Source organism: Dipteris shenzhenensis, chromosome 24, assembly GCF_047967505.1.
Source record: "Dipteris shenzhenensis isolate YYH24624 ecotype China chromosome 24, Dip_SZ_1.0, whole genome shotgun sequence".
In the NCBI taxonomy this organism is placed as follows: Eukaryota; Viridiplantae; Streptophyta; class Polypodiopsida; order Gleicheniales; family Dipteridaceae; genus Dipteris; species Dipteris shenzhenensis.
Window position 1 is genome coordinate 3,261,655 of NC_141619.1, and position 144,179 is coordinate 3,405,833.

A 144,179-nucleotide genomic window follows, 5' to 3' on the forward strand; every position below is an offset into this window, starting at 1 on the left:
AAATGAGAGTAAGAGGGCTTCTTGCCACTCCATGCCTCTTCAGGAATACCACCATCCAAACTCTTACTAGGTGATCTATTGATCACATGCATTGCAGTCTTCATTGCCTCAGCCCAAAAACCACCAGAAAGACTTGCATTGGAAAGCATGCATTGCAACCTTTCTTGAATGGTACGGTTCATCTTTTCTGCAACTGGATTTTGCTCTGGAGTACGAGGGGATGTAATCTCCCTCTTAATCCCACGAGTATCACAAAAATGCTGAAAGTCATGAGAGAGATACTCTCCACCATTGTCAGTCCGTAGGCATTTAAGCGTTCTACCTGACTGATTCTCAACCAAGGCCAGCCATTTCTGAAATACCTGGAACACATCACTCTTCCGAGCTATAGCATAAGCCCACACTTTCCTAGTTGCATCATCAATGAATGTCACATAGTATTCAGCCCCGCCTAATGACCGTGTAGGCATGGGACCACATACGTCTGAATGCACCAAATCAAGCATTTCAAACTCTTTCTTTCCCCTTCTTTTATGGGCTGATTTAGTCTGCTTCCCATAGAGACAATGCTCACAAAATTCAAAATCAGAGAAACTCAAATGCGGTACATAACCCAAACGGCATAAGAGTTTCATTCCATTCTGGCTCATGTGCCCCAACCTGCAATGCCACAAAGAAGTGCTTGGCTGCTCGGTTATTGCAACAACATGATCAAATACCCCTGATACATGTAAGGGATACAAAGTCCCACACTTGGCACCCCTAGCCAAAAGCATAGAGCCCTTTTGAATTTTCCAACTTTGAAAGCCAAAAGTGGTGTGAAAACCAGCATCATCTAGCTGACCCACTGAAATAAGACTCTTGGTCAACTTAGGCACATGTCTCACATGTTTCAAAACAAATGCAGACCCATTTGCAAAAGAAAACTTTATGTCACCTGCTCCCACTATGTCACATGCATAGTCATTTCCAAGATGCACACAACCTGTCTTTCCACTGTCATAAGTGGGGAACCATTCCCTATGGGGAGTAACATGGAATGAAGCACCAGAATCCAAAATCCAATCCTGGGAATATGCATCATTTGAAGTGGTAAGCAACTCTGCAGATAAACTAGACATGAAGAGAACGTCATTGTCACTATCATGTGTGACTACATTGATCTCCTCGATCTTCACTTTTCCTTTGTCCTCCCTTGGACTCTCTTCCTTTTGATTTGCACCCCAATTTGCATTCTTTTTCTTATCCTTTTGCTCTCTTTTCAGCTTGTAGCAATCCTTTTTCATATGGCCCTTCTTGCCACAATGGTAACACTCAATGCTCTGTGCCCTGGATTTGCTACGAGACTTCCCTCTTTCTTGGGACTTCCCCCTGAACTGTGATCTGCCCCTTTGCACATTTAAGGCTGCATCCTGCTTGTTGCCATCCATAGACTTCCATCTAATCTCCTCGGCCAACAAGCTACCCACAACATCATCAAATTTCAGTACTCCACGAGGTGCAGAGTTACTGACAGGAGGATGGCAATGAACATAAGAGAAATATTGCCTTAGTCTCCGCATCAAAATTCATCTTCTGAGCCTGAAGCTGGCTGAAAATAATATTAAATTCATTCAAGTGAGAAGCAATGGAGACCCCTTCCTTCATCTGCAGCTCAAACAACCTCTTCATGAGGTAAACTTTATTAGAGGTAGTTTCCTTCTCATAAGTGGCACACAGTTTCTTCCACAAATCTTCAGTAGTCTGCTCATTTACTACTGTGAAATAAACTGACTCGGCAAGATGAAGTCTAATAGAAGACTTTGCTAATGCATCCAACTCATTCCAATCATCCTCAGACATATTTGCAGGCTTAGCTTCAATCCCTGCCAAGGGTTTAATCTGCTTCTTTTGAATAAGCACATCCCTTATCTGTTCTTTCCACAAAGAAAAGTTTGTCCCATCAAACTTTTTAATGCTGAAAAACTCCTTTTCAGGCATGGAAGAGGATGCCATGATGCAAATAAAGCAAAATCCCAAATGCTAGTGCCTGCAAGAGAGAATTACAACAAATACCAGGTGCACCCAAATGTGTATGCCACAATAGAGTGAAATATCACCAAAACTCAAAGCTCAAAGCATCAAAAGATGCATCTGACTCATGTGCATATACTATGCATCCATATGAGCAAATCTGGCCCAAAAGAAAAATGCCAATAAGTGCCAAATGACTCAAGCATAAACACTGTCCACTGGCATATGCATCAATAATGTCTCATCCAAGAGAGCATAGCACTATCAGTGCATTACCTGCAATGTGTCAAAGCTGTCCCTCAGCTTAAAATAGCATCCATGTGCAAAGCGTCCATAAAAAATAGCATCCCACAAGGCAATTTGGGCCTATCAGCGCATCCAACAAGGACTGCAATGCATCCAAATGGCCTATAAATCATCCACTGCAACCCAATGCATACCACGAATGAGCGCACACTGCTCAAACTGTAACCAGAGTGATCTGCATAAGGTATGCTCAAGAAATCATAGTCCCACGGTAATGAGCGCTACTGAAAATAGAACCTGAGATGCTTCAAAACATGGGCGCCATTGCGTAATCGGACTCAGCAAGAAAATCTGCAAATATCTCTCTTCTGCCAGAACTCCAAAATCTCAACCGATGAGTGAGAAACGGGAGTCAATACTTATCCACTGCCATGTGGCATAAATCTAAGATTTCAAAACCTTAGAATGAAAAATGCATAACAGAGAGACAAAATCGAATACACAGAGATTTATAACTCTGAAAATCCTCCACCGAATCACGCAAGAACTGATAGGTAGGGGTTTTTGGGCGTCCGGAACGCAATGGGATAGACGGTTTTGGAAACCGTGGTCTCAATCACTGGGTCCAACACACGGATTGAAAAACGTTTTTGGAAACATAGCTGTTTGTAAACTCCACCGGAGTGCGAATGATGAGCAACATAGAAGTTTTAGGACCTCCTGAGTCCACCGGACTGACAGATCTACAAATGGTTGCTCCAAATTTGAGTTCCAACGCCCGGGCAAAAAACGCAGGAACTGACACAGTGAGTCAGAAATCCACTGAAATGATCCCAGATTCAAGAATGAAGGTGTTTCCAAGCTCCTGAAGTAATGTGGACACCAAAAGCAAGCAATAGTTGCCTCTACAAGTCAATACGGAATCTCTGTCATCGAATGGAACAGGGAAAAGCTCAAAAAACGACTTTTTCTTTGAAAGCTCTTAACAGGCTCTCAAAACCACTTCGCAAAGCCAAAGTGACTTTTCCAAAGGTTCCTCCAAGGTCTTTGCACACTCGGATGCAAGTAAAGTCACCCACAAAGCTTCCCATAGAGCTTCTCCTTCCTCCCACAGAGCTGCTAAGCTTCCAAGCATTCACGCACGCTCAGCTAGATCACTCGGGCTCTGATACCAGTTGAGAGTGCTCTCAACGGAAGCAAGAACGGAAGAAGGAGAGAGAGAGAGAGAGAGGGAGACAGAGAGCCACACAAGTTTTGGTGGGTGCAAAACCACCCTAATCTTCTTTTTCATTCATTGATATATGTGTTTGAGTATTGTACATAACCGGGGTAAAGGCACAGTGACCTTTAACCCCCACAAAGTGCACACAAAATTTCTCCATCTAGGAGATTGATGCGATAATCACAACTAAAGATGTGGAGAGGGGGATGAATATACTACCCAACATGAAGGCATTGGACCCACAAGGCCTAGCTACAAAGATGCTAACATGAGGAGTAGACAAAACAAAACAAGCACTCACCAAGAAAAAAATCAAATCACTAGAAGAGGGGTTACCCAAATGGTGGCAAGTCAAGACAATATTGTCAGTCCACAAATGAAGTAGTCACATAGGGTTTAAGCAAGGTTTCCCTCTCTCGCTAACTCTATTTGATTATACATAGATGAATTGGAATAATGGCTAAGAGCTCATAATGGAGGGAGAGTCCAGGTCATGGGCTATGCCATATTGTTACTCATTGATACATAGTAGAATATCCGTGTATAAATTTAATTCATAATATAGATATATATATATAAATCTACAGAAGTAATTTTAGATACAAAAGAGACACCGATTGTTTGGTGCATCTCTTCAATTCTCTAATCTATATTCAAATAGATAAATATACATAGGACATTAGAGATGAGAATGAGTAGTTGTATATAGATTGTCTTGGCACACAAGAGATACAATGAGGACTATTGTATCTAAATCTAGTAATGAATATACTATGCCCTGCTATGCTCGCAACAAGTAATGTTTACAGAGTGCATGTCATTTCCTATTTTGTTCATATATTGAAATCTATGTTAAGTTTGTAGCAACAATGTGAGTTGTGAGAATTGTATGTCTTATTGTAACATCTGTATTTGATTCACGCATCCGAATGAAGCCCTAAACACTGGCAAACCTGCTATTCAAATACTCTATCAACTCAAGAAAGAAGATGCCTATAGTGACAAGCATATGGACTAAGAACCCTTGGTATTTGTAGAACATTTGTTGTGGAATGATGTAGTTAATGGATTCTACACACTTAAGCAAAGATTCTCTTCCGCAATTGTATGGCCATATGTTTTCCCAATCTAATGATAACATCTATTACGAAAGTTACTAATGATTGCATTATAAGCATTTAGAGAGCAGGGTCCATGCCATAACACATTTAGAGAGTAGGCTTTGTGTCATAATGGAAGCCTATCAAGATCTAAAAAAGAGATGATCATGGGACTCTTACGGTACTATTATGGTGCCATTTGAAACTTTCTCACCATAGCAGATTCCTGATGAATTTGGTGGTATGGAAAGTGGAAGGCAAGTTTTGCATGTTTTTGACATAGTGGATGATCAAGGATTAACATCCTCTTGTACCAGATTACGGTTTCAATGTCAGCATCAAGACATATAAGCTTCTGCACATGTAGTAGATGTCAGACTGGAATCCGATATACCTGTAGTGGTGATAAACAAACGAGTCCAAATGGCAACTCAAGATGACATTACTACAGCCAGTCCAGAAGATCAATTATTTTGAGATCCAAACTTGGTGGCACTAGTCAAAACTGCGGCCTTGGCCCAATGATAAACCAATTGCCAATAATAGTGTGATCTACTTCAAGTAGGAAGGGATGGAAAAATGAATCCAACTCCCAAGACTTGAGGACTAGGAACAAAATCATGCAATAGTAGCGAAATGATTGGAGACCATAGCCAAAGACACGTCATAAGAATCTAACAAAGATGAGCAATCCATCAGCATACATAGTAGCTCGAGATTCATGGTTCCAATCCAACAAACAATGTTAGGAGTGTTGACTACATTCTTGAAATTACAGCAATGGCATGCGCAATTGCGCTAGCAAGGACTTTAAGTGAATCAACCATTAGGAAATTTAGGAGTATAGCTTGCACAAAAGTTGCTTCTAGTCTAGAATTTGGTTCCACCACAAAATCTAGTGTTGCCTAAGAATCTGGTACATGTTCCACCAATTTCACTATTCCACTAGTTCCAGTAGCTCCACCTATATATCCGATGAATCGCAGTGTAGCTATTTGCAGTGCAAGTTTGCATAATTCAAGGGTCGTAAAAAAGACAATCTAGATAGTCATGTCGTGTAATTCAAAATAAGATGGCAAGCGATAGACTTTTAAATTATAATTGGGAATGCGGAGAAGCTACAATAATTTACATGTACATTGATTGATAAGGAAATGAGTTGGCTTAGTCCATATGGCATTGCTTTTTTGGGGACTATGACACTTTAAGAACATGATTTTTGCATAATTTTTGTGAAGAAACAACACCAAATGATATCAAGGAAAAATTAAGGGAGTTACGCCAAAACAAGTTACTCGTTGAGGTTTACACACAAAAATTTCATAATCTCAATTCATGGTTGGATTTGATAGAAAGACCAACAATCGAAACACTTGTAATGTATTTCTATAAGGGACTCCAAAGGGAAATTCATTGTGCTACAAGTGGATTGGAAATTAATAGTACAAATGGATTTAATGAGTTTATTTTTGCTACCAAAACAGTGGAAAGGAGATGTGAGTTGTTTAAGTGAAGGTCTAAAAAAGATAACCATAATTCAGACACAGTGAATCAAACTCCAATATAGAGGAATTCTAAGAACAAGTCTGACAAAATATGAAGAGGGGAGAGGAGAAGAGTGGAGATGAGGAGAGAGGGCACAGCTAGAGAGCACACCACAAATGACTAACTGTACACTAGAATTAGTTGAAAAAATAGAATATATACAAACCCTTTTAGGGTTAGGGTTAGGGGATCTAACCCTTTCCTTTATAGCACTCTATAAGGTTAGTGCTATGCACATATGATCACGTGATGGTGCTATGCACACATGATCACATGATGTTGAGCGTGAACTCTCAACACCTTCCCTCAAGATCAACATCATGAAGTAGGCCTTCCCTCAAGATGATGATTCTGGGGAATCGAAGAAGGACTGAGCATTACATTCCATCACACCCCTTTAATGGGAATGTTCTTCCTCTGCATCAAACCAAGAGCTAGTCGGTGTTTCTCGAATAGCTCTTTACCGAGTGGTTTGGTAAAGATGTCTGCAACATTTTCTTTGCTATCACAATGCTGCAGTGTGATGTCACCAAGTAACACTCTTTCTCTGATGAAGTGCTCTCTGACATCAATGTGCTTTGTTCTGGAGTGATATACTGGATTTTTGGCCAATGCTTGAGCCGATTGATTATCACAGTATATTGTTGTTGGCTTTGACTCATCAAAGTAATCTGTTTCTGACAATAGTCTTCTGAGCCATATAGCCTCACATGCACCTGTAGTGAGTGCCCTATATTCTGCTTCAGTTGAAGACAAAGAAACAGTTGGCTGTTTGTTTGACAACCATGATATAGCACCTTGACCAAGGAAAAATGCATATCCCTGTGTCGATCTCCTGGTCTCATGATCTCCAGCATAGTCACTATCACAATATCCATGCAACCGTGGATGACTTCCTCTGTATTCTATCCCAAATTGTCCTGTACCTCTGATGTATCTCAAGACTCTTTTGGCTGCATTCCAGTGAGACTGTTTTGGATTTGCCATAAACTGTGCTAGTGAGCTTACTGCATAACAAATATCTGGCCATGTGATTGTCAGATATATAAGAGATCCAATGAGTTGCCTGTAGTATCTGTCATTGACTGTAGGCTTTTCTGAATCTTTAGTAAGTTTCAAACTCTGTTCCATGGGAGTGGCTGCAATCTTGCAATCTGCCATATGAAACTTCTTCAGGAGACTGTCAATATATTTGAGCTGACTCATGAATGTGCTATCGGAATCTCTCCAGAACTCAATTCCAAGACAATAGTGCATAAGTCCAAGATCTTTCATGTCGAACTCTACAGATAAGTCTTGTTTTAATTTTCTGATGAAGCTATCCTTGCTTCCTGTCACAATCAGATCATCTACGTACAAAAGTGCAATAGTAATATCTTCCCCTTGAACTTTGTAGTAGAGAGTATGATCTGCATGGGACTTCATGTATCCCAGATCAGCAAAATATCTGTCAATTCTGCTGTACCAACTTCTGGGTGCTTGCTTTAAGCCATAGAGACTTTTCTTGAGATGGCAAACCTTGTTCTCCTTGCCTGGTTCAACATAACCGACTGGTTGTTGCATGTAGACATCCTCATCTAGATAACCATTGAGAAATGCATTCTTGACATCGAGCTGATACACATTCCATTTACTGAGTGTTGCTAGTGATATCAAGAACCATATGGAATCCATCTTAGCTACTGGAGCATAAGTCTCATCATAATCTTGGCCATATTGTTGTGCAAATCCTTTTGCAACTAATCTGGCTTTGTATCTCTGAATACTGCCATCTGGATTGTACTTCACTTTGTATACCCATTTGTTGGCTATGGCCTTCTTTCCTGGTGGAAGGTCGCATAATTCCCAAGTGTTATTTTTATACAAAGCATCCATTTCTTCATTCATAGCAGTTTGCCATTCTGGCTTATCTACTGCGTCTTCGAAGTACACAGGCTCTTCTGTAGCCATGATGGTAGTCATAAGAGCATAGTTGGTGGTTTCCACCTGAATTACTTTGCCTTTCTGAGCATATGTCAATTTGGCTGGTGGTCTGCTTTCCCTAGTAGACCGTCTGAGCTGCTGTGGCGCTGATTGGGGTGTTGCTGGCAATTCTTGCTCTTCTTCATCAACCTGTTTTGTAGATGACTGTGAAGTTGATGCTTCTATCTCCTGTGTAGGTGAGGTTTTCCATTCTGATTCCTCATCGAAGATTACATCTCTGGAGATAATGACTTTGCGGTTGATGGGATCATACAATTTGTATGCTTTACTTTCTTCACTGTAGCCAACCATGATGCATTTGCATGACTTCGCATCCAATTTCCTGCGATGATCATCATGTATGTGGGCATATGCTATGCAACCAAATATGCGGAGATGCCCAATGCGTGGCTTGTGTCCAGTGAATGCTTCATAAGGAGTCATACCTTGTATCGGTTCGGTAGGAAGCCGATTAAGCAAGTAGTTAGCTGTAGCTATTGCTTCTGCCCAATACTGATTCGGAAGATGCTTTTCACTAAGCATTATTCTAGCACTGTCTGCTAAAGTCCCATTCTTCCTTTCAGCTATTGCATTTTGCTGAGGAGTATCTGCACATGTGAATTGTCTTCGAATACCGTGAGTTTTGCAAAAGTTGATGAAGGCTGAAGACATGTATTCACCTCCTCTGTCTGATCTCATGACCTTGATCTTTCTGCCTGTTTGGTTTTCTACCATGGCTTTGAATTCTTGAAATCTGGTAAACACTTCAGATTTCTCTTTCAGAAAGTAGACCCAACAATATCTGTTGTAGTCATCGATGAAGGTCAAGTAATAAAGTGAACCATTGATGCTGCGGGTTTGGGCATAACCCCATACATCTGTATGAATTAAATCAAGAATACCTCGTGCACGAGAGGTACTTCTGACAAAGTTGGTTCGCTTTTGTTTGCGGAAGCAGCATGCTTCACAAACTTTTCCAAGAAATTGTAGCTTCGGAATCCCAATTGCCATATTTTGATTCCTTAGATCTAACAAGTACTTGAAGTTGACATGACCATATCTCTTATGCCATTTTGCAGATAGTGGCATCTGTTGCATTTGAGCTGACATGGCATGCTTATCTGGTACTGTAGCTAGCATCCTGTATAAGCGTCCTTCCTTGACACCTTTTGCTACTAGCTGACCTCTTTTGGATTTGTCTCTGATAGTGCATTCATCACCGTCAAAGATGACTTTGTAGTTGTGTTCCGTCATTTGACCTACTGACAAAAGGTTCTTGCTGAGCTTCGGAACATAGAGCACATCTTTGACCAATCCTTTTGTACCAGTGAAATTGTTCATAGGGATAACACCTGTCCCTTGAACTGGATTCGGTGTATTGTCTGCTGTGTAGATGACATTCTTTTGACCTTCTAATGGCTTCATTTCTGTGAACCATTCCTGATGATTTGTCATATGAGATGATGCACCGCTGTCGATGTACCAAGGGTCCTGTTCCACTTGGTCGACTTGATAACTGAAATCCTCTTTGGGATTGAAATCAGTGTCTAGGTGCATTGTATCAGTCTGATGCAATTCCTCACTTGCAAGAAACATATTTCCATGTTCATTTGCAAAATGACTATGACTAGAATGTCCACCACGATGATTTCCTCTTCCTCGGGAATTCCCTCGATTACTGCTGGATTGACCGCCTTGGTCATACTGCTTCTTGCGGCAATCTCTTTCATAGTGTCCAAACTTGTGACAATAGTTGCATTGAATGTTTGACACATTGGTGGATGCATTCCCTCGTCCTTGGAATCTTCCTCGGTTGGAATGATTTCCTCTTTGCTGATTTTGATGTTGCTGAGGATGCTGCTGATGCTGATGCTGATTTTGACTTTGTTGATGATGACCACTTTTTTGATATGATCTACCTCTGTTTCTGCCTTTGCCTCTGCTTCTGTCTGAAGCTGTGAATGCTTGATCATTAGAATGACCTTTACGTGCTTGAATGGCCTGAGTCCTGTGTTCTTCACCAAGTAGGACTGACTGAAGTTCTTCTAGTGTTGGAATGCTTGATCATTAGAATGACCTTTACGTGCTTGAATGGCCTGAGTCCTGAGTTCTTCACCAAGTAGGACTGACTGAAGTTCTTCTAGTGTTGGAATTTGCCGTTGGATGGCAATACTCTGGACTAGATTCTCATATCCTTCTCCTAGTCCATTCAGGATTACTTGAACCATTTCTGCGGGATTCATAGTCTCTCCTGCTGCTGCAAGTTGATTGTTGTAGTCTTTGATGCGGAGTACATAAGCATGACCGGTTTCACTGCTGTTGCGGAAACTCTGGTTGATCTGGTTTCTCAGGGTGAGAATCCTGGATGTGTTCTTGGACTCATAGAGAGCTGCGAACATATCCCATGCTTCTTTTGATGTCTTGACTGTGTTGAGCTGTCCTAGCATGACATCTTGCACATTCTACTTGATCAGGTGATAGGCATACTTGTCTTTCTTATCCCATTCTGCTTGAGCTCGGGCAATGGCAGGATCTGCTACTGATGCGGAAACTGTTTGTGTAGATGTAGATCCCGTTGCTGGTGCTATGACAACTGATGGAGTAGAGCTACTAGTGGCTGGATCGGCCAATGGTCTAGGTATGGATCCATCGACATACTCCCATTTGTCCTGAAGCACAAGAATGGTCTCCATTTGGTATTTCCATGTACCGTAATTGGAGTTGTCTAACTTAGCAGATGCCTCCAGATTGAGGTTGCTAGTCGACATGGTGCAAACAATGTACCCAAAAAATGTCCTGGAAAACTCTGTATGAATCAACTGCAAATACACTGAAGATGCCAAGTGAAATCTCTGTACCGTCGGTGGAGATGGAACTGCAGTAAATAAGATCTGACCTGTGTTACAAGGCTTGTGGCAATGATGCCGGGAATAGCCAAGAGGCTTTACAAGGCTGAAAAATGATGTGCATGATGCCGTGAGATAGCCAAATAGGCTTTACAATGGTGGCATGTGTGTGTGAAATCAAGTGCTATCTGCCCACTGAGTCAATCTGCAATGCCTCTGAACTCTGAAGTCTGCTCACTGAACTGATGAACGTAAGGTTTCAGGTAATGTAATGATGTGAAATCGGATGTGAGCGTATGGACTGACTCCGAGTAGGTACTAGTCGGGAATTTCGGGCATGGCTTAGATTGGCAACTTGGGGAATTCAAAGCGTCCCCTCTATGGCGATCTAGTCTACTCTGATCTAGATCTAAACCAACCGTCGATCGATGAAAGAGCAGCAAATAATTCCTTTTCCTTTGTTCTTTTTAAGTGCTGGGTCAGATGCGTCGATGTAGAGGCAAATGTGCGTGAAGGAAGTGGTTTTGTCGGCGAGGCTCAAATGTGAGTGTAACTTGTGCCGAAATGTGCGCATGATGTAACGAGCGCGTAGAGCACAAAAAATCGAGCGACTTTCCTTTTTGAAGCACCCTCAAATTCTTCCTGGATCAAGAGATATGACTTGATCTAGGTGGAGGGGCAAAAGGAGTGCAAATGGTGCTCAATGATGATGTGTCACTGTGAGTCACATGCAGTGATGATGTGGCACTGTGCTTAGCAAGAGGTGTGCCAGTGAAGCTCTGTGCTGAGGTGGCAGGAGTGTGCACATGCAGTGTGTGCACAGTGTGCCTGGCAAGGGACTGTGCCTGCAGAGGGTCAGTGCTGACTGGACTGCTGAGGTGGCACAGATGATGTCAGCAGGGTGACGTGGCACTGATGATGTGGCAGTGTTGACATGGCAGATGATGTGGCAGTGCTGATGTGGCAGTGCTAACATGGCAGAGGTGATGTGGCAGCTGACGTGGCAGAGGTGATGTGGCAGCTGACGTGGTAGTGATGACGTGGTAGCTGACGTGTCAGTGATGACGTGGCAGATGAGCTGGCAGGGTGATGTGGCAGTCTTACGGTACTGCTGACGTGTCAGATAAGATGATGTGGCAAATGGATAAGTGCCACGTGTCAGTTGATTGACCACACCTCTGTGTGGTGACCCTTATGATAGGGTGAGGATAACTGCCACGTGTCGTAAGGACGACGATCGAAATCTTTGAGATTCTGACTTTGCAAGCTTAAACTGTCGAGAAAGTCTCTTCAATAGTGGTAAAGCGTGCGCAAGGCTTGCTTCATGGGGTTGCGCAAAGCCTGCTTCAGAAGAGAGGCTGTAGAAGATCGTATGGAGCAGCCTGCTAGCGTTGAAGATGCAGCTACGTCGACTGGAGCCAGTTGTGTGCGCCTTGCGTTACGGGCTATTGAGAGGCATGTTTGTCGTCACGATTTCTTCGAATGGAGAAATCTCCTTATGGCTTTGTAGCGCGCTCCATAGCCTCCTAGGCCAGCAGGTCGTCCGAGCGTTGCTTGTGCATCAAGATAGGAGTCGGCTCCTTATCTCACATAATTTCTCACACAAAAAGTCTCTCACTCGATTCTTTTTCTCTCAAAAGAATAGATCTCTCCTATATCTCTCTCAGTGAAGGAATGAACGGAAGGAGGATTAACAAAAAATCTCTCTCACAGAACTAGTTCTCTCACAATCTCAATGCTCACTCTTTCTCACAAACACTCAAGAGAAGGAACTAAAATCTCTCAAGAATGAACGGAATTCCCTTAAGGAATGACAGAAATTCTCTCAAATGGACGGATGAAGATCTCTCACCGGAAGTGGACTCTCACAGAGAACACTCAAGAGAACTCTCAATCTCATAATCTCTCTCACACTCTCAAGAATCGCAATGCCTCAGCGGAAGGCAAGGGAGCTCTGATACCATGACAAAATATGAAGAGGGGAGAGGAGAAGAGTGGAGATGAGGAGAGAGGGCACAGCTAGAGAGCACACCACAAATGACTAACTGTACACTAGAATTAGTTGAAAAAATTAGAATATATACAAACCCTTTTAGGGTTAGGGTTAGGGGATCTAACCCTTTCCTTTATAGCACTCTATAAGGTTAGTGCTATGCACATATGATCACGTGATGGTGCTATGCACACATAATCACATGATGTTGAGCGTGAACTCTCAACAAAGTCGATGTAGATTCAAAATTTAACATTAATACAATCAAAAGTGATTCAGATGAGTAGGATAGTAAGTCCAAAAGGAAGATAAGACAACAGAAGCATGAGTTGACTAAGAAAGACTCTAAAAAGCTAAAGAACAATGAAAAAGAATTCCAAGAAGCAACTAGGGCAATGGAGAAGCTGTTGATAAAAATCTTAAGAGCTTGGGAGTTGCCAAGTTAGCCTCTAAGTTAATATATGAAACTTGTCACAAGAACCATTCATTGAAAGTCTGTTGCTACAATCCAAATGTCGAGCTTGGGAGTTGCCAAGTTAGCCTCTAAGTTAATATATGAAACTTGTCACAAGAACCATCCATTGAAAGTCTATTGCTACAATCCAAATGCTAGAATGAATCCAACACAATAGGTTCCCCCAACCCCAGCAACTAGAACAAAGAGGGTGGCTATTGATTTAACTTTAGCACAACATATAGCTCAAATATAGCAATGTAATAGTTAAAACCAGTAAAGGAATAACTAGAACTGAAGGGGAAATTGGAATAAGCAACGCAATGCATGAGGACAATATAGTAGCACTAATAAGATTGCTATTTTTTTTGGAAAATAAGCACCATGTAGGACCAGACTATGTGCTGTGGTACAAGCATTAAATAGAGAGGGGGCCATGTTGTCCAAGATTGGGACCACCCATTCAGGACCAAAAACCATCAGAGGCCAACACCGTATTAATTGAAGAATGGGGAACCACATCTATATGTCAAGCAAGTTCGACAACTTATCCGTGTGAGCTACATTAGTGTCATTGTTCATCCTACAATGAGAAGGAGATACAAAACAAAGAATAAAAAAAGGTTATTGTTATTGTCGTGACATGATACAAGGGTCTAGTCAGTGATCCTGAATTTGGCAGCATTGCCTAAAAAGGAAAAGCGCTTACGTTGGAAGGACCAAGAGGAAGTGTGCACAGGAGTCCTAAAAGAGATCTAGAAGATCCAGGGAGTCAATGTAGCCAAGGAAGCATGGCGACAAGTTAGGATGGAGCCAATGAAATGGACATCTGATCCTTTCAAAAGTTGTCCAATATGGCCATAATAGCTTGAGGTAATTCCAAAAAGTTACGTTGACACTGTGAGCTTTGTTTGGGAGAATCTTTTGATGGAATTGTTTATAGGCTTTAAAAAACATAAGTACAGATTACGAGAGATCAACTATTGCAAATGGTCCCAAGAGTTAAGAAGAAGCTAGTAGGAGAGCTTCTACAACCGAATGAGCACATCAATCACAAGGTTGACTCAGGGAAAGTGAAGTAGTTTTTGAAAAAGCCAATTATATGCCGAGCTGAACCGAAAGATGTGGATTACAGAGTGCTAGTGTTGAAAGTCTAGAATCAGGCCCAAAATTTAGCTTGCCGTATTGCTCAATGGTGAATCGAGGGTCAATATTTTGTTACAATACATGTTTAAAAGGCTGGGAATATTGGGATTAGAACCTGCAACATTTTAAATGAGAATGGCATATCATAGACGCATCCAACCAGTTGGCATCCACCGGATTTTATTGATCCATTACAAGGCATGGTGTTTTGGGTTAACTTTGTAGTCCTACAAATGGAGGAGGATGTTTGGCACTCAATGTAGTTCGGTTGGCCCTAGTTAAAGGCAAAAAAAGCAAAGTAAGTCTGGGGTTCATCAACTATCACCATAAGAAGTGGGAAGAAGAAACTAAAAAATGTAAATGATCCCCACCATGGTCCTAAAGAAAAGGGAACAACTAGTTATGGCATTAGGAATTAATATGGGGACTGACGATGATGAGGAGAAAACTTTCTTGAATTCTAATCTGTCCGTGATTTTGATTTTTGAAGTGGATGTCTCACAAATTTTCTAGTATGAGTGGAATGACCATGCATTACTCCTAAATAGAATGGGAGTGCCTCGGCTTGATTTATTCGATGGGCAAGTTCCGTCATTAGCTGTTGGGTAATAAGGTGGTGTTTTACGTGGATCATTAAGCTCTATTGTTTTTTATGAACAAAGCATAGGTGACAAGCAAATTGGTTAGATGGATACTACTACGATAGGAATTTGAGTACACAATAGTCCATACACCTGGAAGTCAGCATTTGGTAGCATATTATTTAAGCTAATTGGACGTAGACAAGATCCCAATGGAAGGTATTCCTCAACTGTTTGCACATGCACCCCTATTTGAGATAGAATCAATCTGTGGTACATATTAGAATGACTGAATGGTACAATTTTTGGCGGATGGTGTGTTTCCAAAGGATATGCCTTGGATCAAAGAAAATGGAGGGCACTAAAGAGCAAACCATTCATGGTAATTGCAGGGATGCTATACCAACAACAAGGTGTTGATTAGGTGGTGCACAAATGCGTATCGAATCATGAGCAAAATGTTGTTTTCATGGAAGCTCATCAAGTGTATCCAGTGGTTACTTTTCTGCCACCCATGATCACGATAAAGAAGATCTTCTAGGCCGGCTTGTGGCGACTCATAGTGATAAAAGATGCACATGAGTTTGCAAAATGTTGTTGGCACTGTCAAAGGGATGGCCAACCAGTAAATGCTGATTAATGCCACTAAGTTCGATTGAACCCTTGGAACTATTTCAAAAAGTGGGGCCTAGATTTCATGAATCTGTTCATATCAGAGGCCCGACATACTCACAATAATTATGTCATGATGGCCACGGATTATTGCACAAAGTGGATTGAGTCCCATGCATTACTACAAAGTTCCTAAATAGGAATGTAATCACCCATTTTGGATGCCCTATTGAATTAGTCTATAATCAAGGTGGGCCCTTTCTCTAATTAAGGAGCTTATAAAATGTATGTATGGTGATTCATAAAATGTCCATGACGTATCATCCCCGAGAAAATAGGTTAACAAAAAGCAGTAACAAAACAATGAAGAGAATCATGAAGTTGATGGTGTCTGAGAATTGAAGGGATTGGGACACAAGACTAGATTCTGCTTTATGGGCATATAGAACCACTTTCAAGGTCACCACCACTATTTTATGGGCTCAATTGAGGCCATTGTACCAATGGAGTTCATCACGCATCCATTCAGACTCCATGGGAAAGCACAAGGTCTCTACCCATGATCTACACTCCAAGGTGCAAAAGGTGCTATAACTAGAAGAAGATGCAACCAAGTCAACTCTCTAATGTACTAAGTGAGTAGCTTGTATGCTACAACCAACCTTTCTCCATTTGTTTTTTAAGTTTGACTCGGATGGATACAATTTGCAGAATATGCATGGTCCGTAAAATGGATTTAGAGGGCTAAAATAGCCTTGACTGGTGGAAATGGCAAGTCAACGTGGAAGACAATGCTCAGTTTGAATGTCTACAACAATCGGGGAGGTACTTAGCCCAAGGTGTGTTGTTAACACTAGACATGGTTTCTATCGTATTTTGATTGCCACTATTGCCAAATGCACCCGTAAAGGCAGATTTCAAGTGCACAACCCAAATCATGGCGGTGAAATTTGGACTGCCACAAACATCTTGACTGTATTACATGCTTAAAAACTGTAAGAATGAGTTAGATAGATGCAATTTCTCTAGTTCATGAGTGAGTCTTGTTGTTAATGCTAACTATTTCATGCTCTATTCAGCTGCTTAGAGAGAATAGCAATATAACTGGGCTAAGATTGTGCAGTCCAGAATCATGGAGAATCATGGGTGAGAAACAGAGAAGTGCCGCCTAGCCTAAATTGAGATAGATGTTAGCTACATTGTTTGAGTATGCATACATGCTTATGCATCCGTAATCTCCTGTCAGCCTAGCATAGCAACCACAAGATCCATTGAGAATGCCTTTGACTTTTTAGGAAAGGGTGGAGTTCTTTAAAGTTGGCTACTCTCATGAGGACTTGGATGAATCCTATAATGTGCCTAAGGTGGTATATGATATTTTACCTTAATCTCCACACCCAAGTGTCATCAACCATGGTGCTAAAAAGCCCATTAAATTATGGTTTAAGCATTTTGGGACTACCCAAGAGCCAGTTGGTATAAGCAGGCTTGGAATGAATAATCCCCTTGTGAAATTAGATGCCCAATTGTCTTCAAGTGAGAAAGACAAAGGAGCCTAACTATAGCTGAGGCTCTTCCTGTAGGGCTTTCAAATAAACTGGTTATGGATCCTGAGTAGATCATCCACATACCTTCTCTAGATGCCATGTTAGCGGATGACTTTGTGGAACTACAAAATTGAGTATGGGTGCATGAGAATAGGTACAAGGCACTCCACAATTCCCTCAGGCTACTTCTAAAATTTCTATGGCTCAAGTTGATGGTGCACTCTCTCACGTGAACTATGCCCTTTCTTTTACTCTCACAATTTCATATTCAACATAAGGGTAAGTTAGAACATATGAATGAGGTCCTCGATGGGTTGGCCACTAAAAGGAGTATGTATCAGTCCTATAGACTAGGCCATGAAAAAGTTAAGAATTGTATGCGCAATAAAATTAGTGGACTGCAAACATAAATTTAGACACTAACAAAGGATAAAGCCAAATGGATTCAAGAGAGAGAGCCCTTCTTACATATTTTTATTTCAGAGTTTGAGGTGTCACTCAAGGGCTCAGCCATGTGTACTTTATTTAAGCTCTTTGGACACCCAAGTATGGGTAAAGTGCAACCACCTACACTAGAAACCCATCTTAGGTGAAATGCTCTCTATGCATTGATGTCCAGGACATGTTGAAGATCATGAACTTATTTTACCAAGGTTGACCTTTAAGTCATGTCTCTCATAAAAGGTATGAAGTGCATCTAAGTGTCCTTGGAGACCATCTGCTAAGGAATAGAATAAGACCACGTCATCTATGCATAAGGCAATCTAGAGCAAGGATCTAGCTAGAGTTATGGGCCATCCAGTACTTCGAGTTAGCTTCCATTTCTATAAGTGTTCTTCCTGTCATTCCTCCTCCGACGTGACACAGGAATTGTGAAAGTTGATTGCCATCTCTTCTCACTCATTTGTGACACTCCTTTACCATGTTGTCTTCGTTGATAGTTTGTCATGCACCGAGGAAGCTTGGGAAGTGGCTAGCTGGCTCTCCATCCCTCCTCTAGCTTCCCTTGAGAACTTGTCAAGGCCGAACCTCTCGATCAACAACTCTCCCTGCCCCAACATCCCAAATCTCAAGCTTCTGTTGCATATTATCAACAACTGCTCGGGTTGGATCAGGACAATTGTAAGTCACCTTGCCGTGTTTCACTGCTTTTGCATCAGAGTCTTTTGGATTTGCAGTTTCTTCCTCATTCCAGATCAAAAGCATAGGAGTTTGTATCTTGAGAGTTCGGAAGATTTATCGACATTGACCAATGGACCTTTTTGTTGCCAAATCATTCGTGTTATCATGGTCTATACGATCATGCATCTTACATGAGTTTTAATTAGTTTGATAATCTTATAACTGTTTGATGCAGTTCATGAAGATACTCTTCTTGCATTGGTACACAAGGAATACAAGGCTTGAAATTTTAACCATGCATTAGAGCATTGCGGGGCAGTGCATGAGAAAAACCCGTTGCGTACTAACGCTCTTCTACTATTGGGTGAAATCTATTACCAGGCCTATGGTTTTGTGGTAATTGGCTATAGAAGTGGGGAAGTAGTTTCTTGGCTCTCAATAATTGGCACGGTTGATGTTCAATGTTTTCTTTTGGTGCTCTTGGGCTCTCACGTCCAGTTCTTAGGTCAACTTTCCCTTTTTTCTTACATGATTTATGGTCGCCGCTTTTATTTTTAATTATCAATGGTTTGTGCAATTCATACCTGTGATTGCTCTTTGTCAAAACATATTTTGGAGAGATATCTAGGACTACTCTCATATGCAATGTAGAATTTAGATCTCAGATATTTAGTTAAAGTCTTCGGAAGACCGATGGGTCTATAAGACTATGAAAAAACCTGGTACAAGTGAGCTATGGGGGTGGAGCTACTAAACAAGCATCCACACAAATGCAAAATGCAAAAAATGCAAAATGGTAGTACTAAGTCCTAAGTACAACATAGTCATGTCGATGGTTGACTATATATCAATCTCATCATCAGGACATCAGGGTGGATGAGGCAATGGGGGCATAGTGTTTTTGCTCACAATTATAGGCTAAAGCACGAGATGAAAGCAAAAGATTTTGCATCCTTAATGGTTGATAATGCGATTGATAATAATCTGAAGTCCATGGTAGAGAGGCGATGGAGAGGAGGCTTGAGATTGAGTGTTGCATTGTAGAATCTTCACGGGAAGTGGACAGGTTGTGTCCCTCTTGAAGAAAATCGTGTAAGGGATTGTGATTGTCGTGGAGCTAATGAGTCTGTTTTATGAATCCGATGGAAAGTGATGCTCTCAAAACAAGAGAGACCCAAAGGGTATTTTGCATGTGGAGAGCAGGAATCTAATTGTTTTATGGAGATTGATATGAGCGATTTCAATAACTTAAAGGAACAACAAATCTAAAGGTCAAACTCTCAAAGAAGGTATGCCACATCACCATAACTTTGAAGGCCAAGTGTCCAAGATTTTTGAGAGCCCATCGGAAATGGGTCATAGTACTCATGGTAAAGAAAACTGAAGATATTAGAAAGGAGTATCAATTGAAGATAGAAGAGGCTCAATCCTCTGCAAAGACATTGTAGGAGCAGAAAAGGGTTATTGAGGATAAAACTCAACAACTGTAAGGTCTCTTGATTACTCAGAGTACAAAGGTACAAGATGTGCAAACCTGGTTGATTGATTTGAATATTGCTATTTCTCACTAGCAAGATATGATTATTGACCATAATGTAGAACTCCACATTCATAACTCGTTGCTTCAAGATAGGGTCATAGCCTTAGGAGCAGTGGAATTGCAAATCAAGTCCATGGTTGACGATGACACCATTGAGGTGGAGGGTAGGTCTATTAATTCTCAGGAATTTCAAGATAGGGTCATAGCCTTAGGAGTAGTGGAATTGCAAATCAAGTCCATGGTTGACGATGACACCATTGAGGTGGAGGGTAGGTCTTTTAATTCTCAGGAATTTCAAGATATGTAGCGATAGTTGAATGCCTATATGAAAAGCATAGTAGATTAAGGGTAAATTGATAGAGACACTTACTCATCCTTTTGGAGACTACTTGAGGACCAAGGATTCAGTCATAGTTATTGTGCTACAGGGCAAATTAGAATTATTATAGAAGGAACTCTATGATGTGAAAGTTGCCAAATCTGTGCTTTGTTTTGCACCAACTCTAGAGCTGGGAGATTCTTTCTATACAGAAGATGATTTAAAACCCCACGGGAGTAGGAGGCAGTGAGTGCCATAGGTTCGTCATCACCTCCCATTCTTTCTAACACGGTTTTGATTGCGGTGAATGATGCAACAAGTACAGTTTCATGCTTATTCCCTCTTGTTGTTGGAAACCTTAAGCAAGATGCTATATAGAGCAACAAACTGCTGTGAGGTGTTGGTATAGACTGCCAACTAATCACTTTTACATGATGTGGATATAGATAAGGGTTTGACTTTGCAAAAGTGAGCGAAGGTGAGGGTTGAGCGGACGGGGAGGGTGGAGGAAGAGGGGAGGGGGCGAAGGGAGATCGAGGAAGTGAGCAGAGGGAGGGCTGAGCGGAGGTGAGGAGAGGGCGGAGGGCTGAGCGCAAGGGATAGTGATGAGAGGGGAAGCAAGGGACAGAGAGGCGGTGAAGTGAGGGAGCTTAGAATAATGCGAAGAATGAGCTTAGGTTAGCGAATTTCGTGATTAATTAATTAATAGTTTCAAGCAAGGAGTTTCACTAGCTTGGTAATGAAGGGTCCTTGATAAAAAGGTTGCTATGGGAACAAAAATAACTATAAAATCTAGGGTTGAATAAGTATACTTATTCAAATATGAACTTTTAAAACTCAAACTCCACAGCCAAAAGGATAAGGAAGGGAGACGAGATTGAGCGAAGATTTACACACGCGCTTTGTGGCGTCTAGTAGTAGGGGAGTGTAACCCAAACATATGGTTGCTCACGTCTACAGATGCTTCCTGCCTTATTCTTCGCACCCTAATTCCCTTGGGCCTCCTGCTCGCCGGCTCTTCTTCGTTGCCCTGCCATCGGACTACAAACGCGCTCTTGCTCGCATAGCTTCTCAATCATCGGCATCAGGTGAGCAGCCTTCATCTTCAGCTTTAGCCTGCTTTCTAGTCTTGTGCAATATTTGTTAGTTTGATGGGGCAGCTTGGGAATACCTTCCTATGTGCATTTTCTCAGATCCTGCTTTCTATGTCTTGGTGTTCTTTTTACTGGCTAGAATCCTCTTCCTTGAGCTCAATTTCGTCCGGGTCCACTTTCCCAACTACTGAAAGCCTCACCGCGATGGGTGCCGACGTTGCAGCACAAGATCCTGCCGTAGTCAAGTGCAGTGTGCTAAAGTCCCCCTCTGACGAGCGTGAGTACGAGGTTGTGCGTCTACCCAATGGTTTGTGTGCTCTTTTAGTTCACGATCCGAGAATTTCCGACGATGCCGGTGGAAGTGAAGATGAAGAAGGCAGCGAAGAATATGAGGACGATGACGAGTTTGATGAGGACAACGACAATGACATCGGTGCGGACGAGGAGATGCGCTCTTCATTTCAGTGTGAAAGCTGTTTGGAAAGCGGTGCGTGTGAAGAGCACGGTCGCAACGATCCTCTTGACGCATTCGAGGAAGTAAGAAGCAGACGTAATGGTGGAGTTCAGGCTTTTGGATCTACTAAGAAAATGGTTAGTTATATTTCCAGCAGAATTTTGTTGAGGTTTTATGAGGTGCAGAGCAGTTAAGTGTTGCAATTGTTAAGGAGGCTGATCACCAACTTTAAAATTTGGCTTCGCAACAAGGGCGTATCTCATTATGTGATGGTGTTACGCGAGTGATGTGCATTTTGCTGTCCGTGAAAAGGGGCGGTGTGCTGTTTGTAAACTACCATCTCGTATATTCTTTGTTGGGGACTTTGCATGTCTCTTATTAATAGATAATTTCTATTTGCACATTGAAACAGGCAGCTGCTGCTTTGGCAGTAGGAGTCGGAAGTTTTTCTGATCCGGAAGATGCCCAAGGCCTTGCTCATTTTTTAGGTTAGTCATAAATTCAATATCGGCTGTTATTTCTTTACATTGTCTAGCGAAGCAAAACAAGCGTTGTGGAGGCTGTCTAGTCTTACATGTTATCTTCCAATGTGGTTCTGGTTTGTGTGCATGTAGTGGGTCACTGGAAAGTGGGTTGCTTATTGTGGCCATACTGGCACGTCTGTACTCTATATTCTAGTTCGTGGCTGTACTCTGTGTAAGGGGTCTCTGTTTTGTTCATCGAGGCAGGGTAAAATCCGTGTGCATACTTGATCTTTTTTAGTTAAACAGTATCTTAGAACCTTTGCAAATGGAACAAAATTTCAACACATAAAATTATAATAATTATACATGCTCAAGTTCGTGTAAAGTGAATAACTGATGGAAGGTACAAAGTAACCCTGGCTTGAGAAAGAGGAATACTCTAGCAAACTCTCGGACAAAAAGACTTGTCTGTTGACTATAGCCTTTACAATTATTCTCCAAATTGTTTAGTCGACTGAGGAATTTCCTATCCTCCATTTCCAACAATGTTTCATCGATGAACAAAAGCATCCTAACTATTATCTCTTCTCTTGGGTATACGTTCAAACAAGCCATCATTGCATCCTTCACCTCTCGTCTTCCTCCCATATCCCTTCTACTACTCGCTTGATTCCTTCCATCTTCATAGTATACCCCACTACTTGTTTGCCTGTATCCGATTCCTCCACCGCACTTTCCTCTTTATACTTCTCCCCATCCCATGTCCTTTACAGAAGTCATGTTGCTATAATAAGAAAGCATTAAATTAAAAGTCACATTTGCTAGCTTCAAGGTTGGAATTGGCAAGGCAAATTTGGATGTGTGTGTGGAATGATTTGAAATAGTATGGGTTGAATACACATGTCCTTTTGTAGGTCCTCTCAACCACCATCCTTCATCACTGATATATACCCTATCAAGTTTGGCTGTCGTGAACATCATCCCTCTTTGCTTAAGCCCATCATATTCTAACCAATGTGTAGCTTCTACCATTCGAAGAGCTCCGTTGAAAACCAGTTATACTTCTTAGCGTTACACATATCCCTCTTAGTATGGGACCTTTCTCTTTCTTGTCCAGCATATTCCATTCACCAAAGTAGGCAACCTTTATCTTTCAACATGTTGGAAGTATAAGGTCAATGCCCCACCTGTGGGCCCCCAAATGAGGAGAGCAATGGGGCTTGATACCTACAGGTTAATGGGTGTAGTCTGTGCCACATATGCACAGGTAAGGGGAGTGAGATACTCCCAGCGTATAGGCTGCCCGCAGCAATCACACGTCTTCCTTGGGCAATCCACATGAGCTGCTGTGCAGGCCTTGGTACAGAACAATACTGCGGGCAAGGACTTTACAGGTCCAACGGAAAGGCGGCTACAAGTTAGCATCCGTACAAGCCCAGGAAGGGACCGTACAGGTCTGCAGAACGCCACTGGCAAAATGCCACGTGGCAAAGTTGGGCAGCAACAGCAGACACTGAGTCAGCCTAGTATGTGGCAGATTGGGTTGATCTGACCTGGTAGGTGGGTTGGCTGATTGGGTCAGCCAGTCAAAGAGCTACCAAGCCCTATAAATAGCCCCATTGTTGGGGCAGTTGTTAGTTCAGTAAAGGTGCAGCCCTCAGCCAGTATTGGGCTCTACAGTCATAGTTCCACGAGTTTTGGAAACAGGGAAACGGAAATGGGCGGGAAACAGAGTTTCGGTCACCAAAAGAAACAGTGGAAACGGAGTTTCGGTTTTTAAGGTTAATGAAATATATTATATATAAAATTATTATTAATACATATATCATACAACATGGCCTGAGAGGACAACAAGGAGGAGAGGAGAGGGCAAGGGCTGAGGAGAGGAGAGGAGAGGAGAGGAGAGGAGAGGGCAAGGGCTGAGGAGAGCAAGGAGGAGATGTTGGAGAGGAGAGCAAGGAGGAGGAGCAGCGGGCTTGCGAAGGGGTGAGAGGAGAGCAAGAGGAGAGACTAGAGAGGGAGAGCAAAGACTACCCTACCCACCAATGGGGTTCTTACTCGGTGGTTGAGCCAGGTGTGCGTGCTAGTACTTTTGCTTCTATAGCTGAGCATTGGTGTCTACAAGCTCTTACATTGCTGCTCTATATATACGTTTCCCTAGCTAGGCTCCAAAGGCACTGCGCGCGCACACAAAAATTGCCCCACCCGAAACACCGTTTCTGGTTTTGGAAACGTCGGGTGCCTAGAAAAAATGAGCCCATAAGGTTCTGGAGCTAGTAGCTCACCTCCTAGCTGAAGGCTCAGTGTGTTGAGCTACCCTTGAGCCAGAGTTCTAGACCACCGTAGAGTGCCGTCTAGCCTCGAATTCCAGACGATGTTGTTGGAAATGGAAGTGAGAGAACGCGAGAGAATAGAGCTGAAGCAAACTGGCATAAAATTGCAGCGACAACAATGAACTACAAAGCTAGGATAGTCGTAGAGATGAAACCCTAGAATAAACCCTAATTAGGGTTAAAAGATGTGTGGTAACTAACTCACCCACAAACTCAACCTCTAACTGTGGTTAGGGGTAAAAAGCCTTAATAAAGGAAAAAACTGCCTCTAGGCCCTTATTACATAACATTGGCCACAGTGGCTTTAGGAAATGCAAATATTCTAACTACAACAACAATGAACTACAAAGCAAGGTTAGTCATAGAGATGAAACCCTAGAATGAACCCCAACTAGGGTTAAAAGATGTGTGGTAACTAATTCACCAAGAAGCTCAATCTCTAATGGAGACTAGGGGTAAAAAACCTTAATATATTAGCCCCTTATTATATAACATTAGGAAATATAAATATTTCTAACACCCCCTTGCAGCGACAATGTCACAATGTCAAGGTAAACATCAATCACCAAACGGGTCTAAGTTTAAAGCTTTGTGAAATGCCTCAAACTTTGGACGAGGTTTTACTTTGGTGAAGAGATCTGCCACATTCTCCTGTGTACGTAGCCACTCCGTGACATAATGATAATAAATTTCAATGTGTTTCGCTTCCTCAAGTATGCTGCTGACCCAAGCAGACTCACAGAAATGGGCGTCCTGAGTGTCTCTAGTGCCACTCGTTGTACGGCTAGGAAGTGGTGCCGAAAGTTTGCTGTCCTCGAGTGTGGAGCAGCCAACGAGGTATTGATCTTACTTCCTGCACTACTGATCTCTCACCCTTTCCATTTTTTTGAGAAGTATACCTTACCGTAAACTGATGTGTAATGTCTTTTTTGGCAAAAAATTGTTGCAATGCCTTGGACATATATATTCCCCCCTTGATCTGAACGGAGGGTTTGCAACCGGCATTCATATTGATTTTCAACCAAGGCAACAACGGGTTTGACCACATTGCAAACTTTAGACTTTTGCTTAAGAGCAAAGACCCAGGTAAAACATGTGAAGTCATCTATGAATTTAATAAAATAAAGATGACCTCCAAGAGACGGAGTGCGCATGGGTCCACAAACATCAGCATGAACGAGCTGTAGTTTTTGTGTAGCTCGGACTGCAGCATACTTGGGAAAGGAAAAATGATGCATTTAACCCAAAATACAGCCCTCACATATTTTGTTTGGAGGAGTTTGGCATAGTTGGAACCGTAATGTATGGATTCCGTACGTGGATTATGTACACATACGAAATACGATTCCGTACACGTTTTGTGTGTGTGGCAAAAAAGTTGATTAGGAGCCTTTGACGTCGTCCGTACGGGTATTCGTCTGCATTTCGACTCTCAAGGCCACATGCGCATTTCTCCAAGCTCCACCTAGGCATCTGTACGCATTTACGTATGGCTCAGCCGTGCACATTTCCATACAGCCAAGCAGCAGGCTAGCCAGCCGTACCAAGTTCTTGCTGTACAGCCAGCCCTCTAGGTGCCACCTGTGGCACGGAAGGATGCCTATATTGCTCTTCGGCACTTTTCTTTGCAGAGGACATTCCTCTTTGGAAGGTGAGGAGTCCATATTTTTTAGAAATGGTCCGTGCAATTGGCCAAGTTGGGCCTAGCTTTAAGCCTCGAGCTGAAAAATGAGGTGGTATGCATAGATCAAGAGTTGCTGTAGTTTCGAGAGAAATGGAAAAAGTATGGATGTAGCATAGTGTGTGATGGTTGGTTTGACACTTGGCGTAGGCCTATCATTATTATCACGGTCTCATGCATTTTTGGATTAGTCTTCTTGAAGTCTGTGGATACTAGTGGGCAGTATAAATCAAGGGAATACATTTTTTGGATATTAAAAGATGCCATTGTTGATGTTGGGCCGGATAATGTGGTGCAAGTGTGCATGGATAATGCATCTAACTACGTGCGAGCGGGAGATTGGTAGAGGAGGAGTGGTCTCATATTGTCTATACGAGATGCATATGTCATTACCTTGACCTTTTGTTTGAGGACATTGGGCAGCTTGCTTGGGTGAAGCCAGTGTTAACACATGCCAACATGATTGTCTCGTTTGTTACTCGGAAGCACGCTGTGTTAGCATTATATAGAACTTTCAGCAAGAAGGAATTAGTGAAACCTGCACAGACTGGGTTTGCTTACATGTTTATCGTGTTAGCAAACTTGTTGGATGATAAGAGTCTACAATGGATTGCGTCGTATGGTTGAGTGATGAGGAAGAAAGTATCACGCACTGTGAAAGTACAACGGCAGGAAGCAAGAGTCATAGTGAAGATATGTGCACCTATTCCGAAGATCCTTTGTTTGGCTGATAGGGAAGGGGCTACCATGGGACTTGTATATGAGCTCACTGATCGAATGGTGGAGACTATAGATGGCATAGACTCCTCCAAGTTGGTTGATGTCTGAGCCTTGTGTGTTAATAGGTGGGATACGATGCACTCTCCTTTACATGTAGCAGCTTTTGTTCTCCATCCTATTTGGAGAGAAAAATCCAGATGGTGATAAGGAGGTGCATGATGGGTGGATGGATGTCATTGAGTGGTACACGAAGTATGATGTTGAGAGACATGGCATCTTATTTGATGAGTTTGATGTTTACAAGTCCATGTCAGGCACATTTGCTTGGGCAATTGCGAAGGATGATAAGAGGATGCACCATGGGGTGAAGTGGTGGGAGACATTTGGGGCTCACACTCCAAATTTGCAGCAGTTGGCTATTCGAGTGCTCTCGCAGGGGACATGTGCTTCTCATATGTAGGAATAGGCTGCTTTGAAAGAATACATAACAATTAGTATACATCCATACTAATTTACGATTGATCTCCAAAATCAAGGAAAGGGGATTTGAGAAGATAGAAGTGACCTTGGAAATGATCAACAAGGAGAAGGATGATGAGAGGTTGCTTGCTTTGCAAGAGACTACAGAGGGAGAAGAGGAGATTCTAGTCGGACCAGCCGCTCTTGTTACGAGGATGGATGTTGCTGCAGCTTCAAGCAGCTCCAGTATTTTGGAGTCCCATGGCGAGGCGGATGAGATTGACAGTGATGAGGATGAGGATGATGAGGAGGAGGAGGAGGAGGATGGCACTGATGCTGATGAGGATGAGGCACAAGATGAGGATGCACCTTGAGGCTTGAGCCTCATCAATTGTGATGCATTTCAGTTTTGTTTCCTGGCTGTGGCAGCTTGTAGGCCGGCAGCCTTTTCAGTTTGTTATATGATGTTTTAGGCTTGCCTTTGATGTAGTACCTGCAGCGCTTCTTTCACTTTTCTAGTATCTACTACCTACTATCTTTGATGATTGATCATGATGTTTTGGTGTCTGTCACTATGTATCAGATGACAGAATCCAGTCCTTGGACTCTTCCATGAATCATGAATCATGATTCATGACTTTAAAATCAATAAAAGTTTGAAGTTGAAAGTTTTGTAGTTCTCTCTCAAGTAAATGTGTATAATGTATATTTTCCTAGTTTTTAAAGGGTAAAATTAGGGTCACGTATGGTTCAGCCCCTGGTCACGCATGATTCAGTCCCAGGGGCTGAACCATACTCCAATCATACTTCCGTACCTGTATGACGTGTGCGTATGGAAAAAACTATGGAGTTTGGACTCTACAAACAAGGGAAGGCATCAACAACATAAGGCTGCCATAATTTACATGCCCAAATGTGGCATGCCATAACTCTGCATCTTGCATGGCAGAGGTAGAAGCCACAAAAGCTGAATATGCTCTTTTCTCATAGGCATCAAGCTGAAATAACCCGACATAATGTATTGGTGAAAACCAAGGCATAATCTCTCTCCCTATCACGGACCGTACATCGGTCATCCTCAGGACCCAATAGGAGGCAACTTTGCCAAGTTCTTTGTGACAAAAGTGAAGTTTTCTGTGACAGAATCGAAGCTAGTGGGCGTGGGAGACATGGGGGAAGGTTTGGGAGCGAAGGGGAACCCGCTCTGATACCAAATGTTTGAAGTGGAAGCGAGAGAACGCGAGAGAATGGAGCTGAAGCAAGCTGGAATGAAATTGCAGCAACAACAATCAACTACAAAGTTAGGGTAGTCATAGAGATAAAACCCTAGAATGATCCTTAACTAGGGTTAAGAGATGTATGGTGACTAACTCACCAACAAACAAACACTTCTAACTGAGGTTAGGGGTAAAAAACCTTAATAAAGAAAAAAAGTGCCCCTAGCCCCTCATTACATAACATTGGCCACTGCCTTAGGAAATATAAATATTTCTAACATGTATCCCATACCAGATGCCCTTTCCTCTAGCTGTTGCTTCGAGCCCTAAGGAGAGCACTCCTTGGACCTTGTTAATGAGGCCCTGGCCTATACTTATAGCCCGGCTATCTTTAGCTATAAGCCTTTACTTTACCATGCATGCTCAAATTGATGTTACTTTGTGGTCACACTTTGCCAACAACTATGCCACACCTTCACCAAGGTAGCTCTATCTACTGGATCTAGACCTCATCTTTGTTTAGCTCTGGTCGCACCCTAGGTTATTCTGAACTCTGGATTAGACCATGCTCTAACCTTAGATCTAATCCTAGATCCTAGGTTAGTTTGGCCTTGGCTTTGGTGAAGCCTAGACCCTTGTTAGGCTAGTCATGGATGTAATAGAGATGGGTCTGAGTATGTTGAGAACAAAAGATCTTCCACGGTCATTTTTGGAGAAGCGGTTCTCAAGGCTTGAATCGGACCTCAATAAAAGCAGGCACATTCAAGTATAAAATCCACATGTTGCTGTGCTCGGTCTAACTCAGCCTCCTGTGGCATGGTCATCTCCTGTTGTTGTCTAATCTGTCTCAATAGTACCTCTTTGTGCCGTCGCATCTCAATCAAGTAGAGCCTAACGCAGACTTGGTCATGGAAGTGGATCAACCATGAGAGTGCACCAAAGCCATGTGCCTCTTGAAAGAGGTAGTGGTATTGTCCGCGCACCTCAAAAGGTTGGGCATGCATCCAAGAAGCGCTCCTCTGTCTCGACCTCCCGGAGTGTGCATAACCTATATATCTGCTGCTCTCTGGATGTCCCTATAGCTCTCCCTACCTCAATCCTCAACCAATGGGACGAGACCCGCATCTACCCAAAAGTAATTCTCAGAGCCAATGAGATTCCACTATCCTCTAGGTAATGAGGTGTGATGATGAGTCCATGCTTTGATACTCTCAAGAATTGGTCATGCTAGAACTACATCGTTGTAGGGAACTCCTGCCCCACGTTAAAATCCGACAAGTATGGAGATGGAGGACATCTAAGTGTATGATATGGTTCATCTCATGGATCAACTCGAGCAGTGCAGCCATGTTGTACTGAAAGGAGGGAAGCTAGTCCATTTGAATGTCGTGATTGGCAAACCATGTGGATACACATGCTGGGCTGATCCTACTCTCTGCTAATCGTCTAGGTGACTCTAGTGTCAGCATCGGGAGTCTCCAGTTGGGTAAGGCCCAAACTTTGTGGAGGAATGTCATTGTCGATAGAATATGGCAGCAATTTGGTGTGGTGCCATGTCTGTACTAGTTGATGGGGGACTGAGGGCTTTCTCTGAACATCCTAGACCCCATAATCACCTGGAGCGTCTCAAATGTCCTCTAATCTGTGGCCAAGAGATCATTCCCCCAAAGAGTTGCTGCAAACATGGCAGTCGGCTTCAATAGGGTGTCAAAAGCCAACCCTTTGTCGGCGGATCCTGAGAGAGCGTCTGAAAGCGTTGCCTCTCTAGTTGGGCCAAAGTTCTCTGTCTTCGTATGAGTCGTGCCCTAGCTTCATGGATCAGCTTGCAAAGTGGCCCTCTGAAGATTGACCCCAAGTATGTGTAGCCTGTAGGACTGCACTATCTTGCCTATCTCGGTAAGTGAAGCTATGTCGGTGCACTACAACGCGTGAGGTGTTGAAGATCATAACCTTGGTCTTCCCAAGTTTAATCGCCAAGTCTCTCTCTCTCTCTCTCTCTCTCTCTCCAGAATACCTTTATGCCCTTCACATGTGTCTGCAAACCCTTCGGTGAAGATGGTATGAGGACTATGTCATCCGCATATAGCAATTTTTGTATCATCAAGTCAGCCAGCAGTGCTCCCTCACCTCCTAGGCCGTTAATAAGAATGTGATCTCATCAATGTAGTGCCTGAAAAGAGTCTGTGAAAGGGGCATTCTTGCATCAATCCAATGTTGCTCTCAACCCAATCTAACATGCCTCCTGGGGCACAAACTCCCCCTTTGATGGACTTGTATAGGCTCATCACCCCCAAATCATGACCTCTTCTTGTTTTTTGGTCTCTTTTGTTTCTTGATTTGTTTGTTTATTTTTGGTAAGTCTCCTTCTTCCTGTCTTCTTTATTTCTCGTTATCTTTCCCTTTTGTTTAATTGGCGTATTTTGGTAAGCACTGGGTTTGCCCACGAGACACTGTGGGTCTTGAGAAACTAGGTATAGCCCTTATGCTTGGGCATTGATAATGACATAAGCATTGCTTTGCTTGCTAGGTATGTCTACCCTTTTTTTTTTTTTTTGGGTGTGGTTAGCTCATTTTTCTTCTCTTTCGTTCTCTCTTTTCATTGTAGAAATTTGAATATGAGGGGATATATTCTAGTCTTGCAACGGTACATGCAAATCCAAGTCAGATGTTGTTTGCAGACTTAAGAAGACCTTATACGGGCCGAAACAGACCTCAAGAGCTTAGACTTGAGTCCGTCTGATGGAAACCTATACCTCCATTCAGAGGGGGGTAGGAGAGTGATGATGTGGATGATCTAATTAACACCGGTGATCACGACAAGAAAATTAGGGAGGTCAAGACCCACCTTTCCTTAGTGCTTGACATGACCAATCAGGCTCTTCTGCATTACTTTCTTGGTATCAAGATCTAGCAAAAGCAAGAGCAGATTTTCATCTCACAGGAAAATATTGTTGATGTTGGAATATGGAAGCAAGAACTAGAACTAGAAACTGGAAATGAAATAACAAGACTGAAAGACTAGAAATACCTTGAGAAGAGTGTAGACAAGACACAAGCTAGACTGACCGTTTACAATGATGTGACCCATTGAATATATGGGCCAAAGTACAAGACATAAAGCAAGAGTGCTTATGGGATAATTGTAGAAGTGCCACATGGCACATACTCAAGACATAAAGACTAGACTTAGACTTAGACTATTGTAGACTAGGAAATAGTACACTTAGTGTGCACTTATCTCCAACACCCTCCTTAAGTGGACACTAGGAGTAAGACAGAAAGACAAGACTAGAAGACAGACATAAAGACTGATAGACTGAGAGACAAGATAGAAGACATGACAGACAAAAGATCTTGAGAGACCCCTCCTCAAGTGATATCCTCATATGGGTCCACAAGGGTAGGGACAAGATGGATCTAAAGCACAGTCAGATTGATAGACAAATAGACAGAGAGACAAGACTAGATAGACAGAAGACTGATTGTAGACAAATAGAAAGACCAAGACACTAGAACCCCTTGACCTACATCATCGGTGGTCAAGGTGGTAGACAAGACATAGAAGTAATCAGAAAGCCCACTTCTCATCATGTGAGGAAGGAACAGCAGGATCAGCTGATGGAGATGTTGTAGCAACATGGGCTGAGGTAGAGGTTTTGGAGTAGCAGTCCCTCTCCCGGTGATTATCACGGCCACAAAGGGTGCATGGATGAGCCTTGAAACAGTCCTTCTCCACATGATTAGATTTGCCACAATGGGTGCAAGGCTTTCTTACCTTAGAACTTCCTTTCTTTGCTAAAAATGCAGTGTCAGTTACCTTTCGTTGTTGAGTTCTTTCTTCCTCTTGGAGAGCATTGATAATACCCTCAAGAGAAGGATTATTATGATACTTGAAGGTAGTGACAAGAGTAGCATAGGAGTCGGGTAAGCTTTTGAGAAGCACATCAATAGCAATATCTTCGGAGATGGGAGACTTGACTGACGCAAGCTGAACCATAAGACTGCGAAGATAATTGACATGAGAGGCTATAGTAGCTGCTTCCTGCATATGTAGATCAAAGAATGAGATCATAGGTGCAATTTTAGAGTTTTTAGATCGGGCTCCAAAAAGAGTATCCAAAGTGATCCATGCTTGAGGAGCAGACTGTATGTCGGAGATGTGATGAATGTAATCATCTCCAAGGCCGAGCAATATGATAGCATAGGCTTTGTCGTTCTTGGCAGCGACAACTTGCTCAGATGGACCTTCGGGAGCATCACGGTGAACAATGTCCCAAAGGCCTTCTTTCATAAGATGGCACTTGATTTTGATCTACCAAGTATGAAAGTTGGACCCATTGAATTTGTCGATAGATATGAGAGAATGAGAGGAGGATGCCATGTGGGAAGGTCTTACCTCTTGCTAGGATGCAAGGGCAGTGTCTATTCCCTTACAATATTGCAGAAATAAATGAGAGGAAGAGATCCCAGAAGCCGGTTCTCTCACCACTTTGTCAAGGCCATAGCATATGACAGCCCATCGAAGTAGGAGGAACCAGCAAAAAAAGGAGAGACTGTTCAGCAAACTGAAAGAGGCAAAGCTTAGTACCTTAAACTCGGGCAGAGGTAGAGGTGCAAAAGGATGCAGATCTCTGTGAAGATGGAGCTGGAGAAGTCAGCCTGTGCAGGTACGGATTCTGTACAGTCGTACGGACTGTACGGACAGCTGACGATGTACGGACGGCGAGCATAGTATGGAGTACGGCCGACGTACGGATGACGTGCAGAGTATGGGCGTCGTACGGACGGCAGAGTACGGACGACGTATGGCGGCGTACGGACGGCAGAGTACGGACGACGTACGGCGGCGTATGGACGGCAGAGTACGGATGACGTACAAAATTCGGGCGACGCTGTATGGATAGCAGGGGTGGGTGCTAGACTGCGCAGATCTGTCGGTGACAGCAGGTGTTGCGCAGATCTGGCGTGACAGTAGATCTGGCCATAGTTACCGCGGAACGGCGTTCCGCCTTCCTTGAATGCCGGAACGCCGGTCCGGAGCTGCAGGCGTGCCCGGAACGGGCGAAACGGCAGCGGAACGTTCCGGAACGTGGTGGAACGTGCCGGAACGTCCAGAAGGCAAATGACCTTGTATTTGTTAATGCGAACTTGCGTTTGCTTAACAAGTTCAGGGCTGAGTATACTCCAAAGCCATTTATTGGATTTTCCCTTAATCTTGGTGACAATGATGGTAAGGATTAGCCAAAGGGAGAGGATGATGTGGAGCAGCATGAGGATGAGCAGATTGAGGAACAGCCTGGATAGGAGGATGAGATCCCACTTGCTGATGACTAGTCTTTGACTCACCAGTTACCTTGGCCCTTGAGGCTAGTTTTGTACTTGTCATACTTGATACTTTTGTCATATGTACATTGTACTCAGCGGCCAGCTTTTTGTATTTTCAGCTATTATATATCCTCATGCAATGTACTTTCTTTTCAGTTTCCATTTGGAGTCTGGACTCTGGAGTCTTTAAATTTTTAATGTTTAAGACTTTAAAGTTTAATCTTGTATATTTTAAATGTTTTGTCATTTTATGTCATATGCTGACATGTCATATGATGTGGCGTTCCCCGACGTTCCCAATCCGCTCCCGTTCCCGTTCCTGCTCCCGTTCTAGCATCCGACGTTCCCGGAACGTTCCCGTTCCGCGGTAACTATGGATCTGGCGCTCAGATCGTGGCTGAGCTGCGCAGATCTGAAGCGCAGATCTGGCGCAGAGATTTGGAGCAGGCGCAGAGATTTGGAGCAGGAATACATGCAGCAGAGTCGCGCAGATCTGGAGCGCAAATGGCGGGGCAGAGATCTGGAGCGCAAATGGCGGGGCAGAAAAAGGGGCAGATCTGCAGCAGGGGAGAGAAGAGGCAGATCTGAGCGGGGGGGCAGATCTGTATCTGAGAAGAGACAGACTTGAGAAGAGAGAAGAGGGAGAAGAGGGATCAACCTAGCTCTGATACCATGTTGGAATATGGAAGCAAGAACTAGAACTAGAAACTGGAAATGAAATAACAAGACTGAAAGACTAGAAATACCTTGAGAAGAGTGTAGACAAGACACAAGCTAGACTGACCGTTTACAATGATGTGACCCATTGAATATATGGGCCAAAGTACAAGACATAAAGCAAGAGTGCTTATGGGATAATTGTAGAAGTGCCACATGGCACATACTCAAGACATAAAGACTAGACTTAGACTTAGACTTAGACTTAGACTTAGACTTAGACTTAGACTTAGACTTAGACTTAGACTTAGACTTAGACTTAGACTATTGTAGACTAGGAAATAGTACACTTAGTGTGCACTTATCTCTCCAATAGTTGAGGGTTATTGGAGAGTCTGCAAGACGGCAGCAACCAAGCTGAGGAAGGAGGATTCATCTCAGCCTGTTGATTACACACGTTATTGACAGTTGGTGGGCAGCGTGCTATACCTCACCAACACTCGTCCCGCCATTGCATTTTCAGTCAACTTGCTATGAAGCCAAGAGATACTCACCGGAGAGCATGTTTGGGCACCCTTTGGTATCTGAAGGGTACGTGTAACGTTGGGATCACGTACCACATAGTAAGTGACTTCTTTGGGTACCGTGATTCAAATTGGGCCAGGGATGGGGACACTTGACGTTCCACATCCAGCTATTACCTTCTTCTGGCTCGGCAGGAAGCAGCCCACATCGCTCTATCATCTAGAGAGACAAAGTAGAGAGCAGCTTGTAAGGCATCATGCGAGTCTCTTTGACTAAGATGGATTCTGGAGGACATGGAGATCCTCTAGGAGGGACTGGTAGAGATCTGTGGGGACAGCCAGAGCTGCATGGTGATCGTGAAGAACGGAGTGTCTCACGCATGGATGAAACACATCGTGGCACACTACTACCTCATCAGAGAGCTCATTGAGGACAAGTTGATAACCCTTACATACCACCCCACTACAGAGCATACTGCTGATATCTTACCAAGTCTCTCACTCGAGACCAAATGGAGCATCTCTTTCGATGCTTGGGTATTGGCCCACATTGAGACAGTGAGAAGGTGAGTTAGAATGTTCGGAATCTTTGACCCACATATGAGACGCCATATGAGGAGGACAATGGCAGTAGATGTAGGATTATCAGTAGGTTGGTGAGCATTACCTGTAGTAGCAAGTGTGTAGGCCTCAGTCAAAGGGATGCTACACATATCTAGAAGCTGCATTTAGGCAACTAGAGGGCACACACATCTCATCATTTGTGAGGTTTGTTTCAGTTCTGATTTGGTGACCCTGGACAGGTCCAAATCTGTCCCAGGTTAGGTGCCCTAGGCACACCTGGTAGGCTAGTCGGTTGGTCAAATGTGGATGAATAAAAGCAAAATTGGTGGGCAAGGGTCGGCTGGTCAAACTTTGACCCGATTAGGTGGCTGGCTGATTGGTCTGCCACCCCTAAGCCCATCCTCTTGCCCTATAAAAGAAAGGCTCCTGCGATCTCCAGTCCCATTGAAGACCTTCTTCACAGAGGCACACAGGAGCAGAGAGAAACAACAGCAAGCCATCTTCACGATCTTCCTCAGAGTGAGCAGGTCTGTACCAACAGAGTCTGCCTTGTTTTGGCCTCCATCCGGAGCCTGTTTTCCCACACTTTGTGGACGAATGTATTATTGTTGTTCCTGGCGCATCTTTGCTGTTCTTTTTATCTAACTGTTTATTCAGTCGTACATTGTATGTGATGTGAGTATTGGTGAGAGTTGTTTCCTACATATTATGCTGCAAACAAGTGCTACAGCAAGAATCTCAAATTCCGACATATTCAAGGTATGAAGGATTATTGGCACAAGACACTCTTTTGCCAAATGGAGCAGTTTGCAAATCTACAAATAAATTCTCCTCCCTAGACATGATGTGCTTGCAAGTCTTGTTATCAAAGTACCAAACTACGCTGACTGAGGAAACCATAAGGTGTTAGAAAAGTCACTGCCCCACCTGTGAGCCCCCGTTTTGAGGGGACAAGCGGGCAGGGGACTATGGGGGGGGGGGGGTAGGGGAGCAGAGGTCCTACCAGGCTGGAACCCGTGCAGCAAAGGAAGAATGGCACGGCCCTTCTACGCGGCTTATGGAGCAGGAAATGGCGGGGCCAATGATCTGCATCAGCAGCCCATGTGCTGGGCACATGGGCCTATTTATAGGGCTGGCCCAAGCCAGCCAACCAGGTCGGTGGAGGCACCCTGAAGGTCGGTGCTGCAAGCAGGGGGCCGACCCCCTGCTGGTCGGTTTTCTCCAGCCCAAGCAAGGGCCTATAAAAAGCCCCCTCTCCCCCCCTCATTTCTCATCACCTGCACAGAAAGCCTTGCACAGGCAAGTGTGCAAAGGGAGAGGAGTAGGCTCAGCAGTTGACAGCTTCACTTGCCTGTTTGTACACCCTCATCCTTTGAGCTTTTGTCTGCCCACGATTGTGGAAGAATATATCTGAGTTTTGCTATCTCTCTCTCTGTCTTTCTGAGTGTTGTATGAGCTAGATCGGGAGTGAGGTGTGAGTGATTCTATCCTCTATTTCAAACATGGTATCAGAGCAAGGTTTACAGCTCTAGATCGGAGTACCTCAGCAAGTAGGCGACTCCAATTGACACTTAGGTTCAGTTTACTGTTCTTTATTACAGCAAGGATGGAGGACAAAGATTCTACTGTTGCCTCTTCAGCCCCTTCTCTTCTGTAGTGAAGGGGTAGGGACAGATTTAGAGAAAGGGGATAGAGGAGCAAAAGAGAGAGAGAGAGAGAAAGGGGAAGAAGGAGAGGAAAGGGTAGGAGAGAGAGAGAATGAGGTAGGAAAGAGAGGGAGAGATGGAGAGGGAGTAGGGAAGAGAGAGAGACTGAGTGAGCGTAGGCAAGGAGGAGGAAGGGAGAGTAGACAGGATTAGATGTCACATCCAAAAAGTACATAGTAGGGGGTGGATGGAGACTTATATAGGCCCTCCACATTTTCCCCCTAAAGGGCCTCTAACTTGGCCTCTTTTTCCCCTTCATTACAGCCATCCCTTCCCATAGAATTTTGCCCTCAAAATTTCATATGCGGGCTGTTAAATAGGTGCAGCAAACAGCAAATAATAATCAGCCTGGTAGGCGATAGGGGTTGTCTTGGACAATGCTCTTTGGCTGCCATGAGTTCTCATCCTCAGGGACTCCTTGCCACTTGATAAGATACTCGGTGTAGACTTTGTTTCGGAGTACGTGATCCCTGAAAGCCATGATGCTCTCCGGAACATAGAGTATGTGGCCCTCCTCATTCATAGGTGGTAGCTCAGGAAGGACTTGGACATGCCGTCCGACATGTGGCTTCAGCAAGGACACATGGAAAACATTATGAATCCTACAGGTCCTGGGTAGCTCCAACTCATATGCCACCTCGCCAACTTTGCGGATGATCCTGTAGGGACCGTAATACCTGTGAGCAAGCTTCGTGTTGGTGTTACCCTTCAGCGAGGCATAACAGTTCTTATGGAGGCGTAAGTGCACATAATTACACAAGCTACCTTGAAGTTTTAAGAGTTTCATGACTACGGTCATTGCAGAACAGAGGACCAAGCCTCTCACCTTAAGGAGCTTGGGCCTTTACTATTGCAAGAAGAGGCTCGGGAAAAACTGTTTACTCAATCGGACGAGAAGGCTCTCATGGCAAGGGACAAGCCTGGCTCAAAGACTCCAAGAACAAAAGCAAGACCCTAAGCCTATTCTAATTGTACCAAGGGTATGTGATGTTTTAATTGTCCTAAGGCATGGCCCTAGGTTGACTTGACCTCTGTAATACTAGCCACGTTATGTCCAAACATATTAGTTGAGTGTGGTAGGAATCTTCTAAGCTTTCAACTCGAGTGTGCGAGTGGGTCGTTATCAAATTCAATTCTTCTATAAGCTACAATAGTCGAGATCATTGATTACTGATGATCATGCCTTATGGGTTAGAGCCCTTGGTTTGTAACATGGCTTCTTGTTATCACATTTGGATCTTCTTATTTAAGTGCTCAAAATTATGAATCACAAGTTCATATTATGGGGACATTGTTTGTCCATGGATTATTTCATTTTATGCATAGCTTAATCTTTTAAGCCTATGCCTAAGAGGGGTGCACATTATATGTGAAATTCAAGAAGGGATTTGAACCCATAATCTTGTCTTTTATGGACGTGAGCTCTACCACTAAGCTATAGAGTAGTATAGCTACTCTAAAGATAACTATAATATTATAAATGGTCCCTCCTCCCCCTCCCTCTTTTGCATGTCCATTTCTCTTAAATGCCTCCTTTACAAGCGGTCCCTCTCCCCTTTCCCCAATCTCACGTAGCTTCCTCTTTAATGCCCCCTACCCTCCATTATTCTTCAATTGAAACTCGTTCCCTCCCCCTTTATCCCTTAGTTTAATCATGGCCTTGCCCTCTTCCTTATCACCCCTCTCCATTTTTCCACAACGAATTAATAGGAATTTCCCATTTTCAATGTTAGTGGGGACATACTGATTTCTACAAAAATTGTGTCAGATAGTATCAGTAAGTCAGGTCGGTTAGTGGGCTTATCACATAAGTTTTTGTATTATTGAAAGGTTGGAGGATGTATTACACTGGGCTATTGCTAAGACCATCATAAGTATCACTTTACTTAGATAGTCGGTTTGGATTTTTGATAAGTTAATTCTCATTGTTATGTTCATCTTATCTATAATTTTTGTTGAACCTTCCTTAGTGTGTTTATTAGCTCTACAAAATGATTGAGTTGTTGACATTAACTGGGAAGGACAGTTCCAAACTATGATAGATGAATAAGGGTATATATTTTGTAGATCAAGTGGTTTGTTTGATAGTTGGAAAGGGTTTGGAAGTTGAGATGTAGAGGAGCTTCTAGCAGATATGAAGAAGGATTCACATGTTATGGCAAGAAGAGATTCAAAAGATGAGGCTCCAAGGGACGGTGTTGATTGCTTGTGGATGTAACCTCTTTGTTGAGGATGTGCAAGAGTCGGAGATGAGGGTTTGCTTAAGGTTCATGTATGACAATGTAAGTCTTAACATTTCAACTTGTACATCTCTTGGGAAGTTAAGAATTTTTCTTAGGCCTGCATCTTAGACTTGCTTCTAGTTTTTGTAGAAGGTATCCGTGATATGCATGATGAGGCATTTACCAACTAAGCATTAGAGATTGGTTCACGTCCTCGATACATTCATTTATGGATGCATACTAGGTCTTACTAGTGGCAGCTCATTTGTGGTTAGTTGAGAACATTACATGCTCTACATTTGTGTCCCACTAAGCTTTTGTCACCCTTTCGTTCAAATATTGTCACCATGTTGTTGGAGGGATACGACGAAAGCCATCTTCTGGAAATTTACATTACTTGAATTTTGCTGGAAGCTTTGCAAGGGTCAGGATTACCTAGTATTTGAAGGTGTGTAAATGCATGGTTTTTTGGCTTCGTTGTGGTTAGTTTATTATCTAAGATTCATGGTGTTTTGATGGTATAGTTTTGAGGAGTATTCGATTGACATGCATACCGTGAGATTTTTTCAATTTGGAAAACCAAAAACTTTACTTGATGCAATCCATTGCTTGTAGCTCTCCTCCCTGTGTGCCTTCTGTGGCTCCTATTTGTGGGAGCTGCTGGCAACACAATGGTTTAGCCCACCAATAATGACCAACTATCCAAAGGTGGCTAATTGCAGTCAGCAATCTCAGGGTTACTAGCCAAGGCCCTTCAAGCCCATAGGCCAGTCCAAGAACACATTTGAATATGATGTTTGCATCACAGCCCAATTTCACCAAGGTAATGCCAACGCTTTTAAATTCGCAGTACATAAGGAGGACGTAGGGTTGTAAAGGTATAGGAGTAGGATGGTTAGAGGTAGCACATGCCCATACATGGGCTCTGTACACATGCCCCTAATCCATGATTCTATTCCAGGTAGGATTAGATAATCCCTTGGGAGGGGGAGGGAGCATGAGAAGTATAAGCAGCATCTCCGTCTCTCCGAGTTATTGGACTCTGTACACTTGCCCCTAATGGCCAGATTTGGCTGGCCAAAAGAGTCTGGAAGAGTAGGCACAAGGCCAATGATTTATTGGCGTCCAGTCCCACGGATCTTGAAGGGTCTCAAGTGGACTTTAGTACAATCATTTGATATCATCTCTCTCTCTCTCTCTCTCTCTCTCTCTCTCGCTATGAGCTCCCCGTATGCCTATCCTCAAGGGAGTTCAAGTTCTCATCTACCATTGGGTCCCTAATCGTTGGATACTGATGCAAATTAAGAGATCCTCTTGGGCCTACGCTTAAGAAGACTGGGTATGGTAAACCTGGGTGTTAGGCCACGATGAAGACTCTGAGTGCTAGCCAGTGGGAGAATTGGCTAGCCAGTGGGAGGCATGTGTGGCATTTGGATCTGCTTTCCTAAGCGCGTTTTGGCAAGCCTCCAGGATGAGTTTGGGAATGTTCTTGGATTCATCTAGGTATGTGCTTTCCTGAGTGAGTCTTGGCAAGCCTCCAGGATGGTTGCATCAGTTCCTTGTTGGAGATAAGTGCACACTAAGTGTACTATTTCCCTAGTCTACATTTGTCTAAGTCTAGTCTAGTCTTTGTGTCTTGAGTGTGTGCCATGTGGCACCTCTACAATTATCCCATAAGCACTCTTGCTTTATGTCTTGTACTTTGGCCCATATATTCATGGGTCACATCATTGCAATCCATCTATCTAGCTTGTGTCTTGTCTACACTCTTCTCAAGGTACTTCTTGTCTTTCAATCTTGTTATTATTTCACTTCTAGTTTTCTAGTTTCTAGTTCTTGCTTCCATATTCCAACATGGTATCAGAGCAAGGTTGATCCCTCTTCTCTCCCCTCAGTCTGCTGTAGCCATAGCTGCCTCTTCTCAGATTTCTCCCTCGCTCAGCTGGTCGCCATCTTCATCTTCTGCCCATCTTCTCCATGCTGCTGCCGTTCCTGCTGCCGCTGCAGATCTGCCCGCCAGCTCTCTGCCAGATCTGCGCGCCAGATCTGCACGCCATTGCGCTGCCAGATCTGCTGCGCAGTTCCGCTCTCTGCCAGATCTGCGTGTCAGATCTGCACAGATCTGGCGCTGCTGTAGCTCCCGCTCCTGCTGTCGCTCCTGCACCTGCATCAACGAACGAAGACTGTCCATACAGTCCGTACGACTGTACGGAATCCGTACCTGCACGTTTGTACCTGCACAGGTCGCACCTCTCCAGCTGCTGTTCGTGATCTGCGCCATCTTCATGGAGATCTGCGCCATCTGTTCGACCTCCTGGACTGCACCTCTTTTTTGCGCCTGCGCCTCTGCCTGGGATTAAGGTACTGTGCTTTGCCTATTTCAGTTTGCTGAACAGTCCCTTTTTTGCTGGTTCCTCCTGCTTCGATGGGCTGTCACATGCTATGGCCTTGACAAAGTGGTGAGAGAACCGGCTTCTTGGATCTCTCCTTTCATTTATTTCTGGAATATCGTAAGGGAATAGACACTGCCCTTGCATCTTAGCAAGAGGTAAGACCTTCCCACATGGCATCTTCCTCTCATTCTCTCATGTCTATCGACAAATTCAATGGGTCCAACTTTCATACTTGGCAAATCAAAATCAAGTGTCATCTTATGAAAGAAGGTCTTTGGGATGTTGTTCACCGCGCTGCTCTCGAAGACTCCGACATTGAGCAAGTTGTCACTAATGTTCCCACTGCCAAGAACGACAAAGCCTATGCTATCATCTTGCTCGGTCTTGGAGATGATTACATTCATCACATCTCCAACATACAGTCTGCTTCTCAAGCATGGATCACTTTGGATACCCTTTTTGGACCCCGATCTAAAAGCTCTAAGATTGCACTTATGATTTCATTCTTTGATCTACATATGCAGGAGGGAGCTACTATAGCCTCTCATGTCAATTATCTTCGCAGTCTTATGATTCAGCTTGCATTAGTGAAGTCCCCCATCTCCGAAGAGATTGCTATTGCTGTGCTTCTCAAAAGCTTACCTGACACCTATGCTACTCTTGTTACTACCTTTAAGTATCACAATAATACTTCTCTTGAAGGTATCATCAATGCTCTCCAAGAGGAAGAAAGAACTCAACAACGAAAGGTAACTGACACTGCATTTTTAGCAAAGAAAGGAAGTTCTAAGGTAAGAAAGCCTTGCACCCATTGTGGCAAAACTAATCATATGGAGAAGGACTATTTCAAGGCTCATCCATGCACCATTTGTGGCCGTGACAATCACCGGGAGAAGGACTACTACTCCAAACCCTCTACATCAGCCCCTGCATCTACCGCAGCTCATGTTACTGCAACATCTCCATCAGCAGATCCTGCTGTTCCTTCCTCATATGATGAGAAGTGGGCTTTTTGATTACTTCTATTTCTTGATGAGAAGTGGGCTTTCTGATTACTTCTATTTCTTGTCTACCACTTTGACCACCGATGATGTAGGTCAAGGGGTTCTAGTGTCTTGGTCTTTCTGTTTGTCTACAGTCAGTCTTCTGTCTATCTAGTCTTGTCTGTCTGTCTATTTGTCTATCAATCTGACTGTGTTTTGTTTTAGATCCATCTTGTCCCTACCCTTGTGGACCCATATGAGGATATCACTTGAGGAGGGGTGTCTCAGGATCTTTGTCTGTCATGTCTTGTTTCTTGTCTCTCAGTCTATCAGTCTTTATGTCTGTCTTCTAGTCTTGTCTTTCTGTCTTACTCCTAGTGTCCACTTAAGGAGGGTGTTGGAGATAAGTGTACACTAAGTGTACTATTTCCCTAGTCTACATTTGTCTAAGTCTAGTCTAGTCTTTGTGTCTTGAGTGTGTGCCATGTGGCATCTCTACAATTATCCCATAAGCACTCTTGCTTTATGTCTTGTACTTTGGCCCATATATTCATGGGTCACATCATTGCAATCCATCTATCTAGCTTGTGTCTTGTCTACACTCTTCTCAAGGTACTTCTTGTCTTTCAATCTTGTTATTATTTCACTTCTAGTTTTCTAGTTTCTAGTTCTTGCTTCCATATTCCAACATTCCCTCCATCCTATGACCAGCCCCTCTCAAAATGTGCCAAAGCTTCAGGTTGCTGAGAAGTCTGCTCCAAGCCCCCATGGATTGGTGGGTCCACTATCCCACTGTGCACAGTTGATGTTGCTGCATTGCCCTACCATGCAGTCCTTGTAGTCGTGTACCTCTAGATGTCATACAGTTCACATATATTTGGGCCAGCCCTAATGTCATACATTTCACATATATTTGGACCAACCGTACTGCCTTTTCTACATGTCCTCAACATAAAAAACCAAACCCTTACCCTCAACCGATAATCCACCAACAAATTCTTGCTTCCAACATGTACGTTTGGAGGATGGTGCACTTCAAGCTAGTATGTGTTGAATTCCTTGTTTTTTTCTCTATGGTGTGACATTCCTTCTAGCAAAGTATTCATAGCCAACCCGGATTGTATCCAGAGGGTTATGCAGTTTTCTGAGTGAGTGCTTTATATTCACAGGTAAGGGGATCGTTTCTATTTGGAACTGGGCTGGAAAGAGAAAATGGCAATACTTGAATAGGAAAGACAAAATTGCAATAGAATATTCAAGATTGAGGCCCACCATTTTTAAATAATGTAGTCTCTCTATTCCATCTTTTACCAGGCCTGCTATTATTTGTGATTACTGGTGTGGGTGCGATGCATGAGAAGAAGAAAGAACTTGGCATGGAAGATAAAATAAGCTGTACAAAAATTAAGAAACCAAAATTCAAGAGTTTGAATCTGGTGCAGCTGGGGATGTACTAGGGAATTGGATTATTCAATATTGTGTGGGTGCAGTTTTCCCTTTTGAGTTTTGAGTACTCCTCTATCCAATGGAGACTGTTTTAAAGGAGCAAAGTTTATTGCATATTGCGTGGAACTACCAAAATTTATTGTTTTCTTGCAGTCAGTTCGTAATACGTTGTAATGAAATATAGATGATACTTGTTCCTCAGTTTTCACATCTTCTGTGACTTAGATGTTCAGGGATATCTGCTTGACATATATCAGGGATCTATATTGAACCTGGATCATCTGACATATGCTGAATTTGTCCCTTTTTTGGGTTGAGATAGCCATGATGTGAAAAATTCATACATAAAATCACTTCTGCGGCTGTAAAATAGAAGGATCTTCTTGGTGGCTACCTTGGTTGCCAATATATCTTTTTTTGCAAGTTAATACTTCATCTTTGAACTAATTAATCCACTTAAATGATTCTTAAGACCAGCTGAGTTATGGCTTTATGGCAGTTAGGTTTCCTATGTTCAAAGTATTTTAGATATGTAAGTTCCATAATTATCCTCTTTCTTCACTTGTGCGGCTCAAAGAGACTGTGCATTACATAGTGAGCGTTCTTGCAGTGAACATCTTACTGGCTGGATTGTTATAGTCTTTCTCTAACGTTTTATGAAGATTTTATCTGATGTTCAAGTTGGTCGGAATCACAGAACATATGCTTTTCATGGGCAGCTCCAAGTATCCAGATGAGAATGAGGTGAACATTTGAGCATGATATCTCTTTAAGCAAGTTGTTGATGTAGCATCACTTATTCAAGACACTTTTTGTTCATCATTATTAGGATCTTACATTAGTTTCCTGCATTCTTTGGTTCATGTTCCTCATCATTGCTCAGGATGAAAGAGTACTCCAAATCATGTACATCTCTGTGTCAATCACGGCTGTAGAATGCTCTATATATGTTTGCCACAACATGCAATTCAATGTCAATATGTTTTCATGTTGCATGCAGTATGATAACTTCCTGTCCAAGCATGGGGGCTCATCAAATGCATATACTGACACAGAACACACCTGCTATTATTTTGAAGTCAATCATAAATTTTTGAAACCTGCCCTGGACAGGTATGTTGTATCTATCTATCTAGGTCGTATACATGTTATGTGCAAGTTCCAAATAATAATTCAAAAAATGTAGATAGACGTATGAAAATTTTTATCATCTACATGTGCAGATTCTCCCAGTTTTTCATATCTCCTGCAGTAAAAGAAGAAGCAATGGAACGTGAAGTCCAGGCAGTGGATTCAGGTATGGGAGGTAGTTTTAGACATTTCATGGTCTGTTGGTGTTGAAGTTGACGTTGCAAAGCTAACTTGTCTCTCTTTCTTGTTGTCTTGAGTTTCCTCTATGTGCAGAATTTGAAGGACACCTACAAAGTGATGCTGTACGTTTGTCCCAGCTGCAATGTCATACGGCTAATCAGCTTCATCCTTTTAACTGCTTTAGCTGGGGTAGGTCCGTTTGTCCTGACTAGTGGTCAGAGCTGCTCAAAAACTTTTCTTTTGGGATCTTTTACCAGCATGCAGTAAAGGTATTTCTGGCGTTAAAATGCTAAAATTAGGATGTTTTCACCGTGCTGTGGTGCTTGTGTGATGAAGTTGTGTACACAATTACAACATCAAAAGTTTGGCTATTGTTGCATGTTTGGTAAGCTATTCAGTATTATTGGCTTTTAAAGGAAATAGGAAGAGCTTGAGCGAGCTGGTGGCTCGAGGGGTTCATACGCGAAGCAAACTTTTGAAGATGTACGAGGATCATTACCTTGGAGGCCGCATGAAACTTACAGTCATTGGTGGAGGTGGGTGGTAAGCTCAATGCTCTCCAGTTTGTTTTTCAAAGTCTGCTTGGGCCGTAGTCTTGTTTTTTATTGTGTTCTGAAACTGAACCTCCTCAGAGCCCTTGGAGACCTTGAAGGATTGGATCATTGAGCAGTTTAGTGGAGTTAGATTAGGAGGACAGAAACAACTGCGCTTTCCATGGGAAGGACCTGTCTGGGAGTCTGGCAAAATCTACCGCGTCAAATCAATTAAAGATCAGCATTATGTCTCAATAATATGGCCATTTCCATGTCTTCAAGAAGCCTATTTGAAAAAGCCTCATGATTACATCTCACACCTTGTTGGTCATGGTATGTTGGGACATACAGATTATGTGTTCTTCTCACGGTACTAGTAATGCATCAAATGTATAACATGATTTTCCGTGTTGCTAACAGAGGGTGCAGGCAGCTTGTTATCGGTGCTGAAACTGCATGGATGGGCTACAGACCTATCAGCTGGAATTGGAGATGGTGGATTCGAGCGTAGCTCAACAGGTTACATGTTCAATGTCATCGTTTATCTAACAGACTCCGGCTTAGAAAAGGTGCTTTTATTTTTCATGTAATATGGAAAGGCCCTCATGTCGAAAAGGTTGAGAGAAAAGGAAAACTTAGAGTCTCTTTCATATTGAAGCTGTCATGGGACGGAGTGCAACAAGGTTGCCAAGTCCAGTACAAGAGCATCTAGTGTGGCTTTTGTAGTTCTACATTACATCTGCAATGGCGGAACTGCTGTAGAAATGTCTAGGGAATGTTGTAGACATGTGCAAGCAAGGACGAGTAGGATTTCAAAAGATCTCATGAAAATGTCATGTCAAGATAATCGTTATATTTCTTCAAGATTTCAGAGTGCGGTTTTGTCTATGGACTGCTCTTGGTCGTCTTCAGGAGGCCAAACATAAGACGCATGATGTGATGCATGCTGCTCATAAATGGTGATATTTGATTGCATCTTCAATATTGTAAGCAAATGGAGGCAAGTATGCAAGGAGCTGGGGTAGAAACTTATGTGATTTAGAATGTAGAAGATGTTACAAGATAGGATGTCAACTCGACAAACCTCTAACACACCTGCAACTAGGTTTAGATCAACAGACACACACCTACTAACTCAACCACTATGGCTAGAAAAAACCTCAGATAAGGGTTAAAACCTTTGCGCAAAGCTTCAAACTTTTCTCTAGGAAGTGCTTTGGTGAAAAGATCTGCCACATTCTGGTGTGTAGGAAAATAGATCAAGCCCCATAGCTGGTCGCCTATTGTTTGCTGGCTAGGTACACTTCCCGAGGCTGATTTCAGGCCTGTTTTGCTGTTTGTGTCCTGTTTAATCAATTAGGACTGTTTTGGGGCTTCTGGAGTCTTCTTCTTGCTGTTTTGGACCTGTTTCAAGCATTTATCATTTGTTGCAGGCCCGAACCCAGACGATTGGTTGAACCATACAACCAAAAGCCACTCCCACCCTTGCTTCATCATGCATTAGTTCGGCTCCCATCCATCACACGTTTATTTCCTTGAGAGAAAATTAGGCTCTGCAATTGGCTGTTTGGTTCGAGAAAGAGGTGATTTTCAAAGGGTTTATGCCTTGTTGAGCCAAGCTTGGCCAAGTTTTTAGCAGAGAATTCTGAGATTGCAGTACATATCCCAACAAGAGAGGATTTTGGTGGTTTTCGGGGTGCACCATCTTTAAGCCACATATTCTCTTTGAAAGTGTTTTTCTTGCTTCAGCATTTTCCTTTCAGATACTTGCCCAGGAGGATAGGTTGGACGGCACCAACTATTCTCTTTGGAGCTTTATGATTCGTAATCTTTTGGTTGCCAAGGGTCTATCGGACTATGTCTATGGGACTATTCTCTTTGAAGCTTTATGATTAATACTCTTTTGGTTGCCAATGGTCTATGGGACTTAAGAGGTAGTGGATTTGCCTGCGGGCAAGAAAGCAATTGGAACTAAATGGCCGTACAAGCTGAAACAGAAGTCCGATGGTTCTATAGATATGTACAAATCTGTCTCAATGCAAAGGGCTATGCTCACAAGAAAGGCATAGACTATGATGACACCTTATTTCCTACTTCCTTTACTACCAAGATCAGGTGTGTGGTTGCATTGACCACATTTCATGGATGGAATATGCATAAGCTGGACATAAAAATTGCATTCTTAAATGGGTATCTTTAGGAAGAAGTTTATGTAACTCAACCTATTGGTTTTGTAGTGCCCGGCATGGAGGACAAGGTACGCAAGTTGAAGAAAGCCTTGTATGGCTTGAAACGGGCTCCTAGAACTTGGAATGCCAAGGTTGATACGTTTTTGGCTAGCAAAGAATGTAGAATAGTCCACACGAGAGCACCCTCTATGGCAGGAAAGAAGAAAGGGATTTACTCGTTATTGTTCTTCATGTGGATGATATACTGCTCACAGGTACAAATCTCGGGAAAATTGCAGACTTCAAGCTGAACTGCAATGGACTTTATAAATATTCGATTTGGGACTGCTTCACTATTATTTAGGCATCGACTTTGTACACGGTGACAGAGGCATTGGGTTATTTGCAGTCCAAATATATTGGAAAACTCTTGGAACTGTTCAAATTTCAGAATTGCAAGCTCTATTTCCCTTGTATGGAGCCAGGGCTTAAGCTGTCCGTTCATGATGCCGGTGAGCCTATTTGATGCCACTGCTTACAGCCAAGCTGTAGGATGTCATTTACCTATGTACTATACGGTTAGTTATTCAATATGCAGTGAACCAGTAAGCAAGTTTATGCACAGCTCTACGGTTGCTACCTCATTATGTGAGGCAGAGTACAGAGCAGCCTTTATAACCACAGTTGAGTGTGTTTGGCTGAGGCATTTGTTGGCCAATCTTTGTCATAGTCCAATGAAACGTTTCAGTACTTCGAAACGTGAAACATCTTGGAACGTTTCAAAAAATTAGGGGGAGTTTCAAAAACTCAGTTTGTACTTTCGGACTCAAAAAAACAAATTTCATTCCCTGCATATATCTACTATGCTAAAACTATGCAAAGCAAGCTAAAAACTCACAAAAAGACTTCATACAGTGCCTGTAAGGCCAATCATCATTGATTTTAAAAATATTCAGAAGTGTAGACAACCAGTATTCATCATTTAAAGAAGTGTTAAACCATGAAATCTAGACTCTAGAGACAAATTTGAAAGGGCAATTTAGAGTGGATAGTTAGTACTTACTAGGAGCAAGTACCTACAAAATCAGTAATGTGTAGAGTCTAGAGTCTAGACTCTAGACTAGAATGAGAAAGTAGATTACAAAAGCTCAAGCCTTAAACTTTAAATTTCATATTTTAGTAAAGTAGACAGAAATCATATTTCAGATTACAAAGTGAAAGCTCAAGCCTTAGACTTGATTTCTGATTTCAGACTTCAGAATTTTAGACAGAAATTAGTAAATTTACAGAAATTTTGAAATCTAGAGTGTAGTCTCTAGAGACAAAGTTTAAAGTGCAATTTTTCCTACAAAATCAGTAATTACTAACATATGAAGTAGCCTCTACACCAGAATCTAGATTATAAAGCTCAAGCCGTAAGCTTTAAATTCAAACTTTACTGAAATTTGAAATATTAAGTAGCAAGTTTAAAGCCCATATATGAAGCAACAAGTTTGAAGCATTAAAATTCAAAAGTTTAAACATTGGAGTCATTGAGCAACTCAGCAATGAGTACTCAATGACTCATGTCTAATTAGTAATGATTGAGATCATAGTTAGCGTACGGACATTTTTCTATACTCCATCCGTATGTCCGTACGTATGGTATTCCGTACGGCCTTCTGTATGTTTGTTTGTTTGTTGTTTTTTGGGGGGGTTTGTGTGGTTGGTTTTGTTTTTGTGTTGGGTTTTTACTTTTGAGGGGGGGGATCGATTTTGTGTTTGGCCAAAACCTTGGAAAACACATTTTTTAGCACTATTCTAATCCATACGCTGCTAATCGGTACTCCGTACACAATTGGCCGACTTTGGCTGTGGTTGGCCTCAAGGATGGTCTCAAGGAGGAGGAGGAGGATGGTACTGATGTAGATGATGATGAGGATGCTTGAGGCTTGAGCCTCATCGGTCGTGAATTGTGATGCACTTCAATTTTCAGCTTTATTTCTGGGCTGTGGCAGCCTTTTCTTATATGATGTTTTGCCTTTGATGTTTTGGTGTAGTACCTACCTTTGATCATGATGTTTGGTGTAGTATTGATCTATCATTGACACTATGTATCAAAATCTAGATTCCAGATGACTCTGGTCTTTGGAGGCTGGACTCTTTGAACTTTCATGAATCATGATTCATGACTTTAATATTAATACAAGTTTGAAGTTTCAAGTTGAAAGTTTTATAGCTCTATGTCAATGTAATGTGTACAATGTATAGTTTTCTAAATGTTTTTGGGTAAAATTAGGGTCACGTATGTTTCAACTCGTATGTTTCAACCCTAGGGTTTGAACCATACTCCTATCATACTTCCATACTCGTATGACGTATGCGTATGGTAACGTATGAAAAAAACTATGATTGAAATTTGAAATCAAATTTTAATCAGCAAGATCTAAAGCTGGTTGGGAATCTTCCCCTTGTCCCTGGGTCCCTCCTCCTCCTCCCCATCAGCATCATCATTACTACTATGAGAATTAGAGAAAGCGCTTGCATTTGATGATGATGAGCTCTTTGAGCAGTTGCTATTAAAGCTAGTGCCGTTGTTCCTGCTCGTCTACGTGGTTGAGATCGTGTGGCACATGAAAACAATGCTGCTCCTCAACAATAAATGCATGTCCTCATGCACAGGGTGAAAGATTTCATCCTTAGGGACCTGCACACGTATCTTATCAAGATTCACCTCTTGTGGACCTTGTGCACCTTGTATGGTCTTCATTCGTCGAAGGAGTCATAGATTGTCATGGATATATACGAGCCTACGATCCAAATAATGAATTAGCACCGGTAACAAGCCTCAATTGAGCTTCACGGAGACATGCACGGGCTGAGCGAAACTCGCCAAAGGAGTTTCTAAATGGTGGAGATGGTTCTGAAAAGCATCTTGCAATATTGCATCCGGCGATGACCGCTCAAGAAAACTTGCCGAGACTCCAGCCTGCAGTCAACTCAGCATCATCCACCTTGTCCTCCCTTCTCCATTGAGGATGCAAAATTTGCGCTACTGTATGGCTAGGCCTATGTAACCATGTCCATCTGTTCTCCCACAAGGCCATAATCTCTTGCTGTCTGCAATTTGCACAGGAGAATATTAAGGATCAAGAAAATCTAGATTCTAAATACAAATCAAGTATTAAGATGCAAAATCTGAAAGCTGAAATCAGAAAATTAATTGCAACGAACTGAAAATTTAGGATTCCTGAATTTATATTTACCTTGCTGCATCAAGCCATGTGCATGCACCCTTTCAACGCCTTTCCGACAGTCTCCATGAACTCATACACAAGTTAAGTAGTCTATCCTTCTCTATCGACAAGTCGAAGGGTATTGAAAAGGGGCTGCACAATCCCCATAATCTCCTCAGCGCATGCCAATGGTCACCATGGAATCCATGTCCTCAGCGCCTTATCCCATGTGAACCATTCTTCACTGATTATCATGTGCCTCAAGTTAGGCTTCACCTTTACCAAGCATGAACAAAACAATAAAGAGATAGGAAAAGTGGTCTTTGAGGGCTTCCGAATCTCATGGGGGCTATAGTGTCGAAAAATTGCAAGGGCTCTATGCTTCCTTGTCAAAAAAGTCGCCATGCTCCGTGCCTTGTCAAACACCGGGGAGATCAGGGAAGTTTCTCTATGTCCTCTATAAAAATATCCAAGCTATGTGCCAACATAGGGAGTCCAAAGTATGTGTGGATAGTCGCTCTCTATTAGTGCATCTGTGCGTTGACAATTATTGACATTGTCTATGACAACCTGTACTATATTTTGAGCCCCCACGTCTTCTACTAGCTTCTTGATGTGGTTGGAAATGTAGTCACCTGTATGGGATTCATATGATGCATCAGTAGATCTGAGAAACATAGTACTAACACAAGATGAGACAAGGATATTGATGAGAGGACGTCTCCTTGTATCTGACCATCCATCACATAAAATGGAGTATCCATATTTACCCCACAATGCCTTGATAGGCTGCAGCTCTTTCTCAACTCAGACACCTCTCTGCTTTCAGCCCTCGAGTGCGTTATGTCCAAGAAGATGGAGGCCTTAATGAATGTCCTACCTGAAACCAGCCTTCAGGAATCTAAAGGGCAGTGATCTTCTTCTACTCTGTCTTAAACTTCAATTACAGCCATAAAGCAAATTATTTACTTCAACCACTTAGCAATTCTCAAAAATAAACTTCAACAACAACAAGGGGAGGCTAGAATGCCCCTGCTCAATGCAAAATAGTACACAAGACACCCACTGGCCCCAAATGCTTGGCACCCCTTTCAGTATTTATTTACTTCTTTTGAAATGTGAAAAGCGGCTCACCCCTGATCTGTTCTCTTCCAACTCTTCTGTCAAGCTTTGGGCATCTATTTCACGGTGCACCACTGAGATCCAACTGGCAAGGCATGCTATGGCATTTCCCCTCTATCTGTGCCAATTGAAGGCATAAAGGCATCAAATGCAGCCAAATGACCCTCTGGCCTTTTTCCCAGGCACACCCTCTGTGACTGGGTGTTTGCTTGAGCGTGCAAGGCCCAGAGAGTGCTCCAAGCAACAAAATGCACAGCAAAAGTTTCCAAAAGAACAAAAGTAAATAAAAGGAAATCCAATACAACTGTACCTGCTGTCCGTGGAAGAGGGGCGAGTTCTTCTCTCGCACCTATCCCTTGTCCAAGCTCCCAGTAGGGTGCAGGTAACTCCCAGCGTTCGGGTAAAGAGTTAAGGACAGGAAGAAAGTGGAAGGAAGGCAAGGAAAAGCTGTAGAGGAAAGCTGGTCCATAGATCCTCCTTGAAATGACTGCCTTAGGATATGTGCCCAAGTCCTCCTAAGAGGGCGTCCAAAAGCAGCAGGGAAAGCTCCTCCTGCAGCTTGCACTGGTCCAGAACATCAAAATAATATATTTCCATCCAAAGCTATGGACACAATACAAAAGAGATAGATCCAAAGTCCCACTAGAGTGTGGTCCTTTGATCTTACCACCAGGTACTTCTACTATCTGCCGGATATCTCAAATACTTGAGCCCGCGTGCTCCACCTCGAGCGTGTGTAGACTCTTTGTCCTTGATCCTTGCATCTTGCTGTCCATGATGACAGCCAAGGGTGGAGCCTCTTCCAAGCTTTGTCTGCTGGTCCTGGACACCTTCCTAGGGCTCGTGGAAGCCTGTCTGGCTGACCTCCTGCTGCTGCAATCTGCTGCTGAGCTGCTCCTCCAATTGGATGAATGAAAGAAAGAAAATATGACAACAATGCTGATTATGGCTGGACGTTTGTGGACAAGAAAGAAAGTGCTATTCTTGAGCCCTTGGATGGGGCAGGTAGGTGACATTGTAAAATCCCTTTGATGGAGCTGCAATAGCGCCCAGAAGTTTCATACATAGGCCTCCAAATGGGCCATTATATAGGCCTTGATTGAGGTCTAGCTGACATGGTGTGTGAATATCCATAGACTAGCCTTGACTGGCTAGAGGCCCTCGAACCAAAAGGTGTCGAATGCTCTCTGCTTGATTTTTATGTAACTTCGAGAGCTAATCCATCTTCAGTTCCTCCTAGCTGAACACATCGGTAAGCCAATTTTGTCTGCATCAAAGGAATAATTTTATAGGGGAATGAGGAGTTGGTTTGGAGAACAAGGGGAGTGAAGAATGAAAATTTTATGACAAAAGTGCGAGTGACGTGTTCCCGACCTCCAATAATGGCATCCTTGTGGGCGTAGATGGAGCTGCCGGCATATGGATAGACATAGGCTTGCAAACATGCCATTATACAAGCTCAGGTTGAGGTTTGCTTGGCCTGTTAGCGCAGCCTGTGGCTGCCATAGACCAGGTGTCAAGCCTCAATCTTGTTGACATTATCAAATCTGGTCAGCTAGATCATAGGGCCTAGTGTTCTATGTGGAGTCCCTTTTGTGGTGCCAGTAAGAATATCAAGCAATGTTATGGTTTACATTTAGCCAAAGGCTGATAATTCCATTCTAAATATCGCGCCTTTTTTCACTTTACGAATTAAGTCATCAATGATGAGGAATAACTTATCGATGACAACATTGCTACTTCTCTTGGTTAGGCTTCTTATTACCGTCCTTATTAGTTGCTTTCTTCTTGCAATCCTTGGCTTGTTACAGTTAAAGCACTTAGCCAACCATGGTGCATTTGCGTGACTTTGCATCCAATTTCCAGCGATGATCATCATGTATGTGGACATATGCTATGCAACCGATCGTATCTACAAAAATTGTGGGTCACCGTAACCCATCTTATAATACTTTGTGGGTTGTGATTTTTTGAGACCTATCCTTATTAAGGCCTTGTATTGCAAAAACATTGTTAGCATCTTTTTCGCTTCATCTCTTGATGTGGGCATGGTATTTGGTGCAGACAACATCTTCTGGAGCAACCTATCACAATTCAAACATACATAGGCTTCGAACAATGATGATTCGGTATACACTAATCCATACATGATGATTCTCAAAACAAACAATATCCAAATAATGAGTCAAATTAATGCAAGAGCTAACCTCGTTAAGACCGAGACACTTGTATCCCCCCACCCATACTTTACTTGCGGATTCAAGATTGAGAGACAAGCACGTAGTTTAGACATCCTAGCACCCTCGTACAACCATGCTAGACCTTTCGAAGCCCTATAAGTTGCCACTTGTCATCCGCAAGTTGTGCACCAGCTGCAGGGTCCCAGTTCCCATCTCATAGCTATGCTTCACCTCTTAGAGCCCCCAAATGTGCTGGTCATGGCATTCGATGTACGGGACGTTCCATACAGTGGCGTACGTTCCATACCACGACTGTAACAAAAAAAGCCGTTGTAGATTCAAAAAGCATCCGTTTTTTGTCCCTTTTGAAGTGGTTTTCTGCCTATTTATGTCAGTTTGGGCTTGCCTCTCCTCCAAGCCTCCTTATAAACCCCTCTCCCCTCTATCCCCTCTCTGCCTTCCAAACCTTCATATAAACCCGTCTCCCCCCTCTTGCTCTCGACCAAGCTCTCTGTCCTCTCCATCTCCCTCTCCACCAAGCAGCTCAAGCTCCCAAGTAGCCTAACTCCCTCTCCATCACGCTCTCCCTCCCTTCTCCCTCTCCAACAAGCTCCCTCTCCATCTCTCTTATCCATCTCCCTCTCCCTCTTTCTCTTCATCAAGCTCATCCTCCATCTCCATCTCCATCAGGCTCCCTCCATTTCCCTCTCCATCAAAGCTCCCCCTGCCTCTCCCTCTCCATCAAGCTACCTCTCCATTAAGCTCCCACTCCATTTCCCTCTCCATCAAGCTCCCTGTCATCTTCCTCTCCCTCTCCCTCTCCCTCTCCCTCTCCATCAAGCTCCCCCTCTATCTTTATCTCCCTCTCCATCAATCTCTCTTTCTGCGTCTCCATCAAGATCCCCCTCCATCTCCCTCTCCCTCTCCATCAAGCTTTCCCTCCCTCTCCCTCTCCCTCTCCATCAAGCGTACCCTCCATCTAAAATATCTTTTTTTTTTTGTATCGAATGTACGATTAAGATTTTTATTTCGTTTAGTACCGCACTAATATCCAATGGTACGCATCGTATGTGATCGAACCTATCAACCATGGTCTTGGTCTAGATGGTCTTCCTCTTGCCTATATACTCAAGGCCACCATGGCCTCCCAATTGTGTATGGGACCAAGTCCCCAATTAATCCACATGTCACCACGAGGGTGAAGGCCACCATAGCCTCCCCCCCCCTCCCAAAATGGGCAATACATGAGTGGGTATATTCTAGTCAACCCACATCAACAGGGAATACATTCGGTTGCAACAATGACAACATGTGGGACCATCAACAGGTGCCATCAGCTGAAGCCAGTCTGCCCCTACTGCACGTTTCACCATCAACATGTGTGATTTGAACTATGCGTCAACCACACTATGCACATGATTTTTTCTTCATGGTTTGAGTGACTGCCATGCGTCAGCAGCGTGACAGCCATCAAACTCCCATAGTCTGCGAACACAGTCTACCTGCACTTATACCAATTGTTGGAGCAACAGAAGTTGCCACTTTGTCACCCACAAGATGCGCTTGGTGCAGGTCCCAATTCTGGTCCCATAGCAACACTTTCCCTCTCAGAGACCCCAAATGTCCTGGAGGGACACTTTGGGCTTTCTTTCTCTCGCCCATATATGCAAGGCCACCATGGCCTCCCAAATGTTTGGGGCGAAGGCCACCAATACCTCCCCAATAAGACCTCCCTTGCAGAGGAAGGATGTAAAACCAAAGGAAGGGCGCAATCAAATGAAGACACTAAAGTAGATATCTACAATGCTAATAGGTGTGAGCATAAGGATCACTCTCAAGGCCACTTAAATTTGAGAGAATAGCCCAAATCACTCGGAGTAAATTTCTCAACACATTCGTGGATGGCTTAAAGCTAGGACTCAGGTACTCCTGTGGACTTTCAAACACTTGCACCTTGCTGTAGCTTTGGATGCTTTATGTAGAGCAATTTATGTGCTCCGATCTTTGCCGTGCACTTCCACGTTCAGTGTGCTTCTCAGTGAGCTGCAATGGCTTGAATGACTTGTTGGGCAAGGGGGTAAAGATCCCTTTTTATAGGGGAGGGGCACAAGTGTTCCCTTTTTAGGCTGGGCGAGTGGCCTGCTAACATATGTACACTTTTGTAAAGCAGTTGACTAGTCTGTAGGCCGAATGGCTCTTGGTCCAAATTTTGCCTCACCAACTTATATAGGTTGTAACTTGTGCTACAGACTGAATGATCATCTCTGGGTTTGTAGGCTATAAATGCAATTTTTGGGCCTCTCTCTGCCCACATGTGGGCCCTTGCCACTGCCCTATGTTGGCTTGTCTCAACTCTCCATAGTCCCATGTGGACCGATATTCATTTTTTCTGTTAGATACACTATCTTTCCCCTATCATGCAGAGCTTCTAGCTATTCTGCCATATTAGCGGACATGCAAATTTCACTGGTGAAGTTTTCATCTATGTTGTGGCTTGCTGATATTGTGATGAAATTCTTTCTATCTTAAATGGTGCATTGCCCTATTAGCTAGATTGTCTTAGCACTTTTTCGTTTAGATGCTCGTTTGGAGACTAAAATGAAATCTTGTCATCTTGACAAGTAGTTGTAGCTTGAATGTAGAGGATGTGTACTACTTCTTGATTAGCCTTCCCCTTTTGTGCTAGCCTTTGTCTTGGCTTAGTCTATTAGTTTTATAAGATTGGACTGTAAAATACTTGTTTTTCATGGGCTTTAACTGTAACATGGCTTCTTCTTCTTGGCAGCAAGTCACTTTTTGATGTCTCCTCTTGCCGCTTTTTATACCGTGTCTATTTCTTACCTTTCCTACCCTTCTCTTGGGAGTAGATCATCTTAGCACAAGGTGGCACATTGACACAATTTGGAGAGAGAAGCTCTCTCCTCGACCCTCCATTGTCTGCTCATGAGGTTATTGCCATAGCTAACGAGTAATGCAGTAGAAGGTGACATCAACTGGGAATACCACTTCAAGATCTTTGTAGTCGGGTGCAGGAGGACCAAGTGGGAGATATATTAGAGACCCTATGGATGCCATGGCTACACAACGACCTCTGACTTTGATTTGCTTAAATGGTAGACGAATTGCCAACGAGAGGCATTTTTTCTACAGCGATCTCGCCTTTAACTTTGCATGCACCTTCACTTAATAGTTGCTTTACAACGCAATTATAGTTGCAGCTGCAATAGGATCAGTTGATTTAACCCTTGCCAATTCAGCAAGCTTCCGCACTATTGATAAAGTATCAAAATGAGACTTTGAATGCAGAATTAAAAGATAAAAGGCGATATGAGAGAGTTGGGTGGAGAATTGTCACGAATGAATGGAGTGAGACGTGCAAGGAGAGACTTGATCTTTTTTTATGTATGAAGATGCATTGGGAAGACATTCTTGTGAGCTGTAGATGCCTTACTTTCAAGCTGTCATGTTACAATGGAGTAGATGTACTCCCATGTTTGGGTAGCCATTGAGGAGGTGGGTGAGGAAATGCTGAAGTAGTGTAACCAAAAAGCGTGTTTCTAGCAAGCGAAACACTTAGAAACGTTTCTCGCCGAAACGGGCGAAACGCCCTAGTACAGGTTGTCACCTGTGTCTTGACTCTTTTGAGAGTGCTTAGTGTGTATATGTGTTTTTGAGAGCTCTTTTCAGAGAGAAAGAGAGAGAATCTGAAGATAATTATTTATGTTTTATATATAATTCATATAAAGTACATTTTAAAAACCCATTTCTAGACGGAACACCTAGCAAAATCTAGAAAGGTTTCTTGTGACACTGTGTGGAAGTAATCACACACAAGTGTAAGGCCATTGGAACCTCTCCTTGTGCTTCCCACTCATTAGGTTTGTGGATTGTGGATGTTTAGCTTGATTAATGGACTTCTGGGTGATATTAAAGAGTTCTTCTCCTTTGAGCGTGTCAAATCTTTGATTTTGGATGCTGGTTTTGTGCTTTTAGTCATTATGAAGTGGAAGTCTTGCTGGTGCCTCTCTGTTAGAAGAGCTTATGTTAACGTCTCTGATAAAACCTGACCAAGTGGCTTTGACCCATTCGAAGAGCCAATGTTACTTCTCTGATAAAGCCTGAACAAGTACGTAGCAATAATCATGTCTGTCCATCCTTTTCTTGTCTTCGTCATTAAGCATGAAGCCCATTTGTGTTCCTTTGGCTCTTCTTGACCTGCTCTGTACCTTTTTAAGTACTGGATGTACGCTGCCTCAAGTGTGTCATTGAAGGAAGAAAAAGAGAGAAGGGGGAGGGGGGAGAGAGACAGAGAGAGAAAGAGAGAGAGAGAGAGAGAGAAGCAGGCCCGTAAGTGCCTTCTGCCGGTTATTGGATCCTTAACGCTGCTTGTTATGAATTTTAAGGGTTTTATCTTCTTGTGTGAAGGTGGAGGAGGTAGTGGGTTTGCTGTACCAGTATTTGAAACTGCTGCAGAAGATCGGCCCACAAGAATGGGTTTTTAAGGAACTTCAAGCTATGACAAATATGGAATTCAAATTTGTTGAAGAGGAACATGCAGACGATTATGCAGTGAATCTTGCAAGTATGGTTTGTCTTCTGTCTTCTTATAGAACCTGTTATCATTTTTGTTTTTGGAAGCAACGATGGTTTGAACTACGTGTCATGATATTCTAGATGGTAAGTAAAACGTGATTACAAGGTGTTAGTCGCATGCCAATAGGGTCAGTCTCAGCTTAACATTTTGTTCGCCTCAAATAGTTGAGGGCAGGGATAAGGACAGACGGTTTGTTGTGACTTTCTTGCAAGGCAGCAAACATGCATTTGTATCCGGAAAACCACATTATTTATGGAGATTATGCTCTGGAAGTGTGGGATCCTGATCTGGTCCAAAGCTTGTTGGATCTCATGGTTCCTGGCAATATGCGCCTGGATATTGTGACTAAGTCGTTTGATGCCAATGGTGCTGGTATGTCTTTCTTACATTCTTTTTGTGTCAAAGTTGTGAAGATGTTTTTGTGCTATTAACATACCATTCTTTTTTGGTCTTGCTTTTTTGGTCTTGTGCTTTTTATGTGAAAAATATCATTTTTTCAATCTTGTCAGGTGTGCAGCATGAACCATGGTTTGGTGTCCCATACACTGTGGAGGATGTTCCCAGTACTTTGATGAAAAGCTGGGCAGATTCCGTGCATATAGACCCTATGTTGCACATGCCTGTGGTCAATGAATTCATTCCCTCAGACTTCTCTCTTCGTGAAGTAAAAGATGTGGTTACCAATGTTCCAAAACTATTAATGGATGAAGCAGCTCTTAGACTCTGGTATAAGCTGGATCAAAAGTTCAAGATGCCTCGTGCAAATGCATACTTCTTGATATCCTGCAAGGGAGCATATGACAATGTAAAAGCTGCTGTCTTGACTGAGCTTTATGTGAAGCTTATTAAAGATGCCCTTAATGAAACATTGTACTTGGTAAGGTGTCCGGTTTATGTTTCCTAGCTCAAGTGCTCTACTTACCTATTTAATGATCCTTTACTTTAAATCCAACTGCGAATGTAGTCTTTTCAGCCAGCTGATATATTGGCTTGCTCAACATTGATCTTGATCAAACTCTTCTCACGTTTGCAGGCCAATGTTGCAAGGCTTGAATCTTCTCTGTCGGTTGCAGTGGATAAGATTGAGATTAAAATACATGGATTTAATGAAAAGCTACCTCTGCTAGCATCCAAAATATCATATTTACTGAAAAGTTTTGCACCATCTGTAAACCGCTTTGAGGTATGCCCAAAAAAATTTATTTCTGTTGTGTTGCTTAAGGTGAACCTCTTTGTTGTGGCCTTTCATGCTAGATGTTTCAGTACTTCACTCCACACACTCCAATGCATAATTCTTGTTGAGCTCAAAAAATATTGGTCTTCCCTTGTCATGCTGGTGCAAGCATTCTTTTGCCTTGTAATTGCTGTAATGCTAAATGATAATCCTAGTTGGACTCAAAAAATATTTGCTTCCTTGTCAATGCGGTGCAAAGAACGTTTGCAAGCATTCTTTTGCCTTGTAATTGCGGTTATGCTAAATGATAATCCTAGTTGGACTCAATAAATATTTGCTTTCTTGTCATGCTGTGCAAATGTTCTTTGGACTTCATTGGTCTTTGTGGACCTGGCTCGGAGGCAATGGTCCTTAGCTTCATACATGCATGCTTCTGGCAAGTTCCTTGCAGTCACTGTTATGCAGCTAAGGCTCGTTCCCAATTTGTGGATGGCTGAATTTCGAGCTCCATGGGACCTAATCTATTACTGTTGCTGGTGCAATTGAACCTGTGACCCATTGCTTCATTTGGGTGTTATGGAATTCAGGTCATCAAAGAGGAGTTACAACGAGGCTACACAAACTTCAATATGAAACCTCTAAAGCATGCTACATATTTACGCATGCAAATTCTGAGAAAGCGTTTTTGGAATTTGGAGGACAAAATAGACACACTATCTTCTTTATCCCTTGAAGACATGAATTCTTTTATTTCTCAATTACTGAGCCAGGTGATTATTTCATTCTATGTTTTAGTTTTTGTGACTATTTATTTTCAAGTTTCTTACTGTTGGCTGCATTTTGCAAAGCACGATATCACTCTTTTTGTGATAGTTGGGCTTTTCTGTTTATCACGTAGAGTCATATTGAGGCTCTTTGCCATGGTAATCTTCTGGAAGATGAGGCGATGACCATAGCAAATATATTCAGGGATCACCTTGTTATCGAACCGTTGCCAACCGCAGCCGAACCTAAAGAGTCAGTATTGAAGCTTCCTGCTGGCACCAGTCTGGTCTTCAATGCTGATGCAAAGAACATAATGGAAGAGAACTCTGCCGTAGAGGTGATGTATAAATGAATTTGATTTGATGGCATTTTACCAAATTAGTGTTGGCATTTCGGATTTACCTGAATGTTTTCCCTCTTCATTTGTCTTCCCTCAGATGTATTTTCAGCTTGAACAGGACACGGGTGAGCAGAGTGTGAGGGCACGTGCGATCTATGACCTTGTTGAAACCATTGTATATGAGCCTTGTTTTAACGAGTTGAGGTACTTGCTATTTCTATTGTGTTTGATAGTTGCTAAAATTTCAGAATTTCATCACTTTGCTCCAACTTAAGGAATGCAATCCAGCATGGTCTGGGACGGCATAGATGGTCGTTCTTAAGGACTCTTACCTTCTATTTTAAATTATGCAAGCCTGGATTTGAATTCTGTTTGCTTTGGATTTAGCAAATTTTTTGCAAACTACAGCAAGAGTTGTGATTGGCATTGTTCACTTTGCATCCTTTTTCGATTGTCAAATTTGATAATTTTACCTGTCAACTCATTGAGTGGTATTGCTGTGCTCCATTTAATTTAAATCTGTGCTCATTTGGTCATGCTGCATGAAGCTAGCATCACAGAATTTTGATTTGAAGGACCCATTACATTCGAATAATGGGTTGTAACTTCTAAGCTAGTGCCATATCAGCATTGGGGATCTTTATCCTAGCTTTTGGGAAAATAATTGTCATGGATGCCTTGTGTTAGATTATTGCCATAACATTAGGCAGTGACCAATGTAATCCATAAGTATAAAAGGTGGGATTCACGTGATGCACAAGCTCTTTCAGTTATTTCCCTTTCTGTCAAAAGGTTTATCATTTCTCACATTTGGTCATGCAAGACCTCGTAGGCAGCTTGGGATATTTTAGAGAGCATGTTTGCAGCTAGAAATGATGCGTGGGTCTCTTTCATGGAGAGAGCTATCTCACACACATATGGATGAGGGTGATTCCATGAATGCTCACCTTACCAAGCTTTAGGATTTGAGGGAACAATTGCTGAATATAGATGAGGTCATTCTTGATTCAGAGATGATTACCACCACTCTGAATTCTCTTCTTGAGTTGTATCTCGGTTTTCATACCTCGCTGAATTTGTCATTGAGGGGGGGTGCCAATCCTCTCTCTTTTCACGAGTTGGTAGGACTCTTGTTGTAGGAAGAGCAAATAAGGAAGAACATGGCCACACAGGTTGGCGACCATGCCATGCTCTCAAATTCAAGCCCAAAGGGAAAGGGCAGCAAAAACAACATTCAAATCAGCCTACACATCAGCATAAAGCTGATTCCGGACAGCCCTCTCACAAGGCTAAAGGTGATGTAAGGAAGTCAAAGAGGAAGGGTACTTGTCACTACTGCAAGAAACCGGGTCACTACATTGGTGAATGCAAGAAGAGAATAGCAAAGGAGAAGAAAAAGGATTTGGGTATGGCTGGCTCAGATGCATCAACCCCTCGTACACATGAAGGAGTTGATGCTACAACCAACTTTGTGGAAGAGGATTATGCCTTTTTGTCTTGCATTTCAGATTTTCAAGTGGCTGGTCCTGATACTACAGCCACTCTTGAGGATGACTCATATGCTTTCTTGACATGCAGTTATGACTCATATGCTTTCTTGACATGCAGTTATGACCCTTCGAAGGATGCATGCACTTTTAGTGTCAACGAGACATTGAACACATGGTATTTTGATAGTGGTGCATTCAAGCACATCACTTCCAGGAAAAGTCTTTTTGCATCTCTGCATGCATCACTTGCTGGAAAGTGAGTGACTTGTGTAAACAATTCTTCTTATTCAGTATGTGGAGTGGGTGACATTATACTTACCTCCACGGATGGCACGGATTTCAGAATTTCTGATGTTCTTTATGTGCCTGGTATCAAGAAGAATTTACTTTCAGTGTCCTCGCTTAATCGAGGAGGGTTTCAGGTCATCTTTGATGATGCTAAGTATGCAGTCCGAGACAAAGAAAATGATTATGCTTTGATGTTGTCTGGCACTTTCTATTGCTATCCTCTAGGTGTGCTTGTGGCTCTACCTTCCTCAATCCGTAGCTGATGGGATGAGACTCGCATCTGTCCAACGACAATCCTGAATGCATGTGAGACACGTTTGTCCTCCTAGTGTGGGGATCTGATGATCAGTTCTTCCTCTGATACTTTAAGGAAGTAATCATGATAGAACTAGATCTTGGTGGGGAACTCCTTGTTCCCCCCTTAAGTCCGTGGCGTGTAGAGTTGGAGTAGATCTAACCGTATGATACGATTAGATCTTATATCATGGAATTAGGGAGGACGGGGCATCTAAGCTATAATGAAGGGCGGGAGTGGGTCCATCTGAATACCCTATTTGGCAAACCATTTGGATATATGTGCATACCAGGCCGTGTTGATCCCTCTGTTTGCTAGTCCTCTAGATGACTTGAGTGTTAAATCTTGGTATCTCGCTGCCACTCTGTTCCGAATTCTTGGAGTATGGACAATCTGAAAATGATACATTGACAGCATATTTGCCCATTTCATATGCTTCTCGGAGAGTGAAAATGATACATTGATAGCATATTTGCCCATTTCATATGCTTCTCGGAGAGTTTTGTCTGAGTTAGAAACTCTTGCCAAAAGTGACCCATAAATTTAGCATCCCTGTCACTGACAATCTCCTGAGGAAAACCATGGTGCTTGAACACATACTCAGTGAATTGCCAGGCAACCTGTGAAGCAGAGTACCGAGTTTTAGTCGGTATGAAATGGGCCTGCTTAGTCATCCTGTCAACCACCACAAATATGCTATCCCAACCCTTATCTGTAGAAGGCAAGCCTGTAATGAAGTCCATGGCAATGTGAGTCCATTTGCCTTCAGGAATGGGTAGCGGTTGCAGAAGGCCTGCGGGTAATCGGCTGTCCACTTTATTTTGTTGGCAGGGCAAACATTCACTGACAAACTTAACCACATCTTGCCACAAACCATCCCAAATAAAGCTCTCCTTGACTTTTTCATATGTTTTTGTGATACCCGTATGCCCTAACATAGGGGATGAGTGCATTTCCTGTAATACCATCAACCTGTACTTGGAGTCTGGCACAAGATAAATTCTGTCCCTGCACCATAACAGTCCGTTGCGGAGCTGAAATCGAACATGTCCTTGGCTGGACGGACTTTGTAACTCCACAAAAATAGGAGCTGCATCAGAATTTTGCATGTATTCCTCCTGAATCCCAAGTATCCACTCCTGATGAAGCGTGGAAATGGCAGACAGTTTGCATGACCACATCCTGGACAAGGCATCAGCAACCACATTCTCTTTCCCCTTTCTATATTCAATGTCAAAATCATAGGACTGAACTGCAGCCAGCCATCTCTTCTGCTTCATGGATAAATCAGGCTGCGTTAAGAAGTACTTGAGTGTCCTATGATCCGTTTTGACCTTAATCTTGCTACCGTACAGGTAGTGGTGCCATTTTGCAAAAGCATGCAAGATTGCCAGCATCTCTTGATCATAAACATGATAATTCATTTCTCTGGCATTAAACTTCATGCTCTCAAAAGCAATTACACCATGCTCTTGTTTTAGGACAGCCCCTAAACCTTTGCCACTGGCATCCGTCTCAATAATGAAAGACCGTGAGAAATCAGGGCACACCAATACAGGTGCATTGCTAAGGGCATTCTTGAGGTTATCAAAGCTGAGTTGTGCTGCTTCTGACCATTGGAAGGCATCCTTTTTCAGCAAATCAGTGAGAGGGGCAGCCCTTTTGGCGAAGTGCCTAATGAATCTCCTGTAAAAAGAAGCAAGACCCAAGAAACCTCTGAGCTGCGTGGTATTTTGCGGCTGCGGCCACTCCTTAATGCATTTCACCTTAGCTGGGTCTACCTTGATTCCATGCCTGCTTACAACATGACCAAGATATTCAACCTCCTCTGCCATAAATGTGCACTTGCTGGCCTTTGCATAAAGCTGATGCATTCTCAAGATTTCTAGCACTTGTCGGACATGGTCAATGTGTTCCTGTGCATCCTTACTATAAATGAGAATGTCATCGAAAAATACCAGCACACATTTGAAAAGAAGGTGGTGTAAGATCTTGTTCATGAGTGCCTGGAAGGTGGCTGGTGCATTAGTCAAACCAAAAGGCATCACCTTGAACTCATATAATCCTCTTTCTGTACGAAAGGCAGTCTTATGCTCATCACCCTCTTTCATCCTGATCTGATGGTAACCTGACCTCAAATCAATCTTTGTGAAATACTGAGCACCCTTGAGTTCATCCAGCAGGTCATCAATCCTGGGAATAGGAAACTTGTTCTTAATGGTGGTCTTATTCAATTCTCTGTAATCAATGCACATACGAAAAGAGCCATCCTTCTTTTGCACCAGGAGTACTGGAGATGCAAATGGCGAGGTGCTATGAGCAATAAAGTTTTTCTCAAGCAAATCTCGCACCTGTGTTGCCACTTCTTCCCGTTCAACCTTAGAGAGTCGGTACGGGGCCTTGTTTATTGGTTTACTACCATGTTCCAGGACTATGGCATGATCAACATCTCTTTTTGGGGGCAACTGAGATGGCATATCAGCAAACACATCCCCAAATTCTAAGAGCAATTTCTGCATTTCACAATTATCCACATGGGAATACCACCCTCCTGAGGTACAGAGACATTCAATGCATAAATGGCACTTTCGTTCTTGAGCTCCCTAGTTAGCTGCCTTGCTGAAATGACCTGCAATTTCTGATTCACAATGCCCTGCAATGTAACAGTTCTACCTTTGTGGCAAAACGCAAGAGATAAAGCATTCAAATCTATACTGATTTTTCCCAGGGATTTCAGCCAATCACAACCCAGGACAGCATCTATGGGTCCCATATCCAATGCCAAAAGATCACCTGCAAACTCATAATGATCAGAAAACTTGATCCTGGCATCCTGGCAACAATGTCTGCTGATCATGTGCTGTCCATTCGCGATCTCCACTTTCAGACCATGGTCTATCTCTGTAGCAACTAATCCCAATCTTTGCAATGTTCTACAATTAATGAAACTGTGAGTGCTACCACTGTCTACCAATACATGGACAGATCTGCCATTAATCATTCCCTTCAACCTGATTGTGTCAGCACTTTTGGCACCCATCAAGGCATGTAGTGAGATGGTATACAGTGTAGGCTGGGCATCCCAATAAATCTGTTCATCATCCACAGGAACATTACCATTAGCATCACCTCTGACAGGAAAAGGCATTGAAGGTTGATGCTCCAACACAGAGAGTGTTGGCTTACGGCCTTTCCTGCTACATGTAGGCTGAATATCAATCTCATGCATCACATGAGTGGTTTGCTCAATAGCCCCACCTGGATCAAAAGGGAAAACAGTCCCCTTTGTGGCATCTGTGTCAGGAGACTCATCTATATCATGAACTCCTGTCAATTCCTCATGAGAGACATCATGGGGGTCTGCTACATCAGCCACTTCATCATCATCAGATAATTCAATTATCATGCTGAGTTTGGCTGAGCTGACATTCTTCATTTTGCACACATCTCGGTGCTCAGGTGTCCATTTCTCTCCACACCTAAAGCATAAATTTGCCTTCTTTCTACTGTCCATTATGGCTCTGGAATGTTGTTTAACTTCTGATTTGCCAAAACCAGCGCTGGGTTTGACACCTGTCTTTGCATCCATGGGCCTGTATGGCTTTGCATATGGCATCTTACTTCCAGAAACCATTGGATATGGTGGGAAGGAAGCAGCTGCTGGTTTCTTATCAATCCAATCAGCAGAATTTGTCTTCCTGTTAGCATCATAAGCAGTACCATAGAAGCTATGTGACACATGCTTGTACTTGCCAGCATATTTTGGCTCAAACACCTCAGCAAGCTGGGCTGCTCGCTCAATGGTTAGAGGATTGTGAGCCCTCACATCAGCAGCTAGAGAGGGATCTAAGCCTTGTATAAAACGCAGCAACTTCCCTTTCTCAGAAATATCCTGTACAAACAAAGAAAGTCTCCAAAAACGCTGCAAGTACTCCTGGACTGTACCTGTTTGTGACAGTGCATAGAATTCAGCAAGGTACTGTTCAAGGATCAGGGCCGAGACGAAGGTCGTGACCATAAGCTCCTTGAACTGTTTCCAGGTGGTAGGCTTTCTGAGGTGACTCTCGCATGTAACACCACCATGTATGTGCATAATCCTGTAAATGCATGCCAGCAAAAATGATCCTCTCCTCATCATTCTTAGGGTAGAAGCGGAAATAATCTTCAAGCTTCGTGAGCCACTCCTCCAACTCATTGGGAGTACAAGTGTCACCCTTAAACTTATGCACAGAGATTTTATCTTTCACATCTTTGGCTGCGTTATTCCTATAGTGACTACCAGCATACTCACGCTTGAAGCTCACATACTGTGAAAAGGGCATCTCATTATGAACATCCTCAGGCAAAGCCCTATATGAACGTAAGGCATCTGAAAGCATATCATCCATGTTTGCATGCTGCCCACTTCCAGCATCATGCTGGTTAGGAGAACCACTCCCCTGATGCATAAAGTGCGTCTGACTGAAAGCATTACCTCCCTGATACGCAGGCTGAGTCTGACTGAATGTATTAACAGGAGGTGTCATTGAAGCATGCAATCCCTGCTGAGTCTGCCTGCCATAAACATCTCGGTGGGTGGATGGCATAGAAAAAGGTTGAGAAGAGGACTGGCCTCTCTCCCAACTGCCGTGAAACCCAACACCCAATCCAGGCATGCTCGCCGTTGGGAAAAATGTGCCAATGGGCCGGCCCAAAATGGACGGCTCAGCCAATGAAATATGCGAGCCAAATGGAGGCCTGGAATCAATAAGAGAAGTGCTCGGCGGCACGGGCAAGGCATCACCAAAATCAACATAATCCCCATGCTGGGGTGCATGCATAGAACCAACATCATAAGTGCGACGGCCATCAGCCATAAATCCCCTGTGTGGGTCAGGAAAATCACCCTGGCTATCCGACTGATCCTCGTGCTGGGGTGCGGGCTGCTTACCCTTATCGTGCATACTGATGGCGGTAGTGATATGTTGCCCAAGGTTCTTACCCATCTGGGTGATAGCTGTATCGTGCATAGCCATAGCAGTGGTGAGCTGCTGCCCCAACTGCTGACCCATCTGCTGAAAAGCCCCCTGAAGCATCGAGGCCAATGCATCTAGAAACTGTGTGTCGGTAGGCATAGCAGAAACTGGCTGTGAAGGAGATGCACCCTCGGGGACCGGCATCTGCTCCTGCTGAGCAACATCGTCACCGTGCTGAGATGACTCATCCAAGCGGGGTGCACGTTTGGGTGCCATGAGTGACATGAGGAAAATGTGCCAAGTGTCGAAGGCTCGATGTAGAGGCTCGAGAGGTGTCAGTAAAGAGGCTCAAATGCAGTCGTTGAAGAGGTCCGAAGAAAGCTCGGTGAAGAGGCTGGAAACGGGGCTCAAAATGAGCCACGAAGGTGGCTTAAAAAGGCCCAGAATAGGGCTGTAGGAGTTTTTTTTTTTTTTTTGGAGCTTAGGACAACTAAGACACCTAGGGTAGTCTCAACTAAACCAAACTGACTAAACCCAACCTTATCCAATCACTAACCTAACCAGACCTAACCTAACCTCACCAATCAAACCCAAGTAGCTAGAACTAACCCAACCTAAACCCCAACTAGCTGAACCTTAGCAACGGCTAAGGTTGCAGCAACGCAGCGCCGACGAAAGGCGACGTCGACGGCACGGGCGGAGAAGGCACGAGCGCGACGTGGGCGCCAAGATGGTGACGGGGACAGCGACAGCGACGGGGCGGGTAGAGAAGGGGGAGCTGGAGTAGCGACGGAGCGAGTAGAGAAGGGGCGTTACAGCGACGGAGCGGGGCGGGGTGTGGCGGGCATGGCGTGGCTGGCTAAGGGAAGGAAAAACGGTGGGGCGACGACGGGAAGCTGGAATACTACACAGACTGTTGAGGCTCAAACTTGCAACGCAGGCTGCTGGGCAGCAACGTAATCAGGCATGTCGTTGATGGTGCACAAGGATTCGTTGATGGCGCACGTTCGTGCCGTTTGTTTGCTGGCAGCCCACGCTTGTTTCCTTGACGATTTCCTTGACGTAGCTTGGCCGACGACGTGCTAGTAGTTCCCCTCAGCCTGAAGCGGTGGCAAACCATGATTGATAGCAAGACTCAGCGAGGGTCAGGTGCCAAGAGCTTGGTCTCTGATACCAATGTAGAGAAGGGGGAAGGGGCAGATTTGGAGATGGGGAGAGAATAGCAAAAGTAAGGGAGGAAAGAGAGGAGAAGGGGAAGGAGAAAGGAAGAGAGAGAAGGCTGAGGGAATAGAGAGAGGGAGAGAGAGAGAGTGTGAGCGTAGGCAGCAGGTAGCAGGAGGGAGAGTAGATAGGATTAGATGTCACATCAAAAAGTCCCTTACAATCCTTTTGGGTTGACTTATATAGTCCCCCACAGTTCCCACATTTCCCCTACTATTCTCCCATCTATTTCCCCCTTAAAATCCTTCTTTTTCCCACCTTCATTACACGTCGTACAGTTCCGTACTTGTCATCGTACTTACGAAGTACAACTTACGTACCTGCGATGTATTGTCTGTTTCGTACCAGAGCCACGGTACCTATGCCATCGTACAAATGAGTACTTGCATCGTCGTACTGTCTGTACTGACCGACGTGCCTACACCGTACATCTTGCACACAGGATTTGCGTTGCCGTACAACCACGTGGGAACGTACCTTCATCCGTACATCGTACGTTCGTTGTACTTGATCCGTACATCGTGCATATTCCGTGCTGCTCCTCCATACAGTCACGTGTGCATGTACCAGGCTACCGTATAGTTTCATACAGCTATCGTATCAGTTCCGTACAGCTATCATACACTGTTTCGTACAAGCAACGTACTGCTTTCGTACCGGCATAGTACCTATTACCGTACTGGCATCCGTACAGTTGTACTTGATCCGGAATTTGGTCAACAAAAATTTGGGGCTTTTGTGTTGGAAGCTAAATTTCAACTGAGCAGTAACTCATACTTTTGAGTTTGGGATAGTAACTCGTACTTTTGCATTTTCAAGCCTTGAGGCTATACATTTGGGTCAATATTGCAGGACATTGAGTCACTTTTGTAGGACATTGAGTGACTTTTGAAGGACATTGAGTCAAATCTTCACACATTGGGTCACATTTGCAAAAATTTCAGCAAAATTTGGGGCTTTTCTGTATTTGCCCTCTTTTTGGCCTATTTGCCCTCAATAAATTTGGGGTTTTTGCCAGATTTGCTGTTTTTGCAGTGAACATTGCCTGCCACAGTCACATTTGGGTCAGATCTGCATTTGCCCTTTGGTTTGGGTCAGAAATTTGCCAGCTTTTTGCAGTGATAGCCTTGAGGCTTTTGGGTTTTCAGGTCTTTTTCAGGTATCACATTTGCTATGGCTGGGAACAATCAAGATTTATTTGGAGTTCTTCGTGAAGATGATAAGTTGGATGGCACCAACTATCCGATGTGGTCTTATCTCATGAAACATATTCTTGTTGCAAAGCATTTGTGGAATATTGTTTCCGGGGCTGATCTGAGGCCAGCCAATGCTATAGTGGTTGCCTCTACTGCTGGTCCCTTTGCAGGGGGTACTACTCCTTATGCCTCTTTCTCTAGCACTCCTACTGCTGCTCTTCCAACTCAAGAACAGTCAAGATGGGATGCAAGAGATGCAAATGCACATTCATGCATTGCTTTATCATGCAAGAGAATCATTATTCCACACATCCGGTCTTGCAGGACAGCAAAGGATGCTTGGGATAAATTGGCTTCTCTCTATCATATTCGCAATGAAGCTCGTGTTGCATATTTGAGAAGGCAATTACAGGAAGTCAGTATGAATGAAGGTGACTCTATGGATGCATACCTGACAAAGGTCAAGGACCCATGGAACAGCTTGCCAACATTGATGAGGTGGTGCCAAATTCACAGCTTGTCAGTACCACATTGAATGGATTGCTAGATACATATCAAGGGTTTGCTACAACCCTTTGATTAGTGGCCATGGGTAATCCAGACCACTATTCTTTTGATCAGCTAGTTACTTTGCTTTTGCAGGAAGAGCAAAGTAGAGCTAATAGACAAGCCATTATTCCTGATCATGCATTTGCTTCATAGCAGACAGGAAGAGGCAAGGCTTCCAAGCCTATGGGCAAGCCAAAATCTGCGCATAGCAGCTGCAATTCCTTCCATGCATCAAATACAGCAGATAGGTCAAAGAAGAAAAGATGCAACTATTGTTGCAAGCTTGGACATGACATTTCAGAATGCAGGAAGCTTATTGCTTCGGAGAAAAAGAAAGTAGGATTGACAGTTAATGCCTCACATGCTATTGAATCCCATGAGCCAGAAGATGCTTCACATGCACATGCTCTTCAGGATGATTGGGCATGGGCTGTCCATTGCTCATTTGATCCCTCCAAAGCTGATGCATTCTTTATTGCTAATGATGCTCAGTCCTGGTACTTTGATAGTGGTGCTTCCAAGCATGTCACATCTTGCAGACAGTTGTTTCATTCTTTAGATGATGCACCTCGAAGGGGGACTGTTACATGTGCTAATAATGCTTCATATGCTGTAAAAGGAGATGGAGATGTGCAGCTCACATCCATTTCAAGCCATCCTGTCACTCTGACAAATGCTCTTTTTGTGCCTGGAATTGAAGTCAACTTGATTTCAATTTCAGCAATTGCTACTTCAGGTTTCAGAGTGATTTTTGATGGCTATAGATGCCTAGTTTATGATCTTCGTGATGACAATGCCATAGTTCTCACTGGCACTTTGCAAAAAGGGCTTTATCACCTTGATCATCATTCAGCTGCACTTTCTATTGAAGCATTGGCTATTTCAGATTCACAGCTTGTTGAAACTCATCTTTGGCATGAGAGAATGGGCCATCTCAATTATAGAGCTCTTGCAAAGCTACATTCACAGCAGATGGCAAATGATGTACTTCAGACTCACACAGTTTCCAAACATGTGTGTGAGGGTTGTCTTTTGTCACCTACGCGGGCATTGAAGACTGTTACACCTTATGAAGCATGGAAAGGCAGGAAGCCTTCACTTTCACACGTGAGAGTTTTTGGGTCTCTTGCATATGTTCATGTACCATCTCAGCTGAGACATAAGCTTGATGACAAGGCGATCAAATGCATATTTATTGGTTACAGCCAGGAGAGCAGAGGGTATCGGTTATATCAACCAAATACTGGGAAGATTATTATCAGTAGAGATAATCTTTGCTGAACATTCAGCTTCTCCTCTTGTGGACTGCAAAGCAAAGCCAGATGTTGACATGTTTGATGCCTTTGAATCTTGGTTACCTCTGCCATCATCAGAAGAGGATTTTGATCAGCAACATGAGCCTCTTGCAGGCCCTCCACTAAGCAATAATCAGCCACAACCTCATGCTGATTTGCAGGTTTCTCTTCCGGCACAAAATGATCCCACTACTCATGATGCAGTCATTGAAGAAAGAGCTGTCAATAGACAGCAAAGGCAAGTTCTCAGATGGCTTCTTGATACATTGAGGGACAGCAAACAAGATCAGCCTTTTGCTGCCCGGACAAGATCAGGGAATAGACAGCATGGTCACTTTCTTGAGTTTGCACTCCTTGCTACAACTTGCAATGAGGAGCCTCTGCGCCATAAAGATGCTTTTGACAGCAAAGAGTGGATGGATGCAATGAGAGCTGAGCTACATTCCATTGCTAGAAATGACACATGGGAATTAGTAGATCTCCCTCTCGGCAAGCATGCCATTGGAACGCGGTGGGTCTACAAATTAAAAGGGAAATGTGATGGCAGCATACATCGATATAAAGCCTGTCTTGTTGCAAAAGGGTATGCCCAACAATAAGGCATTGACTTTGAGGAGACATTTGCTCCCACATCTAGGATTACTACCATTAGATGTGTCATTGCCATTGCAGCCCATCATCATTGGCAAGTGCACCAGCTTGACATCAAAACTGCTTTTCTTCATGGGGATCTGCAAGAAGTCTATGTCACACAACCTCCTGCATTGAGGTTGTTAATTCTGAAAATAAGGTATGCCGGCTTAGAAAAGCCGTTTATGGTTTGAAGCAGGCACCCAGGGCATGGTATGCCAAAATTCATGCACACTTACTATCCCTTGGTTTTCAGAATAGTCCCACAAAACCCACTCTTTATGTCCGTGGAGTGGATCTGATTTTTTAGTGCTGATTTTATATGTGGATGATATGCTCATCATGGGCCCAGATACTCAGCAAATTGCAGCTTTCAAGGCTGATTTGCAGCAGATTTTTGACATGTCAGACATGGGACGGCTCCATTATTATTTGGGCATTCAGTTTGCTTATGTTGAGGGGGGTATTATGATGTCTCAGTCCAAGTATATTGGACAGGTCCTTGATCGTTTTCAGTTTGAGGATTGCAAGCCAATCTCTACTCCAGTGGACCTTGGCTTCAAATTCTCAGCTCATGATGGGAGCCCACCATGCGATATCACTCTTTATCAGCAGGCTGTTGGATGCCTTATTTATTTATGTCACACAGACCTAACTTGCAGCATGCCGTATCTCAGCTCAGCAGATTCATGCACATGCCCAGTTCACAGCATTGGCAGGCAGTGAAGAGAGTTTTCAGATATCGCAGAGGCACTCAGGATTTAGCCCTCTTCTATGGTGATCAAGGTTCACTTACCATGCATGCTTACACGGATAGTGACTAGGCAGGATGTTCTGACACCAGAGTGTCACATACTGGCAGTTGTTTTTTGCTTGGCAATTCATGTATCTCTTGGCTCAGCAAGAAGCAACCAACAGTGGCCACGTCTAGCTGTGAGGCTGAGTACATGGCAGCTTTCACCGCTACAGTAGAGTGTGTTTGGCTTCGACAATTACTTACAGATCTTGGTATTCGCTAGACATCCTCCACTATTATCTACACTGATAGCCAGAGTGCTTTGGCCATTGCGCGTAACCCAGTGTTTCATGCGCGTACCAAGCATATTGAAGTTCACTATCATTATGTTCGAGAGCGGTTGTCAGGAGGAGACATAGAGTTGTCCTATCTTCCCACAGAGGACAACATAGCAGATATGTTTACAAAGGCACTTCCTCGTCCCAAGTTCGAAGTCTTTCGACAGGCTTTACACTTAGTTGCCTTTGTTACATGATCTGACATCCCTTGTACATTCATAGGTGGCTATATCCTTTTGGATGAACATGTGCCACCATGACTAGAAAATACCAGGTATTTAGAGACGTTTCCAGAGTACTTCAGCCCATCCCATGGAGGGGGGTTCGTAGGCCATCCTCTGGTGGTTCTAGTGATGCCCTATAGGCCATATTGAGACCTCCTTCCCCAGTGGGGAGAATGAGGGTCTCCCAAGCCACCTTGGCTACAACATCTGAGGTGCCATCTAACCCACTCCAAAGCCTGACAGGTCTCATGAGCTGAGATATACAACCTCTAGATTTGCACCAACAGAGCAAACGAACCAGGCAGTAGCCAATAATACTTGGTTCGCAACCACTACTGTGGATGCAAGGCCAAGTTTGGCGGAACTCCAAAAATGAGTTTTCCTCTGATGCTTTCCAACACGGAAGCAAACTATTGTGCTGGAGAGATGCCTATCCCAACCTGGCATCCTAAGTGAATCCTATTAAATCCCCTAGTCTGGAGTGTCCTCTTCATTAATTCAAAAGCCATTGGATTTGTTCCAATTAATATGGGCCCCTATTGCAGTGCAAAACAAATCCAAGGCTGTTCTGAAAGAGGTGAGTGTATGTGGTGTGGCATCCAAAAAAACAGCCGTATCATGTGCCAACTCACTATCCAAAAGCTCATCCTCTTGCCTCAACCGAAGACTCAGTCCTATAATATCAGCGTGAGCTCTAAGGTAGTAGCTCATATAGCTTCAGCCACAAATAAAAAGAGAATGGGGGCTAAAGGGCATCCTTGACGGACCGATTTGGAAATCTGAAATCAGTCTCCCTTGACTCCACCAATGAGAATCTGGCTATGGGCTGATCTGTAGAGAGACGACACCCGTGTGATCCATGCAGCTTTGAATCCAAAGTCTACTCTATCATTAGCTTTCTCAAAGTCCAGGATTAGAATGGCAAGCCTATGGCCATTATGTATGGCCCATTCAGAAGCCTCTTAGAATGAGAAAATATTATCAGCCTATGTCTGCGTATCATGTATAAGATCGGGAAGAAAGAGCTGTAGACGTAGGCTGATTGCTTTTGTTAGAATTTTGTATAAAGTGTCGAACAAAGTGATCGGTCTCCACTGCGACACTAAATTTCTGCAACCCCCTATAGGGATAAGATGAATGAGGTCCTTATTAAGTGAGTCTGGCATCTTACTCATGTTCCAAACGCCCTGCAGGGTTGAGGTAATGTGATCGCCAATCTGATCCCAAAATGAAATAAAGAAAGAGGGTGTAAGGTCATCTGAACCAGGACAGTTGCCCTTGTGAAGGGCAGAGAGACCAGTCCTGAACTCTATGTTGGTGAATGGTGCATCAACATAGTTACCAGAAACGCCCATTTTTGTCTTGGAAACGGAAACGCCGAAACAGAAACGGCTTTTCTTCCAGAAACACCATTTAGTAATCACATTTTTTTTTGTTGGTGTGGGTTGGTTTTTTGGGTGGCCTCTTTTGATTAAAGGGATTTTGTCTTCTTTTGATACCAGTGTTTTTCGCCGATTCGTCGCCTCCTGTTGTCGTTTTCGCCACCTCCCGTGTTTGTGTTGTCCATCTTGCTGCTTTCCAGCCTCTCCATCTTTGATTCCTGGGCCGTGGCACCCGCAGCCTGCTCTCCTCTCCATCCCTCCATCCTGGAGGCTTGTAGCTGCTCTCCATCTTTAGCTTGCTCTTAGCGCTCCATTGCTCCACTACCATTTTTCTCTTACCTCTCCATCCTCCTTCTACCTCTTATCCTCCTCCGACTCCTTCTACCTCTCCATCCTCTTTCACCTCCCCATCCTCTTTCTACCTCTCCATCCTTTCTCACCTTTTGCATCCTCCCTCTCAACTCTCCATCCTCCCTTTAAAACTTCCGATTGTTGTAACTTCAAACTTGTTAGAAGTTAGAAGTTAGAACTTAGTTCATGACACATGTTGATCGCTGAAGCATCATTTATGGATAATAGATGATACTAGAATCATCATAGAAATTTAGAATCATAGAAGCATGCATGATGCTTCAAGTATAGATAATTGTATTATGTATAAAAAATAGTTTCTTTTACATAAATTGTACCATATTGCCGTTTCTTCCGTTCGGTTTCCCGGGGGGGGCAGAAACTCGGTTTCCTCTGTTTTTCCCGTTTCTGTTTCTTTCGTTTCCGTTTCGGTAGCCAACTATGTGCATCAAGTGAGACTATCATATCTCCATTCACCAACATAGGTATATGCTTCCAAATAATACCTTGAGCATTATCTCTAGCCTGAGTGTCAGGAGCTGCTGTAAGAAGGGAGGCATAGAAATCTGTAGCTACCTGCAAGATGGTATCTGGATGTGTCTGTAAAACTCCGTCTGAGTCAACAAGTTGTGAAATGCTCTCCCTACTATGTCTCCCTCCGCTAGCTTTGCGCTAGCCCTCTGTCAGCCTCCACTCCACCCACATAATAAGAAAATACTACGCATTGGGGGGTTGCGCAACTAGTGAGGATGTAGCTCTCACAAAAGATGAGAAAATAATATGCCTCAAGAAGAAAATACCTCAAATTCAATCGAATGAAAACCACATTAGCTACATCGCTCAATAGGGAACACAAGTGCAGATTTATTTCAATGAAAGGATAGAGAGAGTCAATATCCTCCAACAGACAAATAAGTTGAAGGGTACAAAGATATGGATGTCTGAGGAGCTCACTCCGACTCAGCTCAAAAAATGAATAGTGAACTCACCAAGGTCAAGGACGCACATAAAGATGGAAAATGGGCAGCCTATCGAGATGGAATAGAATTAATCCAAGATTTCAATCTAATCCTAAAGACCCTCAGTCTTAAACTGACGTAATGAAGGCCTTCGACTACAACTTAGAATTGAGCTTTAATAAGCTCAAGCTGAGTTGCCATGTGCACTTCTCGACCCTCTCTGGTTTATCCAGTTGATGTAAGGATTTATGTTTTGCACTTTATCCCATAAGCCCGTGTGGCTTTTTGCGGATGCTACTCTCTCTCTCTCTCTCTCTCTTTGCACTCACGCCCTAAATTTGTTTTGCTTAAGCTTACGAAATTTGTTGAGATTTTTAAAGCTTAGGAAGCATTGGGTTTACCCAAGAGGTTCTAGAACCCTTCAAAACCCATGCGGTAGTTTATGAAATTATTTATTTTCATATTTTTCTCATTTACTCTTTGTTTAAAGTCACTTATCAAATCCTCTCTCTCTTTTTTGTGTTTTGCTTGTGTTATAAAAAATTTTAGTTGAAGATTGGATATATTGTTGTGAGGGAATCTATTTTGGTAAGTGTTTGATGCTTAATTACAAGTTTAGATAGAAATTGTTCTCATGGGCTGGAGAGTGGTAGTTTATCTTTAACCATTGTTTTTAACAAAATTATGTTTCTTTGCTTGCAGAACAAGGGAGCAACTTGGGTATACTGTAGGCTGCAGTGCGAGAATGACTTACCGAATATTGGGGTTTTGTTTTCGTGTGTTGTCAGCTAAATTCTCTCCTTCATACATTAAGCACCGCATTGACACTTTTATTAGCAGCCTGGAGAGTCTATTGGTAAGGCTTTTCTTGATGAAGCATGGTCACTTCACATTGCTTTATTATTGCTATTTGGGACTTGTGGTAAGGTTTAGAAAGTTATTTGCAAGTATGCTAGTAACATTAGAGAGCACAGGGTAAGAAAGTTTTTTTTTTCTAAGATTGAGCGTTATAGCTTGCTCATTAGCTGCCGTCATGATTACTTGGTCATCAAGCTGCCCACCAAGGTTGCTATGTTGTTATTTGTATTCTTATAGGTTCCTCCTTCTATCTTGTTCGTTTGCCACTTATTTGGGAAGCTGTCTTGTATTTCCTTATTCATTATTATTGTGAGGATTTCTTTTGTTGTGCGCCCACTCCTCCCCTCGAACTCGAAAATGCAGCATCTTTGCTAGGTGACACTGTGGATCTAATACCTTTCATTGGCGGATTTCATTTCCTGAGCCCGATCTCAATGTTGTTTGTTGTTACCATATCATCTTTTGTTTTTTAATGAAGAGTGTTTGTTGTCCTCTATCCTTTGCCCCTTTTGTCTTGTTTAGACCATAGTTGGTTCCGTATTTGTATGGTTGGCGGAACCATACGCGTATGAAATAATTATTCTACGTATGGTATGGCCAATCATACTTGATTTTTTGGGGGGGGGGGGGGGGACAGGGCTCCCAAACCTTTATGAAAACGTTTTTAAATTGATTTTTTGACTATAAAATCAATACAAGTTTGAAGTTCAAACTTTCATGTCTCTTTGTCAATTAAATGTGTACAATGTATATATATATATATATATATATATATATATATATATATATATATATTTTTTTTTTTTTTGAAAACAAGGGTAACGTATGTTTCAGCCTTAGGGGCTGATCCATACTCCAATCATATTTCCGTACTCGTATGCTGTATGCGTCTAGTAACGTATGGAAAAAACTATGGTTTCGACCTTTTATACTCTCTCAAATTCCTTGGCATGTAGGTTGCTGAATAGTATGGGCCATGGCTTTTCTTTTGCTGGCTTTTCTTGTGCATTTGTTTATTTCCAAGCATCGTGACACTCCATGTTAAACCAGTTTTTATATGGCATGCCGTTCCTCCTACTTTTGTTCCTTTGAACTAGGTGAGCTCTATTTAAGTTTTAATATCTTTGTCAACTCGTTGTTGTCTCCATGTAGCTGCCTTGCCATTTACAGATCTTTGGGCTACATAGATGTACTTTGGTGTAAGGCGACTTCATCTTTAGGGTGTCATGCTTCCGTTAAATAGTTCATCTCGTGTTACTTTGTCTATTGTTTGGGAGATTGCCTTGTCATTTGGTTCCAAATTTGTGTCCTAAATATTAACTTACAAATATGAAATGGCCCCAACCTTTTGGGGGGTGAACGAACACATAATCCATGCAAATGCAGCCTAAAGTAGCCCCAACAACAACCCAAAGCAAGAAGACTCTAGTGGTGAACAACGTGGAAGCTACCCCACAAAAAGAAGGTGACATAGGTGCCCATAGTTTACTCAAAATACGGGGTCAGGTAAAAGATAAATCTGCTCTTTTTCTGCTAGATAATGGTGCTACTCACAATTTAATATCTCATGAGATGGCTCAGAACTTGGGGATAGGCCCAGAAGATCAAGGAGAGGCCTAGGAAGCACATGAGGCTTTTAGAAGCAGTGAAGAAAAGGTGTACCCTCTCATCGGCAAGTTAAGGTTACACATTTCAAGGATATCTGGACCATGTACCCTTTACGGTGGCTCCAATTCAAGGGGCTGACGGGATGCATTGGCAAAAGCAAGTTAACCCATAGATTGATTACGCAAAGAACATTCTCATCCTCCAACGTAAGGGTAGGGATGTGATCATCGTAGCAGGAGTCGCTTGGAACACTATCCCATGGTGAGTCATGCACGCTCTTCCAATCTAATTAAGAAAAGAATGTGGTCTTTCCTCATATTTGTACGTGCAAGGGAAGACGATGAAGAAAGGTTAAGTCCTCTTTTGCAAGAACGATTAGAATTTCTTAGGGAGTTTTCAAGTTGTTTTTCTCAAGAACTTCCTAGCCATCTTCCTCTTGAAAGACCTGAAGATCACGAGATCGATATAGTTCCTAGATCCTCACCGGTGATCCAAGTGGACCTCCCTATAGAGCCAACCAATCTCAGCAAGATGAAATATTCAAACAAGTTCAAGACCTCATGGATTGATCCCACCCAATAGCTCTCCTTTTTGCTCTCCTATCTTATTAGTCCAAAAGAAAGACAAAACTTTCAAGATGTGCATAGACTATAGGGCTCTAAACAAGCAGACTGCGAAAATCGCTTTCCGATTCCTCTAATAGATGGTATCTTTGATTGCTAGGAGGATCACCCAACCACTTTCAATCGGTTGATGGAGAGCTGTTTAGAAACCATCGGTAGTTTGCAGGAGCCTTCTTCGATGATATTCTCATATTCAGTAAGAAAGAAGAGGAGCATAGAGAGCATCTGAGGATTGTATTTCAAGTCTTAGCTAAAAATGCTCTCTTCATTAATGAAAAGAAGAGTGGATTTTTTCTAACTGAAATTCAATACCTTGTGCACATTATTTCACATTAAGGTGTTCGAATGGACCCGGACAAGACACAGACAATTGTGGACTGGCACAACTTGAGAAATGCTTGTGTGGTAAGATCCTTTATGGGTCTATGCTCTTATTATCTATGATTCATTTGGCACTTTGTTGAAATTTCTGCCCTTGTATATGACCGCACCAAAAAAAATTATGATGTTTAGATGGACCCAAAAAGAAAAGGACTCCTTCAATGCTTTGAAGCATGCCTTGATTACAGTTACTGTACTTATCGTTCCTGATTTAAGGAAACCTTTCTTGGTAGTAGCTGATGCAAGTGGTGATTGCCTGGGGGCTTCTCTTACCCAAGATGGTCGTGAAGTGGCATTTGAGAGCAAACGATTAAGAGATGCTGAGCTTCATTATAATATTTATGAGAAAGAACTCTTTGCTATAATTTATGCTCTAAAGCTTTGGAAGCACTATATTTTAGGGGTAGATTTCCTAGTAAAGACCGATCATGAAAGTCTCAAACATTTCCTAAAGTAGCCTTTGATTGGAGAGGGACATATGAAATGGTCTACCTCTGTGCAGTCATTTCATTTTCAGATCCAGTACACCCCTGGTAAAGAAAATGTAGGGGTAGACGCTCTCTCTCGTAGACCAAAGATCCATCACATCTCATTCACTTCACATGATGAGCTGAAAGACTCTTATGCGGGAGATGTTGATTTCTCACAAATATGGGCACATCTGGCAACAAGAGGTACTCATCATGCCTACCAACCTAGAGATGGATACTTGTTTATGCAAGACCAGCTATGCATAACAAAAGAACTTAGATCCAAAGTGCTGGAAGAAAGTCATAATCCACCTTATGCTGGTCATAGGGGTGTTGTGGCTACATTTGCTGGCTGCAAATGTTTCGGTACTCGTATGGTTGGCTGAACCATACGCGTATGAAACAATTATTCCGTACGCATATGGTACGGCCAATCATACTCGGCTTTTTTGGGGGGATAAAACGGGGTTCCCAAACCTTTATGAAAATGTTTTTATATCAATTTATTCACTTTAAAATTAATACGGGTTTGAAGTTTGAAGTTTGAAGTTGAAAGTTTTGTAGCTCTCTGTCAATTAAATGTGTACAATGTGTTTTTTTCCCTGTAAAATTAGGGTCACGTATGATTCAGGCCCAGGGGCTGATCCTTACTCCAATAATACATCCGTACCCGTATGCCGTATGCACATGGTGACGTATGGAAAAAACTATGTTTGCAGCCATGGAAAAAGTCTTTTACCGGCCTGACATGAAAAAGGACACTGTTGCCTTTGTCTCAGCTTGTCTACCATGTCAAAAAGCCAAGCATGATATTGGAAAACCCAAAGAGTTGCTACAGCCTTTATCCATTCCAGAAAGACCTTGGGAACACATCACTATGGATTTCATCACTGGAGTCCCAAGGACAAACGAAGGCCATGATATGATTTGGGTTATCGTGGATCACTTTAGCAAATAAGCCCACTTTATTCCTTGAAGAAAGAACCTCAAGGCCCCTGAAGCTGCGCAATTATTTATCAGTCACATCTTTAGACACCACGGGATGCTCCACCCCAATCCATAGTTTTAGATAGAGATTCTAAGTTTACAAGTAACTTCTGGCAAGCTCTGTTTGAAAATCTTAGAACTCTTCCAAGTTTTTCTTCTGGCTTCCATCCACAAACTGATGACCAAACAGGAGTTACTAACAGCAGACTTCTAGATTTGCTTAAAATTTATGTTCATGATCAGCAAACCATGTGGAAAAAGTTTCTCCCAAATGTAGAGTTTGCTTACAATAACGCCATTCATTCTTCTACTAGAAAGACCCCGCTTTAGATTATTTATGGAAGATCCTTGCCAACTTCTCTGATGCAAACTAAAGAGAAAATCTTTGCTATTGATCAATTCGTTGTCAACTATGGCTGTGCTTATACCACGGTCCGTTCAGCAATTCAGAAAGCTCAAGAAAAACAAAGGGATGCCGCTAATAAAAGACAGAGGGCTTTTGAAGTCAAAGAAGGTCAATGGGTGCTTTTGAAGTTCGACAAAGCCAGGTTAACAACCAAGGTGGGACATAAAAGTATCTATCACAAACTCTCTTTCAAGTATTATGGCCCTTTCCAATTGTTGCAGGTGATGATTAACGTCACAATTCGGTTGAGTCTTCCACCTCACTAAAAGATACACAATGTAACGAGGACGTGAAATTATGGGACTTTTGATCTGTGATTCCCGTAATTTGCGTGTGATTGCCTTGAGCCTTTGGGGCGCGAGGGTTCGGTCATGTGTGCGGCAGTTGGGGAATTAAACTTCCCTAGCGGGTCCTTTGGAATTGTGAATGTGCGCCCAGTTACTAGGCAATTAATTCCTAGGTCCAAAGTGTGCAACATGGGTCAAAAGAGTGTGCAATAAAAATTTTCCAATTTTAGCATTGGACTCCAAAAAGAACATTAGGCCTTTCTTTTGGGCACAAGAGGCCAAATTCAGAGCAAGAGGAGAGAGAACAGAATTCGCCGCTTGCTAGGAGCTACTAGGAGCTGCCAAAGCCGATTCGCCACCTGCTAGGAGCTACCAAGAGCTGCTAGAGCCAATTTGCCACCTGCCAGGAGCTACCAGGAGCTGCAAGATGAAAACGCCATCTACCCGGAGTTGACAGGGGCTGCCAAGGACCTGCAGGAGGAATTGCCATTTCTTCAAGAGCTTGTTGGGGAGTTTCGCAGTGCTCCAGGAGCTATCCAGGCTGATGTGATTTGTTTTCAGGCTGACCAGGAGCTACTGTGGGTGTTGCGGGCTGTTTTGGAGTTGAGCAAGAACGCTACAATGATTTTGACCTGTTCTCTTGCTGCTTTTTTGGCTGTTGTCGCTGGTTTTGCTGTTCTCCAGGCTTGGAAGACTTCTCCTAAGCTGTTTCTAGGCCAGGCTAGAGCTGGATCTACTATTTCTCGCTGGATTTAGGGTTTTCCAGCCTTGGTGATCTGTTTTCAAAGGATTCTCGGTGAAGGAAGGCTTCTCTCTTGGACTTGTTGCTGGCTAGTTAGTGCGCTTGGAATTGATTCCTCGCGGGTAAGGTGGATTTATGCAGTGGTTTGTGTTCAGGAAGGCTCCAGGTTGATTTCGACCTGTTTTGGGATAGCGATTTGGTTTGATTGTACAAGAATCTAGCTGTGTGGGAGATGTCTTGCAGTTGTGCACCTGTGTCTGGCTTGTTGGGCACTTGGTTGTGCAATTGCAGGTGTGGCACAGACAATGGATGCTATTGGGGTCTCTGTTGCATGCTTTGGTTGGCTGAGGACATAGGGTTGTCTAGTAAGTGGATGCCATTTCACCATTTGGAGTTGAGCAGGGAATTACAGGGTGGGTTGGATGGGGAGTCTGCGGGCGTTGGTTTGCCTATGGTGCAGCTTCCCAGAGACCTTTGCAATCAGCCGCTTTGTTTCTAATGAATGTTAAATAAATGCCGCAAGGGGCGCCAACGCTTGGGCCAATCAGTGTCCTTGTATCTAAGTAGGAGCACTCTAGCTCCCTTGTGATTTAATCTTTTGTGCATAATTATTTGTCAATTTACTATGTATGCTGTAATTAAGTGGATCCTACCACCCTTTATGTTGTTAAGGCTGGTTTTAGTGGTTTTATCGCCGGGATCCACCTAATTTCTTCAAGAGGGGAGCCTATGGTTGGCTTGGTGCAAGTCCAACAGACTAGGTGAAGAACACATCATACTATTAAGTAAATATGTCTCATAGGGATAGATCTCTGAGTCTTACTGGAGAGGAAGAGGAAGAGCGGATGTCTCAGACTCATGATGATGATTAGGGTGTAAGAGAGGAGTCCCAGCATGTTGCTGAGCATCAGGATGATTTGACTAATGAGGAGCATGTGGATTTATTCAGGGCATTGCAGAGTTTCATGAGTGCTTTCACGCAATTCACATAGGATCCTTGCTTCCAAGAAATGCTGAATTCTGATGTGCAGCCGAATTAAAAGAAGGCCGATGATGGGGATAAGGATGTTGAAGCTAACAAGAGACCGCATGTCAGCTTTCAGGATCAGCCCCCTCAAAACCTCTATGGTCTGCAGCAGCCTAATGTTACTCCGGGGCCAACTCAAGGTAATAATTTTCAGTCCATGGTTTCTGGACAGCAAGGAGTTATGGCACACCCTGTACAACTAGGTTATTTTGGTGGCGGTTCAGGGTTTCAGGCCATGGTCAGCCCACAAGCCCAATTTCCGAGTATGCCTGCTAGTCAAACAGTTGGGTTTCAGCTAGTTTACAGCCCATGGGAGAGTTTTGGGTGTGTGTGGTCACTGGTGGGTAGGGTGTAACAACAAACATTGAGTTTGAGTTAATCATGCTATCATTGTGGTGGTAGGGTGTAACAACAAACATTGTGTGTGGTGGGTAGGGTGTAACAACAAGCATTGAGTTTGACTTAACCATGCTATCATTGATGGTGACTTTGGATCCAGCAGTGGAAGTGACCTCATTAGGATGAATCTTGAGAGATTTGACTCTTGAGAGTCGAAAGTTTCCTTTCAATTATATGTATTGAGATGCATATTTCATTCATGTCACATGTGATTGACAGTTGCCATATTTATGTTTATTGATATATGATGATTGGTATTTAATCTATGTAGCCTTCTAGGCTCTTCTTAAGTCGTTTATCTAGATTTTCAATATCAAGATTGAATTGTCAGTTTAAACCTTTAAAATTGTGAGTCGTGACTTGCAAGCTCTTGAGTCGTGACTCTTAACATGCAAGCTCTTGAGTCGTGAGTCTTAACTTTAACTTTTTAAGTCTAGAGTGACAAGTCTGTTAGCACCTATGTGTTGGGAGTGTAGGGTGACACCTTAGGTGTAGGCCTGGGGCACTTTTTAACTCCAACTAGTGGAGGTTTTTTTCCCCCGAGCTTGGCAGGCACACTTCCATGTGACTTGCAGGGTGTGCTTAGCAAGCACAACCTTATCCATGTATATGATGTGACTTTAGTCACATCTTCTTTATCAATTTTTGAGCTTTGTGTGCTTGCTCTCTCCTCGTGTGTCTCGTCTCTGCACCAACAAATGGTATCAGAGCCTCGTTGAGCTCTTGCCTCCGGCCCAAGCTCCTGCTGCTACATATTCAGTCTGTACATTCAAAGACTGTTCGTACAGTCTGTATGACTGTACGAAATTTGTACCCTGCACATTTCGCTAGCTGCATTGACGTCGTACCAGTGTATCTGCAATCAGTTCGCCGTACGGGGTATCTGCAAACAGGTCGTTGTCCGTACGTTTGCCGTACCTTTTGCGGCATTTTCGTACTCGTTCGTACTTGCTCGTACTCTGTCGTACCTGACGAATCTGCTCAAACTTGCATGGTCGCCGTACGTACTAGTCATACTTACCTACATCATCGTCGTACGTACTAGTCGTACCTGCTATCGTATCCGCCATACTGAGTGTACCTACCGTACCTACCTGTACTATACCGGCAGCAGCGCCGTACCAGCTTACATGCGCTGCCCGTACCAGCATCTGTACATCGTTGAGTGTCTGTACATCACCTGGCCGTACAGGTTGTACCTGTGCACAAGTTCTTTCTTGCAGGAGAAATTTGCAGGTGATCTTTGGCAGGCACATTTTGCAGACAGCCATTGTTTGGCTTAGTTTTTGGGAGCATATTTGGGGCATTTTGTTTGTTGCAGACATTGCAATCAAATTGCAGAATCTACTTCAGAAATTTGGGGTTTTTTGGTTCTGCTTGCAATCTTGCAGACAGAGTTGTAGATTTAGTCCAAACATTTGGGGCTTTCTGTTGAAATTGCAAATTTTGGGGCTTTCTGTGCTATTGCCCCTTTTGGGTTGCAATTTCAAGCTCGAAATTTGGGGCTTTCAGTTTTGCAGTACAATTTCTTGAAGAAATTTGGGAAAATTCTGTGCAATTGCAATGGCAGAAAGGGATGTTTTTGGATTGCTCTTTGCAGAAGATAAATTGGATGGGACCAACTATCCTCTTTGGTCGTACATGATGCGACATGTGCTTGTGGCCAAAGGTTTTTGGGCCATTGTGGATGGCACTCAGTTGCGTCCACATGCACCAACAAATGCTCCTTCACCTAGTTCAGAGGTGAGTCATCTCGGATTACAGAGATATCACAATCACCTACTCCAGAGCAGAGTCGATGGGATGGCTGAGATGCCAATGCACATGCCTTGATTGCATTATCTGTTAAAAGAAGCATTATTCCTCACATCCGGTCATGCAAAACAGCAAGGGCAGCTTGGGAAAATTTGGCAAAGTTGTACCAAGTCAGGAATGAAGCGTGTGTGGCATACTTGAAGAGGAAATTGGAGACACTTCTTATGCTTGATGGTGATTCCATGGATGATTATCTCACGAAGGTAAAGGATTTACGGGAGCAATTAGCATCTGTGGATGAGATTATTCCGGATGCCTCGTTGGTTTCTACAGTGTTGCAGGCCATCCCCGACATGTATTAGAATGTCTCCACTACTATGCGGCTTATGATGAAGGGTAATCCCAATTCAATTACCTTCGATGAGCTTGTTTCTGTACTCTTGCAAGAGGAGCAGTCCAGATATAATAGGACCGTGATGCGTGTGGCTGATCAGGCTTTTATTGCCAGCCAGAAAGGCAAAGGTAAGGCTGCGTTTCAGGGGGGCAGCAAGCCCAAGAAAGATGCAGGCCAGCCATCTGGCAAGTATGAAAAAGAGGGTGATAAACCCAAGAAAAAGGGGAAGTGCAACGATTGTAGGAAGCCAGGACACTACATTAATGAATGTCGCAAGAGGCATGAGAAGGAAAAGAGCAAAGGGGCCAGCATGGCAGTGACGGATAATGTCCCCAAGTCGGATAACAAAGAGGCTGCAAATTACACTTATACATCCTCCCATGATGAGGAATGGGATTTTGCAATGTTATGCAGTTACAATCCGTCTATTCATGATGCATGCCTATCTGTGAGTGATGCCAATGTATGGTATTTTGACATGTGGTGCTAGCAAGCACATTACCTCACAGAAGGATTTGTTTACATCTTATGCAGCTGGTTCTCATGGAGGCACGGTGACATGTGCCAACAACTCCTCCCATCCTGTGCAAGGAGTGGGAAAGATTGTACTTACCGCAGCAAATGGTGGTGCATTTACACTCTCTGATGTGCTATGGGTGCCTGGCATAAAAAAGAATTTGCTTTCAGTTTCAGCCATTGCCCGTGGTGGCTTAATGGTGAAGTTTTTGGATGACAGATGCACCGTACATGACATTAGTGATGGTGATACAATTGTGGCTTCTGGAACTTTATGCCATGGTCTTTACAGACTTGATCACTATGAAAGTGCTTGGCATGATGCTTTATTCACCACCACCCATCACAGTTAGCAAATGCTGAATTATGGCATGCTCGATTTGGCCATCTCAATTTCAGAAGTTATGCATCGCACACCGATTCCCAAAGATGGGACTGTTAGAGCTGTCCGTAGATTACAGCTTATACACAGTGATGTTTGTGGTCCTATGAGGACTCCATCTATTGGGGGATATCTGTATTTTGTCACTTTCATTGATGATTTCTCTCGTTTCACGTGGCTTTACCCATTGAAGGAGAAGTCAGAGGTGTTTACAAAATTCAGACATTTTATTACTCAGGTTGAGAATTATGCCTCAGAAAAAGTGGGGACACTTCGCACTGATAGAGGGGGAGAATACATGTCCAAGGAATTTCATGCATATCTTACAGAGAGAGGCATCATCCATAAGTGTACCACTCCATACACCCTAGAGCAAAATGGGCTTGTTGAAAGGAAAAACAGGTCGGAAATGGAGATGGGTAGATGTATGCTCAAAGGCAACGGTTTGCCCAATAGGTTCTGGATGGAAGCTCTCATGTGTGCAAATTATGTACTTAACAGATGTCCCACAAAGGCCTTGCATAATCTCACCCCGTATGAGGCATGGCATGGTAAGAAGCCTTATGTTGCTCATCTCAGAGTATTTGGTTGCTTGGCCTATGCACATGTGCCACAGCAACATCGTACTAAACTTGATGATAAGGCTCTCAAATGCATTTTCGTGGGGTACAGTGTTGAAAGCAAAGGGTATCGGCTGTATCATCCATCCAGCAGGAGGATTATTACAAGCAGGGATGTCATTTTTGCTGAGGATTCCACTCAGCCATTGCTGTCCTGTCAAAAACAGCCTGATGTCTACTCTAGGGATGTGTTTGAACAAATGCTGCCCATGACACTGAAGGTCCCTCATTTTCAGAACATTCCAGTTTGATTCCCCATGCTGTTACGCAGGCCGGTACAGAAACTAATCAGCCTATTGTGGCTGAACCACATATGCCTATAGATGAGGCAAATATTGACCAGGCAGTTGATGAGGAAAGGACAGCCATTCAGTCATCCAAACGGGTGCCCAGGTGGCTGATTGAAACATTACGGGACAGCAGGTTACATACTCCTTTACCTGCGAGGACTCGTGCAAAATCTCATCATGCATTTGGGTTGTCTACTGATTATGCCCTTCAGAGCACATGCAGTGATGAAGAACCTCTGACATTTGAGGATGCTGCAGAGGACAGTAATTGGATGGCAGCCATGCATTCAGAATATGATTCTATTATGCAAAATGAAAGATGGCACTTAACTGAATTGCCTCCAGGCAAAAAGGCCATTGGTACTAAGTGGGTCTACAAGATTAAGCGGAAGGCTGATGGTTCTGTAGACCGCTTCAAAGCAAGACTCGTTGCGAAAGGGTATGCTCAGCAAAAGGGTATTGATTTTGATGAAACCTTTGCCCCTACCTCTCGCATGACCACTATCAGATGCATGATCGCCATGGCAGCCCATCATGGATGGCAAGTACATCAGTTGGACATCAAAACAGCGTTCCTACATGGAGACTTGCATGAGGAGGTTTATGTTACACAGCCTCGTGGATTTGTACAGGATGGACAGGAACACTTGGTGTGCAGGCTTGTATCGCCTTAAGCAGGCACCTAGAGCTTGGTATGAAAAGATACACACATATTTGGTTGCCCAGGGATTCAGCAAGAGTCCAACTGAGAGTACCCTCTATGTTAAAAGGACTCAGGATGTTTTATTGGTCATTGTTTTATATGTTGATGACATGCTGCTCACAGGCCCCAATGAGCAAAATATTGCAGCCTTCAAGGCTGAATTACATTCCTCATTTGAGATGAGTGATCTGGGCCCTTTGCATTTTTATTTGGGCATTCAGTTTATACAGCGGGATGATGGTATTGTTCTGATACAAACTAAGTACATCCAGAAGTTGCTTCAGCGGTTCTCTTTCCAAGATTGCAAGCCAGTTGCAACTCCTGTGGAGACTGGGATGAAATTCAGCATTGAAGATTCTGGGGATGCTTTTGATCAGACATTGTACCAGCAGGCTGTGGGCTGTTTGATTTATTTATGCAATACACGGCCAGATATTCAGTTTGGGGTCTCCTTATTGAGCAGATTCATGCATTGCCCAGGAACCAAGCATTGGCAGGCTGTTAAGCGGGTGTTCCGCTATTTGCACGGTACTATGCACCTTGGTTTATTCTTTCCATCATAGGGAAGTTGCGCTTGCATATTCAGTCTTTCGTGGACAGCGAAGACTTTACATTATGCCCCTTGCAGGTTGTGATGTTTTGTTGGGTATGCCATGGATGCATCGTTGGGTTGCGGTGATAGAAGCCAAGCAGAGAAAAATTACAGTTTCACATAAAGGAAAGACCCATGTAATTGATGCAAAATTAAAAGGGGAGTCTATCCTAGTTGTAACGGCTTCTGCCATTAATTTTGTAATGAAAAGCCATATTTCTGCATACATGGTTTTTGCTAGAGAGATACCCCTGTAAATGAAGAGCATGCTGTTTTCCGTTTAGAAAAGCAAAGGACTGTTTTTCTAACTGAATTTATGGTATGCCAAAGTCCATTGTGAGTGATAGAGACCCACGCATGACCAGCTTGTTTTAGCGAGGACTTTTTGAGAACATGGGTACTACTCTCAAATTTTCTTCTGCTTTTCATCCACAGACCGATGGGCAATCGGAGAAGGCTAATTCCAGATTTGTTGAAATGCTATGTTTTGGAGCATCAGTCACAATGGGAGAAGTTTTTACCATTGGTGGAGTATGCGTACAATAACACGGTACATTCTACCACAGGTAAAGCTCCATTTGAGATAGTGGAAGATTGACGTGAGATTCCACCCATCTTACAGACGAAAGATATTTTTAGAGGTTGATAAGTATGTGGAGAGCTTGGACATAGCTTATCAGAAGCATAGTTAGGGGAAACGGAAACGGGGAACGGAAACGGAACGTTTCGGGATTTCTGGGAGGGCTGAAACGGGGAAACGCCACATCAGCAAGGGAGGGCAGTAGATGATGATGGAGGGCTGAAGCAGGCTGCAGGAGAGAAAGGAGAGGAAAGGAGTGAATGGGGCTGAAGGAGGGCTGGAAAACCTTGAGGATGGAGAGAGTATGAGGCTGAAGGAGTGGAAGGAGCCTGGAGACCAAAATCAAAAGCAAAAAGACAAAAAATGTGATTTTGGAGACCTAGCAGCCTGTGTTGTCTGAAACGCGTTTCAGACTGGCTGAAACGTTTCAGCCAGCCGTTTCAGGGTCCTGAAACGTTTCAGACCCTGAAACGCGTTTCAGGAAACGGCGCTTCTCTGAAACGGTGTTTCAGGCCTGGCTAGGCTCTGAAACGCGTTTCAGCGTAACTGTGATCAGAAGGTGAAACAAGCATTGCAGAAGTCACAGGAGAAGCAAAAAAAAGCAGCAGACAAGCACAGATGTGACATTGTCACCAAGGAAGGTGATTATGTCTTGCTGCGTTTTCAGAAAGCAAGACTGAAAAATACACGGGGTCGTACTCGGCTATTCCCTAAGTTGAGTATGAGGTACTATGAGCCTTTCAAGTTAACTGAGCTGATTAATGTTGTAGCATTTCGTTTACAATTGCCTGACCATTAGAGTATTCAGAATGCTTTTTATGTGAGTCTTCTTAAGCCTTTTCAAGGTGATGTGCCTACGGATCTGCCTTGGAAGATGCAGCGAGAGGTGGAAGATATGGATGAGATTCTTGTTCCAAGCAGATTCTAGCACATAGGGAAAGGAAGGTAAGAGATAAAGTTGCACGATGCTACTTGGTGCCTCAGGTGTTACAGCTTTACCTTGAGGCTTTTCAATTGGAGCCTACTTTGCGTGGCACTCATCCAGATGTCTGTAGCATTACCTGATGCAGAATGGGGGAGTTAGCACTTCCATACCTTGTATACGGACCCGCTCATGTATCTAGAGGATACTTGGTGTTGCACTTTGTTTCACCCGAGATACTGGTTGCTGACAGTATCTTCATCGGGAGGGCCTCTTCGATTGGTGTACTAGTCACTTGGTTATGATGCATCTTATGTGCAATGTGTTTTGTATTTGTTACCATGGCTCTACAGATACTTATTCATTCTTGGTTGACCTGTTGGCAGCATTGGTACGCTGTTCTTTCAGGTTTTGGTTGGTCTATTGGGTCGCTCCCATTTTAGACTTGGTTGATCAGTTGGCGGCATTGTTGGCTCTCTTTCACATTTGGTTATTTGGTTATTTTTCTATTTCAGCTTTGGTTATTTCACTTGCTTTTGAGTTTTCCCTTGTTATTATTTCTTTTTGTTTGGTGTGCAGGAAATCGAGGACGTTTGCCTTCTTTCAAGTGGGGACTTTTGATGTGCGACTCCCGTAATTTGCGAGTGACTGCCTTGAGCCTTTGGGGTGTGAGGGTCGGGCCATGTGTGTGGGACTTGGGGAATTATAATTCCCTAGCGGGCCCTTGGAAATTGTGAATGTGCGTCCAACTACTAGGCAATTAATTCCTAGTGCCAAAGTATGCAACAGGGGGCCAAAAGAGTGGTGCAATAAAAAATTGCTAATTTTCGCATTGGACTCAAAAAAACAGCAGAGGGCCTTTCTTTTGGGCACAGGAGGCCAAATTCAGAGCAGGAGGAGAGAGAACACAATTTGCCACTTGCTAGGAGCTACCAGGAGCTGCCAGAGCCAATTCACCACTTGCTAGGAGCTACCAAGAGCTGCAAGAGGCCCAGAGCCAATTTGCCACATGCTAGGAGCTACCAAAAGCTGCCAGAGGAAATCGCCATCTGCCAAGAGTTGACGGGGGCTTCCAGGGACGTGTAGGAGGAAGTTCGATTTGTTCAGGAGCTTGCTGGGGAGTTTCGTAGTGGTCCAAGAGCTGTCCAGGCTGATGCGATTTGCTTTCAGGTTGACCAAGAGCTACTATAGGAGCTGCTTCAGGGATTTTGACCTGTTCTTTTGCTACTTTTTGGGCTGTTGTTGCTGGTTTTGCTGTTCACCAAGCTTGGAAGACTTCTTCTAAGCTGTTTCTAGTCTAGGCCAAAGATGGATCTATATTTCTCGCTGGATTTAGGGTTTTCCAGCCCCGGTGACCTGTTTTCAGAGGATTCTTGGCGAAGGAAGGCTTCTTTTTGCCTGTTTTTGCCGCTCTTTGGACTTGTTGCTGGTTGGTTATTGCGTTTGGAATTGCTTTCTCGCGGGGAAGGTGGATTTATGCTGTGGTTTGTGGCCATAGAGGCTCCAGGGTGATTTTGACCTGTTTTGGGATAGCGATTTGGTTTGATTGTACCAGAATCTAGCTGATGTCTTAGAGTTGTGCAGCTGTGTCTGGCTAGTTGTGTCTGGTTGGTTTGGCTCTTGGTTGTGCAATTGCAGGTGTGGCACAGACAGTGGATGCTTTTGGGGTCTTTGTTGCATGCTTTGCTTAGCTGAGGACACATGGTTGTCTAGTAATTGAATGCTATTTCACCATTTGGAGTTGAGGAGGGAATTATAAGGGTGGGCTGGACGGGCAGTCTGCGTGCGTTGGTTTGCATGTGGTGTAGCTTCCTAGAGACCTTTGTAATCAGCCGCTTGGCTTTAAATGAATGCTAAATAAATACCGCAAGGGGCGCCAACGTTTGGGGCCAATCGGTGTCTTTGTATTTGAGTAGGAGCGCTCTAGCTCCCTTGTGATTTAATCTGTGGTGCACAATTATTTGTCAATTTATCGTGTTTGTTGTAGTTAAGTGGATCCTACCACCCCTTACGACGTACGTTGTTAAGGCTGGTTTCACACAATGCTTTTCATATCAACTCAATCAAACCCTATGTTGGGGACCCACCTCAAGATCCAAGTCGATACGCTTGAAGTTGAAGATAATGAGATCCTTCTAATCCCGGAGCATATTATCTTTCATAATTCCACTACGGGAAGATGGGGAAAGACTCTAAAATGTAACTAAGTTTAAGGGATTGCTATCCACAAATGCAAAATGGATGGACAGAGCAAGGAATTCCTTGAAAGGTTGGATGGTTATGAGGAAGCATTTTAGTGAGGACAACATAATGAAAGATGTAGGGAATGTTACTACTCAGCACACTTATATCCACGTGCTTGGTACATTTTATTTTACATTTCAATTTTAACAGCATGTTTTGCAAGTGTAGATGATAGTTTTCTTGCAGTTTCATCTAGGTCATGGGGGCTAGGTCTAGGATTTGAGAGTGTACCCCCTTGCTTGGGGTTATGGGCATTAGCGACCCACAAGATTGATGATTTCTCTTCGAGAAAGGTCGTTAGGAGCATAGTTCAAAGAATCGTTTCAATACTAAGAAACTGAAATGTTTCAAAATGTTTTGAAACACTTCAAAAAAACAGGGGCGTTTCAAAAATTCATTTTGTATGTTTGGGTCTTACAAAATGCAAATTTTATGCCCTGCATACAAATACTATGCTGAAACTATGCAAACGAAGCTAAAGATACACAAAAATGCCTTATACTGCCCAAAATGCCCAATGGTTTTGGAAGTACTCTAGCTTATGAGTTGTTACTAGCTAGTTTTTACAAAAGACTAGAGATAATTTAAATTAGAGTGTGAGCGTTGAACTTTCAAAATTAGTAATATAGAGACTAGAATCTATATTGCAAAGTTCAAATTTCAAACTTGACAAACAAAGAAGTCTATTAACTCGGGTCAATTAAGCTCAAACACGACTTTAGCATAGGTGAATGTGTAGGACTACTCGCCAGGAACCCATTGGTGAAGTCAGAATTCAATCTTGACCACTTTTAAAATTTTAGGGTTTTCAGGTGACACGTGGCAGGTGCTCTGTCAGACTGAAACGTGGCAGGCTGAGTAGGTAGCAAGGCCAGCTGGCCTAGCCACTTGGCCATGCATGAGGGGGTGGGTGGCATCCAAGATGACGCGTGGGGACCACTTGTTGGGTTGGGAAAACTAGCCAACTTGGGCAATGCGGTCCTATAAAAGAAGGCTCTCCCTCCCTCATTCCACACAAATCCTACATCCATTTTCTGTCCCTACTCCCTCCTTGGTGCAGCAGCCCTCCGCCCTTCCCCATCTTGGTGCAAGCAGCCTCTTTTAGGCCCTCTTAGTGGTGCAGCAGACTTTCTCACTAGTTTGCCAATCTTTCTCTCTCTACAATGCATAATTTTTCTCTCTCTACTTCCATACTCGTATGACGTATGCGTATGTTAATGTATGGAAAAAACTATGAATCTAATCTGCATGCTGCTAATCCGTACTCCGTACACTGTTGGCCAACTTTGGCTGTGGTTGGCCTCAAGGATGGTCTCAAGGAGGAGGAGGAGGATGGCACTGATGCAGATGACGATGATGATGCTTGAGGCTTGAGCCTCATTGGTTGTGAATTGTGATGCATTTCAATTTTCAGCTTTATTTCCGGCTGTGGCAGCCTTTTCTTATATAATGTTTTGCCTTTGATGTTTTGGTGTAGTACCTACTTCCAAGTTTCTACTACCTACTACCTTTGATCATGATGTTTGGTGTAGTATTGATCTATCATTGACACTATGTATCAGAATCCAGATTCCAAATGACTCTAGTCTCTGGATGCTGGACTCTTTGAACTTTCATGAATCATGATTCATGGCTTTAATGTGAAGTTGAAAGTTTTGTAGCTCTATGTCAATGTAATGTGTACAATGTATATTTTTCTAAATGTTTTTGGGTAAAATGAGGGTCACGTATGTTTCAGCCCTAGGGGCTGAACCATACTCCGATCGTACTTCCATACTCGTATGATGTATGCGTATGGTAACGTATGGAAAAAACTATGTTTGCATCTGAGTTTTTGTTTGTTTTCAGCAATTCCTACTCTCATTTTCACATTGTGATTACTTTTCCTAGAAATCTAGAATATGCTACTAATGTTAGATGAAGTTTGGATTACAGAGGCATCTTCCTTGCGGATTGTGGTGCCCAGGGAGTCCGGTTCCCTCTAGTTCTAGCATTGAGTCATTCCTTGTATAAAGCTCAATTTGAGCATCCCTTGTTTTCTAGTTGTGTCGGAGTCCTCTGTTTTTGAAGAGCTTAAGTCAAAGTTTGTAAGGTGCATTGCATCTTCATTGTCTTGGTCCCTCAACTCGATGGCAATGATTGAGTATCTCTTATTGCTTTTTAAAGTTATCAAGAAATGCAAGCATTCTCATTCATGCAAACTCTAATCCAACTTGCATCCATGTGTATTGTAAGAATCCTACCCTTCCCCCTCTCCCCCAAAAAGACAATCTGGACTGAATTGCACCAAAATGCTGTTTTTTATCACTGTTTTGCATAAAACAGCAAGTAGCACAACGTACCCACAAGTGCAAAATATGCATAATACCACCTGAAACAGGTTCAAAATTGCAATGAGAAGCCTTCAGAAGCACCAAAACAGTTTCGGAAGTGATGTAACAGATTTAAAACAGCAAAACATTCCTGAAAAGCTCCTTGAATGTCCAGCCCTCCAGAAATAGGTGCCAAGGCCAAGTACAGCTGCTGCGACTAATTATCAGTTGGAAAACTCACAAAAAAGAGGTTGCCCTGCTTCTAATCAGCTGCAGAGGTGCAAAAACAGGTCCCCCTGTTGAGAAAATGCCCCAAGAGAGAGGTAAACCAATGTTGGAGCCAAAAAGCAGGTGAAAACAGCTAAAACAGCCAGAAAGCAGAAAGAAAAATGGCACAATCTCTCCAGTAGTAGTCGTACACTTCCTGATTGCTCTTGGTGCTGACTGAGATAAAATCAACGTCCTTCACTTGCGACAGAAATTAATCCAGAGGACATGGGAGGCGTGGAGAGTAGGGGGAATCTGCTTTAGTACCAAATATTGGATATATATTGGAAATGGAAGCGAGAGAACGTGAGAATGGAGCTAAGCAAGCTGAAATGAGATTGCAGTAACACAAAAGAAGGACAAGGCTAGGGTAGTCATAGAAAACCCTAGGATGGACCCTAAGTGGGGTCATAGATATAAAACCCTAGGATGGATCGTAAGTGGTGTCAAAGGATGTGTGATGACTAACTCACCCACAAACTCAACCTCTAACTGAGGCTATGAGCGAAAAACCTTAATAAAGGGAAAAAGTGCCCCTAGCCCCTTATTACATATATTGGCCACTGCCTTAGGAAATATAAATATTTCTAACACGTAAGCTTAAGATCTTGACCAAGATCTTATAAGCGGTGTCCAATAGGGCGATCATGCATTTTGGCTGATATCGTATCGTATGGTCTCCCTCTTTTTGTGTTAGGTAATGCCCGATATAGAGAACAACCGAGGCATTTGTTGCTGTTACATTGAGAGATGGTTCTATAAGTGTCGAAAGGGATGCTGGACACAATTGATTCGCAAACTATTAACATGTTAGCAATGGCAATGGTAGAGTTGCATGCATGATGGAGTTTATGGTTTTCAACCTTGTGAGTGACTATCATGAGATTGAAACTGCACTATGTTGTGTTTTTAAAGGATGAGTTTGGGAATGTTCTCGGATTCATCTAGGTATATGGCAATGGTAGAGTTGCATGACCTTTGGATTGCGAATTATATCAGAATTATACTGCTAGTCATAGGAAGACATTTTGTCTTTCTCATTCTAGAAAGGGTTTCTAAACTGTGCAAAGTCGTAGTAAGTAGCTTGCGACTTTAGTTCTGGATGTTTATACAAAGTTGAACGACTCCTATGGCTTGGCTTTGGCTGAATGTGGGACCCACAACAATTTCTGGCTGAGCCATTACTATTCTAGAAAGAAGGAACAAAGAAAGTCTATTAATGTCCATAGAAGACCAATGTGTATATGAGAGCAAAAAATTCAGCTAGTACATCTGTTTAGCCTCCGGAGGGCACAAGGCAGCAGTGACGGCAAAAAACAACTACAAATTATCAATGGTGCCCTTACATTTAGTCTAAAAATTAAGACAATAAATGGCCTTACATCAATTAAAGGACAAGGGTCTTTTGTTTTGGATTTCAACTCCTTGGTGAGGGCCACACCCTGATGATATATTGCCCATTTTCTGTCCTTCCTGGCAGCCTTGACCTTGGCTAATTTCGTTGCCTTTTGGTTTAGTTGAGCTCTCTTGAGCTCCATACCTTGGTCCCTTTCAGCTTGTAAGATTGGCGGAGAAACTTGATTCCTGTATCTCATGTGCTGAGTGTAATTATGGGATGTCCTCTAGAGTGGTGTTGAAGCTACAACTGTAGAATACAGGGTTTTGCTGGCTAGAGTCAAATTTGCAGGAAAGAAGGCAGGGGATTTCGAGGAGCGTGCCTGCTTCATATTGGCAATTCTGAGTGCATTCCTAGCTGAGACTAACCCTTGGATTGGGCTGGGGGTTCTGCCCAACTCGGAGTTGAGGGGGATGAAAGGCTGTTGCTGCTGTATGCTGAAAAAACTGAACCTGAGCGGCGAACTAGACCCGAGTGTCAAACTGAATGGAGAGTTCAACCCAAGCAATGATCTTGAATGGTGCGCTGGAATGGACGACTTGAGTGAAAACGAGCTGAGGTTGGAGCAGGTATGAAGCAACAAGTGTGGACTTGAGTTGAGCTGATTAACTGCCATGCTGAGTAGCTGCAGTGGGTTTGAGGAACTGCTGAAATGGGAGGCTGGGCGGAACGGCTGGAGCGGAGTTGTTGGACAGAGAGTGAGAGAGAGAGATTGGCTCCCTTCAGCTCTTCTTGGCATAATCTCAGAATTATCACCATTCATATCAATGCTAAAAACAAATGGTCAAAAAATGCTTGCTAGTTCACTTGCTCCCAACATTCAAGTATAGGCTTTGCTTAAACAACAAAACGAGAAGCAGAGCAACTGAAGACATGTGCAGCCCTTTGGCTCTAGGAATCAACACAGAGCCGAGATTGCACGACATCCTCAAAGTGCTTCAAGCAAGCACGTTCACCATGGCATTGGGATCCTTAATCACCATAGCAATACTAACCAATGAAGACTTTCAAAGCAATCTTTTTTGAGATCCTGTGAGATAAACAAAGGTTTGCATTCACAAATACAAATTCCATAGTCGCTCCAAAGCAACTCTTTTATTATGAGCAAAAGGCTAAGGCACTCCACGACCACTCAAAAGAGAGACTATAAAGGGATCTAGCTATCAGTTGCAGTTGTAACAGCTTTAACAGAAGCCCCATCATCACAATCAAGCATTGGTAATACATGTGCGTTGTGCATTCTGTCATCTAAAAATCTCTCTTATTTCCACAGAAATAAGACTTATCATTTACTTCCCTTGTAATTGCAGTATCAAGATATAGTCTATCCAATGTGATATACCACCCTATCACGGCCATCACATCATTTTTTGTTTCTGGTCATATTCTTGGATCAAGAGCACAAGAAGATACAGGGTAAATCAGAAATTTAGTGATGCAAAAAATACTACAGAAATTATGGCAAGCCCTGGGGACGGAAATGCAGTTTTAAAACTTGCACTTATCAAATAGGCAGACATGCAATGCAAAAATATCTTCAGGAGGATATATCAATGTTCAAAAGGCATTTACTCTGCAAAATGAGGACCAACTCACATAACCTAGACTGGGAGAGGGGCAGGTGGGCAAGACCCACAATCCCAAGAGTGCAAAAATTTGAAAAAACAGTCCCCCAGAGGAGGTATAAAATGAGCAGCATGTGCTCCTAAAATGTCGAGCCTATGCACACATCAGAGAAAAATATACAGACAGCAAGGACAACCTGAAAACCCTCTTGGAACACCAGCCAAAAAGCTGGGAAGCTACCTAAAGAAATTGGAACATCACAGCCAAGCCGGCCGGCTAGTGCACTCGTTAGCTGAGCAAGTACTCACAACGCAGCAAGCTTTGTAAAAATTTATTTCAATGGATGTAAAAAGATCACTATCAGTTAATAGTGGTCACCAAACCCATAGATCTCAAGAGGACTTTAAGACAGTCCATAATGTGGTCCATGCCCTCATGCACCCTGCTAATAAAAGGTTCATCATGGAACCAGGTTTGATTAAGGATAAGGAGACCAATCCTTCATTTTCTTAGGGCTTTTTAAGCCTGCTTAATGGACGTAAATTTAAGTGACAAGGTCAGTGTAGCTGTAATGTAAGATATGTTTAGTCATATAGTCGATTATTTCGATCCCTGAAGGCTATGGTTGAATGGTTTCGTTTGCATATGGCTTATTAAGTCTGCCAAATCAAATTGAATTAAGGTCATAAGTTTAGTATAGCTCTATCTAAGATCTGTTTACAGATCTACTTAGTAGAGTTGCATTCTCTGACTTGCCATGAAAACTGTAGTAGTTTGGCATGGTTAGTACTGATTGTGAGGACTAAGCAGATACTTGTATAAGCTTGAATACAATGTGATAGAACAAAGAAAATAACTCTTATTTTCTGGTCTAGGTTCTTAGTAAAATTACTATTGCAGGTAGCCGATCCTCAGATGATGCTTGTGTAATTGTTATTTACAATAGAGCCACCTTCAGTTCGTTTTAAACAGTCTCTTTGCATCCATTTGGGTTTTGATGTTATTAGTGTCTTTGAGATAGTTTTCCTTGAATGTCTTATAATTGGGGCTGGTCCTGTGACTGCATTGGTCAAGGTAAAGACAGGTGGGAATGGGTGCATCCCAGCATTGACGACATTCTTAGTTCTGATATCCCTCCCTTGCCACATCCTTGGTTCTTCTAGAAATACATGGGCTCCTGTTTTCACTTTTCCCCTATTGAGAGTTCTTTGGATGGAGCTGGATGGTTTGATTTTTCACTGACTTAGCACATGCAAATTGCACCTTTTGGTGTTCTCATCTGGAATTTCACACTGAAATCATTTCTCTGGCAGGAAGGTATTGGTGATGATGAGTTTGAGAATTATGTGGAAGCCCTTGTTGAGGGAAAGCTGGAAAGTGATCATTCTTTAGTAGAAGAAACGGATCGTTACTGGGTTGAAATTGTGGATCATAGGTATGTTTGTAGATATTTCATGTTAAACAAGTGTCTTAAAGTATAGTGCACAACATTTAACAGTTTGGATTATGTGAAGTTTTTGAAGTTTTGAGTTGTCAACATGGTGAGTGATTGAGATCCAGAGTGACATTGCACATATCTTAGATGCTAGTCTTCTTTTGGTGGTGGATTAATTTTAAAAAAAATAAAATAAAAAAATCTTGGGGTAAGACTTGAGGATCTTTGAAAAAAAAAACTAAAAATTATAATGTGCATATACATATTTGTGTTTGGAATTCTACTCATTTCTAGATAGGTTTTGCACATGATATACACAGAATAATGCTCGGTTTCAAAGGAGTATTTCTATTCCTTTTTAAAATAGTCTGATAAAAATATGGGGTTTCCAGATACCTTTTTGACATCAGCAAGCTTGAGGCAGAAGAGTTGAGGAGAATCAGCAAGCTTGAGGTGGTAGAGTGGTACAGGACATTTCTGTGCACGAAGTCTCAGAACTTCAGAAAACTGAGCATTTTTATATGGGGTTCCAATGCTCGTGCTCAAAAGGATGCGAAGAGTGGAGTAGCAGATGTTACAGGTGAAACTGTCGAAGTCATTGAAGATATCTCAATGTTTAAACTTCGAAGCGATTTCTTCAAGCCTCTATGCTAAGTATCTATTAGCTGGCATGTTGGAGATGGAAAAAACCTCACTATACTGGGCACACGTGGGATTGATTCCAATGGAGGTGTTGTAATGAGTGAGTGTATTGCGATGCAAATAAATAAGCTATCCATTATATTTACGTCTATTCATTATTTGGGCATACATTTGCCTGCATTTCGTTTCAGGTCATTCCGGGGAAGGCACTAATTTGTGCTGTTCTCTAAATCAGTTTTGTATTAAGGTACTAGTACAGAAAAATGCCTCAAGGAAGCTACTGAGAATGATTAATGGCATGCTTGTAAGCATGCAAAAATGTAATGGCAATGTGGCGAGAGTAAGTGATGGGCACTTGGCTCTCTCACTGTCTCAAATGTAAATGAATATGTGGACCTGTGGTGTCCGTGCAATTATGACGAACTTGTAATTGACGTATATTGCGTATGGAAATTCTTGCTCACCTATTTTCAACATATTTATCTTGGGCATTAGAGTGTCTTTCAAAGTTGAGGGGTTACTCGTGCTCAGTTTTGTTTAAACGGTAAAGTAAGCAAGCACCCATACATAGTACAACTGCCCACGTGATCGAAGGCAAGGAAGTTGATGTTTTTTGAGTGGTCAATAGATTGCCATGTGGGAGACAGGATCTAGGCCTTGGTCAAGTCAACCCATAAGCATTTTAGAGCAACTTCATGTGCATTCAAAAAAATCTAAAGAGAGGGATCACTACAAAAAATTGTTATGAATTGCCCATTAGTCTATCAAAAAACAAAAGAGAGGGATCATTACCAAAAAACAAAGATCTTAAGGTTGATTTGAGATGGGTTGGCTTGTAGAAGATATAGGGTAAATCTAGTGAGATATAGTTTGCTAAGGCATGGCATTCAATCGATGAAATTCATTGGCCAAACACTTCTTTAGGGGATTCTATTAATTAAAGAATACTCCTTTAAGAAATTGTTAGGTTACTATACTCTCTCTCTCTCTCTCTCTCTCTCTCTCTCTCTCTCTCTCTCTCTCTCTTTCCCTTCGTATGCCTCATTCCCTCTGTCTGTCCATCCCTCAATTCTCTGTTTGTTTAGATGTGGCAAATAACATTTTGGTCATTTGTACTTTGTTCAATCTTTTGCTTTGGTTGCTCTCCGACCCGCCTAGGGTCTCTACGTCCCTCTTGGTGGCATCGTGTCGGCTCTCCCGTACCTCTCTAATGCTTGCCTCCCTCCCCTCTTCCCTAACACCCGTCGTGCGCAATCCCTCAACCTGTTGTAGCTCAGTATCCTTCGTACCTTTCGTACCTTTTCGTATGTAGCCTCTCCTAGCTCTCGTCGTACCGTACCTTCTCGTATAGCCTCTTCAGTATCATCCCTTCTGTACAGTCTTCTCGTATCTTTCGTATCTCTCCCGTACCTCTCTTGTACAGCCTTCGTATTGTTTGTATTGCACCACCCGTACAGTCTCTCTCCTACCTTTATAGTCGTACCTCTCGTACATTCGTACAATTATAACTCCGTACAAACGAACCTCCCACATATCCTTTTGTACCTCCCGTACAGCCGTACAGTTGTACCTCTATTCGTCAACACCTCCATCCTCTATCTCCCGTTCGTGCCTAGTCTAATCCTAGTCTAGTTCTAGTCCTCCCTAACCTCGTGTTGGGCTAAATCTCCAACCCAATGCGGGGTTTAGGTTAAGTCAAGGGATTCATCATACAACCAACTTTGGATTGGCCTACCCTCTCCTCTAAGTCCCCCTCAACTCCTTCAACACCCATCAGGACTCGGTACTCTACAGTTGCAACCATGACATCCTCTCCATATGCACGAAATTATCAATAAGAAGTCTTAGAACGGCCCATCCTCGAGCAACAGGATTAGACTTTTTATCTGCAGTAGGCAACGAGAGCTACAATTGGAGCTGGCAGAAGTAAAGGCCTAACTTCACATCTTGGAAGGGCTTAGTAAGCATTCAGTAATTGATGAGACTGTAAAATCTTGTAAGGATTTCCCCGTACCTCGCAGCTAGTCTCTATAGTCAAAGATCTCGTTCACACTGAAGAACAAATTGCTAGGAAGGAAGTATTTGTGGAAGTGGACAACAAAGCAAGTAAGTTTGATATCCAAGCACATATTCAAGAACACGAAGCTAGATGTGATAATGCGGTGGGAATGGGTGAATGATGATGAGCAGGATGATGACGACTCGAGGCCAGCTTCTATTTTGCACCATAGTAGTCATGCAATGCTTACACTTAAGTCAAAAGATATGCGGATCAAGCTTCTTCGACAATCTTATAAGCTGAAGGGTACCAAAGTATGGATAGCAGAGGAGCTTACACAAACTCAACTCAAGATTAAGGCAATTGAATTAGCTAAAGTTAGGGCTGCTAGAAAGGATGGGAAATGGGCAGTTTACCATGAAGGGGTAGCACTAATCAGAGAGTTTAAATCAAAACCAAAAGACTCTCAGTCTCAAACTGATGTATGGCTGTTTACACTTCCAGAATATCATGTAGGTACTCTAAATAATTGGGGTTGCTTTTTGTACTCCTTGGGAGTTGCCATGTGCCCTCCCTGAAGCAGATGTACTATAGGGTTTCTTGCTGTTCCATAGACCTTTTGGTCTCCAGTGGACGTTAATAGACTTTCTTTCTTTCTTTCTTTCTCATATACCTACGAGGTCCTATATAGATGTTAAAATCTCTCTCTCTCTCTCTCTCTCTATCCTTGAGGGAATTGTCTAGAACTTGTTTTATTTCCATGGAAGATGATGGCTTTGATTGTTTGCATTGCAGTTCAAGTTTAATATCTTTAAGGTATGCATGATATTGGGTCATACAATTTTTAACCTTTTTTTTGTGTGGTTGACCTTAAGATTTGACGCGGTCTAGACACTCTAGATGATCTTCTCAAGGGCATTTCAGCTTGCTGTCCCACCTGCATATCAGCCACATTTGGCTCATCATTTCCACTAATAGATGATCCATCATCTACCCTTGATTGTATACCTGTGGGAGTACTTGGTGGTACCATTTCTTGCACATTTGGTGCATGGACAGCTTGCTGTCTAACAACATATGCAGGTGGATTCACATCCTGGAAAGTGATTCTCTTCATTTTCACATCCCTCATGGATGCCTTATGCATCTTCTTCTCATTGAAAACTACATCATGGCTGCGTATGATCTTCTTTGCTTCTGGATCCCAGAGACGATAGCCCATTTCTCCACTTTCACCATAACCCAGATAGATGCATTTCCTAGACTTAGGATCTAGCTTCTTTCGAAGCTCTTTTGGCACATGTGCATATGCCTCACACCCAAATATACGCAAATGAGAGTAAGAGGGCTTCTTGCCACTCCATGCCTCTTCAGGAATACCACCATTCAAACTCTTACTAGGTGATCTATTGATCACATGCACTGTAATCTTCATTGCCTCAGCCCAAAAACTACCAGAAAGACTTGCATTAGAAAGCATCCATTGCAACCTTTCTTGAATGGTACGATTCATCTTTTCTGCAACTAGATTTTGCTCTGGAGTACGAGGGGATGTGAGCTCCCTCTTAATCCCACGTGTGTCATAGAAATGCTGAAAGTCATGAGAGAGATACTCTCTACCATTGTCAGTCCGTAGGTATTTAAGCGTTCTACCTGACTGATTCTCAACCAAGGCCAACCATTTTTGAAATACTTGGAACACATCACTCTTTCGAGCTATAGCATAAGCCCATTCTTTCCTAGTTGCATCATCAATGAATGTCACATAGTATTCAGCCCTGCCTAATGACCATGTAGGCGTGGGACCACATACGTCTGAATGCACCAAATCAAGCTTTTCAAACTCTTTCTTTCCCCTTATTTTATGGGCTGATTTAGTCTACTTCCCATAGAGACAGTGCTCACAAAATTCAAAATCAGAGAAACTCAAATGCGGTACATAACCCAAATGGCATAAGAGTTTCATTCCATTCTCTCTCATGTGCCCTAACCTGCAAGGCCATAAAGAAGTGCTTGGCTGCTCGGTTATTGCAACAACATGATCAAATACCCCTGATACATGTAAGGGATACAAAGTCCCACACTTGGCACCCCTAGCCAAAAGCATAGAGTCCTGAATTTTTCAACTCTGAAAGCCAAAAGTGGTGTGAAAACCAGCATCATCTAGCTGACCCACTGAAATAAGACTCTTGGTCAACTTAGGCACATGTCTCACATGTTTTAAAATAAATGCAGACCCATTTGCAAACGAAAACTTTATGTCACCTACTCCCACTATGTCACAGGCATAGTCATTTTCAAGATGCATACAACCTGTCTTTCCACTGTCATAACTGGAGAACCATTCCCTATGGAAAGTAACATGGAATGAATCACCAGAATCCAAAATCCAATCTTGGGAATATGCAGCATCTGAAGTGGTAAGCAATCTGCAGATAAACTAGACATGAAGAGAACGTCATTGTCACTATCATGTGTGACTGCATTGATCTCCTCGATCTTCACTTTTCCTTTGTCGTCCCTTGGACTCACTTCCTTTTGATTTGCACCCCAATTTGCATTCTTTTTCTTATCCTTTTGCTCTCTTTTCAGCTTGTAGCAATCCTTTTTCATATGGCCCTTCTTGCCACAGTGGTAACACTCAATGTTCCACGCCCTGGATTTGCTACGAGACTTTCCTCTTTCTTGGGACTTCCCCTTGAACTGTGATCTGCCCCTTTGCACATTTAAGGCTGCATCCTGCTTGTTGCCGTTCATAGACTTCCGTCTAATCTCCTCGGCCAACAAGCTACCCACAACATCATCAAATTTCAGTACTCCACCAGGTGCGGAGTTACTGACAGCTGTACGGAAGGTATCCCATGAGGCAATGAACATAAGAGAAATATTGCCTTAGTCTTCGCATCACAATTCATCTTCTGAGCCTGAAGTTGGCTAAAAATAATATTGAATTCATTCAAGTGAGAAGAAATGGAGACCCCTTCCTTCATCTACAGCTCAAACAACCTCTTCATGAGATAAACTTTATTAGAGGCAGTTTCCTTCTCATAAGTGGCACATAGTTTCTTCCACAAATCTTCCGTAGTCTGCTCATTTACTACTGTGAAATAAACTGACTCTGCAAGATGAAGTCTTATAGTGGACTTTGCTAATGCATCCAACTCATTCCAATCATCCTCGGACATATTTGCAGGCTTAGTTTCAATCCCTGCCCAGGGTTTAATCTGCTTCTTTTGAATAAGCACATCCTTTATCTGTTCTTTCCATAAAGAAAAGTTTGTCCGATCAAACTTTTTAATGTTGAAAAACTCCTTTTCAGACATGGAAGAGGATGCCATAATGCAAATAAAGCAAAATCCCAAATGCTAGTGTCTGTAAGAGAGAATCACACCAAATACTAGATGCACCCAAATGTGTATGCCACAATAGACTGAAATATCACCAAAACTCAAAGCTCAAAGCATCAAAAGATGCATCTGACTCATGTGCATATACTATGCATCCATATGAGCAAATCTGGCCCAAAAGAAAATGCCAATTGCAATGGCAATCCAAAATGCCAATAAGTGCCAAATGACTCAAGCGTAAACACTATCCACTGGCATATGCATTAATAATATCTCATCCAAGAGAGCATAGCACTATCAATGCATCACTTGCAATGTGTCAAAGCTGTCTCTCAGCATAAAATAGCATCCATGTGCAAAGCGTCCATAAAAATAGCATCCCACAAGGCAATTTGGGCCTATCAGCACATCCAATAAGGACCGCAATGCATCTAAATGGCCTATAAATCATCCACTGCAACCCAATGCACACCACAAATGAGCGCACACTACTCAAACTGTATCCAGAGTGATCTGCATAAGGTATGCTCAAGAAATCATAGTCCCACGGTAATGACCGCTACTGAAAATAGAACCTGAGATGCCTCAAAACATGGGTGCCATTGCATAATCGGACTCAGTAAGAAAATCTGCAAATATCTGCCGAAACTTTAAAATCCCAACTGATGAGTGAGAAATGGGAGTCAACACTTATCCACTGCCATGTGGCATAAATCTAAGGTTTCAAAACCTTAGAATGAAAAATGCATAACAGAGTGATGAAATCGAATACACAGAGATCTATAACTCTGAAAATCCTCCACCGAATCGTGTAAGAACTGACAAGTAGGGGTCTTTGGGCGTCCGGAATGCAATGGGATAGACGGTTTTGGAAACCGTGGTCTCAATCACTGGGTCCAACACACGGACTGAAAAATGTTTTTGGAAACAGAGCTGTTTGTAAACTCCACCGGAGTGCGAATGATGAGCAACATAGAAGTATGAGGACCTCCTGAGTCCACCGGAACTGACAGATCTGCAAATGGTTACTCCAAACTTGCGTTCCAACACCCGGCAGAAAAACGCAGAAACTCACACAGTGAGTCAGAAATCCAATGAAATGATCCCAGATTCAAGAATGAATTGTTTCCAAGCTCCTGAAGTGAAGTGGACACCAAAAGCAAGCAATAGTTGCCTCTACAAGTCAATACGGAGTCTCTGTCATCGAATAGAACAGGGAAAAGCTCAAAAAATGACTTTTTCTTTGAAAACACTTAACAGGCTCTCAAAACCACTTCGCAAAACCAAAGTGACTTTTCTAAAGGTTCCTCCAAGGTCTCTACACACTCGGATGCAAGTAAAGTCACCCACAAAGCTTCCCACAGAGCTTCTCCTTCCTCCCACAGAGATGCTGAGCTTCAAGCATTCACACACGCTCAGCTAGATCACTCGGGCTCTGATACCAGTTGAGAGTGCTCTCAACGGAAGCAAGAACGGAAGAGGGAGAGAGAGAAATAGAAAGCCACACAAGTTTTAGTGGGTGCAGAACCACCCTAATCTTCTTTTTCATTCATTTATATATGTGTTTGAGTATTGTACATAACCGGGGTAAAGGCACAGTGACCTTTAATCCCCACAATATATTCCAAGTATTTCAAAAATGGTTGGCTTTGGCTGAAAATTAGTCAGATAGAACGCTTAAATGTCTATGGACTGATAATGGTGGAGACTATATCTCTCATGACTTTCAGCATTTTTGTGATATAAGTGGGATTAAGAGGGAGCTCACGTTTCCTCATGCTCCAGAGTAGAATCCAGTTGCAGAGAACAGATGAATTACACCATTTAAGAAAGGTTGCAATGTATGCTTTCCAATGCAAGTCTTTCTGTTGGTTTTTGGGTTGAGGCAATGAAGAGTGCAATGCATGTGATCAGTAGATCACCTAGTAAGAGTTTGGATGGTGGTATTTCTGAAGAGGCATGGAGTGGCAAGAAGCCCTCTTACTCTCATTTGGATGTGCCAAAAGAACTTCGATCCTAAGTCTAGGAAATGCATATTTCTGGGTTATGGTAAAAGTGGAGAGGGGCTATCATCTCTAGGATTGAGAAGCAAAGAGAATCATATGAAGCCATGATGTAGTCTTCAATGAGAAGAAGATGCATAAGACATTCATGAGGGATGTGAAAATGAGGAGAATCACTTTCCAAGATGTGAATCCACCCGCATATGTTGATAGATAGCAAGTTGTCCATGCACTGAATGTGTAGGAAATGGTGCCACCAGGTACTCCCATAGGTACACAATCAAGGGCAGATGATGGGTGACAATGATGAGCAAACAACAAGCTGAAATGCCCTTGAGAAGAACATCTAGAGTTTCTAGACTGCCTGAGAGATTTGTTCCATGGAGGGCAGACTATGTGATGCTTACTAATTGCGGGGAGCCTTCTTGCTACAGAGAGGCTATGATGCACGAGGATCAGTGCAAGTGGGAGTATGCTATGTAATCAAAGATCAATTCACTCATTAAAAATAAGACTTGGGACTTGGTTTCTTTGCCACATGGAAAGAAAGCATTATATGTAAATGGGTCTACAAGATGAAGGTCACAGGTGATGATGTGCCTAAGTACAAGACCCATTTGGTTGCTAAAGGGTTCAAGCAAGAGAAGGGTGTGGACTTTGATGAGATCTTCTCTCCAGTTGTGAAGATGACCACACTTAGATGCATACTTGGACTTGTGGCAGCAGAGGATATGGAGCTTATGCAGATGGATGTCAAGATAGCTTTCTTGCATGGGGATTTGCATGAGGAAATTTACATGGTATAGCCATAAGGCTTTGAAAAAAGGGGCAAAGAGCATTTGGTTTGCAAGCTAAAAAAGAGTCTCTATGGCCTTAAGCAAGCGCCTAGAGAATGGTATTTGAAGTTTGATGCTTTCATTCAGTCCCAGGGTTTCAGAAGTAGTGAGATTCATCACTGTGTCTATACTAAAAGGGCTAAGGATAATAGCCTGATACTCGTAGAACTTTATGTGGATGATATGCTATTGGCTAGCAAGAACACTTATGAGCCAAATGCATTGAAGGCCAAGTTGCATGAGGCCTTTGACATGAAGGATGTGGGACTAGTAGGTCATATTCTTGGTATGCACATCATGCATGAATGCAATAGGAAACTCCTTTGGCTTTCACAGAAGGAGTATGTTACAAAAGTGTTGCAATGTTTCAATATGGAGTGGGGGAAGGCGTATGGGAAACTGAGTCATGCAGATAGTCCCAAATCAGATGAGGAGAGGGCCATGATGGCCAAGGTTCCTTACACATTAGCGGTGGTTAGGAGTCTTATGTATGCTATGATAGCTACTAGACTGGACATTGCATTTGCAGTGGGAGTTATTCGATATATGGCTAATCCAGGAAAGAGGCATTGGGAGGGAGTTAAGTGTGTCATGAAGTATATGAAAGGTACCAAGAAGATGTGTATCTACTTTGGTAGAGGAGAGATATGTGTACTTGGATACACAGATTCAAATTATGTAGGGCATGTGGATAGTAGGAGATCCACTTCTGGTAATGTGTTCACCTTTTCACGTGGTGCAGTGTCGTGGATGTTTCATGTACAGAAGTGCGTTTCTTTGTCCGCCATTGCAGAGCTACAATCTTCTCACATGGAATGGAAGTCATTAGGACTCCATGCCATTGTTAACAAAATACAATACTCCATTATTTGGGGGAAAAGAAAGGACTAAACTACCAATGCATTTTCAGAAGGAAAGTTGATGTGTGCAAAACGTTTGAGATACTCCTATTGCAGGATAAAATACGCTTTTCTGTCTCTCATTGCATAGTGGGAAGGGGAAAAGACATGAGGCATTGCATCAAAAAACATAAATAGAAATGCAATACACAGAATGAGCTATATTGCTCATGCGATAATTTTGATTAATTAATTTGTTTTTATAGCTTCATTGACTCAATTAACCTTTATTTGGACCCCAATAAGCTTTAATTATTTCATCTGTCTCTGCATCGCCATCGCCCTCCTTTGCCTCCCTCATCGTCCTCGCCTCTCCCTCTCCCTTCACCACCTCTGCCCTCGCCTCTCCCTCTGCCCTCGCCATCCTCGCCTCTCCCTCTCCATCGCCTTGCCTCTCCACCACCTCATCGTGACAAGCTTCTCTACCGGAGCTTTTGTCGTTCAGCAGGAAGAGGAGGTCATAAATATTCCCTCAAACTTCACGATGATTTGGCCATGGAAGGCTTAGTTTGTCGATGGCATTCAGAATTATAGCATCTAAGATGACAGCTAGTGGGCTCAAAAGGCAAAGCCCATCAAAAGCTTTCAATAGCCTAGACATCACCAGTCCACTGACTATAACTTTCAGCAGTTCTGATCGTAAAATTTCTAACAGCGCCACAACAAAATCACCAGCTCAATCTCCTTGATGAAGCTTGCACAATACTCCACGTTTTCAAGTGCAAGGGCTCATGCTCCTTGCTCAATCTCTGTGTGGCTGCCGAATCTATCAAAGTTCTACCATCAAATGCGTTGAGGGTGGAGTAATTCTGCGCTCATTAGAGCTGCTTCCCTGGACGAACGTTGGAAACAAATGCAAGCATTGATACGGCTCCAGAATTAGATCGTTCAACAAATCGGATATGATGTGCAATGATCAAGCATGTAACGCGGCTATGGTGGATTGCTCCTCCTCCTTTGAGTGGGAGGCGATGATGTTTATTTGTCCAGGTGCACTCTCCCTTCGCTCAGAGCCTCTCCCCTTCAGCCTGCCTCTCCCTCCACTTTCCAGACTCTCCCTCCTCTCCTCTGCACTCAGATATCGCTTCCTTGCCTCTCTCCCTCAATTCTTCGTCTCCCTCCCCTTCCCTCAACTCTTCCCTCCCTCTGTCCCCTTCATATACTCGCTCAATGTGGCAGATTTTGAAGCTTATGGAATTCCATGAATTTGATTTTTTCATGCTTAGGTTAAGTTCCCTCTTCCTAGAGCTTCGCACCCGAACTAATTAATTAATAGGGCAAAAAATTCTCGCTAGGTGGCCCTATTGTCTTTTATTCATCATCTTCAAAGAAGATATTACAAGAACTCACATCGCGTATTCTCTCTCAATCTGTCTCTCATGTTCTTGCTATGTCTGACTCGATAGTTGTCATTTTAGTTACAACTCCTAACTGTCAAAATGCTTAACCATTTCGATACTAAAATTGGGTTGATTATTTAACCCACAAGACCTGGCACACCAAGTGGATAGGAATTTGGACTAAATTCTTGGACCTAAACCCACCTCAAAATTTTGGATTTCTACTTTCAGAAAGTAATGAAGCATAGCTTGGTATACTACCAAGGTACTAACAAATTCCATACTTTTGGAAAGTAATGAAGCATAGCTTGGTGCAATACCAAGGTACTAACAAATTCCATACATAGTTGTTCACCCATTCCAGGTAAAACCAGAATTTATAGGAGCAAAATGGTACTAGTGTCTATAAAAAGTCTAGACGTCTATATCTATCCGATCCTTTTACTATAAATTATAGACAGGCTAGAAAACTTAATTACCAAAATGAAATACTAATAGGAAAGTGAACTCATGATTTTTTTTGTTTCAAGAACTAATGGTTGATTAGGCAGATTGTGATGCCTTCATGTCATCTTGTTGGGTAGTCTCATTACCTTGTTTTGCTTTATCACGTCTTAAATTGAGGTCTACATAATCCACCAATTTGAAAACTGGTACTAGGGTTATGTAAGTGGGGTGTTCGTTATCCACAACCTTGTTATCATTAGTGAGTGTTGTTATTTTTTGAACTAAAATTGCTAGAGATTTGTCCATTTTAGTAAGGGCAAGATCTTTGTCCTCATCCTTAATATCATGTACTTCTGTAGCAGTATCTTTCATTTTCTCTATTTTTTCCATGATTAAAGTGGGGGCTGGTCAATTGTCTGTCAGGCACTCTACTGCAAAATCTGTTTTGGCGAGCGTATTGGGTTTGTAAAATCTACTATTGAAAATGTAGGGAAATATTTAAAAGGTGATAGAAATTGTGCTGAGGAGGTTTCAAGCTCGTCCTTGATTGGGTGTACTGATCCTTCATGAACTAGGAAACCCATTGGTTCTAACTCTTCTACCCTAGCCAACCTAATATTGAGTGTGTATTTCTTTCTTAAGTTCCTGCACTTCTTCATTCAATAAAGATTTTGAGAAATTTTGAATGTGTTCATCCCAGTATTGGACTAGTTGTGTCTACAAATGTAACAGTGTACTAGACTAGTTATGCCTGCACTTCTTTATTCAATAAAAATTTTGGCAAGTTTTGAATGTGTCCATCCTAGTACTAGACTAGCTGTGGTTGCTCTGCTAGTAACTTGTGACCACAGTTAAACCATGTGTTCTATGAGTTTATCCTACAACTGAGATAATGCCACTAGAGGCATAAAAGTTCTTAAAATTTTTAACTCGTCCTCATCTTGCATGGTTTTCCACTTGGTCCTCAATTGGGGCAAGTGCTGCTAGTTTCTCTTTCAATAGTCAATTTTCACAGAATAACTTACTATGCTTTCTCTTAAGAGTCCTTGCTGAATTTGTACCGACCACTTTCAGAGTGCCTTAGCTGTTTGTTGATTCTACTAGTTTCATTTTCAACTGTTCCACATCCTATTGTAGCTCAATTTTTTCTTTGTCATGTTGCTAGCAGTGTGAGAACTTTTTGTTCCTCCACTTTAAATTGTAAATCTTGCTTTAAACATTGGTTTTATTTAATCAAAACATCATTATCTTCTTTTAGTTGTTGCCATTCTACATATACCTTCTCCATCCCTCTATATTGCACTCTTTGTTGCATTTGGACCCATTGTAGAAGGGCAATTGCCTCATCTGCATCTGTGAATGTGATCTCATCCTCTTCAGCTTCCTTGGGGCTCTGTTCCTGGTGATTTGGATTTTCTTGTATAGGTGGTGACTATTGTGGTGGGCTCTTCTGTTGTGGTGAGTCTGTGGGCATTTCTCCCATTGGAGGTGTTCCCTCTTGATTTTTTGGGATCTGTTCTTTTGGGTTGTCTTGTACTGCCTGTTTTGGCATGGTTTCTTTGATTTGTTGTTCTATTTGTCTCTTGGCATCATGTTCGTCCATGTTGCATGGTTTGCGATTTGTGGTTTTGCACCGGATTTTGCGTTTGGGATTCTTGACCAAGTTGGGTTTGGCCTATTGATGGGCAACCTCTAGTGGTGACAGTAAATCCTTCTATGTTCCCATTGGTGCATCAATCTCTACTTGCTCATACCCAGTTTCCTTCAAGAGTCTTATTGCTTCTTGTCATGGAAGATCTTTCCAGATTCATTGGGCTTTTGGCTCATTCTCTTCATCTGAAAATGGTAGGCATTGGTGAGGCTACCTCATCCACATCCATCCCCACCCCCTTCCCTCTTCTAGCCATCTCCCCCATCCATTCCCTTTCACAGCCCACCACACACAAAATACACATAGCTAGATGCTTCACCCTCCTCACACTCTAACCACCTCACACCCCCCCCTCTCATTGTACTTATGCACACATTAGTGCTACCTCATAGCAATGCACTCCCCTCTCCACCCTCCTCATCGTGAAGTGCCCTTGCCTAATCCCTCAGCCCAACACCCTCCTGCCTACCCTCATGGTGCAGTCCTCCCTCACCCCCTTTGCACCCTCTTCCCTACCCTCTATCAACACCCCCTCCCCATCCCTCAACCCCCCTCTCAATGCTCCTCACCATGGCAAAACCCCCTCCTAATCTTGATCATGTGGAGTGGAGTGATGTATGGTGTTGTGGGAAATAGGAGTGATATGCCCCTAGGGACATGTGGAGGAATAAATATGTCCACAATTGAGCATGCAAAATAGTTGAGTGTGTCCACACAATTTGACGGTGGAGTTGTCCACCTTTTCTTGGTGTTGTGGACATGACCATGGAGTAGGACACGAGGGTGTGATAGTTGAAAGTGAAGTGAGATGAGATGTGGAGGTGATGGGAAAAAATGTGGAGAGCAGTAATGTAGAACACAAGGTGTCCCTTAAGAAGAAGAGTGGTGTGGAAGTGGTCAAAGGTGAGGTGGGGCCTCTTTCTTGGAGAGGTAGGATCCAAGGGAGGCCTACAAGGTGGGGGGTAAGGAAGGGAAAGTTATGGCATGGTTAGGAGAGTAGAGGGAGTGGATGAGGTAGGAGGTGGCTTTGGGAGAGACATTGGGAGCAATGTTAGGAGAAGAGAATGTGACCAAGGATGGAAGGACTCGTGTGGAGGAACATGTTAAGGATTGAGGTTGTATCTAGAGACCAAGGAGGAGGTGAGTCCCATATATGTGCTCATGCATATGAAATGGATAGTGGTGGTAATACAATGGATACTAGAAGAGGGAAAAAATGACAAAACTTATCTTGGATTTATTTATTTTCAATCCATGATGATCTCTAAGTTTGGCATTTGGATAGAGCTTCAAAATCATGGATAAGGGACCTAAAGTATCCAAAATGGGGCGATGGGGAAGGGGTTGGACAATTGTAATAGAAAAGCAATTAGAGATGGTAAGAGTGGTCTCTTGCAATAGAAGCACGTGATGGAATAAAAGTAAGGCAAGCATGGTGCTCATCATAGCCTATGAAGGCCAAGGAATTGAAAAATTATAAACCCAAAGAGTGATTATAGTTGGATAAAGAGAGATGATAGTGGTGAGCTTACCTGTACTCTCATTAATGTGAGTCAAAGTGATAAATCCCATGGTGAAATGGGTGGCCTCATCGTAATACAGCTAAGATGCCAAAAATGGCTACAAAAATCCTAGATACAAAATGAAATGAAATAGAGTACCAAAAATGCCTAGATACAAAATGTAAAATATGAAATATGAGGAACATCGTCTTCCCTAAGGGGTCTGTGATCCAAAGAAATGATGGAAGTCATGGCCATCGACCATGCCTCCTGCCATGAGTGTGAAGATCTGGGCAAGTGTCAAGTGGGCTGCTGGCGGTGCCAAGTCTCCATGGAGCAATCTCCTCCGAAAATCTGCCATCATCCTCCGTCATCTAGAAATAAAGCGACGAGTACAGCCTCTGTGTAAGATCATCCTGCGGTGCTGCCGGATCATGTCATATGTACATCCTCAGGGTGGAACCATCGGTGCTCTCTGGCAAGATGGGCTATCTCTGTGCTCATGGTCCTGCACCTCGTCCTGCTCCTCATGAATAACCAGGTCTCTGGCAGGGATGCGACGGTGCTCTCTGAGGAATCTCTCTCTGTATCTGGTGATCTCCCTGATGAACAACGCTAAGCAATACTGATCCTCATACTCCATAATCCGAGAGAGAGGTCCAAATCCGAGCCCAAATAAATAGTAAAATCTGCCACGGATCTCATAATATAAAGGGCATCTGCAAACAAAGTGCTCCTCAGTCTCCACCTCCCCCATAGTGCAACAAGGGCATATCCTAGTCTCTCGCGTGGGTCTATGTCCGGTAGCTGTACGACGCACTAAGATATACTAATATGAGGGAAGAGACAAAAGATATAAACATCGAGTCATAGAAAACGATAACAAAATAATGCAAACGACAATAGAGCTCCTTTTTTGGAAAAAAAAACTGAAAAAAATATATAAAAAGTACCTTTTTCCAAACTATGGAGACAAAATACACAATTTTCTCTCAAACATCTTTTTAAAATAGCTACTTTTATGGCTAAAAACTAAAAACGTCCAATATTATGAATTGGAAAAAGTCTTATAACCTATAGTTTGGAAACATGACAAATTACAAAGGAGAAGAAACTATTCTATTCAATTAGGACCTTTTGCTTTAAATTGTCAATTGGTTTTCGATGCTTAATTGTCCAAATTTTTTTTAACTCAAATCCATACACAAGAATTTCTACAGTGTGCAATTTAAACATTTCTACACATTGATGAATTCCAATTTTCTTTTATTTTTTTGCTTTTTAAGCATCTTTGAATCAACTTTCCCTTGAGTACTTTTGTTCAAAGGGTTTTATACCAATTACTTTCACAAAAGTAACAAAATTGCCCTCAAGCATAAGTTTTGTACTAATATATGTTTCCAAACTCCATGTTTTATGTAATGTGCTATCTATAAACCTATCAAAATGTAGTCTTTAAAAAATCTTTCTTTTTATGAAGGGTTCATGGCCATAAAAGAGGTTTGTTGAATGTAAAGTGTTTCTAGATTTAGATGTTAACTAAAGATGTTTATAATCTTATATTATTTGGAACAAATAGTTTGACTTTGATCTAAATAGTGAGGATTTTAAGTTTATCAATTTATTTTATTTCAATTCAATTTGTTGCACATGATGTGAACTTGGATTCTGGAATCTGAAATTTCATGAGGGATTAATATTTCCATCAACGGAGTAAAAATTTTGTCCAAAAAAAAGGGGAAAAAGAAGCAATCCATAATGATTGAAATCTCACCTTCATCCAATAAAACTTTCAGTCTAAAACTTCCCGCTGCCGCTGCTGATGGGAAAAAAATTTCGTCAAAAAATTCTACTAATGCAAACATTTCCGTTTGTCAGAAAATTTCCATCGATGGAAATTTTTTCCATCATCAAAATTGGTATTCCAAAATCCACTAGATTCCAGTGGATTCTAGAATCCCAAATTCCATCGACAGAAGAAAAAAAGTGAAATTTTCATTGATAGAAATTTCAATCCATCAATAGAAATCTCAGTCCATTGAAACAGAAACCTTTTTTTTGTCAAAAGAATTTGGGATTCTAGATTCCACTTGGATTTTGGAATCCCAATTTTGATGACAGAAAAAATTTCCATTGACGGAAATTTTCTGACAGGCAAAATTTTTCTCGTCGGCGGAATTTTTTGATGGAATGTTTTTGCCATTAACGGGAAGTTTTGGCACTAAAAGTTTCATTGGATGAAAGTGAGGTTTCAATCATTCTGGACCGCTTTTTTTTTCCCTTTTTTTTTTATGAAAATTTCACTCCGTCGACGAAAATATCAATCCCTCACGAAATTTTGGATTCCAAAATCCAAGTTCACATCATCATTTTTGAACAACAATTGTTGTTGTTTTCATGGCTTGGAATTTATTTTTTATAAACTAGAAGTTATATTTTTTCGAGGACTTAAGATAGAATAAAGTAAATTGATAAATCTCAAAACTTACTACCATCTAAATATTGACCGTTAGGTCAAAATTGAACCATTTAGTCGAAATGACAACAGATTGTTTACTTTTTTCTCTAAACTTTGACCATCTAGATAGTTTAGTCAATATCTAATTCTAGAGACATTTTTAGTTTCAATAAACCTCTTCTATGAGCATGGACTCCATATACTTATTTATCTTAACATGAAAAATATGCTCAAAATTCAAATATTGGAATGAACTACAATGATTGAGATGAAATTCCTTAATTGATTGTAGAAAATAAAGCATATTTTGGTGATTCTACGTAAAGGATGTTGTCATTGGCTTGGTTTTTTTATTTTTTTTGTTTGATATGACAAGAAAATAAAATCCCACCTTTAAACTAGCAATATGTACATTTTAAAAAAAAGTTCAAAAGTATACTTAGTTTGCAAAAGTTATGAAATTAGCTCTCTTTGATGTCACCAAAAGATTGTAAAATTGATTAAAATTTAAGAGTAGCAAAAAGTCTAGATAACGTATTACATACGACAACTCATTGACTTGTTGTTTTTCATCACTTGATCTTTATAGAGATTGGAAGGGGCATACATGGAAAAGGTAGTGGTGATACACACGAGATCCAATGGTGGAGTGGTAGAAATGGTTGGTGGAGCTGATGGCAAAGATGGTGAAGTGTTAGTGGTGGTGGATGTAGGAAGCTGAAGGTAGTAGTGCTACCAATGCTTTCGGATTGTTGTTGACTAATTGAAGAAAATTAAAACTTGCAAGGGTAAGCTATAAAGGTAAATAAGTAGAAGTGTGTATGTATGTAGGTAGGTGTATGTGTGTGTGTGTGTACATATATTTCTCACAAAAAAAAAGTGTGTACATATATATATATATATATATATGTATGTATGTATGTAAGAAATGTCACAGCATTAGAGAATTAAAAAAAAACATAGTAAATACATTATGTATACTAAGAATATATGTAAAGACCAAAAGACATGTAGCCCTTTAAACCTAATAAGCATAAAAGAGTGCTTAATAATCCTTTCATAACTTCATACTAAGATAAATCCCTATACGTCATACAACTACGTATCCGGAAGAGAGTCCCTTCTACTCCATATCCTTATATATTATTGTGAGTATGTGTATATGTTATATATATATATATATACACACATATCTTAAATGTCTTGAGGTCTAACTGCAGTCGTATAACCCAAAGGTTGCGAGATACAGTCGTAGATCATAGGTCGTGGAGAGTAATGACTACACGAAGCTTACAGTCCATGATGCGAGAATGCCCTGAGAGCAAAGTAGTAAAACCTGCGCCCATCCACCACACAAGATAGCTGCAGAGCTCGGAGACTATAGAAGTAAACGTGAGAATAGATGAACCAGCCGTGTAGCTAACAAGTCGCCATAGGAACGATGGATTGTCAATGCAACGAAGTGATGTGCAGCGACGAAGGGCCATGTACATATAGTACAAGGTAGCTTGAGCTTGCAAGCTAATGACCCAGAAAGCCACACCACCAGCCGCGCTGCATACTATTTGTGGCTTGTGGGGAGGAGAGACGACCAACCACCACGGAAAGCTCAAGCAGGAAGGTATTATGAAAGTGATCCCGGAGGAATGGCCAACAAGGAGGACTGGGCAGCAGTATGCGCTCGGTGAGGCTACCAAGCTGTAGAGAACTCAGACTGAGTGTGCAAATGGGACCATTATGTGTGTGAGAAAACTCGCGAACGACCGTAGACTAATCAAGGAGCACAGGAGTGCAAATAACACAAGCAGCAGTGACCTCCTCCCAGATGTGTTTGCATCTGAGCAGCCACTAATGGAACACATGAACAAGGGAGGTGTAGTGGACAAGATAGTAACGCCAAGAGTTCAATTGAAGACGAACGTATACTGAGTAGCCACCTAGCTTTGCCAAGAGTGGTCGATGGCACACATATACATATATATGGAGGTTTCAAGGATCCAAAAAGCCACAGATCAAGAGATCAAGCGTTACAACAATACCCATAACTCGTTGCAGCACGTAGTACAAAGAATTTTCCATTGTATACTCGTGCATAAGAGAGCGTAAGAGCAGCTGTTAGGGAGCATATACTTAAGAAAGCTTCAATCAAGCTGTTTCTCTTCACTTGGCGAAAGTTGGAAATGCTACACTCTGCAGAGATAGAAAGCAATAGAGAACAAATGTAAGAAGACAGCGAGAGCTAGCCCAGCGCTTCATCAATAATGTTGGCTAGTAGAAGCCAGTAAAAGATATGCTTACAAGCTGTGTTGTAGAGGTGGTACGAGCCGCATCATAATATGTAGGATCCAGGAGTAGTGCGCCACCCGTGAAGCCAGTGACGTTTAACTCTCGAAGTCCAGGCAAGAGGAGAAGTGGCCGCAATGTAGAGCTGACATGGCATTACGTGAAACAACGCCAAGATGTTTCTCTTCACTATCAAGGTCCCTTGGTCATAAGATAATGAGGGTTGAAGAGAAAAGGTAAGGCGCCCTGCAGAGAACTAAGGTTGCCAAAGAGACCTGTGAGAGAAGGTTAAAACTGCGCCATTAACTCACCAAAAAAGGAGAGAACAAGTCATCGGGACGTAACGACAGTGGGGGCTGAAGGCACGGCGAGGAGGTAGTGGAAAGAAGGGAAGTGGGGAGCTATTGGGGTGGCATTAACCAGACCAGATGCCATCGACCACACTAAATTGTGATAACGCACGAAACGGCTAGGAAGTCTCACAAGTAGCCAAGCACGTCATAACTTGTAAGGAAGAGGATAACAACAAAAAGGGTTGTGGATAATGGCGTGATTACGTTGCTAGTCATTACTTGCAAGATAGTGGATAACATAAAAAAGGGTCATAGACAATGGCGCAATTTGGGGGGGGGCACTTATTACTTGTAAGGCGGTGGATGGCAGCCAAAAGGCTCCAAGGATAATGGCATAATCTTTGGGGGAAATGGGAGGAAGGTGTGTATTAGCTCTATAAGCCCCATGAATGGACCACCAAAATAAGTCTCTATTAGCTCTATATGAAATATAACAGGACCACCAAAATGATCCTATCTAGAAAGTATTATAGTAAATAGAAATATAACACATACAAAGGTGTATGGGTAAAGAGGACCTAATTAAATATGCTAACAATTATTATAAGTTTTAATGCTTAAAAGGAGTGGAGAAAGGAATAATAAGAGAGAGCAGGGGGGAGGGGGGAAATAAGGTGTAGGGGAGTTTGAATAATTCACAAGGGGGAGTGAAAATTTGTCGTAGCACATAAGTGATAGTGAATCAAAGAAAATGGACGAGAGAGAGAGAGAGTACATGTGTGTGTGTGTGTGTGTGTGTGTGAAATAATTCACAGTGTACTGAAGGAAAAAAAGGTTTGGGGGAAGAGAAAACCTTACTATATTTGTGTGTGTGTGTGTGTGTGTGTGAGAGAGAGAGAGAGAGGGAGAGGGAGAGGGAGGGAGGGAGAGAGAGAGAGAGAGAGAGAGAGAGAGGGAGAGGGAGAGGGAGGGAGAGCGGGGGAGGGACGGAGGGAGACAGAGCAAGGGAGATCGGGAGAGCGAGGGAGGGAGAGCAAGGGAGGGAGAGAGAGTGAGGGAGACAGAGGGGGGGCCGAGAGAGAGAGAGAGAGAGAGAGAGAGAGAGAGAGAGAGAGAGAGAGAGAGAGATTAATGGACTCGAGAGGCCTCATAGGCCTATGGGATGAAGTACAACAAGCAAAAGTAACTCATAGAAGCCTAGAAGTACTGAGAGAGAGAGAGAGAGAGATTAATGGACTCAGGAGTCCTTACAAGCCTATGGGATGAAGTACAACAAGCAAAAGTAAGTCATAGAAGCCTATAAGGGCTAAAGCAAAGGGCATGCTAAGACCCTTGTTGAGTGCTATACTAAGCTAAAGAGCTTAAGAGCTTCAACATTACTCAAGTACAAACTGAAAACTAAAAACTAAAAACTAAGAGATGTGAGTTGAGACTCGAAAGCAAGAACTCGACACAGTGGTGGGTCTCTAGTGGATTGCATGAATATCCCAAATCTACATCTATCGATGTGTCTCATGTTGGGCGGAGGACATGATCTCCCAAATATTTGGATTTGAAGGGCTATGTCAAGGGTGATGATGCCTCGTCTTTGGCATTCCCCTCTGAGGAGAGTTGAGATAGGCCAAACCTCGATCGTATGTGCTTTGGCCACTCTCTATGTCGTATGTGGTCTCTGCATCGCTCGCTTGGTAGCACCATGTCGCTTCTCTCTGCTCATTCGTACTTCCCTCATAATAGCTATAGCATCTCCTCCTCCACCTCACTATGTCTTGGAGCTGACGCATATGCTTTAAAAGCTATGACATGCTTCTATGCTTGGCCTGTGACATGCCTTTGTGCTTGGCCTACCTCAATGACCTATGGTATTGTCACCTCATGACACTCTTTGATATGTCACAATAGTGTCTCCCTATGCCATTGCATCTCAATCAAATGGAGCCCAATGCAGACCTCATCATGGAAGTGGATCAACCATGAGAGGTAACCAAATTTGTGTCCCTCTTGAAAGAGGCAATGGTATCATCCTCGAATCTCATAGTATGCTAGGCAAATACATGGAAAATACTCCTTTGTCTCAATCTCCCCCAGCATGCATAACCTGTAGATCCGCTACTCTCTGGGTATGCATGTAGCTCTATCTTCCTCAATCCTTAGCTAATGGGACAAGATGTGCATATGTCCAAAGGCAATCCTCAATGCATGCGAGACTCCTGTGTCCTCAAGGTACTAGTGCTTGATGGTGAGTCGATCCTTCATTACTCTCTAGAAGTGGTCATGATAGGACTCTTGGTGGGGAACTCCCCAAGTCTGAGATATATGGAGATGGAGGAGGTCTAACCATATGATATGATTAATCTCATCTCGTGGAATTGACTCAAGAGGTGCATCCATGCTGTACTGAAAGGGGGAAAGCTAGTGTATCTGAATACTATGGCTAGCAAACCATGTGGATATGCATGCATACCATACTGTATCGACCCCACTCTCTGCTAGATGTCTGGATGACTCTAGTGCCAGCCTTAGTAATCTCCAGTGGGGTAGGGCCCAAATTTTGTAGAAGAAAGGCACAGTCTAAAAAATCAATCTAGAGAGGTGTCAAGGTGAACTCTACCTGTACTACCTACTGAGGGATTGAGGGATTACTCTTGATCATCCTAGCCCCCACAGTCACTTGTAGTAACTCAAATATTTTCCACTCTGTCATCACAGAAAGATCACTCCAATGTTGTGTGCATGGTAGTTGGCTTCACTAGGGTCTCAAAAAGCCTACCTTTCATCGACTGATTCTAGAAGTGCACTTGGAAGTATTGTCTCTCTAGCCAAGCCAAAGCACCCCACCCACGTGTGATTCATGCTCTGGCTACATGAGTCACCATGAAAATTGGCCCTGTAAAGATTGCTCCCAAGTATGTGTAAGACTGCCCTATCTCCACTGGCTCACCTTGGTAAGTGAAGCTATGTCGATGAAGCATTATGCAGGAGGTGTTTAAGATCCCTTTCGGAGCCACCTTTATGTCTTTTAATTGTTGCACCTCAATCCCCAAAGCATGTACCTTGTCTTGGAGTTTGTTTTTTCAAATAATCACCTCCTATTTGTCTCTTTAGCCTTTTCCTTTCTCCACATTTCTTGTATTTCTACCCCTTGTTTCTTCACTTCAGCTAGTCTATTATCTACATGTGCTTTCTTTGTTAGAGGGCTATATTCATAGTCTCCAAGCTATCAATTTTCTCAATAAAAGCTAGGCATATCTTGTTGAGACTAGTGAGGACATTAGATGTAGCATTGTGGTTTGTACCTAGTGATGAATAAGTTGTTATAACACTTTCTAGTGCTTGCTTTCCCCAAACATCCTCTATACATCCTAGTGTAGGCATTGTGCAAAACTCTTTTATCCCTATGCATTTGTAGATTGTGTAGGAGATGCACTCCTTTCTTTGTACTTTCTTGATTCCAATCTTGACCCTCTTAGTCTTTCTTGTAGGTCTAGGGATGGCTAGAGTAGAGGTGGAGGCTTGGGGTAGAGCACCCCCTTGCTCGATCTAGGACTATACAAAGGTAGGCAGAGGTTGAGGGTAGCCTTGCACTCTTGTGATAGGTGCAAGGGCTTGGTAGGAAGACCCATGCCTCTAGCGTGATGGATCAGTAGCCCAAAGAGGGCAGAAGCAACAACTACAAGCGGCTAGATACCGTAGTAGGTGGTGCAACAACACCCATGACCAATCTAGCTTGCGGGACTTGAAGTGCCCAAACGGTGGAGAGGGAGGGGGAGGGAGGGGAGAGGGGCTGGGGGGGGGGGTGAGAGACACAGAGAGAGAGAGAGAGAGAGAGAGAGAGAGGGGGGGGGGGGGCGTAAACATTCTCAATTGGTGACATCCAAGTGGCAGTGGTGGGTGACACCATCTTAGGTACAAGGCACCAAATACTTCAGCTAGTCCTTCCTTTAAGGGGGCTTGCACAAACCATTGCCATTACAAAGGTGAGCAAAAAAAGCTTCAAGAAGTTGCACCCTTCATTCCCTTGTGTAGCCATAAGAGCCCCTCATTCCATTGTGTAGCTATAATAATTAGCCCTTAAGTGTGTATAAAGGCTCTTAGATTCACAAATGTAAGGGCTTACATATGATGGCTCTAATAAAATGCCTATATGGTCCACATTCAATCTAAGCACAATTTCATTTTGGCTAACAATATACAAAGGAGCTATAGATGAGAAATGAGCAATGCTTTGAAAAAAAAATAGTGCTCAAAGAAGATTCCATATGTTGAGCATAAATTTTTATTTGCATGGTTTGTCAAAACCTAACAAAGCTTTACATAGGAATAGTTGATCCACTAGCTAAGCAAAACGATATGGTATTTCATCTAATTATAATTTTGTAATTGTGTAATTTTCATGAAATACATGCACAATACATCTCTCCTTCAAATTTTCTATTTGTTCAACTTTAGTGTATATGATCTCCAATCAAATTTATTTTCAATGAATTGCTTATTGTATATTATGTATGTGCTTATATCACACTATATCTTGCATTGTAAAATAAGTTTAAGGCTACATGCTACAATTTCCATGTTCTTTTCATCCGGAATAAGCATTGATCAAGTAAAATGATCGTATATTGATGATGCGATTCAAAAGCTCTATATATTTCATTGTATATCATGCAATGGCGTCGTCTTGCTATTTCCTTTTGTCAAGAAGCCTCCTCTTGTATTGTGAGATATTGAGGGCTCTGTTGGGGATGGTTGTTTCTTTAAGGTAGCATTTTGATTGGTTTTGAGGTGGAATGCTTAGGTTGTGACAATTGAGCATGTGCTAGCTGGTACAACTTATGTGGCTTTGATGTGGGGGTTTAGAAAAAGTCATTGGTTGGAAGTTGAAAGGTGTTGAGAAAATTTCTATGGATGGAAGAGGTTGGAAGGAGGAAGATGCATTTTAATCTTGATATCTTATTCACTCTTTCAGAAAATAGCATGCAATCCACATTTTTTTCAATTAAAAAAAATGAAAACTAAAAGTATGCCAAAACAATTGCTTTTTCCAATTTTCTTACATCAATTTTATTAGACTTGCCAAAAAATGCACAAAATAACACTTCTTACTCTTCTCCAAAGTGATTAGACTTTGTCATCATGCAAACAATTATATGCAAAACCCAAGGATTTCTTCCTCCATACCAACTCCTTCTAGGTCTTGATATGATAGTCGGTGATGAGGTTGAGGATACCTCTAGACTATCAACCTCCACTGTAATATATAATCCAACGCTACAATAATGTCTTTTGATCCTTTGGATTTCTCCTTGGAATGCTTTAAGCATCTATCTTATATAGCAAGGCTTTGGTAGATTTTAATGGATAAATCATATGTTGCTTGGACAAATGACCAGATTATCTCAACTCAAGCTCATACATAAGAATACTAACATTGTATCAAATCAAATTATCTAGCCATAATATTCTCTTTGTTTCTCTTTTGCTTCTACCTCATGGATTGTTTGTCATTGTAGAATTCATATGAGGATGTTGTGAAATATCGATGAGCTTGAATCGCCTTCTCCTTCGACAAATTTGGTTGTCATTGTAGAATTCATGTGAATGAGCTTGAATCTCCTTCTCCTCCGACAATTTTGTTAGAGGATTTGGGTGATAGAGTGGAGTGCATAAGATAGGAAACTATATGCTATACACTACACTACACACTACATAAGATAGGAAAGTATATGCTATGGACTATACACCACATTATATTGATCATAAACATAAATATATACATGAGAAACCTCCCTCACTCATCAAGTCCACCTCAAAACCTCACCTTGCTCAGAAACTCATTGTGATAGCACTTGGCACTTTCCCCCGAGACACTTACATTGGATGGATGCGGTAACCATGCATGCTAGCAACTCTCAATATGCTCCCAATCCCTCTCCAAGCACCTTCTAGAACTACTCACTTGTAGTTAGATCGTGTTCATTCTATGAGTGTCCTCCACCTTTAATGTAAACCCTTATTTTCTATATTTCAACTTGTTTCCCTTCACAAAGGTCCTTAAAGTACCTATTTTAGGAGGGTTAAGCTCTCAAGCATCTTTAACATGCCATTAAGAGATTTAAAATGACTAGACTCACTTGAATCCCAATGGGAATGCACACTTTTGTTAAAATCCTTAAGTGGGAATATGTCCCAAGGTGGGTGCTCGTTTGAAAGCACTTGAAAAGAAGACCATAGTAATTGTGAGCTCAGAGAATAACATGAAGATAATACCATTTTATGCAAAAAAAGATCTTCTTAAGACAACTTAATGCAAACATAATGGGTAGCAATGGGAATAGAATTGTCTTGTTAACAACAATATGATGGTTGGGCCCTTAGGGACGAAGCATTCCCTTGACTGGAGGCGTTTCTTTTATTGGGAAAGTGGGAAGTGGGCGGAATGACGGGGCGCACTTTTGGCAGACACGGTTTTGGTACTTTCCACGACAAGCCGCTTTTCATGGGAAAAGACAAAGCGACATATGTGGCCGACCTGACCTGCGCGGCCCCATGTGCCTTTCTTTATTACGCTAGCGGCTACGCCATCATCATCAACGCCGCGCCAACCACCCAACCAGCTTTTGCTTGGCCGGCCTTTTGCATTCTCATCGCTTTTTGCACTCTACGTTTCCCATACTCGTGCCTTTACAAGCTGATCACCACAATTCCAAAGCCCCCATTTTTAAAAAAAATGCCTATAAAATTACATGCTAAACCATCTCCAACTTGCAAATTCACACTAATAGACGTTAAACCAAGCACTTAGCATAATAACTAAATTAAAATGAGCTTACTAAACTAAACTAGACCACAAACGTGACCTAATGTGAATAGCACCGCCACCTACCACAATCACTAAGGAAGGAAGGGGGAGGGAAGGTAAAGAAGCGGGGTAGGGAAGTGGCAAAGAAGCAACAAAGAAGGGAGAGGGGAAGCAGCAAAGAAGGGGGAAGGGGACAAAAGGCAGCAGGGGTTGAGTGGCAAGAAGGGGGGGGGGGGGCAATGGCAAGGAGGAGGTTGAGTGGTAGGCATGCATTGGTTTCCTTGTCCATGCACTTAGGCTAAGTGCTTCTACAAATCATGCAATCTAAGGCCCATTCTCTTGGTCATCTTATGGAGGACCTCCAAAATGTTCCTCCAATAGTGTGCACAATGTTTTGGGAAGCTGCAGATCCAAAAACTTGTCAAAGTCACGCTTCAAACCAAGAGCTTCAAGAGCAACCACTCAAGGATCCTTGAATCCTCTTTACTACTATAGATATGACATCCAGAGTGTGCATTCTACATAAAATCTTCATCAGAACCACCCAACAAAATACTACCCCTAGCATTACTGACAAAACCTTTTACAACAACTAGACTGGTACCACTCACCTCCATTAACAAACTCTGGCCCACAACAACATCAATTAGTATACCACCACAAATCATCACATCCTCCCAAGAATCACCCAAAAAGCAACATCAACCACACCTCCACTAGGAGGACAACTAAACCAATGAGCCTTGGTGGAGAATAGTGAACTTCACCACTCAAAATAGAAGGCTCCACATAGGAAATACCATCACCACCATCAACAGAAGCATAAACACCAACACCTAATTTTGTGTCAGAATTTTTTCTCCCTCAACTACAACACCATCAACCTTCTCCAAATACAACTTCTCGTTACCTTGAAGAATCTCGAAAATTAGATTACAGAGGTAGGTAAGGGTGAGCAACAAGGATCTGGCAAATCTTGAACAAACCAAGCTCATCATATGTATTAGAAAGAATAGATTACTACAGCATCAATCTTTAGAGAACTACTCCTGTCATATAAGATTGAGCTCTTCTACGACTAGCCACCAAGTGACTTACCTCTTCTCAAACCTAATAGAGATTATCCTATTGGTCCTCTCGCTACTGTTAGTCGTCCTTTTCCTACATTGCAAATCATAGTACTTAGCTTGTTCACAGACTTCTCACTTATATGATTCACATCGAAACACCACACCTATAAGACAAATTTAAGAAATCCAAAAACAACCAATGCATAGACTTCAAAAACATTGCCATAGAAAAATCCCAAAAATAGCCTTTGTTATTTAATGATTGATATGTTACAAAAAATAACAATTTGGAATTTGAAACGCCAAATTGATCTTATGTTCAAACAACATCAACCTCATGCACATATCTTTTGATCTCGAGTAAGACTCACAAGATAGCTATTTATGAGAAATTCATTATTAGCCACAACTAACTCCTATTGTAAAAGTTACAAAGAATCACACAATAATTACTCCACATTCGTTCATTACCATGGAAAAATTCTGACCTTGATCAATATATCATGCAAGTGATACATAGCATGAATACAAAACCTAGATAGATAATAGTATGCAAGACAACATTGTGCCTCCCTTTGATGAAACATTGAAAATTTGATGTCATGTAAGATCTTTCACTTCTCTCCAATACCAAAAATGGCATTCTCTTCTTGATCCTTACCATGCCACGCTATACATTGGAATCGGCAGATGCTTCACAATATTGATATGCACGTCAAGAACCCCAGTTGCAATAATATGGACTTCTTGCTCCCCATGAAGCATTCGACAAAAGCATGTAAACATTCCCATTATAGTCTAAATAAGATTATATCATTTAACTTAAGACGTTCCAAAACCTAGATCCTCAAAATCACAACAAGCCCATTCATCTTTCCCCACATATCAAACCGCCCTTGCATCGGCTTATCTTTGGTAGCACTCCCAAAGTACTTGAATTTTCCCGTGATACTCTCTATGAGATATATCAAATCATCAAGTTTCACAACTTACAAGAAGAACCTCTTTAGCATATCATATATAACCTGAAGTCTCACACTCCCATCAAACATCTCCATCTTCCGCCACATATCAAAGTGCACTTAGTCATCTTTTGTAGCACTCCTATTTGAGCCATAAGTGTCTCTTTTGTCTATTTCTTATCAATAAGAGGAATATACAAACCTCTAATCCTAGAATTAGTAAAATAACCACCATAAAAAACAACCCATTCAACTCACAATATTCTCACTCTCACATTTAATTAGTCCATCTTCTTCTACATCTGCACTCACCCATGCGTCTCTATTCTTTCTCATCACTAGGAATGGATGGAATAAACAGACCACTAATCCTAGAATCAGATAAAGAACCACCAAGAAAAACACCCCCCCCAAACCACACCACCCAAGCTCATATAAATGCACTATAACCTTAATACAAACACAATCACCATCAAAACAAGACTAACTAGAACCTCCGCAAGCCTCTAAACCAAAAAGAATTTATAGAAACAACACCACAAGAATGACTTTCCAAAAACCAAAAAGAAACACCTAAAACAATAACACCCCCCAAAATACCATCACTCAAACATTGTGAAACGCCCCTAAAGTGGTTACTATATAAAAATACATATAATATGTATGGGCAAGCATGGATTTAAAATATATCTTTATTTCAAATTCTATGTAATTTGCATACATTTTTACCCCTCTTCCAAATATATACAATGTTACTTTAATAGGTACCATAAATTATATTAAAAACCCCATTGTCCATAAATGGCATACAAGTCCCCCACTTTAAAAATGTTCTTCCATTAAGAGCTACTTCTATTATACTATGTTAGTTTGATAGGTACCATAATTATATTAAAAACCCCCTTGTCCATAAATGACATACAAGTCCCCAAATTTAAAAATGTTATTCCATTAAGAGCTACTTCTTTACATGTTTATAAAGTTACCACCCGAAGGAAATGCCCAAAGATAAAGACAGCAATACATGAGAAACAATATTTGTGATGGTCATTTATATAAAAAACAACAAAACAATAGTAAAAGCTTCAATATGGATCTCGCTAAAACCATCTCAAAGCCTCTCAAAATCAATCCTCCACCCACCTCCACAAAATACCTCTACATGACACACTTGCCCTATATATACATATAAAAAATCACCACTAAATGAAATGCATGCACTAACTCTAAGTCATAGGAGTGAACTAATGAGTGGTGAGAAGTCTGAGAGCTATCCCATATTGGTGCTCTCAAAGTGGGAAGAGATATGAGGCACGTGGAGGAGACGATGGACAAGTATGAGGGGAATGAACATGATGCACCTTCCCTCCTAACATATATGTTGTGGCCCATAAGCTTCAATGGGGTTCTCTCCCTTTGTAGATGACAAGGCAAATAAGATGCTCAGGGAAGAGTTTGCATGGCATGCCAAAGATGCAGATTAGAAGGGGTGGATGGAGTTGGGAAAGAATCTGTAGGTCATCAAGTTGAAGCTTGAAAAGTTTTTAAAGGGTGGCATCTATTGTTTCTTCATGGGGATGGATGCCCTCAATGGTTGAGCTTGAAAAGTTCTTGTCTTGTGAATTTTGAAATCCCCTTGAATGAGTATGTCATAAGGCTACTTGATAAAGGATTTCATACTAGAGATATGTTGTGCTTCCAAAGCTCTCTAAGAGGAGTTGGTGGGTAGGTTGTTCTTCTTTGCTAGAGCAATGGTGTTGGTTACCCTTTCCATCTTGTGAATCAGCTTAATTTCCATGATTTTTGGGTGTGGATGGAGTTTCCCAATTCATCGTCTTGGCAAGGGGGTGGTATTGAGAAGCTGGCTAGTTCTTTGGGAAGGGGGTTCTCCTTATCCCTCCATCTATGAGAAATATGTTTGGTCTTAAAAAGGCTTGGATTCTTTGGGATAGAGGTTAGGATGTCCCATATTGAAGTCGTGCTTCGTCATCGATGGCTTGTTACTTTCTCAACCTTTTTCACTCTAGTCCTTTCCCTAAATCTTGTGTTATCTGCAAAGAAACGGGTCACTTTGCATGGAACTATCCATCAAACATCAAAACACTGCAAGTGGTGGTGAGACTCCTAGCATGTAGAAGGATCATCCTAGTTGATCAAGCTTGTATGAAAGCTTGCAAACATGCAAGCCCCCTCACTATCTCAAGTGTTTTGAAAGCATTAAGATCTTGTTGTGGATTCTAAGTAGACAAATGGAGGTGCAAATGATGTGCCATGGAAGACCGAGGAAAAGAAGCACTGGAGCTCTATAACAGAAGGCCTTTCGCATCATCGACGAGGGAAGCTCCTCCCACAGTAGTAAAGGGGTGCAATGGCCTCGAGGTGTAGTCTATTGTGTTAGGGGTGGTTGTTGGTAAAGAGGTCCATTGCATGGAAAAGTCAAGAGAAGGCTACATCAGAAAGCCAGCTAGAAGCCAACCATAAGAAACATGTCCATGAGGACAAGACCTAAAGGAAAGTACCATTAGGCTGAATATTAATGCATAGTTGACTTGTGGTGTGTTGAAACGATCCAAGGATGTTTGTCAAGAATGTTGGATCGCGTAAAGAAAACAAATTCCATTTTCTCTGAATGAACACAAGGTCTCCGAAAACAAATTCCATTTTCTCCGAATGCACACAAGGTCTTTGCACAGTAAGGGCAATAAAGGTGCATGGGGTTCTAAGAAGGCTACAGGATTCTCATTGATTTCTTTGAATTTACATGGTGGTGTGATCAAGTGAAGAAGAAAGGATGTGACGGCCATGTAGGAGAAGGAACCTTATGTCATTCTTTTGCAAGAGCTTAAGTGCCGGGAGGGGGATAATTTACGGTTTGGCATTTGTTAGATTGAGTTTGAGGTGTTTATGAAGTGTCCAAGACAAGGGAAAGGGGTTCTACTATTCTAGTTTGAAGCTCCTTGGGTGCTAGACAGTTGTTTCGGAAAAATGAAGGTTGGTTTGTGGCTGTAGCCATTACTGTGAGTGGATTTGAGTTTAATGTTGCAAATACTTATTCCTTGAATCACCCTTAGGAAAGGATTGAGTGTTGGATTACTTTAAACTCTTCTTTGGCTGGTACAAAATGGATCCTAGTGGGTGAATGGAATATGAAAAAGGCCACTCAGGATAGGTTGCATGTGGGCATATCTTTGTCAGGGTTGAAGCATCAGTCATGGGCAAATTTGTCTTTGACTTGGGGTCTAATTAACAATGCAGATCTGGATTCTAGGAATTGGGAGGGTTTTCATGGAATAATTACTTTAGAGTGGGTGGGACATCCTTGGATATCCCCTTTAAGTTTAACAAGGAGTACCTATCCAATAAAGAATTCTAAAAGGTTATCCGTACTTCTTGGATGAAGGATCCATGTGTGAAGTGGGATGTTGTGATTCGAGGTGTTCTTTACTAAGGCTAGGACCTAGGTTCACAAGTATTGGTTACAAAGAAGTAAAGTTGAATAAATAATGACTCATGTTCAGGAGGCATTAAGGTTGGCACAGAGTGACCCTAGTCTTGCCAACTTTATTGGTAGAAGTTAAGGGGGGCTTGCTAGGCCAAAAACTTGAGGAAGTTGAGCATACTCGAATAAAAAATAGACAACTCTAATTCTAGGTTGGTGAGTGCCTTCTAAGATGTTCTTTCAGGTGGTGAAAAGGAAGAACGTATGTGAAACTATCGACAAGGTGATGGATAGCTAGGGGAGTCTTTGGTAGAAGTGTTCAAAGCTGAGTTGGGCGGGATAGTGGGTCTGCTAGGAGTGCCAGATGAAGACCCACATGCTAATGTGTTTGAGGTTATTTACACTACAGAATAACCGAGGTGAGGAGATAGACCTCGACCAGGACTTTTACTTCACAAGAACCATTAGGAAAAAAGGGAGCTCATTTTGGGGCCCTGAGAGAAATTCATGATTTCTTCATTTTTCTTTCCTCTAAAACAATAAAATATGACATAACCCCACTGATGTACAATGCATAATTTGGTATTTTTGACATCATCGACACGTCCGAAGCGGGCCAAAACCCTCGGAAAAACTTTTGAAAACGTCAAAAACGAGCCTGCAGAGGCCCAAAAAGGCTAAAAAGGCTCGAAAATCCACCTATACAAATGAAAGCGATTTGACAGGTTGGCTTGTCAAATCGCTTTCATTTGTACAAGTGGATTTTTGGGCCTTTTGGCCTTTTTGGGCCTCCGAGGGCCCATTTTCGACATTTCAAAAGTCTTTCCGAGGGTTTTGGCACGCTCTGGACATGCTGGTGATGTCTGAAATACCAAATTCTACACCATATGTTAGATATAATAAAGTAGCTCAAGTGTCCTCATTGAATGCAAACTCGACCGCATTTCTTTTGTTTTTCTTTTTCTAAAATTTTCAACATTACGTTGGCCCTCCTTTGATTGGTGGAGGGCTATTTTCTTTCTTGGCTAAAAGGCACTAAAATGAGCTCCCTTTTTTCCTAATGCATGGGAGGCAATGTTGTAGCCTCAATAGAGGAGGATCAACTTGTCAAGCGCTAATGGGCTAACTACAGAGTTTTTAATTGCATTTTGCGACATCATCAACAAGGACTTGGTGGCAAATGCAATAGTACTCAGGTGCTTCCTATCATCAAAGGACGTGAATGTTGGGTTGGTCGAACTATTTTCAAGCATTAGTATAGGCTACTTGTTAAGGACAGGAGGCCGGCTAATCACGATGCTCAATACTATAAGGTAATAGCAAAACCATTGGCCTTGGTAGAGCTATATCGCTATAGTGGATCGTGAGTACAACCGTTTTTTTAAGTCAAGGTACATCTTTTAAAATGTTCTTAAATGTGTCAGTAGCTTTGGATTTTGCATGCTCAACTGGGCAGAAGAGTCTTCTTTTCAAAATTGACTTGGATAAGGCTTACGATCGGGTAAGATGGAATTTCATTCTGGCAAAGTACTGGATCGGTTTAGGTTTGGGGGTATGTTTGCTAGGGGTGGTATCCTCCCCCTTCGATAGTGCATCTGCAATACTCTATCTAAATGGAGGACTGGTTGGGAGCTTTGAGTTAGATAGGGGTGTCCAATTGCCGTCGATTCTATTAATTGTCTTGTTTTGGAAGGGGGTAAAAGCTAGATGGATTAGGGGTGTTGCCCTCCTTCCTATAAGCTATTATGCTCTTAAACTATTTGCAAATGACATTGTGGCATTTTTCAAGGAGTATCAAGATAGTGTGGAGAATTTGTTTGCAGTCCTCTGTAAGTTTTTTGAGGCATCTAGTTTTGAATGCAGTTTGGCAAATATATTTTCCATTAGGGTAGATCAATCACCCTATTGGGTGGGTTGGGGCTCTTCAATGCAATGGGTTCAAAGGGAAGAGATTGTGCACCCTTAGTTCTCCCCTTGGTCTAGGCCACAGTCCCTTTTGACAGAGGGTTTGAGTGATTCAAGGATGAAGTGAAAGTGAAAATTCATGGCATAAGACGGAATTCCCAACTTTTGGCAATCCAACAGATATCTCCGGTTGACAAATGTGGCTTCTGTCTAGAATTTGAAGAAATCATTGGGTTGAGATTGAGAAACATTGGGCTCAGATTGAGAAGTAGTAGTTCAAGGCCCTTTTGTGTGTTGAAGACAGAGGACATAAGATGCATGGGAGGCTTTGAAACACTCGAAGCTCAAGGTTGGTTTGGGCCTATCTCACATAGGTCTTCGAAATACAGCACTACTGAGTAAATGAATACCATGGCTTTTCGATTGCTAGGCCAAAGGTCACCAAATGGCACATTGAGAATGATAGAGGTAAAGATGTCGAATTGTGGATGGGTTAGTCTTGGTATGATAGATTGTATTCAAGGGCTCCCTTTGAAATTTGGTAAGCCTTTGGCAATAATTACCTCGCACACGCAATATGCAACAAAAGGGTGTTCAAGTGTGGGCCCAACTATGGGACTTGACCAAGGCGTCATTCCAAAAGATTGGCCCTCGAATGGGAAGCCTCTAGATGTCATTCCAAAAGATTACGGCTACCTCATTCATCAATGGTCTCCCTAGACCAATTCTAGGGGCTACATATCTCTACAAGGGTGGTTTATCACAATCTAATTGCTGACCATTCCTTAATTTTGACGAAAACAAGAAATGATGCCTAAGGTGAGTCCTTGGTTGGTAGAGAGCTAAGTTACGAGACATCTCGAGTGGCTGTCAAACAAGTAAACTTTTTGCCTTAGAAGATACTTCATTTGTGGCTGCCCAATATGGGACCAGTTGGGAGATTTGAGTTGAAAAGATTAGATAGGGATGTCCAATTGCGATCGATTCTATCAATTGTCCTGTTTTGGAAGGGAGTAAAAGCTAGATGGATTAGGGGTGTTGCCCTCCCTTCCTATAAGCTACTATGCTCTCAAACTATTAGCAAACGACATTGTGGCATTTTTCAAGGAGTATCAAGATAGTGTGGAGAATTTGTTTGCAGTACTTTGTAAGTTCTTTGAGGCATCTAGTTTTGAATGTAGTTTGGCAAAGACATTTTCCATTAGGGTCTATAGATATTGCAATCACCCTATTGGGTGGGTTGGGGATCTTCAATGCAATGGGTTCAAAGGGAAGAGATTCTGCGCCCTTTGGTTCTCCGCTTGGTCTAGGCCACAGCCCCTTTTGACAAAGGGTTTGAGTGATTCAAGGACAAAGTGAAATTGAAAATTCATGGCACAAGATGGAATTCCCAACTTTTGGCAATCCAACAGATATTTCCACTTGACAAATGTGGCTTCTATTTGGAATTTGAAGAAACCATTGGGTTAGGATTAAGAAACATTGGGCTCAGATTGAGAAGTAGGAGTTCAAGGCCCTTTTGTGTGTTGAAGACAGAGGACATAAGATGCATGGGAGGCTTTGAAACACTCGAAGCTCAAGGTTGGTTTGGGCCTATCTCACATAGGTCTTCGTAATGCACCACTCTTGAGTAAATGAATACCTTGGCTTTTCGATTGCTAGTCCAAAGGTCACCAAATGGCACATTGAGAATGATAAGAGGTAAAGATGTCGAATCGTGGATAGGTTAGTCTTGGTACGATAGATTGAAGGGCTCCATCTGAAATTTGGTAAGTCGATGGCAATAATTACCTCACACATGCAATTTGCAATGGAAGGGTGTTCAAGTGTGGGCCCAACTATGGGACTTGACCAAGGCGTCATTCCAAAAGATTGGCACTTGAATAGTAAGCCTCTAGATGTCATTCCAAAAGATCAAGGTTGCCTCATTCATCAATGGTCTCCCTAGATCAATTCTAGGAGCAACAAATCTCTACAAGGGTGGTTTATCACAATCTAATTGCAGACCATTCCTTAATTTTGAGGAAAACAAGAAATGATGCCTAAGGTAAGTCCTTGGTTGATAGAGAGCTAAGTTACGAGACATCGAGTGGCTGTCAAACAAGTGAGCTTTTTGCCTTAGAAGATACTTCATTTGTGGCTGACGATATGAGACCTAAGAAGATAACGTAGTTTGTCCCTTACATTTAAGGTTGGTCGAGTTGCACGAAGTGTGAGATTAATTAATTGTAAGTTACTTTGAACCATCGATGCACTTGCAAGTTTTTGTTGGAGGATTTTTGCTACACAAGACACCCCATGTGAATGGCCACATTTTCATATCCCTTTAAAAGGTTTTAAAAAATAAAATTAAATGGGCATTAAAATACAAGATAACTAATAATAACCAATTAAGTGGATCATATAATGATCTAGACACAAATCCAGATCTAATCCAAGAACTTCCGCACAATAATTGGACCGTATTATGTAATAACCACCAATACATTCTCACCATGTCACGAGAGCTAGCTATTGAGAGCCAGATCGGTACTCACATAAAGAATCGACGCTCCAACTCCATCGATTTTTTGGCACTACCATGGTCCAAAATTATTCTTATTACTTATGCTCTACTACGTGTTAATTTGTGGTTGATGCACTTATTGGGAAGATTCATTGTCATTTTGGGCGTTCAAAATTCCCATTTGCTGCTCCCATCGTTGGCAAAGAGTATTGATGATTTGTCGTCCCGTCTTCTGACTTTTGAAACATTCACATATACTCCTTGCACACTCTTCCTTGAGGCTTTTCTTCCTTTCGACCAGGCTTTTTATGCTCTCTCGGCATTTCACTCACACACAAGAAAGCCTAATGAATGACAGATATATCACACCTTGTTAAACTTGTAAATTATGTAGTTCAGCCCGGTGCAAATGTAAAACAGCTACTATATCGTCAAACAAGCCCGAGTGAAAAACTTCAATCTTCGCTTTAGAAATATTTCCCAAGAGCTATTACAAGCCGGATTTAAAACTTCATAAATATGCCTGAAGGCTGGGACGGTCTCCGGCCAGCGCGGGACAAAGAGTGCAAAACTAACATACATGAGTAGAGATGTGCTTCAGATTTCTGGGATGACCTCTAAATCTCCTCAAGAAATCTGTCCAAAGCTTCTCGGCCTCTACTTTAAAGGCTTGGAGCTTTCCGACACTAGTGTACAGAGACAATAAGCATATTTTACTGGGAGAAATGCCGCCATGCATGGACGTAAAGATGCCCAGCGGAATAATCCACGCTGCTCCTCACTGTTTGGCAACAGTACAGACACACACGGGATGAAACTAATACACACACACACACACACACACACACACTGACTGCACCCGACCGACACCCTAAAGCACTGCGGCAGATCCACAAAACTAAGCTGCCAGCCAACGCCTCAGTAAAAATTTGCACTGGCGACTAAGATGGCTGCTTTCGGTGCTGAATGGATGTACACAAAATCCAAACTCTGTCCTGAAGACAAAGCGCTCACCCATTCAGGGAAACTGTAAGTATCATGCCCCGTCCTAGAGAGACCCCAGAGAGGCCCATACAAATTCTGCACAAGAAGTTGAAGCTCTTCAAGTGTGTTAGGCGAGTTGTTCTTCACGGCAGCCTCGTATCGGTAGTAAGTCTGACCCTTGAAGCTCCAAGAACTAGTCACCATCTGAGAGATTTGGAGATTGGAAGTCTGAGTGCGAGGATGACTCGAAACTGCAAGAGGAAGAACGCTCTTCAAATCAATTTAATGTCAAGAATTCCGAAGGGGGCACAAATCCTAGCTATACAGTTTACCGATGATGGAAGGATACCTGGCGTAGATTTGGGCAAGTGCGTAGCCGGAGACAAGCTTGGAGGCAACACTGCAAGTAAGAGTCCTAGGATATGTTAGTCCTGTGGAGAAACCTTTCGAGGGTAAAAGACTAACAAAGAACTTGAGAAATGCACCTGGGTAGAGGCGCCCATAGCTAGTTCCTCCGTGCAACCTCGCGAGCACTCCCACGAGGGGTCCGTTGTTGTAGATTGCAGGTTCGCTCTGCTCGTAGTCCTCCCTGTTGTCTGCATAGTCATCGTTCTCGTCAGGGCCCCCAACCACAGCGCCAATATGCACGTTTGGGTCGCTAGAACTTTTCGTGTACCACGTTTGATAACCCACTCTGCAAGCCACAAAGCTGGGGTTCACTTTGAAGGAAACTATGGAAGCTGCGCGATGGTGAATGCGTTCGGGAAAGTTGGCCCCAAATCCAACCATGTAGCTCGTGCCTCTTGGATTGTTGCCTAGAATGTAATCAACCTGGAAGCACAAAATCTTATTATCGATCGCTCTACTAATAGCTACTACCCCCAACCTTCCCTTGGCAATTATGCAAATTTCCACTAATATCCAGACCAAGAGGTAAAAGAAGCTCGCTCCCCCGCACCTGAGAGTTCGCCATTCCAAGGATCTCCGACGGCTGTACATATCCAGTAGAGCAACGCATCTGCCGCCTAGCGGAGGATAAATAATCCGAATACACCGTCAGCAGGAAGGAGGCGCTGCTAACATACTGCATGTTGTTCCATGACCTCGTATACATCAACCCGCCTGCAGTTCATAGCCAAACGGAGCAATTGCAGGCGAAAGCCGTATGTAACATCTCCATGAAAAATCGAAAAACCCAGAGTACTCATACCTGGCGTGCGAGGGACATTTTTCCCGTTGTTTTTCTGGAGACAGGCGCACATGAAGTGCTCAGCCTGCGCTTGATACTGCTGCAAAACCTCGGCATTTCCGCCCCTGCCTTCAAGAAATATCTGCAGCAAAGGCAAACCTTCAGGCTAAGACAATGCATTGGGCTAAGGATGAAGATTGGCAAGCTGCCAATAATGAGAATGAACTATTCTTTTGCATACCGACCTTTGAGGCGAGGACCTGTACACCGGCGTACTTCACATCCCAACTGAATTCTGTCATCTCCCACCCGGTGCCACCTAAGCTCTGGGCATTCTCCATAGCGTAGTTGAGATAGTACTCCTCCGACGTAGCCTCAAAGAGCCACAGTGCGGACCATAGAAGTTCATCCTGGACGGAAAGCCACGACAGAGATGAGAAGTAAAGGAAAGAATGCGAAAAGCATTGTTCGGCTTAACCTGTTAAAAGAACTTACATCATAGCCACTCTCGGACTGGTAGTAAGGACGAGCAACCGTTATGCTACTGTCATACCTCCCTCTGTAAGTGTCCGCGAACGTGAAGAGCTGCAAAGAAGGCAGACGGTGAGCCTCGACATTGGGGGAAACTTGAAAGGACAAGTTATACCAGTTGCATTTGAAAGCGGATACGCGAATCTAGAATTCTTGAAAGGTTAAAAACGTCTGGCTGATTGATAACCTGCTTGGCATGTTGAATGAGCACGTTTGCATATGCTGCGTCCGAACTTCTCAAAGCGATGGAAGCTGCGGCCAAAGCAGACGCCGTTTCACCTGCGAGGTCGGACCCAGGGTTGGAAGGATCAATCTTGTAAGCTTGGCGGGAAGTAGTCATCTCCTCTGGCCTCTGCCAACAATAGTGGTCCGTATCACCGTCCCCGACCTGCATTATCAAGAAGAGACCGGCTGAGATTGGGGGCCAAGAGGGACGAACTTGCAAAGAAATCGCGGAGAAGGTAGAAGGGTGTATGAAACTCACCTCTCCCCACAGAACGTCAGGCTCCGGGTGAGCTTTGATGAGGTAATCAGTTCCCCATCGGATGGCGTCCATGGCGTGTTGTAGTTCACCAGCGGAGCCAATGTGGCCACCGTATTCAACCACACTCCAAGAGAGCATGGTGATGGTGAAGGCCATGGGGAGGCCAAATTTGACGTTATCCCCGGCGTCGTAGTAGCCACCAACGAGATCCACCTGCGAGAAAGGCAGGCAACAGAGCTTAGGAGATGGCAGCAAGTGAAAGCGATGCGATGCAATGCAAAATGGGTTGGGGGGGGGGGGCGGTTACTCCTTGGGCGAGGCCATCGTGGAGGGCAGAGTCGGCTCGCCAGGCCACTCGTTGGGAGGAGGGGAGGTGGCCGGAGCGCTGGCCCTCGAAGAAGAGGATGCTGTGGCTGAGGGCGGCCAGGTAGTCGAGGGAGGAGGAGGGGGGGAGCAGCAGCAGCAGCAGCAGAGGCAAGCGAAGGGGAAGGGGAGCCATTGGAATTTGGAAGAGTTGATGAGGAAGAAACGGCTTCACAAAAACAAAGCAACGAAGAAAGGAAGAACACCCTCTCTTCGCCACGCTACATACATATACACTACAATTTATTATTTTGCCTAGTTCATAGATGGGAATTTTTGGACAATCCCTACACACGAGTGCTAAACGAGATTTACCAACGACTAGTTCCATACAATCCTCTCTACGTCAAGGGCCGCGGTCGGATTTAATTGAATATCCACCTTACGATCTCAAATACTTCTCCTACGAAAGATTGCATACTTCAACTCCAAGTGGTTTCCAAGCTTAGAAGTGCTTTCAAGGTGAGAAGATTTTCGGAATGCTGACTTGCTCCATTTTGACAGGTTAAAATCGACCTCCCGTGGGCCCTCGATGCTCGTGACATGCACCACGGTTAAAATTTTTGAGAAAAGAAATGGCCTCGTGGCTTCCGTCGCTCACCATTCTTTTCTCAAAAATTTCTCCGAACAGGCAATTTCATTAGGTCATGAAATACGCACTCTACACAAATCCTCATGGTGAGGGCAAGAAAGCCATTCTTCATTAAATGTTCCCCTAAGTTGCACATGAGCCTTAGTGCATAGGCCATGAGCATTAGCTCTATTGTTGTGACCAAATTGCCTTGGCCCCCTTTTAATATAAGCGGCAATTTAATTCATTTATTTTTATGTTTTTAAAGTTGCACATTAGGCATTCATGACTTTAGACCTTAACCCAAACCCATGGGCACAAAGGAGCCAAGGAGAAAGCCCATGAAGAATCACTCTCATACCCTACAAATTGAATCACTAATACTAATTCGATTTTTGATTTTGTAATCAAAGAGAGGCATACTAAGTACAAAAGTTTAACCTTCAATTCAAACCCAAGCTACCCAAAAAGCCACAAATCCATATCCTACCACAAAATTTTCAAACATCTTTTGTGCTTATGGAAAGCATGAGAAAATGAGACATTTCTGTTTCTAGACCATGTCTTTTCTTTACATTGTCCCTTTCAACCTATATTCCACCAAATGTATGCACACAAAAACTCGGGGACTAAAATGCTACGGGAACAAAGACTCTACACGCATGAAATGAGGAGAGGAGAAGGTTAGGATTGGTGTTCCTCTGGATCTGCATCACCATCGAGATGCCCTCTGACAAGCATCGCTAGGCTAAGATGAAGCTCACCTCAAGATACTCTGACACAGAGGCACGAAAGATTCCCAAACTGGAAGGTAACACCAAAAAGGTAGGTGAGACATCTGCGTCATTTGCAGACACAGTGAAAGGAGGGCTCGAAGGACAACAAGCAGTAGAGCTTACATGTCTAGAGAATGATTTCAAGCGAATCACCCTCAGGAAGAGAGAGAGCTTCCATGCAGGAGTAGCAGAACCGCGTCGGGTCCTCCAGCTCCAGGTTGATATCAACCCCAAAAGCCTCTATAGAGAGTATAGCCGCCTCCTTGATTGTGGCATTTTCATGTTGTTTTTGGGAAGGATTCCATCGAAAGAAGAATTCCCTAAGTGGTTCCATGTTGCATACCAAGGGAAAGCCACCCTTATCGACTTTCGGTTCATTAGTATTCATGTCCTTCAGGAGACGCTCGAGGACTTGAGTTTGGCAGCACTTCTCCACACAATTGAGCACCTCCTTAGAGCTAAAGAACACGAGAGGCTAAGGGCGACCAAAATTCAGTCAGGATTAAAGTGGCTAGAGGAAGGAGATAAGCTTGTCCCTTTCTTCTTCAACGCCATCAAAGATAAGAAACAGAGAGAATGTATAACAGCAATAGTTGATGAGAATAATGAGATATTCTATGAAGAGGCAGAAATAGCATGAGTCTTTACGGTCCACCTAGCCAAGGTAGCGGGCACCAAACCAACAATTCTTGACAATTATGAGGAGAGAGTGGAGGCTTTCCTCTACAACTTACACATGCAAGTAACCAGTCATGAGGAAATCATGCTGCAGAGACCCTTCTTGGAGGAGGAAATCAAATACACAATGATGCAAATGCCTAGAGACAAGGCCCTTGGCCCAGACAGGATACCGATAGAATTCTTTCAAAAGATGTGGGAAACTTGTAGGATCGAACTAGTAAATCTAATACACTGGGTGTGCAAGTACAAGGAACTACCATCTAGCATAAACAAGCATAAACACTGGAGTCATCAAGCTGATTCCCAAAGGGCACAATAAGCTCCACCCAAGCTAGTGGAGACCGATGACAATGTTAAGCACTATTTACAAAATCATTTTTGCGAAGCTTCTGGCTAATCGAATCAAGCATCTGCTTAGCAGACTCATTCACCCGCACCAATACAGTTTTGTGGTAGGCAGAAACATCAAAGATGCAGTTTTAAATGCCATGCTGGCAATAGACTATGCACTAAGCAGTGGAGAGAGGTATGTGATGCTAAATATGGATTTGGAAAAGGCTTACGATAGAGTAAGCTGGGACTTCATACTCAGAATGATGCACGCACTTGGATTTGGGTCAGAGTTCTGTGGGATCACCAGAATGCTCCTGTCAAAT

General features: G+C 42.6%; 2 protein-coding genes across 2 annotated transcripts; one reads left to right on the forward strand and one right to left on the reverse strand.

The window, feature by feature from the left end:
• Positions 1-21,101: 21,101 nt before the first annotated feature.
• Positions 21,102-102,647, forward strand: LOC147886097 (Insulinase (Peptidase family M16) family protein). Its single transcript, XM_087395168.1, has 20 exons — positions 21,102-21,336; positions 21,482-21,933; positions 22,209-22,284; positions 45,188-45,234; positions 45,491-45,603; positions 45,714-45,787; positions 45,895-45,990; positions 46,218-46,337; positions 46,434-46,667; positions 46,755-46,903; positions 59,445-59,601; positions 59,830-59,985; positions 60,123-60,490; positions 60,647-60,796; positions 61,375-61,557; positions 61,686-61,889; positions 61,990-62,096; positions 78,504-78,657; positions 101,442-101,563; positions 101,956-102,647. Exons 1-20 carry the CDS (start codon positions 21,189-21,191, stop codon positions 102,215-102,217), a joined length of 3,372 nt encoding a protein of 1,123 aa, XP_087251294.1. The 5' UTR covers positions 21,102-21,188; the 3' UTR covers positions 102,218-102,647.
• A 35,756-nt stretch (positions 102,648-138,403) lies between these two features.
• On the reverse strand, positions 138,404-141,694 carry LOC147886098 (endoglucanase 19-like). The gene is made up of 10 exons (XM_087395838.1): positions 141,440-141,694; positions 141,133-141,345; positions 140,836-141,036; positions 140,613-140,702; positions 140,363-140,527; positions 140,139-140,259; positions 139,887-140,050; positions 139,414-139,759; positions 139,278-139,328; positions 138,404-139,179 (listed from the first exon to the last, which is right to left on the reverse strand). Exons 1-10 carry the CDS (start codon positions 141,629-141,631, stop codon positions 138,863-138,865), a joined length of 1,860 nt encoding a protein of 619 aa, XP_087251964.1. The 5' UTR covers positions 141,632-141,694; the 3' UTR covers positions 138,404-138,862.
• Between the last annotated feature and the right edge of the window lie 2,485 nt (positions 141,695-144,179).

What these genes read in the sequence shown, in the direction of transcription:
- LOC147886097 (XM_087395168.1), top strand. Translation starts at nt 21,189, where the DNA reads ATGGTTGCTCACGTCTACAGATGCTTCCTGCCTTATTCTTCGCACCCT. An exon ending in CTCACACCTTGTTGGTCATG is followed by an intron (nt 46,668 to 46,754) that starts GTATGTTGGGAC and finishes TGTTGCTAACAG; the next exon opens with AGGGTGCAGGCAGCTTGTTA. An exon ending in AAGAGAACTCTGCCGTAGAG is followed by an intron (nt 61,890 to 61,989) that starts GTGATGTATAAA and finishes GTCTTCCCTCAG; the next exon opens with ATGTATTTTCAGCTTGAACA.
- LOC147886098 (XM_087395838.1), bottom strand. Translation starts at nt 141,631, where the DNA reads ATGGCTCCCCTTCCCCTTCGCTTGCCTCTGCTGCTGCTGCTGCTGCTC. An exon ending in AAATGTCCCTCGCACGCCAG is followed by an intron (nt 140,051 to 140,138) that starts GTATGAGTACTC and finishes TATGAACTGCAG; the next exon opens with GCGGGTTGATGTATACGAGG. An exon ending in TTGGAATGGCGAACTCTCAG is followed by an intron (nt 139,760 to 139,886) that starts GTGCGGGGGAGC and finishes TTGTGCTTCCAG; the next exon opens with GTTGATTACATTCTAGGCAA.